Source organism: Aquila chrysaetos, chromosome 2, assembly GCF_900496995.4.
Source record: "Aquila chrysaetos chrysaetos chromosome 2, bAquChr1.4, whole genome shotgun sequence".
Classification (NCBI taxonomy): domain Eukaryota; kingdom Metazoa; phylum Chordata; class Aves; order Accipitriformes; family Accipitridae; genus Aquila; species Aquila chrysaetos.
The window spans coordinates 3,236,570-3,347,313 of NC_044005.1; the positions used below are offsets into that span (position 1 = coordinate 3,236,570).

The 110,744-nt window shown below is 43.2% G+C and overlaps 5 protein-coding genes across 11 annotated transcripts; 1 reads left to right on the top strand and 4 right to left on the bottom strand.

The window, feature by feature from the left end:
* Positions 1 to 1,064: 1,064 nt before the first annotated feature.
* Positions 1,065 to 7,073, bottom strand: VCPKMT (valosin containing protein lysine methyltransferase). Its single transcript, XM_030034576.1, has 7 exons — positions 7,049 to 7,073; positions 5,354 to 5,675; positions 4,955 to 5,065; positions 4,675 to 4,747; positions 3,598 to 3,717; positions 2,094 to 2,198; positions 1,065 to 1,528 (listed from the first exon to the last, which is right to left on the bottom strand). Exons 1-7 carry the CDS (start codon positions 7,071 to 7,073, stop codon positions 1,514 to 1,516), a joined length of 771 nt encoding a protein of 256 aa, XP_029890436.1. The 3' UTR covers positions 1,065 to 1,513.
* A 2,191-nt stretch (positions 7,074 to 9,264) lies between these two features.
* On the bottom strand, positions 9,265 to 65,333 carry SOS2 (SOS Ras/Rho guanine nucleotide exchange factor 2). 2 transcript variants are annotated; one of them, XM_030039832.1, is made up of 23 exons: positions 64,884 to 65,333; positions 51,543 to 51,668; positions 48,335 to 48,466; positions 46,355 to 46,519; positions 45,468 to 45,671; positions 43,824 to 43,967; positions 39,271 to 39,381; positions 37,029 to 37,127; positions 30,829 to 30,956; positions 29,780 to 30,435; positions 26,861 to 26,942; positions 26,039 to 26,161; positions 22,470 to 22,573; positions 21,023 to 21,242; positions 19,913 to 20,032; positions 19,022 to 19,184; positions 17,897 to 18,014; positions 17,199 to 17,371; positions 15,438 to 15,554; positions 13,648 to 13,909; positions 12,675 to 12,716; positions 11,409 to 11,518; positions 9,265 to 11,031 (listed from the first exon to the last, which is right to left on the bottom strand). In XM_030039832.1, exons 1-23 carry the CDS (start codon positions 64,968 to 64,970, stop codon positions 10,522 to 10,524), a joined length of 3,996 nt encoding a protein of 1,331 aa, XP_029895692.1. In that variant the 5' UTR covers positions 64,971 to 65,333; the 3' UTR covers positions 9,265 to 10,521. The 2 variants fall into 2 exon arrangements, with proteins under 2 accessions (XP_029895692.1, XP_040974460.1); XM_041118526.1 differs by lacking the exon at positions 64,884 to 65,333 and adding an exon at positions 64,026 to 64,664.
* A 1,272-nt stretch (positions 65,334 to 66,605) lies between these two features.
* Positions 66,606 to 85,215, bottom strand: L2HGDH (L-2-hydroxyglutarate dehydrogenase). Its single transcript, XM_030039154.2, has 10 exons — positions 85,073 to 85,215; positions 84,741 to 84,856; positions 82,612 to 82,763; positions 79,924 to 80,055; positions 77,570 to 77,732; positions 77,017 to 77,051; positions 74,847 to 75,014; positions 71,705 to 71,862; positions 70,332 to 70,463; positions 66,606 to 69,357 (listed from the first exon to the last, which is right to left on the bottom strand). Exons 1-10 carry the CDS (start codon positions 85,171 to 85,173, stop codon positions 69,162 to 69,164), a joined length of 1,353 nt encoding a protein of 450 aa, XP_029895014.1. The 5' UTR covers positions 85,174 to 85,215; the 3' UTR covers positions 66,606 to 69,161.
* Positions 84,861 to 90,379, top strand: DMAC2L (distal membrane arm assembly component 2 like). 5 transcript variants are annotated; one of them, XM_030039217.2, is made up of 6 exons: positions 85,096 to 85,237; positions 85,533 to 85,642; positions 86,767 to 86,975; positions 87,817 to 87,988; positions 89,032 to 89,158; positions 90,018 to 90,379. In XM_030039217.2, exons 2-5 carry the CDS (start codon positions 85,539 to 85,541, stop codon positions 89,144 to 89,146), a joined length of 600 nt encoding a protein of 199 aa, XP_029895077.1. In that variant the 5' UTR covers positions 85,096 to 85,237; positions 85,533 to 85,538; the 3' UTR covers positions 89,147 to 89,158; positions 90,018 to 90,379. The 5 variants fall into 5 exon arrangements, with proteins under 5 accessions (XP_040974296.1, XP_029895077.1, XP_029895059.1 ...); XM_041118362.1 differs by lacking the exons at positions 85,096 to 85,237; positions 90,018 to 90,379 and adding an exon at positions 84,861 to 84,879 and having other exon boundaries at positions 89,032 to 89,619; XM_030039199.2 differs by lacking the exon at positions 90,018 to 90,379 and having other exon boundaries at positions 85,096 to 85,285; positions 89,032 to 89,619.
* A 160-nt stretch (positions 90,380 to 90,539) lies between these two features.
* Positions 90,540 to 109,052, bottom strand: CDKL1 (cyclin dependent kinase like 1). Of its 2 annotated transcripts, none has more exons than XM_030039177.2 (9): positions 108,741 to 109,052; positions 102,438 to 102,559; positions 99,982 to 100,054; positions 97,632 to 97,722; positions 96,728 to 96,928; positions 94,001 to 94,056; positions 93,384 to 93,440; positions 92,583 to 92,738; positions 90,540 to 91,636 (listed from the first exon to the last, which is right to left on the bottom strand). In XM_030039177.2, exons 1-9 carry the CDS (start codon positions 108,906 to 108,908, stop codon positions 91,529 to 91,531), a joined length of 1,032 nt encoding a protein of 343 aa, XP_029895037.1. In that variant the 5' UTR covers positions 108,909 to 109,052; the 3' UTR covers positions 90,540 to 91,528. The 2 variants fall into 2 exon arrangements, with proteins under 2 accessions (XP_029895037.1, XP_029895028.1); XM_030039168.2 differs by having other exon boundaries at positions 93,974 to 94,056; positions 108,741 to 109,048.
* Between the last annotated feature and the right edge of the window lie 1,692 nt (positions 109,053 to 110,744).

Sequence of the window (110,744 nt, forward strand, 5' to 3'; positions counted from 1 at the left end):
GTATATAAAGGGAAGCGCTGAAATCACACGGCCCATCGATAAAATACAATTATTCCGTCAAGCACCAAACCCCTGGGAAACGCTGCTCCCCTCCTCCCAGGGGTCTGCAGTCAGCAGAGAGGCTGCGGCTGCAGGGAGATGCTATCGGCAAACGGCACGGCTCTCGCACCTTCAGACACCACTTCTGGAACAAGAGTTTCTACCAGGGAAGTGATGCTGGCGTAAACATGCCAGTAAATATCTTCCTGCAGGCCACCGGTTAATTAAGGAGCTCTTTTCATAACAAGTTAACAAATAACACGTGCGGTTAGGACAAATTACATTCTCGCTTTGCTGTGCATTCACTCATCATCACTGTTGTGCTTTGCAAGCCAGGACAGCGTTTTATGGAGTGTGAAGTTCGCAAGGAACGCTCTTGCTGGAGATAAAGGGAGCCCGAGCTCAGGGCAGGCCCAGAAAGCACCCGGGGGCCCACAAACAAGGCTCCCCCCAAACCAACAGCTGAGGTTTTGAGAAAACCCAGTGCATTTAGCCTAAATACTCAGGTTTCTGAAGCAGGGACCGCTCGTGCTGTGCGCAGCGTGAACAAGGAATTGTAACGGGCCGTTCCATATCACGTTGAGCAGCACCTCTGTCGCAGCAGACCTACTTTCACAGCGCGCAGCCAGGGCTGCGGGATGGCGCAGGCAGCCACGGCCGCTGCCGCTACAGAGCAGAAGTGAGATTTACTTTGAAATTACATCTCAAAGCCATCGCTGTGCAAAACAAGAGGCAGCTTGGTGAGGAATACCAACAGCAACAACGAGCCTGCTCACCAGAATCGTTTGAAGGTGTCGAACTTTAACGCTGCGGATCGTTGTACCAGAAAAGCGCAGGTGAAATCAAAAGGAAGAACAATTTCACAGAGGCGCAGGGACCACGTGCGTGTTCTATCTGTGCAGTACCTACCGCCACGACAGCCTCTGCTCCTGGAATGAGACTCCCAGGACCTCTGCAACGCAGGAATGACACAGAAACCACAGGCTGAAAGAAAAAGCAACAAACCCCACCATCTGACACCCATCTCAAGTGTAAAAAATTTTATTAACTGTCTATCTGGGGCTGTGTGATTGAGCCCGCTCCGAGAGTTTTCTCCTCACAGAGACCGTGGTGCGGTGTCCTCGGATCTGCTCCGCGAGCACTCGGCAAGCCGCCCGCTGCTCTAACAAGCAGAGGTAAGCAGAACATGCACCCAGTGCTGCTCTGGGTGAAGCTCTGGTTCCGTTTTCTGCCTTCCTCTGCCTCAGCTGGCAGACATCGACAGCTCACGTCTGTCCTCTTGGAAGGCGCAATCAGTGGATCTAGTCTAACTTCTTCTGGTGCCTCATGCCAAGTCCACCATCGAGAAGCCGTTTTCCGTAGATGAGTCACAAACCACACTGGAGACAGTCCCTTTGTGGTGTTATTCTATACCCTCTCCCTCTTCTCCAGAGCTCTACCAGTTGCCAAAGGACAGATACTGTGGTCAAAGATCTCACGATGGAAAATTCTGTGAAGAGATTTTAAAAAAAAGTACTGATTTTTAAGTGGCCCGTTTTTGGCACTGGACCCGCATGTTGTGTCAGTGCAATATGCAAAGTAATCTTCCTCATGCATAACTGTCTGCTCCATCAATTAACCAAAAAATGATCTAATCAAGCCTGACAGGTGCCAAGTACCACGTCTAGAGACTGGTTTTGGGGAGAGGGCTGTACAGCAGAGCACACAGTACTAAAAGCAGCAGTGGGCGTACTATTTTAATTGCTTTGGTGCCTCAAAACTCCAGTTTTGAGATCCCACTGCCCTACAGAGTGTGGAAGCAGAAGAGAAAAATCAGCGTGCAGCTCAAGGATGGTCCTGCTGCAGACAAAGGCTGGCACGTGGCAGCGTGCTGGGTTTCAGGACAAAGTAGCTCCTTTGTACACGCACGGTTCTGGTCCGCAGTTCCACAGGGTCCCTAACAGTATTTCACAGTCACTTTAGAGCTTCACCCCTGGAACGCTCACACTACGCCAAGTAAACAGCAGCTCTATGAATTCCTGGCAGCGTTCGCTGCGCCAGTTAAATTAACCTACCGTTTGTTTCCTGTGGATATTCATGATATGAATGTCTTCGCTGCGATACTCTTCATCGTGCTTATCCAGGGGAATTTCTTCCAGCTCAAAGTCCATCTGAAGCAGCTGGTTATCAGAGAACACACAAAACGATTCAAATGACACTGACCACCCTTTTGAACTAAGCATGTTGAGTTAAAAAGGTCCCACAATATACTGCATGAGGGCAAGAAGCCTTAGGAAGCTGGAACCACCACGCTCAGACCGTTCCACTAAAGGCCTCTACAAACGTGTAAGCCGTTTTTCTCCCCGTGCAGCTCGTTTACCCTCGTTTTAACTACTCCAGCGCCAATTCGAAGTTACAGACACCTTGAAACATTTAAGAAAAATCTAAAAACTTGTGATAAAAGCAATTTGCTTCCTCCACTCTCCGAAGTCCTAAGCCAAACCACAGCACCTGCCTCTGTCTGCCAACCTTCTCAACTGGAGGGGAAGGGGAAAAAAAAGGCTAAAAAGCCCCAGCATCAAGTCTGCAATGCACTCAGAAGATTAACTTGGCTGAACCCTGGCAAGCTAAGGAAGGAAATAAATTACAAGAGAGCAGAAATCATCCAGAAACACCTATTGGGTTTATCGTAGGAGTGGCACCTCATCAGAGCTGATGTCAATTATAGGAACCCTCCTCACAGGTCCCCACAAGAGTTCGAGGCATGGCTAATTATCAAAGAGGTGCTTTTATTAACATGTACAAATCACCCTGGAATTCTTGCCCTTCCCCTTTTCTGTAGTAGCAGTATTACTACATACAATCCAGTACTCCTGCACAAGGGCTACTTTTCAGCAGACTTCACAGGTGCAGAGTTGAAGCCTGCACTGACTGCCATCCCCACAACCTTAGGAGGATTCAGCTGTTACTTGTGCTCCTTTTCTTTACCTGCACAGAAGATACAGCTGGACTATTTCACTATATCTCCTATTAACGCTCCCTCAGGAGAGGGGGGAGGAAATTTTTGCAAAAGCAGCTATATCACTTAGCAGAGTCTACTCTGGAAAACTTTACCCGTATTTTCCCTTTGCTTTCAATGGAATATGCTAAATGATTGTTTTGATTTCGACAGGTATTGCCTCACATATGGTGGCCCTTTTGCAAATGTGGAAGGTATCACAAGCTAGAGAAGCTTTTAACAACCTATGCAAGCCTGGCTGCCTGGACCAAAAGCATCAATACAGTTAAGATTAGTAAGGCAAGAAAGGTTAGTTCAACCTTTTGAGGGAAGGAAAGCTCAGTACGTATCCAGAAAGTCGCTACTGCTAAGTTGGACAATAATTTCACAAGTCACCATCCAAATTTTCTGCCCCATGTAAAGACAAACGTGCTTCTCCTGCTACAAACTCTACTTTGTGCAGTCAACCTGAATCTGTATGTGTAGCAACTGCCGTTGATGTTCAGCTGATCCAATACAAAGACCTCCTGTATCCAAGCTATTATCCTTGTGTTCAAAATGCGCACGTTAAAAACACTTACCTCAAAGTATTTTCTCTCAATTTCAGGGTTCTTTCCCATAGTCCTCTGCTCGTAACAGCACAAGATGCACGTATCAGGGCCAGTAAGGTCCTTCAGTGTCTTCAGTAATGGTTCTAATGACTGCCCAAAAGAGGTTAAGTATTTCCCACTTAGATTTCAAGTTCATTTTACTGGCACAATACCCTCTAACTAAAGTCTTCACCCAAGAGAGAACTTTCCAGTTTTGCTTTTCAGGAGTTATTTTTAGTACTTTAACTGGGACAAAAAGAACATGGGGGCAAGCTGGAAAGCAGAGGAGAAAGGGAGACTACATAGGAGAAGAGTTTCACAGACTGACCAAGAAAACCGAGCTAGCATCAAAGCCAAAAACATCCCACACTGCTGAGCAGGCATTTCCTTGAGGCACACAACAATGACTGTTTCTTGACACGTTTCAAAAGTGAGAATTTTCTCAACCGTTCTTGGAACATAGCTAAGATCCAGACTACTACGTATCAAAACAGGACCAACACACAGGGAACCAATGCAAGAGGCTGGTAAGACCACTGAAAGGGCACTGGGATATAGGGCTCTTCAGGTCATTTCCCTTTTTTTGCAGCTTCTGTTAGCTCTCTGTGCACATCCTACAGAGCTCCCGCTGAGGAGGTGAGGCGGACTACAGCAACCACTTAGGCAGAGCATGACTTCTCCTTTTGCCTTGCCAAGGGAAGTGTGAGGAGAACCCAAACAATGCAAATGTGGCACTATTAAACTTCATTTACCAATGCATTAAACAGTTTGTAACTATCAGTTACAATGTTTTGCTTCACACTTCATTCCCAATGTAAAAGAAAAAGGGGCGGGGGGTTGGCACAAATATTAAGTTTGGGGTTTTTTTTAAGCATAAAAAAGGTATCTGGTTGAATCTCAGATAGCCTTTAATCTGTTAAAAATGCCTTTTCTAGCCTTGTTCTACGTATTCCTCTGAACCACGGGGGCCAAGACGCAAGCACAGTATTTATTTCAACACTTCTCACACTGAACCCACACCCTTCCCAAGGAAGCTTTCTACAGGGGTTTTGCAAAGTCCTCATTTACCTCCTCATAGTAAATGCAATCAGCCATTAGTATATAATCGGGGGGAGGCTGAAATTCTGTAACATCTTCGCCCCTAAAAAGAAGCAAAAAAAAAGGTGAAAACAAGCTTCGATAATAATACAGCACATACTGCTAAAGGACTGAGCGTGAAGTTAACTACTGTGTTCTTACGCTGAGCTTCCCTTTTACAGCGGTGTTTTCACGTGTATCTGGGGATTTAACACGGCAAGAGCAGAAGCCCCGTTAAAGCTGAACAGAAACGTTAAAGGATCATACAAACCATTTCAGTACCTTGGCTCGGACTGACCCTGTCACCAGATGTTTGTTGTTCTCTATATTAACCGTCAACAGCTCCTGCAGCTCCTCAAGGTCGGTGACCGTCACGTTCGCCCTGGAACACACACACGGGGTTACGGCCCGACCCACCGGCCCCGGCCCCTCGCCACAGCGACCACGCACCAAACGGGCATTTTGTGAGAATTTGCAGGATTTCACGTAAATAACGCCAAAAAAAAAAAAAAAGCGGGATAAGAGGTGGGGAAACCGGCAGCGGGGACCTGCCCCTGCCCCTTCCCGGCAGTCGCAGCGTTGTCCCCGCTTCGCCCTCGCCCGGGCAGGCGGGAACCGGAGCGGAGCGGCCCCGTCCGCCCTCCCGCAAGCCCCGGCCGGCGCCGCTCACCCCAAGGTGGCCGCCATGATTCCGACAGCACCGGTACCGGCGCCCAACTCCAGAACGTCGCGTCGGGCGAGGGGGCAGGCGCCGGTTTCCAGGAATTTGGCGAGAACCAACGCGGCGTCCCACACCACGCAGCCCACGCCGCCCGCCGCCCGCTGCTCCAGCCGCAGAGCCGGTCCGCCCCGCCGCTCCAGCTCCCGCACGAAGCCCGCCATGGCCGCGGCACTGAGGCGGCGGCGGCGCCGCCCCTCCCTCCCTCCTTCCCTCCTTCCCGCCCGGGGCCGCCCCGCCCGGGTGAGAGGAAATGGCGGTCGTGGGCAGCTCCCTCACCTCAGCCGTGCCCGTGAGGCGTTCCGGGCTGCCCGGCCGCGCTCTGTATCGATGCCGCCCTCCCTTCACCCGCCCGGGCGGCCGCGCCTCAGCCCCAGCCGCTCCCCTGAAGCGGCAGGAATCCCCGAGGTAGCTGTTCCGTGTAAACCGCTCCCTAACCCCTCCTGGCCAACTCTCCTGCGAGTTGGCCGTGAATTATATGAAAGCATATATTCCGGGCTATCCTTCCTTGACAGAAAAGCGTACTTTTAGTTGTTTTCAGTGCTAGCTGGCAGCAGAGGAGCGAACGCAGAGCTGCCGCGTTAACTGGCCGGGTTGTTGGAAGGGAGAACGGCAGCAGCCATCGCTCGTCTGGGGAGTGCGGCCTTGGGTGCATTTGCCACAAAATCAGACTTCCCTCAGAGATGAGAAACCTCCATTTGCAGGCTACATGCAGGAGCTTGTAAGTCTGACAGTAAGTCAGACCTTCCTGATTTAGCCCAGCAGACTAAAGACGACATGAAACATCAGCCAGAGGAAAGGCAGCCGTGAAGAAAATTTTCCACGCGTGAACCGCCTGAAAATTAACACACAGTGATTCAAAATCTACTTCACAAGTTCATCAGTGCAGCCTGTAAGCACTGCGGGCATGCAGTCCCACGACAGCCAGAGGATTGCTAGAAATCATGGGTGTTGTAGACCCTCATCCAACATTTAAACTTACAAAAAGGTTTTAAAAAAGCAGCTGAGCATGAGTTGACTGTGCATCAACATTTTTAAGTGCAAAGGCTTTTGATTTTTTCCTTGGACATGTGGAAGAAAGTTTTTATTACCTTATTCCTTAGCACTTCTTACCAATGCTCACTCCCTTCCCCAGGGAGGAGTTAACTGCATTTGCTAGGTATTCCAAATGGTATATTCAGACTTGTGGTGTGTTTCTGAAAACTGGGAAAAAAAGAAACAAAAGATGGTTTCTTTTATCCCTTCTTGGTTTTGATCTGCTGTAGCGACACCATAGCACCCAAAGAAGTTATTCCAGCTCCAGAGCAGGGGGAAACGCTGAAACTCAGCAACTCAAAATAGGATCACTGAAAACAACTAGAAAGATGTTTCTTTTGCTATTAACTGTGTTCACATTCCATCTGTTTATCTGCACTTTTCTGAGGGAACTGCCTTTTCCCACACAAGCCATCTTCAAACCCAGCAATTTCACGTTTTCCCCCTCTAGCATTTTTTTTGCTCTTTTTATCTATCCCTCTAATTATGAAGTAACTGAAATGTTAATTTATTGCTATCTTGGCATTCCCTCGAACCGCACTGGTGGGAATCTGCCTGCCTTCGACCACTTGCACAGCCAAACAGTTACTTTGGGAACGTGTGTTGCTGTACCCGCTGTACTTTGAGCCACTGGCATCGCTGCTGCCGCCCTGCCTTGGAATGCTTGTCTTTGTATTTTCCAGCTCCTGTTACGCTTGGAAGACAGTTTAATTGTGTGGTAAGTTACCCATAAGCAAGGCCCCTTTTCTGAATCATGCTGTGATTTATGTACTTTAGGTTAACTCTGGAACTGGCCCCATAAAGGTAAAAGTCACGTTTCATGCATGGGAAATGCGGCTAGGAACATTGTTTAGCTGCTGCCTTCTAACACAAGTTATCTCGTGTTTTCGTATCACTGCCCCGGTTGGGAGATCTAATGTAAGAGATTCCTGCTCTCCTCTGCCCTCATCCTCCTGGAGCTTTACTGTCCCAGCACCGCTGTTGATCACTTCTGGGTGCTGATGCTTTAAGCCTGGCCTGCAAAAAACCCACAGGATCTTTTTCCATATCCAGTGCAGAGCACGACCACGCACAGCTGAAGGGGCACCAGGGGAGAAGAAGTGAGAGGCTGAGGAAGGCAGCAGGACTTGCTTAACATGACCTGCCACTGGCAAAATAGCAACGTGGACTCGCAGGCTCATGTCTGTCCCTTTGGTCCCTGGCAGAGGACAGGTCCTGAGGGCCCACCAGGAACAATGGTCACCTTCGCTGCCCAGGACATCCCCAGATAGCAGCGAGAGGCTCCTGCAGGAATGCCTACCTCTGTCCAATCTAACAGAGAACGATGACCTAGGCTTGAGACTTTGTTAACCGCATCACTATTTTTCCTAATCAAACCATTCTGGGCCCCACTGAGTTATGTATTTCTTTTTCTCTGGCTTCAGCTGTGGAATTCAGAGCTGCTGCCCAAACTTACTCTTTCACAATCAGGTTTAAGAGTTAAAAGAAGGAAGTGTTTCACAGCCCCCCAGGTATTTTTGTAGGTTGTCAACTTCAAATGTAAGTTGGCACCTAAAAAAGCCTGTTCTGAGAATGGCACCCCTGCGCAGCATCATTTCCAGGTTAACCCTAATAAATGTATGCTCCTGCTTCCACAAGTTTAAACTCTCCTCAAAGTCCATCACAAAGGTCTTGATGGAAGGAAGTACTTTGATACATATGGAAACCATTACTAATCAGCAGATGCTCAGCTTAAAATGATCTGGTAAGGGCTTTGCTGAGTCAGTACCAAAATATAAAGCTATGATATATTTTAAAATGGTATATTGAAAATGCTTCTGGTCTAAGCACTTGTGCAGGAAGGTATAAAGCTGACATCTATATATTTTAAAATTTGGGAGAGGATTTTTTCCCCTTCAACAACACACAAAATGTAGAAGTCTGAAAAGAGATTACTCCTCTTTTAGCAATAGCTGGTGCTGAGGACTTCAAAAGAGTTAATACAAGGAACTAAATAAAAAAATTCACTTGTTCAGCTTATTCTGCAGATCACTGGAACAGTGAAAACCTGACAGCCTGCCTTTGCTATGCAGAGAGCATTAGGGCAGTAGTTCACTGAGCTGAATTTCACCACCAGATACCACTAGAAGAGTTCTTCACAAACTTACAGAAAAGAGTTACGAGCTGCATTTTTGGTGCAGAGGAAAAACTGCAATCAAGGCATCGTCCGTTTCCTGCCTGCAGTCCCCATTCATGCATCTCAAATTTGGGACTTCTTGAACATTATTTTTGCAAAATGAAGCACCTCTCCTTTATAAAGTGCGTTCTGCTCCTTGCACGAATGGCCCTCAGGGTGGCACCTCAGATGGATTCTACCCCTCTTCTTCCTCAGGAAAGGAGCATGAAGGGCACAGGCAGTAGAAGACTGTCCAAGAGACAGATGGCAAGCTACATCTTCCCAGGAGAAGAAAATTAGCACCCTCCCCAGGCATATCGCCTCTCCTTTTCCAGAGGGAATGCTTGAGATGGTGGGAGCAGTATAGGCAGGCTGATGAAAAGCCAGAGCGTGACTTGGAAGCCTAAGCTGCTGCAAATCCCACCACAGTGCTCCATTTCTCCATCTAGAAACCACTTCTCCATCTACAGGGCTGAGGCATCTGATGGGTTAGTAGGTGGAGGGAAAGGTTAAACTCCCAGGGAGCTGTCGTGTATCAGGCCCAACTGCAGACCAAGGGACAGCCACAGCTGAGAATAGCAGCATGGAAAATTGGGGCACTTTGTATTGCCAAAGACTTACTAAATGCAATTCCCAACCTTGTCCTTACAAGGAACACACAGTGCTCAAGCTCTTAAAAATTAAGACTGGGGTGATTTATTAATCTTGTTAAGAACTCTGATACAAAGCACAGTAAAAGGCCACAGACCAGTAAATAAAATGTGGCTTCTGACCACTTTATAAATGCTGCTACAGTACTACCAGTAAAACAGACTCACTCTCACACCAGTTCAAACAAGTAGTTCAACTGGCAAATAAAAGTTCCATTCACTTATCAGTTTAAAAAGTTTAATAAAGCTTTACGTGTTTGCTGGTTTAAATGCTACCAATTTCCAAAATGGATTCACGATTAAGTTAAGTGAGATCTAAAGAAAGTTATTAGGTTTGGAAGGCAAGACTGTTCCTAAGCCAGAGGAAACACTTCTGACCATATAAGATTGCAAGAGTAGCAGACTGTATTATAGGCCTCAAGTCACTTAAATTTATACAGGTTATTAGCATTATCTGTAAATATACAATATAAACAATTGTACATACACGGCATATAGCTTTGTTCTCCAGAACAGTAGACAACTCTTTAGCTTAAGACATCTTCGCCTACCAAAACAAAAAGGCACATCTGAACAAGATGCATGCTAAGTACTAGGGATCCTTTCCAATATCCGAGACAGGTAGTCCTTGTCCATCCTTTCTCAAAATAATCAAGACCAACTGAATATTTTGGTATTTAGATTTCAAGCTATTTTTCTTTTTTGTCTTCAGCAGCAAATCAATGGCAATTAAGACATGGCATTAAAATATTCAGGAACAGTAGCTGTCACTCACGAACCTCCAAGCTTACATGAAGTTAGAAGGCAAGTGGCCAGAGGTTTAAAATCGGTAACACTGCATATCCTTGTGTTGTGTAATCATCCCGTTGCTTTTTTTTTTTAGTTTAAAAAAAAAAAAAAAAAAAGGCCACTAGTGCTCAAATTTGAAAAAATTCCACAGACGCACCTTTTTTGGCTCAGTGCAATTAAATGATGTCAGTTTAAATTCATTTAGTGTAGTTTACAGTGCAAAAGATATATTTTGTATACTGGCATAACTGTCAGCACTGAGGATGTGAAACAAGGCAATGCTGCTGATCACCTGAGGGTAATGCTGTCAAACAGATGCAGGCTAGAGTGTGTGTAGTCTTATTTTTCCAATTTAAACTTTTTTTTCTTGATCAGCAGCACTTTAAGAGCATAATTTGTGAAAGTACTAAAATACACTGCCTTTTTTGAATAAATAAAAAAAAGGAACTTTACAAATACTATTCCAGTGTCAATGACTACTATGGCTAAGGTCATTGAGGAGTTTCTGCATTTTCTAGCAAAGACAGTCTGTGCAAAGGAGGGTGGGAGAGCTCCCTTTTGTAAGTCTTTGGTGGCAGTTTTGGTAACTGAGGGCTCGAATTGTGCCGGGGTGGGACCGGGGGCGCAGGCGGGTGGACCAGGTTGTTGTGACTGGCGCTGAGCACGCAGCAGCGGCGCAGTACCCTGGGAGAGGGTGTGCTGGGAGGAGTGCCGGGAGAGCTGGGGCCTGTGCTCGCCTCCCTGAACCAGTCGGGATCTCTGTGCAAGCGTCCCACCGGAGGCGGCTGGAGGTTTAGAGGGCAGTTGATAAAGTGTTCGGGTGGCCGGAGCGGTACCGGTGGTGGAGTATCAGGAAGAGGGTCCCGGGGGGGTGGAGGAGGAGGGCTGTGCAGCGGCTGGTCAAAGGGGTTAGTGTAAGCTGGAGCACGAGGCTGTATCTTTGGAGGTGGCGGCTGCCGAGGTGGAATTGCTGGAGGATCGTCGTCCGACTTTAAACTTCCCTACAACATTACAGAGAAGATGACATTTTAAGAAATGTAGATGTATAGATAAAGAGCCTATCTTCTGACAGATGCAGAATCCTCTTGATGTCTGCTATTGGTGCCGTCAGAAACATGATACTGGCATAGCCGTATCTTTGATCCGAATATGACCACTATGTTCCTAAAGTAGCTAGCAGAGTCTGGACATTGGGAACCTGAAACTTAAAAAGGGCAACTGCAGCACTGCATTTGAAAGTCTTTTAGACTAACAAAGTCCTGCTTGGCTAGATGGTTAGACTCAATAATCCTGAAGGTCTTTTCCAACCTAAATGATTCTATGATGCTCGATGTTCCCTGGTTTATTATCAAAGTTATTCGGTATAGGACAGAAATACCTTAGCATTAGAAGCATCCTGATCCATCTTTTTTCGTGGAGGAAGTGGAGGAGGGTTTTGAGGCTCATCACTTAGTTTAGGAAAGCTACCCCACGAGCTGAAGAAAGTCTCTGGAGAGAGAAAAGCAGGTATTTTACTGCTTGTGCAATATCTGAGGAACATATGCTAGAATATTAAGCCAAACTAAAAACAACTCAAATAAGCAGATCTTTGTGCTCAATGGCAACATGAAACATTAACTTCAGTTGTATGAAATTCTCATTCATTTCTTTAATCAGATATATGCCTCACAAAGTGGTCTCCAGTATCAAAGATAAGCAGCAACAGTTAGCAGGCAGTGCTAAAGGACAGAAAAATAAATAAAGTGAACTCCTAGCGAGCACTTAACTTTCTCTGCAATCCTCTCTATATTGCAGAATTTACCCCCTTTACCACAGTGCCTGCAGTCTGCCCGCATGCTTATGTTATGCTTTGGAGTGAAAGGTTTGTTCTCTCTGCCATATGGGTACACGTTCAAATTTGGAAATTTAGAGGCTTCGTTAGCAGGTCTGCAACACTTCTAAAGCAGGAGAATTATACACTGAACTGAACAGATTATATTAACTCTTACAGCTTTTTAGGACATTTCTAATACTTCCTTTTTACGGGGGTGGGGGAAATCCTCCAAGTTAAGAAACAAAACAACCCCCTGACCTGTATTTGTGAGTTTTGTCACACCTTTGCTTTTTCTCTCAGAAGTGCACAGAGCTCTGTATCAATACATTTGGCACCTGTGCTCTCCAGTTTGCAATTTTAATCACATTATGGAAAAATATATGTGCCTGTGTCATAAGAGAGTAAAAAGAGAAGCTGAAAACACAGATGAATACAGGGTATCCCTCACAGCTGTGGTACCAAAAGTACCCCTCCTTTCCCAGTGACAGAAGAGTTATTTTCACTAAGTGGTAATATGAAATTAACAAGTTGCTTCATTTGTAGCATTAGTCAAACAAAATGATCATCAAGGACGTTCGAAATAGAAGCAAAATCATGCTAGAGCCTGGGGAAAAAAACCCCAAAACTAAACTAAAGCAGACTGTTTTTAGACTTTACATTCTTTACTGGACATTTGACCTGAAACCTGTACAAAAAAAAAATCCTCTCAGAACCCTAATGAATGCAGCCCACATTTTCATGCCAGATTTCAGATTTTAACTCCCATTCAGCTTCCCTGAAACCAGGAAAAGCAGAGTTAAATGAAACATTTAATAGAGTTACGGTACTCACTCGACTGTGGCAAACTGACAGGAGCGAAGATGCTATTGTTACCTGTTAAATGAAAAATCGATTAAAGACTTTCCAGATAGAACAACTGCGCTACAGCACATAACGTATGCTTGTGAATGACCTCAAAGATCACCATAATCTCCAAGTTTATCTACTGCTAGCATGAATTAAGCTTCCCTGTGTACAATATTGCTGAACTAGTGATTTTAAGTTATGCTGGGAATTAAACTTCATTATTCTACTCTGTTCTGACACTACCATGTTGTTGTTCACTTCCCCTGCAGCCCAAACATCCTCAGCATTTGTCATATAAAAATTGTTTGTCACTTTTGCCCCCCCACCCCCCGCCAGGCTGAACCCGCCTGCCAAGTCTGCAGCCCCCTTAGAGCAGAGCCAAGATCCATCACGCGCTGCTTTCAAGACTAAGGAGCTGCTCACAGCTACAAGCAAAGCTTGGGAGTGTTATCAGTGCATCTGAAAGAATAGTGTCATTTTTGTAATCAAGACCGCGTTTCGGAGCAAGTACCCTGACCATCCCCGCTTCTGGCGCTTCGGTTCACATCTCAAAACACACAGACTGGATTCCCTTCAAAGGAAATTAAACCAGAATCACTAGAGTGTGTTTTGTCCTCCAGAAACACACACTGGTGTGGATGCCAGGTCCTCAGCACCATTTCTCTCTACGGATGTGCCATACTTGGTAAAGGAGGCATAGCCCCTGCACATTAGTGCCTCTCGGTGACATCTCCCGTAACAGATTGCCTCAGCTCCAGTAGGCAAGAAGACTGGCAATGTCACTTCTTATATAACTACTTACAGCAGGAATTTCCGAAGTACACCTAACACCGAGACAAGAACTTCATAGTCCACAATGAAATTCTGAACTTTTTTTTAAAAGGCTGGCATACACACCAATACATTTGGAAGCCTGAGGGACAGTAACAACAAGTATTAAAACATATTGCACATTTACCATAAGAACTGTTGAGATCGATGTCTAAAAACACACTGAACTCTGAAGAAGCAGACACTGGTGGTGTAGACGGGGTGTTCGGAGAAGTTGGTGCCGATACTGTTGATTCATGCTCTGCCTCAGTGATTCTACTGAAACTTATCTTACTCGGTTCCTTTTCAAGTGGCAATGGATGACTTCTCAAGGTGCCAGAGGTGGAGCCATGTCTGCCAGTATTGGGCCTTATCCCGGGAGATTTCAGGGGGTATGTTGTTTTTCTAGGCTGGAAAAAGTAAAGCTGGTTAGTACTGCTACCATTTCAGATAGCAAAACTGCCAAGTGTCTATGAGATATTTTAAAAAATACTTATCAAATACACCTTAAGAAGTGGTACAGCCTTTCTACAATTGACTTGAGGTACAGTCTGTTGTTATCTATACAGCCTAAAAAGTTATGGATGCAGCTTAACAAACCTTTTTTCCCAGCTTAATAATTTTCCTTTTTTTTTTTTTTTTTTTTTTTTTTTTCCCCCACAACTGTGAAGAATGAAGAGTCAAGTTTCAGATGCATGCCAATCAGGACAAAACACAGGGAAGAGCAAGTCACAACCTTGGGGGAGAGAGAGTTACTTCAAGTGCCCCACAGGCCTGCAGAAGAGCCTCGTAACAGCACCATAAGACATGCTTTGTGCTTATGCCACAGAAGGTCACCAGGCCCCTACACGTGTCCAAGATCAAGGACGCGCTCAGACGCACGTTGTCTACGTCCTCTGGGTTAGTCAGGACAAAATTCTTACACACACATCACTGGTGTGAATGAAACAAGCCTCATTAGGCTCAGGTGTAACACAGCACAGATCAAAGGCGATTCTTTGAAGATGAATTAAGTTCCCATCCTACGGTGGTATGCACAACTCCACCACATTACAGTACCCAGAACTGGACTTTCCTGAAATTCCAATAAGAATGTCTAGTTTGGAAATCATGAACTGTAAAGAATTCATGCCCAGTTGACTGAGACTGGCAGCACAGATATCTATTTTTAGCAAATATTTTTGAGACACTACTGTAAGCAGTGTTTTTGCAACAGTAATTTCTGTCATTTTCTTGCCATATTTGTAATATCATCTTACTCATTCCTCTAACAGGAGATTGCTAAAATGATTTACATCTCTTCCAAAAATTAGAGATATCTCCAGCTACTCCAGTACGATTACAACATATAAAAACCAAGTGTTCTAGAGAGCAATCTTTCTGCTTAAAAAAGGACCCTGGGCTCCAGTAGCTATTTTTAAAAAAAAAAAAAATAGAATTGGTACTCCTTTGAATTGAACTGTTATTTTTTTCAGCAGGAAGGTTGCACCTTGTCAATTCTTCAATTTTTGCAACAATGCAAAACAGTTAGACAAAAGAAAAACAGAAATTAACTTCTACTTAAAGAAAACACATTAATGATATAGAAAAATCCATATTTTGATTAATATTAATATTCTATAAGTTTTCTTGATACTGTGAAATGAGAAATGTTATTATGTATTCTACTGAATGACTATGGTAAGAAACCCAAATTTAAACGGTAATATTTTAGGCTTTGGGGAAAAAAAGTGTTCATTCTAAAATAAGCCAAAGGTAGTATGTTTTAGTAGCGACAAACATCTGAGATAAAAGTATTTTTAAATCAAGTTTTGCTGGAAAATCATCTCATGATACAGAATTCTGAAGGAAACATGTATGGCTTATTGAGTTAACTGTGTATTCTTTTTCATAGTAGCTAGTGGATTTTAGCTATTTAATTTGCAGGACAAGACTTACAAATCTAGGTGGTTGCTTGCAGTTTCGAGGTTCAATTTCTAATGACTTGTTGAACAGATAATCTGTAAACTCTTTTTCTGGTATCTTCCCCATAGGATTGAGATTTTCAAAGAATTTCTAAACAAAACAAGCATCAATAATATTTAAAAAATAAGCATGTACACAGAATTTTAATGAAATGCTTGTAATTCACTGATTAAAAATCTAGCTTTTCACTATCGTGAAGCTTATTTCCAGGAAAAACAGAGTAAAATGTTCCCCAAAATAAATACAAAACAATCCAATGCAAGAAACAACCAAGTTCATGGTAAGTTTTCTGACATGAAAGAATGACCTTGCATCAAATAACCAGGCATGGTAAATTAAGTCTTCTGTAAATTGTTTGCTAATATTTTTGACTAGTGAATCATGCACAGCACAGCAGCGTTAAAGGCCATGCAACAGCGTCCTGTACACTTGCCTTAACATCACAGATCTGGGAAGGAGCAGAATACAGATGATACGGTAGTGGGAGCAAAGGTTATGCTAGTGCCATTTCTTAGAGGTGCTTTGGATGTTATCGTTTAACTACAAGGAACAGGAAGGGATGGCGGACAAAAGCAGGAAGGTCAGAGGCAGGGACAGGGTATGGCGCTACGGCACAAGGACCGGAGGGAAGGCATGGCTAGGACAGGACTGGCACCGAGGGCACGGGACGGGACAAAGCTCCCTCGACGCCTGACAGTCCTGCGTTAGCTGCTCCTGCTGCAGCTGGAGCCTCTGGGTGGGGAGCTACAGCATTTTCCATTTGTTCTTTCTGCAGCACAAATACTGCCATCCCTCGAGCTTAATGTACTTCTTGGCTTATGAATACTGTAAGTCTCCTAAACCCTTCCCAGGCATGTCCACAGCAATTAAATGCACAATGCAAATAACATTTTAAACAGCAGTATTGCTGCCCATTTAATTCTTCACGTAACCAACTTCTTTGTTGCTTCCTGCCTGCTGCTGTTCACTAGCTGAGACCAAGAGCTGTCCACGCTGCTGTTTTTTGGAAAGGTTACAATTAGCCATGCACTTAGAAGTATGGCTGGGTACTTAATGCTATGCTTTTCAATCATTATTACCTCCATATAAAAACACCTACCTACCATTACCTGGCTTCTTGTTTCAGCACCTTCCTTTAAATTCCTTTAATTATCTGGGATTCACTAGTCTTTGTCTTGGGTAAGTAACCACTCGAGCATGCTCTCTTCTCATTTCTAAAGATAATGCTGGCTGACACTGGTGCATCCCCACATTTGCTTAGCTCCTGCCATGCTGAATGACTATTGGTATTTGTGCTGAACTACACATCCTCTGACTGTTAGCGGTGTCAGTAGACTTTGGTCAGAGGTGTCGTTACAGAATGACAGGACTAAACACACTAGGCACATACAGAGCATTTTAGGTTAAAGGCAACTGATTTTTCTCCAAAAAGTTCTGCTGTTTGGTCAGTATGTCTTATTCATTCTGTTTTGTTGCTAAAAAATCTGATGCCAGGCTGCAGAACAGTAAGGGGATGAATGAGACCCAGAACATGGAATCCAAACAAGTAAATCCCCGCTTCCGGCTAGTCCTTTGCAGTGGTACTTTCTTGTCTACCAACACTGTTCCCCACTTTCTGACGGTCAGGGTTCACATAAGATTAAGTCTAGTACCAGAAGATTATCTGTCAATTTTTCGTTGTGTACATTCTTTTCCTTCTCCTATCCCCAAAACAGATATTTGATGTTTGATTACCCGAATTTCTGGCTCTATCCGTAAACAGTAAGGCTGGTTTTGATACTGCTGAATTTCTCCTGTTATTTCAGCCACTTTTCTCCTCTTACTGAAGTTAATTAATTCTTTCCCTTGTCTTTTAAGGAAGTCAGGATTCCCTTCTTCTGTCTTCAAAATATTTGTTAGGTATATTCCTGATAAAGAGAGAAGTGTTTTTTAAAGTTCATTTTCATTCCAAGAGATTATTTCATTATTTCTAATGAATGACAAAGTATGAGCATACGTAGACCATTCCTTTTAATGCTCCAACAGTTTATTGGCTGGCAAAATGAATCAAGTCTGCATTTTACACAGGAACAATATACTATTGAAATAAGATGTTTTATCTCCTTAACATGAGATCCTGATTTTAGAAAAAAAACCCAACATCTTCAGGTCATCACCATAATCAGATCACCAATATGGAGGCAGTGTTAAACCAAGTAAGGTAATACACTATAATACCAGTAATCTGTATACTAAACTAGAAAAATAAATTTATATAAAAGACACTAAGTCTAAAAACATTACAAACCTAGGAAGTCAGTCACATATTATATTAAAAAAATTTTAAAGCTAAACACAGCCCCAAACACTTTAAGCAATATTAACAGATCTGCATCAAACTCAACTTAAGAATGACAGTACACACAATATTAGCCTGCCCTGGTGTTACTTACCAAAGAAAGGCACACAGGGTGGATTAATTGACTTGAGCTTAGCTAGGTATTTTTTAAAATGATCTTGACTTAATTCTACTGCTTCATCCAAAACTCTTTTTTTTCTTTCCTGTAGTGCCTAAGTTGCCAAAGAAAAAAAACAGGGATGCAAATCTTCTCAATAGCATGGTTAGCAAAAACAAGGCAATTCTCTAGATCTCTTAGCAAAACTTAGGAACTGAAATTCAGATTTGAAAGAACCTCTTTTGTAAATGGTTTGCTCTGGACTACAGCACTATCAGTCCAACAATTTAGTCATGTGAATCATGAGGCTAACGTAAACAGACTGATTTTGTCTACCAAGCCTACAAACATAACTCTGGTCTTAAAATTTAATAAAAATTAAACATGTAATTTTGAATTTAAGTTAAAGGCCTTGTACTGCCTTTCAAAGACATACAAAACTCAAAACATTTTATTCATGCTTTTTCTATTTTAGTCAAGGGAGGCTTTGCTGCCAAATCCTAGGCATTTCTTTTCCTTGGCAAATGAAAAATGGAGTCACTACTTGTGTAGTAGCCTCTCTTCCTACCATCCATCTAAACAGTTCCAGCAGGTTTTTGTTTCTGCCTCCAACAATCTGAATTTTGTGAGACGCTCTCATCCAGGAGAAGTTCTTGTGATCAACTGAAATCTGATCTTTAGCTATCCCCTCTCCATGCCCTTCTACCCCCGTTTCTTGCGTACATACGAAATGCTGCTGTTAAAATATTCCAGTCCAGGGTTCTGAGCCCTGGGATCCTCCTCTTTCATGCCCATAAAATGCTGGACTGAAGCAACAGGTTCATCTCAGACAGGGTAAGGAACAACAATTGAATGATCGTGGCATTTCCCCTTTTGGGGCTGAATACTCGTGAGAAAAAAAATCTGCTGAAAAGCTCCACTTCCTATTACAAACCCTTTGAGACACCCAGCCCATCTCGTATGTTGTCTCATAAATAACTTCGAACACTTCACACTTGTTTTCTTCCATGAAAGCAAGTGCGATATGGATACTATGGATTTCACTTCAGAAGCGTGTATGACATGTTTCTGGATTCTGATTATTTCCCATCCCCCCCCGCCAGAGCAATGCCCAAAACTTACTTCAAATGTGTGATCTAGTCTGTACACTGACACAGAGTTCATTGCACTGACGATCTCCAAAACACCATTGAAATTATTCAGATCTTGAAAAACCTGCAGGATTTCTATAATCCTACTCAGCACAGCCACTCGCTCTTCAAAGTTCTCAGTTTCCACAATGCACCTAATCAAGAGACATAATTTGAGAAACACTGATAAATAAAACCTGACATTTTGCTAGCTACTAAATCAAAATTTTCCAAGCAAAACTGTACAGTACATCCAGTATGCACATTTTGGCGCGCTCTCAAGAATCTCAAGCACAAATTTGTGTAATCACATCTTACATATGTTCAAGTTGGAAAGCCAAGAAAGGTTTTGGCATATCCTGTAAAATAATAAAGCAAACCCCAAGCAAGATCCAGGATAAGTAGGGTGACTCTCATGCTGTATCTACAGCAGCATTTTAAACTCGCTAGGTCAGGTATACACATACAAGCTGCTACACCCTTCTGACCGCAGCATTGGCCAAGTCCTCAGAAGTACTTTATCATCTCACGTGAGAAGGGAGAGAGACTAAGATAAGGGGACAGACACAACAGTGCTTTCATCAGGGATGCCGAAAAGCGGTGCCGAGTCCTGCACCGCCTTCGACACCTTTTGATGTACTGTAGAAACATTAAGTAGGACCCGTGCTGACCAAGTGGACATAACTGGAAAGAACCTGCCAGACTCAGGAAGAGGGAGTGTATGCGATTGGCATGGCACACACCCTTGAACCAAAACCAGGAATTACTGTAATACCCTACAGCCATCTCAAGATTCAAGGAAACAATTCAAACAGCAGAAAAACGTTTCTCTTGGGATTTCAGCAGGAGCTAATGCCACAAGACTATCACCACCTGTACTTACTTTTCAAACCAAAGAGTAAGATTTGTAGTATGACGAATCATTTTCAATAGATTTGGGGAGTTAATTTCCTTATCTTCTTTAGTCCACACACTACCAACGAGTTCAGAAGGCTGTACTGCCCTGATAATGACAAAGCAAGATGCAGAAGAATGCTCAATACAAATAATAATTTTATACTCTGTGTTTGCATTAAAAGATTATTTCTTCCCTTAATCATGACTCGATACTTCACAAATACAATCCAATCTTATCTACTGCAAAACAGTTACTTAAAATAACTTTTTGACAAGTATTTGACTATAGAAGGAAATACATTTTTATCTTAATTGAAATTGGCATTTTTGAATAAGCATTTTCAGGTAAGAAAATTACAAAGCAGTAAATTTAATTTCCTGAAAGCTTATTTTAAAAAGCATCTCAAAGTCAGTTACAATTTAAAAAAAAAAATAGGAAGTTGAAATACTTCGAGCAAGCTGCTGGAGAAGTGGCCTATTTCAATAGAAAAACCTGCTGTCACTGAAGCACAAAAGGATGCTTCACCTTCAAGTTTTGTAAGACCTTAGAGAATTTCTACCCAGCAAAACCTAGCTCTCACATCAAGGCTAGCTCTATTTATCACAGGTAACAACAGAGCTAGGAAACAGCCGAGTACCTATGGTACCAGACAAAAAAACCTCTTCAGAATTAGATTAGGGGACCTTGATGTAACAGTGCTATGGTTATATGCATATTACACCTGGGCCTTTGCTATGTAGCTATAAAGGAAAGGAGCAGAAACAATTGTGTTCTCCTTTTATGATGCAACAAGCATTTCTTACTAATGTAACACTAAGTTTGCTTTTAACAAGGAGACAGTACAAGTTAGTATTATCTACTTGTAATATTTTAGTGTCCTTCCCGTACTTATTTATGTTGTCAGAAGTCTGATATGGAGATGAAAAAACTTTTTTTTTTTTTTGCCTTGCATATTTTGATATGGAACAGATGGCAAGAAAACCTCTTTCCATAAACTCTGAAAGTCAAGGAGATGTACTTTTGACTGATTCTATAACTTAGGACTCTTTCTTGCTCAAATAATCTGAAAAAGATATGGATTAGTTCTATCCCTACCTATAAAGGTCAGACTCGAGAAGCGTTAGCTGTCGAGCAATTTCTATAGGATGCAGAGTCATGAGGTCCAGCGTTTCGCTGTGCCCAATACGCCAAATGTGCCACTCGATTGGGGGAGGTGGGCTCTCAAAGGTGATGTTGTGACTAATTCCATTTGCTTGAGCTTTCTTTCTCTTGATGATTTTAGCAATTGATTCCACCCACTTCTTCATGGATTTTCCTGCAAAACAGAAACCATGAAAAAACCTTTTAAAATATTACCTTAAATGACTTTTGATAATCTAATAAAACCAGCCCCCCCCCAAATTATACATGCACTCAAAATTCTGCATTTCTGCATGCAAATTAATTAGGTTTGTAGTTCCCTTTTTTTTTCTTATGGGTTCCTGCACCTGTATCAGTTGACAAATACAGACACATGTGAACGCATTTTTGGGTGCCCAGTTGTGTTTAACCACATCTACTGACAGCTTTTAAGTGGAAAAAAGTGACCCTGCATACATTATATTTTACTTTTTCCTCTCAGCTGCAACCATCTTCACTTTGACTGCTAGCTTCATCTACTTAGAGAACAACTAAAAAAGTAAACAACAAGCTTCAAGTGAGATCTTTGCAACATGCTGTACTAGTGCACTGCAGAACAAAAAGTTTAGAGAAATACATGTTTACACCATTAGTCCCACATTTACAGTACCCAAAATAGTGGACAAGACAGGAAGTACCTTCAGCAGTTCGAGACAAATAGCTTTTAAGGGACTAATCAATATCAAATTATTCCTCTCTGGTCAGCAATAGCTAGCATGGAGACCTCTGCAAAAGATAAACTACCACCCTCTAAGTTTGTCTCAGAATTATATTGCCCAATGTATGGTCTGGCAGTCTGAAAAGGCAAGTCTAGAATTGCCAGAATAATGATTAAAATTGACATGCCAACACTGTTGCCCTCCACTCAGGCTGCCAAAAAAAATCTACCAGTTCATAAAGGATTGCTCCAGAGGAAATGATACCAAATGGGTCAAGTATCCTCTCCTAAAAGGATAATGATTTTCAGCTGGAACTTTTAATAAATGGGAAAAGAACAAGACGGAAAAAAACCAGTCTCAGTAACCAACAGGGAAGAAATTCTCAATGAATACAACACAGGGAGAAGGAAGGTGACAGCCTGAATTCTAACAAGTCTATTGTAGAGTCACGCAAGGATGAACATTACTGTCCAGAAGTAAATACACTTAAGGTAAATATCATAATGTTTGAAGTAATTTTTGGTAGCTGTTTAGGCTCCAGGCTAAAGCTTGCTCATGTAAAGTAGAGTCTCATAAACAGCTCAATTAAAGTCATTAAAATTACTCATGTGTGTAAAGATATTCTCATGCCTAAAACCTGTCAGGGTTAGATCAGCAGGTTGTACCAAAATGTGGAAGAACAACAGGACCACCAATTACCATACCTCTTACACTGGAAATAAACGTCTCCAATCTCTCTAGTAACTCCAGATCTCTTTCAAAATCGTAAAAATGGTGCTCTACCCAGTGACGAAAAACATTTAATATTCTGAGGAAGGAGAGAAAAAATAAAATATTATGTTTCATTTTTAAGGACTTCCAAGGCTCGTCCTACGTAAACACTAAATGAAACACAATTCTACAAAAAACGAGTTACGGATTCATGTAGTTGACGACTATCAAAACACATATGGACAGATGGGCAGAACAAAGACTAAGCATGGCACCAATGACCACAGAAGTCCCCACGTATTTAAATCCTAATTTTCCAGTCTTGGCATATATAGAGTTTGGTGGGGTTTTTAAATCTTATATAAAGAATGCTAGTGTTGAGGTGGTTTCAGAAGAGGAAAAAACTTATCAAAATCAGATGAAACTGGTATTTCTAACGTAATTTTCTGATTTTTTTTTTTTTTTTAACTAAAAAGCTGATTAGGATCTCCCATTTGGTAAGAAACAAATTTATAATTATTTCTTTCCCATACAGAAATTTCAGCTTAGAAGTTGTTGCAAGTGTACTGCCCTACTTTTACAACTTTTTAATTACACAAACGGCCATACTAGATCCAGTACTTCTTTTAAGGATAACACTAAACTTTCTCTTGGTTTTTCCCTACACTTTCTTAAACAGACCACTAATAAACAAGCCTCTCAAAGTTAACTACAACTGCTCTTCTGCCTTCTACTCTTAGGGTGTAACAGAATAAAAAACTGTTTACCTGAAGAAGAGGCAAAACAAGTTGAGCTCGTACCTCAAAACTCTGATTTATTGGGGTGCACCGTATCATCTTACCTGAAGGGTGAGCAAAAATCTCCTACATCAACTAGTACAACAGTTTTTCCCTGTGCCAGTTCAACAGGTGGGACAGGATGATGGGGTTAATGGAGAGCCCACGGTCTCGGTCTCAGACTCAGAGGAGATAGTTACAGTAAAGATGTGGTTACTCCTGCCCCATCACCCCTTTGCAGAAGTGGCTCAGCTGTATGCAGGATGCTGCTGAACTCCCCCACTCTTTGCAGCTCAGGATATTAAGGTAAACTAGTGCTAACTGTGCATCAGACCACTGTTGGTGGTGTCTCAGCCCCGTAAAGTGGGGGCAAGAACATCTGAGAGGGACAGGGCAGACAACTGATTGTAATCTGCCAGTCTGTTGTGAGTCAGAGCGCTAGAGAAGTTGGCTGGTTTAGGTTAGTCAAATGAAGGGTGCTCTATGTGAATACATCGAGAATTAAATAGTTCTCCTCTTCCAGTGAATAAGTTAAAGAATAAGGTTTATCACATGAAAGAATGGCTACCCAAACAGATCATTTAGGCTAGAAATTAATGACAGCTTCTAACTGTCAAAAGGAGTGACGTTTTGAAACAAGTTCCCAATAACAGTAATATAGGAGCCTATCTAATCAATCTTTGACTTTGAGATATGATAACAATAATACTGAAAAAGCAAGAAAGATTGCCTGGTTGTGCTGACTGCATTTGCAGCTTAGCACCCCCTCTTTCTCATGACCTCGCATGCATTTCATCTAGTCAAAGACATTACCATTTCCCTGCCTGCGCACTGCGTGCCATGTCTACAGCATTTTCTGCAATATGGGGAGTAAGTGTTAGGGAGGGAAGGAAGGGAGGGAGGGAGAGACGAGCATCTTTACATTCTCCACCTTCTTCCCAAACCTCAGGTCTCTCCTGAAGTAGAGATCAGCGCTATTAACAATGCTGGAGTTTACAAAGTGCTGGGCATATCAACCTAACAGCTCAAATTCAGGCACTTATTTTCAACTGTAAGACAGTTAAGAGTTTCAAGCTACTAGAAACATGTAGTATCTTCTAAATTCAAAGATTAACTATAAGCCACAGAAGGGTGTGTGTTAAATAGCAGCACATCTCATCAAGCAGGCACCAGTAAGAGGACTCAACTCACCAACCACAGCATAAATTAGACAGCAAAGAGTAGTTGTTACGATAAGAGGTACCCTAATCTCTCAAACAAGGAAAGAAACCAGAAACCAAAACCAAAGACCCTGGAAACTTTGGAACGGGGCACAGGTGTCAAACAGCTCAAACATAGCATATGAAGGCAAAAGTGCTAAATTGATTTTGGAAATTAATAGCAAGAAACATGGTTAATTGCTGCCTCAAACTTTTCTACAGATTCCAGTTCATTGGTAGCCACTTGTCATGCTCAGCTATGGCAGTCAGCAGTGCTGCAGGAAGATGCATCTGTAAGGGGCACTGTGAGGAGGTCCCCAAGAGACTTCCATCCTAGCTAGTAGAGTAAGCTACAAAAAATAGTAACAAAAGCAATACAACAGTATTTAAACTTTTGAGCCAATTATGTCACAAAAGCCCATTCTGTGTGAGTTTCTCTGAAGGGGCTCTATAGGCACCTATGTGGACGGATGCCGAAACAGTTAGCAGAAAACAGCAAGCTGAAATCAGAAAAAGTATGTGCTGAGAAGTAGCATGTGAAGCTCTCCCAAGAACTGATAACTCTGGAGACTAGTGGTCCTGCTGAACCCACAGGAGCTGATAAACTGAGAACACCAAGGGTCTGATAAATCTGTACAAGGCCACAAGCACACACAAGTATGAAGGTTACGCTGAGGTTGTATAACTTGGGACTGCATCCAAGAAGGTGGCAGCAGCTATATATTGACAAACACTACAGTATTATATTTTTTTTTACATATATGCATACAGGTATCTGATGAAGATAGGACTCCTAAGTGACTGTCTGAACACCTAACTTGAAGGTACTGGCATGTCAGTATGACCCTTCACTTTGACTAAACTGCTGTTGCTCCAAACAGGTAACTATGAATGACTGTGTGAGGGTACTGTGCGTATAGTTATCTGCCATTAACAGTAACATCTCGATGCTACTCATAAAAACAGTTTAACGAATAAAAGTTGTTCTAGCAAATATTGGTTGTGATCTGTGTCTCCTCCTGACTTGATTCCCTATCAGGGAAACAATTAGCCTCATTGATGCCAGAAACACTTAACTGTTCCCCCAGTTAGCTTGGTCAGCAAGACCTTGAAGATTCACTGCAGCCCGTTGCAACGTGCAGTACAGACAAGAGTCTCCCTGTCTGTGTGCAAATACATCAACAGGGCTGGGAAAGGGAGTAAAATACCAGCAGGACTGAAAAAAATGGAAAGAGAGAAACTATCTTCATAGGGCCTCTTAACAAGGAATCCATTCAAAATGCAGTCAGAAACACTTTCAGTTATACATCTCTCACCCACACCCGCTTTACATAGCAGCAATACAGCGTTCTTGTGGGTGGTGATCACAGCTGTGAGTGGCAGAGAACCAAAGTACAGTTGCAACAACAACAGAAGTCAGTATGACTAATCAGAACATGGTTTGGGATATTAGTCTGGTTGCAGACAGTGATAAGTCTCTACTTGACACCACAGCAGTCTCCAAAAGAGATTACTGTCTCCAGGATCACCATATAATCAGTGAACTCAAACCTGGCTTTAACAGAACAAATTTAAAAGCAAATAAACCTGAGTTGTACTGGCTGGACATATTCCTTGCGAAATCGCTTAAGGTCTGCGCTGATAGGCTGCTCCCCTTTCTCGATTGCCAGCCTGTCTGCTTCAGTAGGCTCAGGCTCTGGGATTTCAAACCTATGAATAAAAGCACCAAGAAACCGATGGCAATTAAGATAAAACACAAACCCTTTATGTAGGACATGAAGAGCAATTGCATTTAAAAAAAAAAAAAAAAAAAAAATCAGTGTGGTGGAACTCAAGCAGTCATCTAATATCCAGTTTGCCTGGAATTCCCTCCTCCCCTAGCTATGTAGTGCTAACACACCCAGCTCTCGCCCTGATAATTCGCTAGTTCTCTGGTCATCACAAGATGTCTAGACTAGGATATAAGGTTTTTAACTACCCTAGCTTGATTAAGTGAAGATTAGAAGAAAGCTTAAGAGCAGCTTTATCACACTGTATTAAAATGTTGTTTACATTAAGAGTCTGTGCCTTTCAAACAAACCGCTTGGAACACTTCCGTTCTTATTTGCATCGAGAGTTTAGGCATACTCAAATACACTCTCATGATCAAGTTAAGCAGTTCAAAACATTAACACCCCACAGCTGATGCACACCAAGTGCTCTAGCTAATACTTAATTCAGGTAACTACTTTAAACTGGGAAAAGGAAGCTTGCACTAAAAACTTGCATTGCTGTATCCCGTTGTAAAAGTTACTGTTTTACAAACTTCACTAAAACATGTGCCACATGGCACTGAGAATCCAAGCAGAAAAGGAGCAGGTAAATACACAACGCCTTTCAGTATCTTCAGAAAGGATGACCAGTACTTACCTTTCAATCAGTAAACTCAACAGTTCCTGGGGCTTGCAAAAGGAGCGGTATGTGGTAAGGAAAGTACGTACAAAATTAGGATCTGTAAAGATAGAGTAAGAAAATAGTGGAGTGGGGTTTTTTTCATCCAATTGCAAAATATCAGAAATAAGACTCATACTCTCACAGAAGGTTTAAAGTGCAGAAAATACACTAAGGTTATAAGTCCAGCACTGTAATTTGAAAAGTACCAGAAACAATACTGCTTGTGAAACTTTCATTTAGTTCTTTGACACATTTCCCCTGTAGAAGTACTCAACTGCACATACTATGTTCTCTCAAAAACTGTGTCTCACTCTCAGCATGCGGAATGACTTACACTCCCTGTATATGCAGCTATTCCGTGGCTTCATAAAGACAAAGAAAACATGGTAGAACTAGGCTGTCTACTCTCTTCACATCAAAAATACCTATACCACCCCAACAAAATGCTTATCTTACCTGTTCTTAAAAAATCTCCAGCAGTGGGGACTGCACACCTGCCCCAGCCACACCACTGCAGCACACAACTACCCTCTGCAGAGCAGCCAACAGGGAAAACATGAGAAGCAGCAGAGGCCTTACAAAGCAAATACCTGCAGCCGTTCAAGATGTTGTATCTCCACAAGCCACCACACCTCCCTCCTGCTGTTTCTCACCGCTACGGTAGGTGTGCTACCATGAGACGTGCCTATCCGCAAGCTACCACGTGTTTTATTGGGCCCACTCTGCTATATTAGAAGTATTAAAGGAAAGATATTGTTCCCTTAATCTCTTTTAATTCCACTCTCTGGTACAGAGTTTCTTAGATCGTGAATAAGCAAGCTGATAAACAAATCACTTTACCGTGAGCCATGAAGGGTCATCATCTGGTCCTAATCCTGACATCCCTGCAGCAGACCCCCTCACAGAGGCAAGACGCTGTTACTGTGTGGTATGCAGCAGCTTCCAGAGCTGCCTGGGAGCAAATGAATGCTGAAATACAGGAAAACCTGGCCTAGAAAAGTGCATGTGCATATGTTCACTCAGAAGTGTGGATTTGGGGTTGTTAGGGGTTTCTTTTTTCTTGCCGTTCTGTAAACAGTCTTGAATCTGTCAGCATTAGGTACAGGTAGCTTAGACCAGCAGTCTTCAACAAGTGGGAATCGAATTTCTTCCAATAAACCCACAAAAGATTAAGACAAACACTGCTTTTAAGAAGGCTTAAATTCCCTGCAGAGCACTGCTCAACGTTTTTAAGGGATCCATATATAGGAATGTGCTTGCAAGCTAAGAGTAATAGTGCTCTCATTCTATGATAATGCTGCTGAGTTTGCACCCTAGTCCTGCACTGGCCTGTTCTGCTTCCACGTCACATCTACATTCACTCTTCAGTACTATTTACAACACTTTAAAAGTAAATCTTCCTCTTACCACTGAACAGGCAGGTAGTATCTCTGCTCTGCAGACAAGATCTGCAATTCTCTTAAAATGGGGGCTGCTACTCTGCTCTCTAACCTGTGTAGCTTCCTTTGTCATTTACAGAAATAAGTAATTTCAAAAATAATACATTCTCAATAAAACAGAAAGTACAAGCAATGTGCTACTAAGAGTGGCTCGCGATTTAAATTCAAGAGTTTATTAACTCTGCATCTGCTATCTCCCATGGTATCCTGGTATCAGCTGGGGACTTCTTTGACATGACAGAGGTCATTCTGTGAATGCAGAGCCATTGTGCTGGAGCAAGGCCTGCTTCAAACAAATATGAAACTAAGGCAAACGTATGATAAACTGACAGTTTAAAAAAAATCGTATCTTGACCTAAATACAAACAAAAAGCACCACCAAGATCTGCTGAGAGTCCCTCCACATGCTGTTAGTCATCGAAATGCCCTTATGGAGGCTGAGGGAGATGATTTTGTTAGTCTTGGCTCCAAATACTGTTTGGAAAAAGCACACAGAAACCCAAGAGGCAATGCTTTCATTGAAGATTCCCAAGGCCAAAGTGGCAAGTACTTGCGCTATAAAAACTGAAGTTACGCTGTCAAACTAATACTCAAATACACCAGTTCATTCAGGAAAAGGGCTAACTCTACAAGCCACCAAAACCCATCACATTTTAGAAATGGATGACTCAGGACTCACAGACAACACAACTATGGATTACTTGCACAGCAAATATTTGCATCAGTACTGAGCTTCAATGTGGGAAATGGTATTTTTTTTTTTACTTTTTAAAAAATATACAGCTCCACACTATCTAGCCTTGGTTTTACAAAAAAGACTCACTTAAATACTGGGCACTTTTGTAAAAAGCACAAAGGAGACCATTACTAAGTTTTACAGAAATTGCACACCACTTCCACCAGCACCCTTCTGTCAGCTTCACTGTGTTCCCTTTCAGTGCATGCTTTTCACCCCAAACCTAAAATCTAACATTTTCATCAACATTAGCACTTCATGTAACTACTACAAGGTTTCATTTCTGTGGCTTTAAGATAGTAAAGACTTTCACAGGAAAGTCTGAAGAATGCCAATTGTGATTTGTATCCTTTTCTACAAAGTGGCAGGTTGGAGCATAATAAACATAACCTCAACCTTCTCCTTCCTCCACAGTCACACAGCCCGTAACAGCACCACTGCTTGAGCCATGATGGTCTCAGGAAACACACTACTGGTTCCTATTAGACCACTGATACTTTTTTTTGGCAGGGGGGAGGGCTTGCATACCCAAAATTTTCTTACAGCTTTGCCAGCAAAGCCAGTTGATTTGACAACAGATACCAGGTTTTTTTTTCTGCAAATCTTGCTTTAACTATATGCAGAAAAAAACCCAAACAAACAAAAGATGAAAGGATTAATTTCATCACCAATACAAGCATGACCTTAAAAAAACATATAGAACACAAATGTACAGGATACCTGCATACATATGGTATGTTAACCTTTCAATTAATTTCACAACTGTTCCTCCTTTGATGATAGGAATGCCATTCCTGCTTTGCAAGTTGTCCTCAAAAACAATGTTATCTTCAGAGTCTTCCACTACAAAACGATACACACTTGGGCTAGGTAACCTCAGTGGCTGTTCATTTTCTTCTTGCAGTAACACTGAATCAAGCATCCTATCCAGAGTACTGCGATACTGGAGGGAAATGAGAGCAGCCATCCAATTACTCTTCTCTTCAGCAGTCTTGGCAGCAAACAGTATACTGTTGTCATCTTTAGACACCAGTTCAAAAGCATGTTTATATTCAGATGTGTCATCTTTATCAATAATCTGTATTTTCCTCATGATAATTTTTTCCTTCAGTCTATACTCTGCATTGCTGTAACCAGGAAGCCGTGATTGACCATGATTAGTTTTACAGCTGATCATTAATCCATCAAAGAGAAAGATGTGGCGTTCATGTTTGGCTCCTATTTTTGTCAAGCCTCCTTCCATTATGAATTCATTACAGCACTGCCCAATATCTTTGCCTTCCCAGCCATCAATATTTTTCTGGATTTCATTCATTTTCTTGATGGCCAAGTGCTTGCTTCTTATTTGTCGGTTATAGAAGCGACAGACTGGCTCCCTTGAATGAACAAAAGAAAAAGTCATGATGGGCACATTCCACATTTGCCGACCCAAGAGACAGGGGGGGGGAAAAAAAAAAAAATCAACTGAATTCATTGTTTGTATCATTATTTCTTTGCCCTAAATATGCCTTAACCAAGTTTACTGTTCCAAAAAAGCCACATGCATTGCTTTGGCTAGGGAAGGAGTAGGATACTGACATTATTCACAGAAGTGGACCGTGAAGGTTTTGGGCTGCTACACCATTTACAATGAAAACTGGCATAAAGTCATGCCTTGAAAAGGAAATATACAGATTATCTAACAAGAAAAAAAATTACAATTCCTTCCACATCATTTATCTCCTTTTCTGCCAACTTCGGGACACCAGAGTAGTTTTGTGGATTATTACCCAGGCCGACGTCTTGGGGAGTGTTTGCTGTAAATCCGCTCCATGCTGCACTGCAGATTCAGAAGAGCAGTAATGGCTTGTTTTAAGCACTCCCGATCCTCTTCATCTTCACTGCATTCCTGCAATTGCTGTGACACAATAAACATTTTTATTTTAGATTTATCTAATTTATAGAAGGGTAGGAAGAATGAAAAACATTCTTACACGGTGTTATCTACTGTACTCAGAGAGGTCAGTGACTTCAAGTCAATGAGAGCGTTATTACTAGAAGCACACTCAAAACTAGCTATGCATGTAACTAAAACACATTTGTCAGATATTCAGAAGTCAGTAGATACTCAACAGGAGAGAGCAGGAGAGAGTTTAGACAGAAAACCCTTTACCATTCTACTGAGAGTCAATGCCAACTGTCAGATACTGGTTTTCCTGTTATGTTTTCAACAATGTCCTGTTTCACAACTGATTTTATTAAATAGTTTGGAGGTTTGAAATAGCCGAGAATTAAATGCTGGTTTATGTAACTATGCGTAGAGTAGCATTCCTTCAATGAGTCAATCTCATCATTTCAGAGCAAACTTAAAAGATGGAATGACCAAGATTCCCTGTTTGCTCCTTACCATTCTAAACTCTGCCATCTTCAGCAAACTCATCTATTTCCAGAAGAAATGTCAATTTTGCACAGTGCAAACTAACATAGTAAAAAAAAAAAAAAAAAAAGTCTGAAATTCAAGATTTGCTGCTAATAGCAAAATGTAAAAGCAGCGAGAATCAGTGTATTTCCTTTTTATAAAGACCAGATCTGTCTCCATTACTAGGAAGAAACTTATTGAATTAGAGAATTCAACAGGCTTTCATATCATCTCCATACACTTGGTAGCAATATGCTTTGAGCAAAGCCTATTCACAGAGTTTCTCTTTTTGGTTCTTTAAGGTGATCACTCCTAAAATACTACTGATTATAAATAAAAGATATTTTTCTTTTTAACCCCTTTCATGTTCAAGATTGTATGAATTTTAAAGAAAATTCAAGCAAATAGATTGCTAGGTGAAGTCAAGACAATATGCCACGCAGTTTTGGATAAACTCTGTTTTACCTACATACTTTAAGAGAATTCTTACTTACAATCACTCAGCATGGCAGAAGCCTTCTTTTCCTTTCCCCACTATGCTCCCTCAGCAAGGATATGTAGCTTCCTCTAAAAGTAATTGAGAGAACAGGATTTGACCAGATTGGGCCACTCTCTTCACGTAATTTAAATTACTAAAATTTTTATTTTTCACATGCCCAAACAATCTCCATCTTGCATATTAGAGAAATGAAAGTTTCATGGCCAAAAATTTCTGGGAAGTTTATGAGCTGAGGAACAGTACAGGGAAGGGAAAAATAAGATGTCTACCTCTGTGGACACCCTTCTTTTCCTTGCTATCAGCCACAGAAAGGCAAAGAACATAAATATAGTGTGAAAAGATGACAAGTGCAAAATCCTAAAGGTGGGAAAAACTATCGAGTCTGATAAAATAGTCTTTCTCCTCACATGTCCTGAGCAGAATTTCTTGCATCACCTTTCCAAAGGGAGCTGTGTTTGGCAGTTAACAGACATCAAGTGGCATGTTTTGATTTTTTTGTATTAAGAAAGAAAAAAAAATACACACATTCGGAAGTAATCTAATCTATTTCTACACCTTAATGCATAGATTCCTGAAGATCAGGCAGAGCACCTGAAGCATATCTCATTCTCTGTAACTGCTGGACTAACATCTGCTTTTCCAAATACCAGTTCTTAACAAGCATCTTTCCGATTAAACAGCAGATGCAAAAGTGTAACACGCTTGCTAGACAAAGAAAATATGTAAATCTTTAGAAAAGGGAAAAGAGGGTCCTGTATTTAAAATACCAGTGATGATAAGCTGAGAAAATTAACTATTCAATATATTGTACAGAAAATTGTCAGAAAATAGTAATGAAGAACACTGTTCACTTAAGTTATACCACGGTGATCCTGTAGAATACTGACTGGGGCTTCTCTGTCAGTCAATCATTAGGTAACAGTGGGAAAGATTAAAAGGCTGAATTTCATATGTTTTGGGTTGCTTGATAACAACACAGCAAGTCACATGCAAGAATTAGGGATAATCTTGTGCCTGCAAGTCACATGAGAAGGAAGGATATACTCTCTATTCAATACAGGAAAGCCTTGGACTTGAACAGAGACTTGAACAGACCTCTGCTTACCTTCAGGATTTTAATGATACACCTAACTGGCATCTTGCTCAGGATTCGGATGAATTATATGACCCCTTGTGTTCTTTGCACTGCATTCAACGAATAACGTTTCCTAGACCTCTGACACATTTATGAAAGCATACCTGGAGCTTGAAAGTCTGATGAAACATTAAGCTCTCCTCTACACTGCCAGCATGTACAGCATTCATAATTGGAAATGCCAAGCACAGTGTTTTAAACCCAAATACTCTGATAATCAATTAAAGATATTACAGTCAGAATCCGAGTTACCTGTTTGCAAGACCTAACAACTTTTGATCACTACCACTATTTTTTCCTTCAAGATAGTTTTATTTCTTTAGTGTGAATTCCTTCAACCTTTGCTATCATCATTCATCCTGAAACAAACCACAGCAGGTTCATTTTCTGTCAATACTTGAACAAGCAATCAACATTAAAGGGTCATCAGGGCCTGCCCTCTGGCTCAAGGTGCTCAAAGACTATTTCCTGGTGACCTCTATATGGCTGTGAACAAAAAGCCGCCAAACCAAACAAATTCAACATGGGGACCTCCAAACGACATCCAGCCCTTATGCCTCTTCCTTAGGCAAAAAGGAGTCTCTGACGCAGATGCTGCATCAGAGGCTGCACAAACAAGTTTTTGCACCAAGAAGAAAAGTTCTACAGCTTGAAAGAATTTTCAAGCTTTTCACACTTTAATTTCATTCATTTTAGTTTTGCTATTTTGCAAAATAGCAAACATCGAGGCCTGCATTTCTGTAAATCATTCATTATTTTATTTACCTCCCAATTCAGTAGGGGTTTTTTGGTAACTTTCTTTAGGAGTAACAGTCTCAATCTTAGCTTCTCTCCCTACTGAAGCCATGAAAATATGAGTATTCTGTTGCTTTTCTGCTTCCATTTTTCTAGCTCTTTTTCAACCAAGGTTCCTAGAGACAGATACAATGGTAACAGAGAAGCCGTAGCAACAGTTTGTAATATACTAACATTGTTGAATAAATACTTTCTCTATCCCTAAAAACACTCTGCTTTTTAAAAATCACTGCAGTAAATTTAGGATGTTTTCAAATTGCAACATAGAATTCAAATTTTAAACCTGCAACTAAAGTGATCACAACAAAAGACTCTGTATTTACCATTATTCGCTACAGAGTGGTATTTAAGATTTCTGCTCTGCTCCATGCTCACAAAGTTAGAAAGATTCAAGACAGCCAAGTGTCAGCCTCTGCAGCTGAATTCTAATTCTCTTCAGAAATCTTGTACACTATGGATAAAGGTCAAATCTAATCATTTTCACTGCTAAAATTCTCTAGTTAAAAAAAGGCATGGCCTAATATTATCTTTTATGCAGCATCCAGCTGTATTATCCCAGTTAAAAACAAACAGAAGAAACAATATTTTTGCACTATCTGCCAGACTTTATTCTTCAAAGATATGAGGACATTTAAGAATGTGCATGTATAACCTGATCCCATCAATACCAACAGGAGTTATGAGCAGACTCGGAGCCCCCAAGAGACAAGACAGAAAACTCTCGCAGCATTACAGATTTAAAACAGGCTATGAAAACCAAATTCTCTTCTCTGTGCCATGGTTTAAAACATAAATAGTAGCCACCCTTTCCTGTCACTGAAGAAAAAAATACCAAGTTTGCATGCAAAGCATTTAATCTTAAGTTTTGAAAACACACAAAACTCTGCTCAATAAGGCATATATGTTAATGTTTCCCTATAAAGGAGACAAACACTACACAGCTTGTATAATCAGTTAAATGTTTAGATTCTCCCAAAGCTGCACCATATGATTTCATTCTTTGATTTCATACTGATGCACTCCATTTCCCAGCTTTAAGACACAATGGGTCATTAATTAGCCTGACCTTCAGCATGGTACAGGTCACTAATCCAATTACGTCTTTTAAACGTGAAAGAAGAACATTTTAAGAAGTTCCAGAGAATTATCGTATGCAACTGACCCTTACGGAAAGGGAAGTTACAGTATTTTGTAAGAGAGACGTTATCTGCAAAGCTATCAGTGCTCACTTCACAGCAAGGCTGGCAGAACCATGTCATGCTTCTGCTGTCATCCTTTAGTTCTTTGATCAGTTTATTTTCTTTTGGAAGATGTCCTTATAGAAACATAAGCTTTATGAAGGCAAATATTAAAACTATGGCAATGTAAAGTTTCTGTTCTCAATAGAGACAGTACAGTAATCTAGAGAAAAGTTCACTGACCCTTAGGGTTGTTTTGGTTGGGGTTTTTTTTCAGCTTTGTTAACTGTTTTCTAAACTGACTATCAATAGAAATGCTTAAAGATTTAAAATTTATTGAGACCACTTGGATTTAAACCTGTCTACAAAATAATGGTAATCCATACATTGGAGATGTGTGATTCATGGGTCAAAATATATCATGCTTCTATTTACTTATCTAAATCAGGATATGTAAAAAAAAAAATCACAGCAGACATAATGAAAACAAGACTAAACTTAAAAAAAAAAAATGTGCCAGATATTAACTACAGACCTGCTCTTAAAATGATTGCTACTTTTTGGCTTGAGATTCTTCTGAGAAAATTTTATATTGTATTATACATAAGTTCTATATTGCAAAGTTTCCTTTTCTTTCTTCATACAATTAAATCCTTTGAAATACAAAGGAAGACTATATAACACACTTGTACAACACTGCTAGTATCACTTTTTACACTGGGAATTTAAAAGTGTAATTTCTGTTGCTATTTCAAAATGTCAGCTATAGCCACAGGATATTTCACCTGTTTAATTTAAGTATATCCCAGTTAGTTAATAATTCACTTACCCTTATAAGCATTACAAACTTTCCCAACACAATGAGGCAAAGAGAAACTGTTTTTCATTATCCTCAACTACTTAAACAAAGCTCTGATCTAAGTATTTTTCAAGATAATTGCATTTTCTACAGCAACGTTATTTTTCTTATTCAAGAATGATTATTATAGATCTCAGATGTTAAATTTCTGCTGACTGCTGGCCTCTCTTCTTGTAACTCACAGCAAAAACATTTGCTTGTAAGCAAAAAGATACATGCTTAGTTACTTTTTGGCTTTTAGCTGTTATACCCGAGGGTAATATCTACTGATGTTAACCACCTTACTAGCACACATCACAATAAAATATGTGCCAAGTGATCTGTGGTCAAACCAATAGAGGCTGTTCTAAAATAAGTAATGCCTCAATCGGCAGAATTGCTCATAAATACAGACTAGATGCCAACCTAAACAACTTGTATGGTAGGACCTCCTGTATGTCCTACAGGAATAACTTTTTATCATCTGAATCAGAATTCCATAAAGCCTGACATTTCATCAATGTAATTTCTTAGAAGACAGAAAATAAGAAAATAGTAGTGCTTATTTCCGTTCCTCCTCAATATGCAGAAAGTGTGGTATGCTATGAAAAATGATATTTTTTTGCTGTACCTCTTCCATTTAGGGCTCAGGACAAATGATTGAACATTAAGAACAGATTATTCTCACTCTGCTGAAAGGAAGTGCCTCCTCAACCACCAAAATAAGATCAGCTGTGCTGCAACTGGAGTGTGACTTGAGACTGAGAATACTGATCTGCATTATGCCTAGCTTTTTCTGAACAGACAAAAAAATTCAGAAGGAAAGGAAAGAAGAAATTCGATTTGCATATCAAATTTTTAACCATATTAGAACTCAAGTTCAATAAAGGTTTATTTAATAAAATAGTTACTTCAAATGTTCATATCAGAGCAACAGATGCTTTTGCAGATTTTTTTTTTACATGATTTTACTTTTCAGACATATACTAACTGGTGTCAAATTAATGTTTTCATATCTTTCAGTTTTCAGAAGCAGTATGTAAAATCTAATCACCTATTTAAAAGCTCAGATTCTCCAACATTAAGAAATGTTTTTGGCAGGAAAAAAGAGTGTGGCTTCATTTACCTGTAGTAACTCAAAGTAGTGCAAACAATGATAGACTGGGATAAGCATGAGTCGTGGGAGGACGTATCGTACAGCTTCTTTAAACCCTTCAGCAGTAGACTGAAAAGGAAAAATAAACAGGATTACTTGCACTGAAATACTCAAAATGGTATTGGACAAGGGCCTGAAGTTAGTACTGCTTTGAGCAAGATGGTTGTGCTAGACACATCCAGGGTGTCCCTTCTGATCTACGTTACTCTACGCTTACATCTAGTAGTAAGGAAGACAATAAAGTTTGAAAAAAACATTTTTGTCCAATGAGACTCTGTAAGATTCAGAGACACTTAAACACTCTGACATCAAGCAAACGGAACCTGTAAACACCCTCTTCCAGGCACTGCAAGCACCCTTTTGCAAACAGCCTCGGGTGGATTTTGATGCATACTCACTAGCGAACCCATAGCTCTGAAAACACCCCTAACCCTCCCAAGAAATGCTAGCACAATCTGCCTCCTTAAATTGGTAACCAGTTGGATGGTCCACATTTTTGCCAGAAGTAGCAAATCAAATTTAAGAAGCTAGAGGACCAAGTTACATACAAGTCATTTTATAAGCATATTTTAATTCACGTAGAGGTGCTCATATCGCAATCCCTAGCACCTTTGTGTTTCAGCACTGTCTGCAGAACTCAATTAATAGCATTAGTTCAAGGTGACAACACCTAAAAAATAATGCACTGTCTACGGCTAAGCTGCACACCTTATTCCCCAGTCACAACAGCCACATCTCAGAACACAGAAAATGCTTGAATATATTTTGAAAAAGGCTCATACCCATTTCCAAAACAACACATTTTACCCTGGACCGCAGTTTGCTGTAGAATTTAAAGAAAACACTGGAATGTTAAAGATCAGTCAGGACTCCCATACAATCTAATAAACTTGTCACCAACTTCCCTCTAATGTCCTTTTCTCCAAATTATGTATGCTGTGCTTCAATTTACATCCAATACACCACAGAAACATGGAGGTCTCATCAAGTACTCAAGAAATTAATTAGTATCTCCTCTCCCTCAGAAACTGAGAATCACAAGTTTAAGACTTCGAAAATGAGTTCAAAATCTTTTCCCATTCCCAGCAGTTACCTAACACAATAATTCAGGTTGTAAGATGAGGAGAGGTTTTCCAAAGGACGGTGAAATCCCTGCCATCTTCCATATCAAGATAACTATTGAACAGAAACTGAATTACCTGATCTCCTTTTTGGAAGTGACCTCTCCCCCCTGTTTAAGACTTCTGGCTGCATCTCTCTGCAATTGCCAGACAGCTCATATACGTCCCACGGCCCAGAGCTCGGACCTCCGCCTTCGCTCCACAGCTTGGAGAAGCGTGAAGGAACATCCCTAGGAAAGCCCAAACCTTTCTATGGTGAGTAGAGTCAGAAAGGAGGCCAGATGCACTGTCAAATAACTCCATTACCAATTTAATCTGGAATAGGGCTTTGGGCTTTAAATTTGCTAGGGAGGTAGGTAAAGGGCCTTATTTTATTCACGAAGTAGTATTTAAGAGTGAGATGATCCAGCTTACCAAGCACTCACAGCTGAAGAGGAAACACTCACCCTGAAGGAACAGCTCAGAGGAATCTCAGCTTGCAGAGACATGGGCCCCAGTGAACCGTACAAACTAAGCGCTACTACAATGGGTTTAGCTGGGAGCACCACTGACCAAACACTTACTCAGCAGCTTCCCTAAGTGCATTTCTAAACACAAGCTCCGTCTTCTGAACAATAGTCTTTAATACATCTGCCACGTTGGCAGAAGGAAGTAATAAAAAAATAAAAATATTACAGACGATCTTGCTGGATAGTCCTATTAAAGAAATGATTCAAGAAAAACTGCCATTCCCAGCCTCAGTGCCGAACAAGGGGCCCTGGGATATGCATGGAAGAAAATGAAAATACTGTGCCTGGGTGCCTGTGTTTGGTGTTAAAAAGCAAAACAGAAATAGAAGTGGCAGGTATGAGAAGTCACCCTCTATTCTCAAGCAAGAGAGTCTGATGAGGACAAAAAAAACCCGCAAAAGACTCATGGATGGGTCAGAGCTACGTCCAGTTTTTACAGGAAGAGGCAGAGTCCAAATATCTTACACTGAGAAAAGGTCAGAATCTAGAGGATTTCTTCCTCAGTAGGAAGAATTACTGAAAAAATTCAAACCTTTGAAATACAAGAACTAAAGCAGTTCAGTATTTCTCATTTGCACTCACCTGAAAGTGGAGAGCAACAGCAGGTTTTGCCATTAAGTTATTAAAATGCTCATGAAATTGTGGAGAGAGAATATCCTGGGACAAGGTTTCATATGGATCAAAGGCTTGCTCCTAAATAAAAACAGAGAATTATATACATACATGAAGGAGGCAAGATATTTCTGTCCTAGCTGGTACAATTAATTCCTTTAATAAGCTGATACACAAGTAGAACTTTTCAAGAAAAAGATCGATTTTGCAAAACAAATATTCAGTAAACCACAACCCTTCTTCACTTCCAAATTTTAAAAGCACACAATATTTTCTCAGCATTCCTCAATCTCACCATACTTATCACTAACACAAAATCTGTTTTACTGAAGCAGTGGGAACCAAGAGAAGTTTCTGCCTTCAGCCCACCCACATTTCACACAGAATGGCAATTTGCCTCCTCTCTGTCAATAAAGAATGACACTTCAGAAAGAAGTGCAGGTAAAGATGAACTTTGGAGACTGTCACAAGGAGGCATTGTTGTACCACCACCATTTCAGGGTACATCACGTAAGAATGGTCAGTCATAAGCACTGGACTTCTGCTCACTTCTCTGGCCGTGTTGGAAGGCTGGGAAAATATCTCTGGGAGAAAGCAGCTAGTCTGGAAAGAGTCTGAGAGGGAAGTGCTCTAATGACACCAAGGGTTTCAGGTGCAAAAATTATGGCTCTGGACAAAGTATCTGGCTGTGATTCCGTAATATCAGCTACAGCAGGACGGGATGAAAACCTGACTGTACATGAATCTCTGCAGGAATAATTTATGACTGCTCATAGATCACCTGCTCCAAAGCCTGTCAGGCTGTTCCCCAGTCTCTGCAGATTCATTGGGCTGAATCACTCATGAATCACCGGGTTATCCGGTGCTGATGGCACGATGCCCAGAATAAGCTCATACCTCTTTCCACCTTAATGCAGAAGTGCTTGTCAGAATACAGGCTGCAGGATTTGGGAGTACCGAACACCACAAAGGCTCGTTTGAACATTCAGGTGAAGTCTCAAGTCTTCCATTTGCAGGGGGTCCAGGGGATTTCTTACCTTACTCGTGGGGCAGCTGCAATTAAACTCTTTGTGGGGAGGAGAGGCACAGAATGCATGCTCTTTTCACATGCAAATTGTAATCATCACTCTCAACTCTCCTCATCAAGTTCTAATCATCGTTGTCCATTCGCATTAGATTGTATCTAGGAGGGGGGGGGGCGAAAGGGGGGGAAGGTTTGGCACTTCAGCAGCAGCAGCTGAAGAGAAATGATTAGACACTCTCTAACTGAACAGGCTGGTTTCCTTAAGCAGAATCTGAATCCAGTTTACAGCCTGGTTGTTTTTTTTTTTTTGTTTTCTTTTTTTTTCGTTTACTCCACACCTGCCCCACTACCTGCAAGCATACCATACAGGGGTCTTATTTTACAGCATCCAAATTAAAGACAGGGGACAATAATACTGCATATACAGTTTCTCTCTGCCATATTAGCCAAGAAAAAAATGAACATAAACCTCTGCAGAAGCAGTAAGTCAGCCATGGGGTGTGGGTTCAGCTGCATCCAGAGGTAGTAAGCACGAATGGACAGATGGCTGCAGCTGCTCCACCGGCTCGGTCCACCGCTCCACAGGACACAAGCAGAGAGCAGAGCTGGAACTGCTACTCAAAATGTAATCTTGCATACAAATCTACTGGGGGAGCCAGACCAATACATATTTATTCTGCACTGTCTTTTTAAACTTTTCACTGCATTTCAGAAGTGTTTTCAGTCTCTTCCACTCAGACTTTAATCAGTATTTTGAGTTTCTGGTTTTGTTTTTTTGAACGCAAGATTGAAACTAACTGCATTAGGTATCTTCCCCAAGAGACTAATAAAAAAAGGGGGGAGAGGGGGCTTACACTTGCAATGTTGCAAAAGTCACTGAAACATGGAGACATTAACTTGATGCCCATGTAAGTTATCTTAATACAGCATACAGTTCTGGATTGGTGTTTATACGTTTCGGCCCCTTTTGCTGTAGCGCACTGGTTTCCACCTTTTTTGCTTTGTGGATACCTAAAACTTCTCCTATGGAACCGCAAATACCAGCATAACAAATTTACAACCTACTGATAATAACCTTGCTTTATTAGCTGCCTTCTGAAGACCACTTCAAAGTAGCACAGAGACCCTCTGCCCTTGGTTCTAAGGCTCTCCGGCCACTAGCTCAACATCACTAAAGAGATTATCTCAGGCAATCATTAAAACACATTGCAGTAGTTAGAATTGTAAAAGTTACCGCCAAGTAAAATTTTTTTACCAGCAGATTAACAAATATCCATCTCCCGCTCATATGCGTAAGGCATCAAGTTTTTGAATTTCCTCCACACCAGGAAAAAAATGTTCTGTTTTCCCTGTACTTCCTTATCTCAAAAGCAGTACAATATTTATGTTTAAACCTTCCAGAGAACTGATGCAGAAAAACAGACAGAGCAAGGAAGACCCCAGCTTGCAAGGGTTGTTTGTTTCCAATTATCCTTCCAAATAAGTTGAAGGACCTTTATAATGGAAACATTATAAAATGTTCACTAAGTGAACAAGCCTGGCAGTAAGATAGGCAGAGCAAAACTTCACTTTCATATCTCTCTTTTAATGATCCCTGTTGCAAATACTCACAGAAAGATGATCTCAACATGTGAGACGATCAAATGAACAGCCTAATTAATACAGAGCAAGACCTCCTTAACGGAATTATTAAATTCAAACTTACTACCTACATAAAAAGGTTTGAAGAATAATCTGTTCTTCATTTCTTATTTAAGTTTTTCAGTTAATGAAAATCAGGTGAGATTTTTACACATTGAAAAGGATTTGTTTCCTTTAAAACACAGGATGCCTAAGAGTAGCTTCTGCAATAAACTGACGCAGATACGTTTTCCAGGATAGTGCTGTACTATTTCAAATTTTAAGTCTTTTTTCAATTTTAATATAACAGCTGTTTACTTTATTTCATTGTTCAAATGCTTCTCCTTATCATTATATAAGCAATTATGCTTTAACAACTTAAGAGCTAACACCTTGTCAACTGGACTTTCCTACTGATACGTCACATGAGTGGTTTATTGAAGTAATGCCAGGAAAACTTTATCTTTATAGTATATTCGTAAGAGTGGCACATGGGCTGAAGGACCCGTATTCTTCACACCCACAAAAATGTAATCATTTTCCAAATGGTACTGCTGTGTTCATGCAGTCCTCAGATTTTAAAAACTGAACATATGTAAAAGTGAAATGGAAGTTTTATGGGCTGTCATTTTCTTTATAAACATCGTAATTTTAAGATAAAACCCATAAACTTCACATTCACCATGTGGTTCATCCAAGCTATTCTCTCTCAGGCCAGAACATCTCATTTGACTTCCTCTGCCATACAGTCAATATGGTTTACATTTTGGTTCAGAAAAACTGGGCTCAATACCCCTCTCAAGAAAAAGCAGACTCCATTTAGCGTGTCCAAAGACAGCAAAAACTCCACACCTACCTTGGTAATTTGTTCCAAGAGTTAGGTCCCCTGACAGTTAGAAAGGTGTGGTACATTTCTAAGCTGAACTGTCCTCTTGCCTTTCAGATACTGCTTTTTTTGCTGTGCACCCCTCTGCTGAATTCCAGAGTCATTTTCTACTCCATTTTCAGGTCATGAAGGTACCTATATACGTATCCTGTTTTGACTAAACTGAGCTCTATCTCACTGTAAAGCACTTTCTCAAAAACTTCAGGTTTGTGACTCTCTTCTATAGCCCTTCCAGTATTTCAATGCCCGTTAAAAAAAAAAAACCTGCCAAAATAATTGTTAATAATGTTCCAGTATGAGCCACAGCAAATCTGCGTGCAGTGTCTTCCCCTATTCCTACTCTTCAGTATCTATTTTATAGGCCAATGGGTATCAATAGCACTTTTGCTACAATACTGAACAGTAAGTTTCTGTTCAGTTGCACGGCTGTTTTGATACCGCATTCCTTCCCAGAGTCATTGCTTTGCAGAGACATTGCCCATTCCAGATGTACAACAATGCATTTGCCTGAATTAAGAACATATTTTGTTTGGGTTAGCTCACTGTCCAGAGTTATGCAAGTCACTCGTCTTGCAGATCTACATCCAGCTGCTATGATTTTTGGGTAGCCCTGGGTCTGACAACCAGTGCCTACAAAAATCAAAGCACCACTTTCCTTCAGTAAGCAATCCCAGGTAGTTACTTTTCAAATCCATATCCCTACAGGATCATAGCAATTAATTTCCGCTGTGAAATAAGATTTTAGTTTTGTGCTTACCTGCTTGATACAGTTTCTGTGACGGGTAGAAAAAACACTTTAGCTTAACCTACTAAAGAATGCATAGGGAAGATCTCTGTTCAGAGCTTATTGAAAGGACATTTTACAACTTCAAATTTAATCGGAGATATCAGAGTCATCACCAAAAGTTTACTAAGAAAATAAAACAATAAAAAAACCCCACCCCCCCAAAACCCATGAAAAAAATCCCCCCCCAAACCAACAAAACACCATACCTCTGCAAGATCCTCAAAGCAGCTGCCAGCCAGAGGATGAGGACTACTTTCATCAGTCATTTCAACAGTATCCTCAATCAACCCTAAAAGCTTCACTGTCAGCTCATGAATATCCGAAATGTTGCTAAATATCACGTCAATATCCTGTAAACATAAAACTTATCTTAGAATTGTTCAGAATAATTTATTTTGCTTATGTAAATATCAGAGCATTTCTTGTGATGTCTGAACCAAGAGGCAAGTGGAGAGGAGCCAACAAAAAGCTAGGAAGAAAGTTAAGTTACATGGTCTTCCCAGCCCTGCAGGCTTGCCTGGGCACATCCAGCCTTGCACAATTCTCACCCCAACAAAAGAAAGCACACCATCCTTCCCAGGCCAGAGCAGCAGCAGTCCCGGTACAGGCTGTTCAGTGCTTTGGACAGAAACGCCTGGCCTTTTCAGCCACAACTCACAGCTGTTATTTTCCCCTCTGCTGATTCTTGTCTCTCAGAACACAACAGGAAGGAGGCAATTTAAAGCAGCTCCAAGGTCAGATCGTCTAAACCGCAGGTAAAACTTAAGCAGCTACTTGGCTGCCTTAGCAGAATGCTACCTGGGTACAGAGGAGGAATCGGCAGCTTCCTTTTCCAAATTCTACTTTTAGATTTTTTCAAATCCATTAGGCAGCCCCTTCCAATGACCTGCATTCTTCTTCTGACCCCTCTGAAACACACTTCTCCGAAGCCTTTGCTGCCCCAACCTTGGGTCTTGACCTCCTGCCAGCGCCAAGACCATGGCAATCTCTTCGTGGGAACAAGCAATCTCAAAATTTCTCATACCAATTCCCATATAACAAAAGAATATTCCTCAGCTCCAGAATATCGCTCCCTTCTCCTCCCATCATCTTTGTCTGAATTCTGTCCCCACATCTGCACAACTCTCCAATATCCTATCAGCTACTGACGAACCTCCACACCCAGCTGTAATGGGACTGTCTCCCACTGCCTCTCTTTTTAACCTGCTGGTATCATGTAAAAATCCCAGTTCAGGTTCTGCTGGCCCAGTTCCCTTCTCCTTCCTCCCACAGGAAGGATGCACTGATCTCTCATTACTACTTCTTCTCTTACAAGATCTGTGCTTCCTTTTTAGACTCCAGCATCCTGAAAACAGAATTTGCCACACAAATTGCAATGAAATACTTCAATCATTTCTCAAATAGAGATTCCCTTCACAGTCAGTCACACGCTAGAGAATCCAGAGCCAAGGGCTGTTTTACTTGTTTCTGCAGATAGGGGTGCCCTGGGGTAGACTTCAAATGTCAATTCAAGCATTCATCTGCACTCACTGTACATGCTGTTAGATAACTGTTAATTTTTTGTGTTAAGTAAAAGTGTAACTATTACCTACATGAGCAAAGGACTCTGGCTATTGCTGGCACCCGTCAGGGAATCATGTCCGTTAAGCTTCACTCTGAGAGCAGCACTCTTCGTACTATTAATGGCAATTCCTCCATTTTATTTCATATACAGTCAACACTCATTATGCACTGACATACAATAAATCAAATTTAATTTTACCTCCAACACAGTTAATGTAAAATTGATATGTTATGGCTGCTAATGGAGCAACTAGCATTACACATCAATAAGCTATTAAAGGACTTACATTAGGTGTGAACAATTTTCTGTTTGATAGGAAAGCTTCCCGAAATACTTTTATTATCAGATTCAACTCCCGCAGATACTGCCTTTCTTCTGCAATTTCGTTTCTCACTAGGTCATAGTAGTTGAGTTCCCCAGAAGAAGAGGGTTCGTCTTCACAGAGAGAAACCAAACCAATGTCATCCTGATCAAACATATCCATCAAAACCTAGCAAAGAAATTTAAAAAATTACATGCAAGCCTGATTTTTACACTTGGCTCAAGCTCAGCTATTTCAGTGTGTTCAGAGAAATCCTTTGAGTTTTTAATACAATACTTTCTGTGATCACTTTCACAAGGGAGTAATATTTAAACTTTGGCAGCAGCAGGCTGGATCAGTTGCCAAAGCCATTTTCCCCTTTATAAGTTAGTACGACCTAGAAAACAAGTTACAATTCATGCAGAACCAACTTTGAAAACAAGGCATCTTGCATAAGCCTTTGACAAAACCCTCCTGATAAAGATAAAATTAAACAAAAATGTTTCTCATTTTTATGAGGATGAAAACTAAATGTCTTTTCTGTATTATAAAGAAGGAAAGCAACATCAGGAGGACAGTAACACAGCTGAGAAATAAAGGACAACATCATTTTCTGTCCTTGCATTGCTCTGTATGAGCTATTACTGTTATAAAACTTAACAGGCTTAACTTAAACTTAAGTCTTTACTGTGACAGGTCTGGCACGAATAAGGAGCGAAGCTTCTGCATTTGAATATGACCAATCTCTCCTCTCCCATCCTACTTTGGATATATCTTCAAAAAAAAAAAAACCAAAACCAAAACACACCTCTAGTATCTACCTATCTACCTCTGTATCTGTCCAAAAGACTATTTTAATCCCAGCTCCTTACCTTATCAGCACACATTGATACTTTTATGTCCTGCTGGGAGATCTCAAAGTGTCGTATATTGAAAACATAGTTTCCAGCCAGCTTTAAAATATCAGCTGAGATGTATTCTAAGACAGCCACAATATACAGAGAGACATGGTAATCTACCTTATAACCTAGGACCTCCTGCAAATTGAAAACAAGAGAAAAAAATGCTATTTATTCCAGGAATTCATTCGGAATGACAACTAACACATTGAGTTTTCTACTGAAATTGATCTTGTCTGTGTTGATAATTTACAGTAATGTTAATAGGCAGGGCAAAGGGCATCAAATGGAGATTTGATCAGCCGCCTCAAAGGAAATGCTTGCAAATACTTCCTTGTGCTATTTTGCCATATACTGACAGATGAAAAGCTATAGAACTTTCAATAATCCTTCCTCTAAAAATGACAGTCCTAAAAATAGGGTTCCTTCAATGAAGGGACTTCACTGGAACCACTCTTGTACCTAAATTTTAGTTTATATGTATGCTTATTGCAGAACTCTGGCCCTAATCTGGACTCTTCAGAAAAAAGTATGCTTTATTTTGAATTGTTCTTGATGAAAAAAGTTGTCTTCATGAAACTACAGACTGTACGTTCAACCTGTTATGTACTGTGATCCATTTTAGTCCATCCTTTACTAAGCTATCTGCATCTTGTATTACATAAAATAATAATTTAACAATCAAAGTCTGAACAGAGAAAAACCAGGATGAATTTTGCACGTTCTTCTTGTGACACGTGCTCCATGTTCTGCAGAGCGTGTACCACACGGCCTCTTATCTGTGACAGGACTGTCAGGAATAAGTACAGCTAAGTTCATGCATTTGAATAAGGTAGTCTTGTTCTTACCATATTTTGATGCATCTTCTAAAAATCAGATTCTGTGCCTATGGCCACACATTTATAAACCAGGCTTCATCAAAAAAAGCCAGTGTTGTCTAGGAAGATCTTATTTAATGCCGTTTTCTTTCTTAACATTTCTTCCCCTCTCATTAACTGTCACAAACTGAGACATTGTATATAAGAACACAGCGACTACACCTGAAAAAGTGCTTTAATTTCTGCTTATGCTTGAATAATGTTTTCTCAATGCAGCTGGAAACTCTGGTGCAACAATGCCACCACTGGAGAAAAGCATTTTTTAAGCTGTGAATGAAAACCAAAATAAATAGAAAAAAGAAATACCAAAAAAGAGCAGTGTTTGAATCAGCCTGAATCTATTGATTCAGCACAGATCTAAAAGTGATTAAACACTGATCTAAAAATCAGAGTACTGTTTTATCATTTAAAAAAAAAACCAAAACCAACTCTACAGGGGCACAGCATGAATACATGCTTACTGTGTGACACTATATCCTGACTGTAAGCAAGGAGCTCTATACCTACTATAAGTAACATGACATCTAAGAACTGAGATGGCCAGTCTCCTCCTCAAAACCCACCAACAATAAAGTCTGTATTTGGTCTTTTGTTACACCTTTGCAGATCTATTGATTTTAAAACCAAGGCATCAGTGACATTCAACAGTAACTGAAAGGACATTGATACACATCTTAGTTGACAGTATACAAGGAACAGGATCTGCTTGTTTTCCCTTCTCGTATTTTGGCTTCTGCAGCATTTTCAAGCAAATAAAGGTGTCAAAACAGTGCTGCTGAAGTAGGTACGGTATTTGAGTTTGTTTGCATTTTAATGTTAAAAACTAGTCATATTTCAAAGTAGAGTAATACATTAACACACTAATGTTTAGAACATGATGAATTTAGGGATCTACTTTTATTACACAATATATTCATCCTGTTCTGTGGTAACTCTTTACCCTTTCAGCCAATATGAGAAACTTCCCTAATTTCACACAAATTGAAATGCTTTAAAGGTTATGCTGGAGGGCATAATACAGCTGGGGGTGTGTGGTGGGCAGAAGTAGTAGTCATCAGGTTCTTGGTTTAAGTACCTTTAATAAAGGATGTATTTTGTCCACAGGTAACAGGAGAGGGTTTCTTCTTTTTCGTTTCTCTATAGCAGACTGCGCATCAGCAATCGCCCACTTGTCTATTGGATGAGGAAATGTCTTTTGAACGCGCTCCTGTCCAAACATAAAGAGTGCACTTAGATTAACCGCAGTAATCAAAGAGAAGTTTAAAAAAAACCAAAACAGCAAATTACTTCCCCTGTAGTATAGACAATTATCCTCCTCCTCAGTGTTTGCAACACATTTTCCTAACTGTTCTCTCCTTCTTACCCAACTCAGCTTCACTCTGTTCAATAATCCCAAACAACCTCCCTTCCCTAAGCATGAAGAACTCCTTCAAATCTCCTGAAACAACTCCTGCTTTATGATCTTTATATCACAAGAGCAGCAAGAAACCTCAGCTGAGACCAGGAGCCCAAAATATAAACAACATCAGGAAGCACTAAACAGCTTACAGTATAAATGAAAAAAAACCAAGTTGGTATTGTTCCTATTTCATAAAAGAGTGTAACTTGCCCTACATCAGATCAAGTTTATGGCAGAAATGAAAAACAAGTGCAGGATCTTCTAACTAGGAGGAGGGCTGTGATTCATGAAAAAGGCTGGCTATAACACTTTGGACTCCTCAAGCCCACACAGGAGCATCTTCCCCACTGCAGAACCATTCACAGCGGCTGCAGTTTACAGCCCTCACTACCATGGTAAGCTGTATGCAATTTCAGGTTACTTTTATATAGATTCACATTGCAACAGCTGCTGTAGAAACAGGCAAGATGACCCCCACAACAGAACAAACTGCTTTGGGCAGCAGTCCCCAGCTTAACACGTGCAAGACCCCAGTCCTGCTTTCCATGAAGTTCTCCGGGCTTCCCACTGCAGCCCTGGTGAGCTGAGGAATTAAATGCTGAAAGAACGAGTAGTGACTTTGGAAAAACAGGGTTTTTTAAGTTAGACAGCTCAGGGAGGAGCAGCAATCACCTCCTGCTGCACAGCCGACTACGTGGCCCTTACTCCACCTGGCATTGCCAAGCAGGCATGGTATGCGGTGCTGTGCCGTACCCCCCATCTGCTTTGGAACCGTGACCTGGGCCACGACGAGGCCTGCGTGGGTGGTAACTCTTACAGGAGAGATTTTATAGATGAGCTGAAGAACGAGCCGAGAAAAGTGGTGAAATCTATGTGTGTCTCTTATGAAAAGATTTTTGCACACATTCTGAAATATAACAGGAGGCCTGAGGTTTTCTTTTAAATATTTGCACGTGGCCATTTAACGCTCAACTTTCTGCGTCAGCTGTCTGTGCCAGGTAAACACACGGTGACCTTTCCTCTTGGACAGCAGCCGAAAGCTCTGGGCTGGTTCACCGAAATGAATTTTCCTTGAGATTCTACCAGAAGATCGCCTGCAAAATGGACGTAACGTGGCATTCAGCTGTCCTTCAACTTAACAGTGCACTTCACGAGTAACACACACCTTTTGTGGTTGGACTTTACTGATTACCAGTGTTTTCTTGGGAACAATTTGAAGGGCTTTTTCTATTTATAAAGCCTTTATAATTTGAGATTTTAGACCTTGATCTGCAAATACTTAAGTATAATATTATGCACAAATAGCTCCATTAACTCCAGGCTGTTATGTAAATATCCGTATGATAAACTTTAGAGATCACAGCTCTCATGTTTTCTCTCAACAGCTAAAACCAGCTGAGGAACAGAGCCAAAAGCCTTCATTTGTGGATCTCGGATGCCTGCTGGCAGCACAATCTCACCCACAACCCGTAACACAAAACTGAATTCTACTTTCCCTGCTCTGCAAGAATCTGAATGTATTAACCTATAGAACAATAATGTTTTGGGGAACCTGTTACCACTATTTAGACCTGGCTCTGCGTTTTTAAATTAAATAACTGTTGTATTGTCAAGTGCAACAATGTTTTATCATTTACAGCTTTAAAATGCCAGGTATATTTAAAATACAACACACAGGATATAGTGTTTGCTGTGATACTCATAACCACAGTTCAGAGAGTTGTCAGTTATCTCAGAAGGCTGCCTGTATTATGTGCAATTTTGCACACAGTAATTTGTGGAGCATACACATACCCAATGAAAACTATTAATTCATAAGTACACAGGGTAATTTTATGAACTCATGACTCAGAAGCAGAAAGCTATGGAGTTGGTGTGTAGAACAATCAGTGCTATCTCAAACTGTCCTGTGTGTTGAAGGGTTTGATCAGCTGGGAACTGGAGAAAGAACGTGCAATTTCTCAGCTCCACGTCTAAAGTTCAAATCCAGACTCAAGGTGGTAACAATCCTGAGACCTGTTAAGTGACTACCAAGTTTTGCTTTTATTTAGTCATACTATAATCTTTATGCATCAGTATTACAAAATACATTAATCATAAACCCAAATTAATAATTAATGAATTAACGTTGAATAAAGGGCAATTGCTGCATCTAATAAGAATCTAAAACCCCTCAGGTGATTATTTTCTAAATATATATATTTTTTTTTAATTTCCATGACACACATGGAATATTAGATGAGAACTTCATTCTGGTTTAGGCTGAAAATCCTAGACATATAGATTGATGTAAAATTAATACTCTGCAAAGCTATAATGGGTCACAGCTACATGAAAGCACTTTCTCCCTCTAGACTGTATACTGAAGCGCACTCCATTAAAGCCCTCATTTTGAAACCGATGACACAAAAGCAGACAGCTGCAATAATACAAGAGCCTCAGTGAGTTCAATAAAGTTCCAGGAACATACAACTCTATTCCCTCAGCTGCACAATCCAGGCCTAACAACAGTAATCTTTCATTCCACTATTTACTTTTTTTCCTGTATATTTATGTCAAAGAGCAAGAAAACTTGCAACGCCCTTACATTCTTAAGTCCAAGGTGTATTCGAGCAGCAAAAACCCTTCAAAGTATTCTGCATTTATAAAAATAATGCTGAAAGAAAAAATTCCCACCATTTCTATTCTGAAGCCCTGTATAGGAAAATGAGTTTCCAATTAAGCTTGCTCTGTGAAATCTGAATACGGTATAATCTTTTAGCATTAATATGCTCTGCTCTTCAGATTCACCTTGCTTTAACTTCAACCCGCACTGCTCAAAATATATTAGTTCATCTTAGCGATTCTGCAAGCAAGCACTTGGTTTTCCAGTATCTAGTCTTACCTCTACATCTTGGACAGTCCGTGGCTGAGCAATGCATAGTTTGTTTAGCAGCTGAAGTATCAACTCTTCAATGTAATAGAGGGAATCTTCTTTTGCTGAAAGGTTTGGGTGAACCTGTTGCTGAACCTGTCCAAAAGAATTAGAAGAATTAGGGTTTTTTGCCATTTAAAGCTGTACAGAAGGAAGAATTGGAAAAAAAGAGTACTTTTGTACTGTAGTGCTGCAAATTTGCACACTTCCAGTAATTTCCTGCAAGTTTTCCTATGTAGTTAAGATGACAATTCCTATTCCTGCAAAGTTGGCATCTCTATTCAATTAAAAACTAAGTGTTTAGCCTTTACGGTGGGGAAGAAATTTCAAGCCAAGGCAGATTTCTGCCAATGATGCAGTGAAAACAATCACTTTTGGTAATTCTGCAGTTATTCATCCACAGAATGAGTAACACACAGTTATGTTACTAACCCCGCTAATGAGCACTGGGTGACTGTGAACAGAGAAGCAGCATGGACCCACCAGAGGAAAAGACTTAATAAGCAAGGACACCAGGATAAGAGAACTAACCAGTCTGGCAGGGAACTGAATTAATGCGCTGTCAAAACCTGTGGCAATAAAAACCCATGGCCATGACACGGGAGAAGGGCAGGAACAACTCTTTGAGATGCCTCAGAGCCAGAAAACTAACTAGAACATAAAACACTGTCTGAGGCATGAGAAAGAGACATGTGAAATACCTGCAACAGAGTGGGAGAACCTAAGGAAAAGCATGAGTCAAAATTCAGGAGTGTCAAGACTAGGAGACTTGCTGTGAGAAAGGCTGACTTCCACCTCCCTTTAACGCAAGGCAGGATCATGCGTTTTATCTCACTTTACGCAGATTTATCACAGCTCTTTTTTCCAAGGCTAAGCTAGACCAGGCAACCTGAAACTGGCAACCTCAGCATGTGCCCACACAAGCAGAAGGGCCACAACTAACTCACCCAACATGGCTGTTTTCCTACTAAAAATCCCCCAAACCCGAACAACCACCCCACCTTAAGAAGAAAAAAAAAAAAAAAAAAAAGCACTCAAGAGTGAGTATATGTACTCAGTTTTCCCTGGCAGCCTCTCAATCAGGAAAGCACTAACTAGATCTTAAACTATAGCCAAAAGATTCGTAAGTAATACAATCCAGGGAAATTCCCTACTCTCCCCAAACAAATTATATGTTAATCACCTCAAAAAAGTAATCTTGCATACTCACACTGGCATTCTGTACAGGGTTTCAAACACAAGACAAACTGATCAGTAGTTTCTCAGAGGAAGACGGTAACATCTTTGGGGCAATTCTGATCCTCTGAAATACATGCACTCCTCCCTCCAAAGACAACAGGTGAGTCCACAAACACTGGGGGGCTCTAAGGGCTTCCTCCAAATTAAGTAACTAATAATTTCATAGCAATACCTTGGGGTCACTCAATGTGCAGCCCTGCAGGCTTTTGTAAATCGTGCAAAAACAAGACCAACAAGGAAGTAAGGTGTCTGGCCGGCTTCCTTCCCTGCCGGCCACAGAGGGAGGTGGGCAGAGCTGCCCAGGAGCTGGAGTCACCACAACGAACCACTCGCTGCTCCATCTCCTGCCGTGCCATGGCCTGAAAGAATTGGGGGAACAGGACTGCGCTTTGCCCCCACACCACCACATGAGAAGAGAGGAAGAGCCAGGATGACCAACACATATGGAAAAAAAGTGAAGATCCATGGAGCGGACCTCTAGAAGGGGCTGCTGCCGTACATCTTCAACATCCGAGAAGCAGAGATGATGACTTGGATGGAGAAGTCTACCAACACACTGCTCAAAGGGAGCGCAGACAGGGACCACACACACCCACGACGGGAATCCAAATGTCTCAGGGGAGAGGGAAGAGGGACACACACTGAAAATGTGAAAACATACACTGGTGCTGATTGTATTGGAGCTGATAATTAAGGGATTGCACAGTGGTGGTGAAGACAGACTGCCAATAATGGGGGCTCCTATGCGATAACCAGGGAGAGACACCCGCCCAGGCAACAACACACATTTCTAGTGCTTAATTCTGCACTGGCATCCTTCCTTGGAAAGTGCAAGTGAAGAAACACATTAATAAAGCTGTTGTACACTAAGAGAGATGGGAATACACATTCGGCTTCTAATCCAGCTGTCCAATTTTGTTACAGAGTTTCTGTATAGCCCTGTAAATATCATGTAGTTTCCTGCACCTCTCTATTTCATATACCTGTTGCACAGCTGACATGTATACAAGATCAAGTACTACTGAAAGAAACAAAAGAAAAAACCCCTCAAGAAAAACAAAACCACTCCTTGAAAACACTTACTTAAGACTGCAGGTTTTCAACAATAGTCAGTGCATTTCATGTTCTTCCTGAACAGGAGAGTTTAATTCACAAAACAATGGAAAACCAGGAAGTGTCAAGTTAAGGTCCTGCCACGTATCTCTCATACGAGCACTACTACAGCAAAAGCGTTAGCTAGCTAACTAGGAAATAAGATGAAATTGTATTTCACCCCCCAATGAACCCTTAATGATGCTCCACAGAAATGACAAGAACAGGAGCTGTAAGAAGATGAGCAAGGGAAGCTGTGCTCCCCTTAAGAGAAGATGGGGAAATCCCATTTACTGTATCAGATCGCAGCCATCCTCCTCTCACGAGGGTCGCTCATTTTAAAAACAGACATCTCTGCCGCAAAGAAAACGCCTTCACTTGTAACTAACTTCAGTTCACAGGTCTAAACAGTTCATGCCAGACTTTCCTCAGCCTTCTCAAGAGCATGTGGACGTCTAACAAGGCTGAGGACAAGTAGAGGAGTATGTAGCCCTCTTCAAACCCTGGCAGAGAATCTCAGCTTCATACAATGAACACAAACGTAAGTACTGGTGTCAGTTTTGCTTCGAAAGGAGCAAAACTGACAACAAAGCCCAACATTTCTTGGTTGAGACAACTTTTCCCAGAGGATTTAGAAATCAGCTTCCATTTGAAAGGATACCGCCTGCAGCATCGCAGAAGGGTCCCAGAGGTACCCATGCACTCCCTGGCTTTAAGAGAAGTTATTTTGACATAAGTGCCGTTATTGAGAAAAAACAATTTCATAGAAAGACACTGTTTTTCATAGCAAAACAAAAAGACAGTTATAAAAGCCGTCCACCAGCTGATCAAATCAGATGCCACTATATCAAGGAGAGAACACTTAAGTCTTCACAGTATTCACCTAAACCCTGACTGAAAGGGCTGGAAAAGCAAGGAGAGACTGATAAAACACTGAATGTACGGAAAGAAGTAGGAGGAATTCCTGAAGACATGTTTCTTACAGAAGGTACATTCACTGACTTCAGGTTCAGACTGAAACATCTGAGCACAATTTTACTAGCTGGCATGGAATAATACACCATAGCTAACACAGGGCTAAATTTTGATCTGGCTTGTAACTGCTTCCTTTAAGGGTCAAAATACCTAAACCCACAACATGTTGCACTAACCAGCAAGAGCTCTGCTGCAAGAACTCTGAGCAGAAGGTATCAGAGAAATCAGATTTTTTACCTATTTTATCTCCAAAACAACCCAAGTGAAGCGCGTGAAGTCATTAAAGACGGAGATTAAGATTACCAGGACTATTTTTTACTGCCATTCATATAGGATTATTCCTTCACGAGCTGTTCCAAGGAATAGAAATAACAGATATGAGTCCCATAAGCGTGGCATTTAAACATGGCCTTAAGGCCTATCTAGGGGACGTGCTTTTATTTTAGATGGGAGTTCCTAAACTTCTCTCTCCCTTGCCCTTCTTTACATCTCCCTATTCTTCCACCCCTCCAACACGTGCATATTTGATGAAAATCCAGCAGCGTCTTCACAGGGGCCTCTCCTTCCTAGGGCTGTAGCCTTCAGCAGGGCTTGCTGAGAGCTCGACTGCATCTGTACAAGCAGCGGCTCAAGAGGTGACTGAAAAACCCCTTAAAGGTAAACGGAGATCTTCCCCTTGGTTCCTCCCGCGAGGCAGGTCCTGCACCATGCCACAAAAGCTTTGAGAAAACAGGCAGCTGCAGAGATGAAGTCAAGCTCAAAATTCCTTCTCAGTGAGATGTTAATAGTCCTTACAGGCCCCTGGGAAGAAGTCTGTTAAGAAAAAATGGGGAGGAAATCTTTTCAAGAAGATAAACAGTATTAGGACTAGAAACAAACTGATCTTATTTTTCAGAGCTAATGTAATGGCAGGCTTAATTTTGAACTGCAGGAGACCTGGCATGAAGTCTGAATATCTATAATATCTGACTTGGGGAAATTTAGAAGTCCTGAGCATAAAAGCAATGGTCAAAGGGTTGTACCTGAAACAAAAAATAGCTGAGGAAAATATTAAGAGTCAAAACTGCAAGTCACTTCATTTTAGCCTGTACTAATGAGAAAAACCAGCAGTTTGGTTATACTGCCTAAATATATTTTTACATAATACATATATTTTGGTAGTAAAAACACATTCAGAAAGCTCCAGTTGTTCCACAGTAAGCCCATGAGCAAAACAAGAGATTGTTCATTAAAAAAAAAAACCAAACAAAAACACACACCAGAAAAACCCCAAACCCATGACACGCACATTGAGTCTTTAGACAGCATACACCATCACAAATGTATCAATTCATATTCCTGAAAGACTAGACATATTGTTACACGGCACTTCTCTACTTATATTCAAAACAACTACATTTTCAGAAAACAGAATTCCAGTATTACCTGTGATTTCAGAACAAGAAGTTTCTCATTTAAAAAATGCCACCACAAAATCTGTTCCCATGATAGTGTAACATTTTTAAGCTTACTATGCTAACAGGATAGCTTAATAAATTGCACGTTAAGTTTGTAAACTGTTTGCAACAGAAACTACTCATTCCCATTTTCCCACAGAGACTGATTTCAACTTCGAAATTATTTATATTTTACATGCCTCGTAAAAACACAGTTATACTAGATCAGTGGACAAGTAAAACTTTGCAAGGCTGTTTGTTTACTTGAGGAACAAAGCATATAAATTTGGGAGCAATAAAAATAATTAGAACATAAAAGTTAAATATTTACTATCACAGGCTGGTTACAGTCTTGCCAACACTTGTCAGTATTTCCATACACTGTGTTCAAGGTGATGAAAATGCGTCACTGACAAAGAAAGCAGCACTAGGATTGCCCCGTACCAAGATGCTGAAATCTGGGAAAAAGAAAAAAATGAACCTGACAATGTCTGGGTTTAAGTTGGGTTTTTGTTCCTTCTTATCTTTTCCCTTCTAAAGATAATGCCAGCTCCAAAGACATTTTTAATCCCTCATCTGGATGATACTCCAGAGGAAGAGGGGAACCAGATGGAGTAACTTAAAGGCCTGTGATGCTCTTATTCAGTGAAACATGACAGCATTGATATTCCCAATTTTCAAGCATAATTACAGCATAATTCTTTAGAAAGAACCACAAAGATTTAAATACTTGAAGAGATATCCCAAATAAAAATGCACTGTCAACTTTTTAAAAATAACTGCACTAATTTCTAACTTTATTTCCAGTACAGCAATTTCTAGATGGCCCGTCTTTCTTAAATCAAACTAATAAATGCTGATAGAGGAACAGTATGAAGTAGTCTCTTAAGCAAAACAGAACTTAATAATTTATCTACATACAACATTTTAGCTTTTTCACTGCAATTCTAAACATTTGATGCATGGTTAGCAAAATAAAGTATTTTTATAACACAGTAACTGAGCTACGAAAAGCATCTCAGGTGCAGATCATCCGTCAGCTGTCTGACCTCAAAAACACCAACTGCTGTTAAGTGACTGTGTACAGGTGTGATTAACAGTCATCATACACCACTACTTTAGTGTAAATATAATTTTTTTCCATCTTTAGCTATTTAACTACTATTCTGCACTAGTATATTCTAGTTGAGAGGAGGGTGAAATAAAGGAGATTTGCAATGGGTAGTGCAGACAGGGATCTGCCTTCTAAAATAACATCGAAGACAGTTCTAAGATCTACTGGGAAGTCTGCTTGCTGCAGACAAAAACCACATTGATAATGGCACAAATGCTACTAAGCTGATTGATAAATTGTAAATCTAATGCAGACCACTATCCCTCCCATCTTCTTCTGCAATAAGCTGTAGTACACCTCGATGACACTCGGTGGAAAGGACCAGTGGATTGTGGCAGGCACGGCAGCACTGATTTCATCAGGCTTCTGCTAATTACCGCACAGGTGGGTTTCCTCAAAGAGCTGCCCGCTGGTAGTTTCTCCTGCTGGCACTTCCCTACCATGCCTCACTTCTGCTGTATCTACTCTCATCTACATTGCATATTTTGTTTCTCACATCATCTCCACAGTCTCTGCTTTTCTACCCAGACACAGAAAATCTCCTTTCTTTAGTTGATTGTTTCCTTTTATACAGAGTCAAGGAGAAACTAAAACATGTGTATGTTTACACGTACACAAACACGTATATTTTAATCTTAAAAACGGATGGAAAATTAAGTATTTGAATTTTATCCATCCATATAAAATGCCTTGTTTAAATTGAGATAAACCCTGAATGAGCTAGGCACAGCCTCTGCCCTACAACACAAAAGGAAAACACCACAGTCGGTGTGGAGATTGCTGTGCACACATCTTACTTTAATGCTAACAGTTTCTAACTCTCCCCAAACTCTTCAACACATCACCTCCCAGAGCTGACAGCTGCTCTGGACTCTGAACCCAGCGCCCACAAGCTCCCTCTCCCCACTTTTTACATCACAGCCTTCCCAAGAACCACCGCTCACTCAGGTAGACTGAATTATTCAAACAGGCCAGTAACTTTTCAATTAGGTCTTTAGAAGATTTAAAAATAAAAATGAATTTGTGAGCAACACAGGCCAGCAGAGTGAGTTTTGAGATTATATTTTAAGTGAACAAATGCAGAGATGCAATAAGAATAAACAGCGAAAGGCAAAGAAGATACATACTACTTAAAAGGCCAAACCTTGAACTTGGAGACAGTGAGTACTGTCAGAGTCATTTCTTTGTGAACCAGATGGTAACTGAAATGACATTAAAAAATTAGGGAGAATAAAGAGGCCATAAATATGGGAAAGAAAGATGTCCTCAGCACTTTTTTTTACATGACTAATCCGCCAAACTCAAGGAATGGCAGCACACCACTCATCTGAAAAGCCTGGCAGAAGGGGAATTGGTGAGGTAATTATAAAAGCAAATAACAGACTCAACAGCTTCTCTGGAGGAGATTAGATAATGCACTGTGCAAAGAGGAAAAGAGAGGTGCAAAACCAGGGAGCGCAGGAGAGGTGGTGGAGAGGAGACAAAGAAACACAGCAAGAGGTGAGGTGGTTCGAGTGGGAGAACATGCGTGAAATGGGATGAGAAAAGGCGAGAAGACGTACTGCCCAGCTCTCCCATCGCCCGGCTTGGGCAGCACACGAAGGGGCAAGATGACCACACGTGAAGGGGATAAAGGCACAAGGGCCAAGTGAATCACTGCAGTGAACAGTGCAGTTTGTTTTTAATTCCTGTGATTAGTTAGCCTGGCAAGTCTTTAAGCCAACGCAAATGCTAATTTCCATGTTCCGTTTCAACAACACAGGTAGGAAGTGTTTCTTCTGCTACTGCTGGCAAATTAAATTACACTGTTCTTACTACTTTTAAACACCTCGGATCTAAAAACTACCTTCATTTCACGTCAGTGGCTGCAAAAACACTCCTCTTACCATTTGCCAACTGCAGATTCCAGTGACAGTACTTAAGCTAAACAGTGTAAAAAAAGGCATGGAAAAAAAATAGGATTTAAGTAAAAGGACCAGTCCCCTTTGGTTGCAGATTTTATTTATGATAGTAAATATTTATGCAAGAACAAAAAAAGCCAGTCTACTTACTTGTAAGGGACTAAAACCAACCTATAATGATACCCAACTGCTACCAGGAATAGAAAAAGGTCTGGAGGAATTAGCTTATTGCTTACAGAAGGCTTGGTAGTGTCCACTACACAGGGGCTTGCTGTTCCTTTCCAGACCTCCAGCCATTCCTCGACTCTGAGCACAGTGTTTTGAGGCAACAACGGGATCTGTGCTTCAAACTTGTAGGTGTCTAGGTATTTCACAGGTAATTAAGTATCCCCAGCACTTCCCTTATTCGCCATTCTCCCAAGCTGAGGCATTCATGTTTGTAGCAACTGCAAATCTGCAAAGGTCCAGGCTTCAGGGCTCAAATAAGCGTCTTTATTAGAAGTCAAATGACCTAACAGATTTCAAACCTAAATAGAACTATTCTTTTAAAACATCGTAGCAAGCAACTTCACAGTTGAAATTATAAAGCATTAAATAATAATGCATGCTAATGAAATTAGGATGCATTAAATAATAATCCATTATAATGACACTATAATGCATTAAATAATTCTAACCCAAGGGGGCCTGATCCTGCAACGGAAACCATGCAGGCAAACTGCCCTTGACAGAGCAGTGAAGAAAATGGGGCAGCCCTTGCACATACCCTATTACTGACCAGAACCCTAACCATGCAACCTTACACAAGAGCTGTGTCATTATATATTAACTCCCACGTTTTAAAATATAGAGAAGCACTGAATTAATGTAAACTTCAAAAATGTCCTCAAAATGGCCTTTTATGTTTCTGTATGCAACATTTGCTAAGAATAAACCCTTTAGTCATGCTCTAGAAATTTGATGAGTAGTCCAGAGCAATAGTGGAATTGTTTTAGAAAATGCAAATAGTGTACAGTGCCATGATTACACCAACATGTGTAGTGCCTGCAGAAATGTATTAACTGTTTGACAGTCTCTATTTGTAGATAATGGAGAAAAATCAAAACAATAATACCTACGAGATGCTTGTGAATGTAATTTAGAAAAATCAAAGAACAAAGCAACTGAATACACAGCTCTTATATACAGAAATATATTTTTAATTTGCCAGAGGGTTTTTAAGAGCACGCACAAATGATAATGCACACTAAGAACACACATGAATATTTTAGGGCAAATGAATCCATTTATATAGGCCCAACAACACATTCTGCATTATTTTCAAAAATACACACTAGTTCTATGGAGTCACCTGTTTCATTTTGAAAACTCGTTCCAAATAATTGGGATAGAGGTTCGTTCCAGGTAGCAATGGAAAATGATTGGCGTCAATGATGTTTTCAATTAAAATTCTGAAAAAACTTTTATACAATGCATATCCAGTACATTAAAACTGGGACCTTCAGCCTGTTGGTGGCAGTTAGACTCAGCTGCTACCACCGAGATGCGTGCATGATTTTCTTAGGCTGCCCTCTAATCCCAGTCTAAGATTAATAGATACGACATCAAAGCATTGATAACAACCTGTAGAATCAATTCAGTTCTGGAAAGTTTCATCTGGAAGAAAGTTGACAGTCAGCAAGAACAAGCTTTGGCACGGGATCCATGCTAGGAAACCCGGTTACAAAATTCAGATGCCAGCTTTAGAAACAGGTTTCATAATTTGACATCTTTCCCCACAAAGACCATCGGGCCAGGAACAGCTAAAAAACAACCAAACCAAAACAAACCCAAACAATAAACACCTGGAGAAATGGAACAGAGGGAGAGAGCAAACTCCCCAACACCACCCTCCCCTCCAGCACCCATCCACCACAGGAGAAAATCCCCCTCCACGGAGGGTCCCGGTTTTATCAGAGAAGGATCTGGCCAGCGGGGGGGGGGGAGAAGCAGAAAAGCCCCTCACTCGCAGCCTCCAAAATAGCACTGCCCCGTTGAGCACCAGCTTTAGTGACGCTGCCAGTATCAACATCCCAAGGATTCAAACCCAACCAACCCCGCCAGCGGGGCGTTTGAAATGCATGTGATTTCTGCTGGAACAGCTGCCTGCATGCTTCGAGAATTATTCAAAGAGACATTGTGATCCTTTAATAACTAAAGTCAGCTCCTAGATTAAAAGCCTTTATAAAGCTTAGACTGTAGATCTGTTAGAAGTGATTTACTTGCTACAAACAGCAGTTCAAGTAACTATAACCTAAGCAACCAGATAAAAATACTGTTTTCTTCCAATTCATTCACTTTGACCAGACTTTTACAACAAGTTTCATTATACTCACTTCCTACTTAGGTTTCCAGCACAGCAACAGAAGAAAGTGAAATGTTTTAGAGTAAGTACATGGTTGTAAATCTACCAGCTGGAAAAGAGGCAATACATGAAACTGCTTTAAATTTTTCAACTTACTAGATTCCAAGGTCCTAAGTATCTGGTGATATAAATACATAAAAAAACTATTTTAAAAATCTGGTTTAATGATGTCTTGCCATTTAGCTTTGTTTTTTTCTTAAAACAACTCAAACTGGTAAGTACAATTTAGTACTCTCTACTAATCTTAAAGATGTATGATCGCTTAAATGCATACAGAATACTGTTCAAAAGAGAGATTCTGATCTTTTTTTCACGCATTGAAGAACTGATGTATTTTACCATTTTTCCCCCACTCATGATTTGTTAAGTGTCAACTGCATAGAATTAAAGTAAATGCAAGGGTTTAAAAGCTAGGGTTGATAAAAAGAAGTGACCTTAAACTTGCTGAATGCATAATGAAAGAGACTAGAGCTCTTCAAAACATGTTGTGGACTTAAAATTCAAGAAGGAAATACTATCTGTTGTTAGTGAACTGTACTGGCTCATTATCCAGCTCCGCATCTTTCTGTATTTTAGAATTAAGATTTCTCACACCTTAACATACGCAAGGAAAACCAAAAACTTTCCTCTTTTTCTGCCACCAGTTTCTCTTCTTCAAGAAATGTTCATTAAAAGAAAAAGCTTTCAAGAATGCGAAACCGAATACTATCTCTGCACTTGCAGCATAGCCTACTGTGATGAAAACCCAGCTTAGAAGTTCAAAAAACTCTTCCAGGCATTTAATGAAAAAGTTTCTGAAGCTCAGACTTTCTTTAAAATTTTCATCACAAAAGCAACTTGCCTGAAAAGATCATATCTAAAATTGCTGACAAGCAGACATTTAAATCTCTTCAGAACGAAACTGCAAACTCTTTGAAAACTGTGGTAACATTTTATAAATGCTGAAATGAACACAAAATCTGATGGTTTGGTGCACACTTTGGATTCAGTGCCACACGTTTCAGCTCTCCTATAAATAACAGAAATGCTCTCATCTCATTATCGAAGTGAAAATGTGAGATGTAAACAAAACAACCCACAAATTTTCTAAAATGTTCTGGTTTAAAAATCTCCAGTGTTCATATTAGGGCATTTGATCTTTTAAAGAATATATTAAGCTTGACAGCATCTCCCTAATAGCCTGACTGCAATAACTGGAACAATGATACAATTTTGTTTTGACTCACTGATACTGCGTGTTCTTAAAAGAAATGCACATTACAGTAGGATTGCTTCATGCTGAAGGGTGGGTACTGCAGACAAGGAACTTTCCCAGGAAGAAAAAAAACTGTCTATAAGCAAGTACAAATTTTTACAAGCCGTCACTGGTATCATGACTTTATTTCCTCTGGTTTAGAAAGTCTAAGTTCCTGCTCTGTTTCTTTTCACCAAACCCAAATGTACAGAGACAGTAAGAACTGGTAAGAGCAGCATTAGTCCACCAACTTTTGCACTACATTTTTAGAATGATGAAAACTTAAAGTTTTAAAGAAATCCTTTTCATCAAATTGATATAGCTATACCTCATGTTTGGGTGGATGCTGGTTGGTGTCAAGGTGCTGGTTTATGTCAACCTCCAGTGATCAGGAAAAGAGCATGGCATTCTCTAAGCTTCCTGAGACACACTGGAAAGCAACTACTAGGAGGAGGAGGAGATTCAAGAGTAAAGAGTAGAAATCCAGGACTTTTCAGACAGGCGATTAGTGGTTTTTATGCTAGCCACAAGACTACTTAGCTGCCTTCAGCAGCTTTTAATACAAGTGACGCAGGGACGCAAACCAAATGCAAATCTTTGATTCTCTCTTTTTTTTTAATTAAAGAAAAAAAAAAAAAGAGAATCATTACTCCACTCCATCACTAAATCCGTTCTTGGAAAAGACAGACAAAACACCACTCAGACGAGTGCCTGCATTACTTGTATCACAGTACAGCCCAGCACCAGAGATCCAGATCAGCAGGCCATTATGTTAAGAACTATATAATGGTCCTCAACCTTCGAAAGGGTAGAAAGCAAATGACACACAGCAGAACACCACCACTCCCTCCATGCCCCACCAGCCTCAATTTAACCCACTCCCTCCACTATTGGGGGTGTCCTACCCAAGGGTGATGGGCTGGGGACTGCCTTGCTATGCAAAACGCATCATAAAAAGATTAATTCCTCTCCCATGACAGGCTAAGCGGTTTCCCACACAGTTTATCTCGTTTACGCAGTGGGCAGTTGTTTCTTAAGAAAACAGAGGCTGACTTTACCCTGCGCCACAGCTGTTTACTCTCTCGCAGAAATCTCATCGACAACCTGGTGTTAGAATAACCAGCGTGTCAGAAGCACCGCAACTGGGTGGTCAGCAAGGGAGTCTGGCTCGGGAAAGGGCCTGGAGGAGCTGTCTGGAGAAATGCCGCGGGGAAGGGATGGAAGGCTGCCCTTCCACAGCACATCCCCGAAGCGTATCAGTAGTATTCCTCAGCGGCTTCAAACCGAGCGGCCCAATTAAGAAGGCAGGGACGGGACTTTTGACGGGTGAAGGAGGAGAAGCAAGCCTCTGACAGGAGGAGGAGAGTCTGCTAGGCACTCGTCGTCACCTGGCAGCGTCTTCACACAAAGCAGCACCGAAAGCAAGACAGGAGCACGGGCACCGTCTGGACGTGGGCCCGGGCAGCCTGCCGCGGGTGACCCTGCCTGGGCAGGGGGTCGGCAAGAGGACCCCCGGAGACCCCTTCCAACCTCTGCCCCGCCGCGACCGGGCTGCCGGCACGGGCGAGCACCGGGGTGTGAAGGGACAGGACGGAGGAGGTCCCGCAGGAGCCAGGCAGGGCAGGGGCCACCGTGCAAGCAAACGGCCAGAGGCCCCTGCTCTGCCCGGGAAGGCTGTCGGGGGTACGGGCATCCGCACCGGACGGGCGAGCCGGCCCCAAGCGGAGCGCGGCCTCAGCCGGGACGGGCACCTGCGCCAACCGGCGGTGCAGCCCCAGCACGGGCACCAGGAGCGGGGCGGGCGGGGAAGGGGCGCTCCCCGGGGCCGGGGGCCGCAGGGCGGCGTGAGGCGCAGGTGCCACCCGCCCCCCCCCCCCCCCGCCCGCTCGCTCCGGCCCAACCGCCGCCGGACTGACCTTGCGCAGGGCGGGCACGAAGAGCCCCCGCCATTTCGGGCCGTTCTCCTCGCCGAAGAACTCGTACGGCTGCGGCGGCGGCTGCATGGCGTCCGCCGGCGGCTCCTCCGCATCGGGGCCGCCCGCCTCGCCGCTCCCCGCCGGCTACGGCGCCTGGGGCATGGAAGGCGGGGGGGGGGGGGGACGACGGACGGCGACACGACGGGAAGGAGGGGACGCTGAGGGGAAGGAGAAGCCGCCGGCGCTCGTCAGGGCCGTGCCGGGCCGCGCTGGGCTCTCGGCCGCCGCTGCGCTGGCTCCTCACCCCCCCCGCCCGGGCGGCCATCACATCCGGCGCGGGAGGGGGCCGGGCTCCGGGCCGCTCGCCGTGAAGCTGACGGGGCGGCGGGTGAAGCGCCCTCGGCCCCGCTCGCTGCGGCCCGCTACCGCCGCCGCCCTCCGCGCGCATGCGCGGCCGCCACCATGCCGCCCTCCCCCGCCCACTACCGCGGCGCCCCCTGCCGGCCGCGCCGGGGAAGAGCCCACACCGCTTCCCGCCCCGCGGGGGAGAGCCGCCTCTCTCCACAGCCGGCACGGCTGAGGTGAATTAATTAATCCGGACTCTGTGGCGGCGCGCCGCGACCCTGAACTCTTCGGTAGCCGCTTGTTGCAGCGAGGCTGGACACCACCCTCCCTCTCCCGCACGCCAGGCCGCGAAGGCTCACAGCAAGTCGCCCTGTTCCTTCTTGGCCTCTGCTTGTGCAGCTCCTCTGGCCCCCTCACTCCTCCCCTCTTCCCTCAGGGGAACAAGCAGAACCACCGGCCTGGGTGGGAGAAGGCACCAGCACCAGCTGCGGTGCGGTTCAGTAACCCGCCAACAGCAGACTCCCTACCTAGAGGCTGTTTGGTTTTTTTTCTCCCTACCTCGAGGCAGTTTTCCTCCCTACCCCAGAGAACGCGCGGGCTGTCACTGTTCCCTCCACCCCCTGAACAACCGCTCCGGCCAAACTTTCCCTCATTTCCCTTCCGATGGCATTGTATTCAAATCGCACGCCTTATATACCCCCCCCCCCCATCAAGACTTGTCTACAAAGGGAGTGGATAAATTAAATCAGAAAAAAAAAGTGCCTTTCTGCCAGCAAGAGTGTGATCCTTTGTTATGACAGATTTCCTGGAGGAGACGGGCGCTTGCAGAGGCAGTGACAGCTGCTTTTTGCTCTGTGGTCTTAACCTTCCTGCTGCATCAAAGCAGCCTGGGAGGTTTCCAACAAAATATTTACTTCTGTGGGAAGACACTTGTTCATCAAACCCAAACTGTGAGCAAAAAGAAGAAGGTAATCCCGAGTGCAACTTCAGGGTAACCGTGGTGAAATCCATGAACCTGCAGTTCGGACAGCCAGGATGCCCTGTCGGGAAGCAGACGTTCCAGGTTGGGTGAGCCCCTCATCGAGCACTTTATCCCCACCTCCGCAGCCCCAAAACGCCCGTGTTCTTCAGGATGTGACAATCCTATCTTCTTCAGGCAGCCTGGCCTGCTCCAAGGTGTGGCAGTGGTGACCGGACACAATGAAGTGCCCTAAAGGAGCTTGTCTCCCCAAGAGCAGCCATCCCATAAGCCATGATATGGGGCACCGTATCATTTCTTTGCAATGTTTTAAAAAAGATATAATATGCCGTACTCTTCCCAGAGTTTAGGACTGACCTTACGGGACACTTTTGGGGAATTAACTGTGTTTGTCCAAAGCTGTCCTAATGCATTTATTCAAAATTTGAAGAATTACCATTCCACATGCCAGTACAGGTCCAGATCAGGCTTAAGACTAGTTCTGTCCACTGCATACATACAGGTGTGAAAAAAAAGCTTGAAGTGTGATAAGCACAGATAAGATACAGGTACTTCAGGAAGACAAGTTTGGTCATGTGTGATCCCCCCACCCCCAATAAAGTAATTCCTATTATATAGAGCTATATCCTGCCTAATTCAGATGAGAATTAGCAAATAACAGTGAAACTTTTCTGTAAGTCAGGAGAAATACACAGACCTCACAGCAATTAAAAAAAAAACACCACACTATTTTAATCATAACAGAGAAAGGCACAGTTATCAAGCCATCCAAGTGAATTAGACCCTTTGGAAAATATATTCGTACATTTTCACACTTTGTGGGCAACAAGATTTATGTCTGAAACCCCATTATCATAATTCTCTGAAGTTATTCCTTTAAAAAATGTTTACAACTTTATCTCTAAAAATATAAATATTTCACAGATTCCTACATAAGGACTCATAATTTAAAATCTTCATTTAAACTCTACCCCAAAGTAATCAACTCCTGAGAGTAAAAAGCACAGCAGGCTGCACAGTTGAATGTGCTGACTTAAGATTCACCATAGTATATGACTGCTTTACATTTTAATGTTCTTTATTCTGTTAATACATGTCAGGGCCACACCTTGAGTGGGAGGAAGTTGCTTTTGCAATCTTTTTGTAGTATTTACTGTTGATAGGCAACAGTTCTGGTGGGGAATGAAGATACGATTGTTCCATTGTGAAGATACAACTTTTACAGAGCTGTATGGCATTTTAGCATTTGGAATATCTGAACAACTGTCTAGTGTTATTGTGGCTAAGAAAAATGACCAAAGTTTTTCTTTGAAGGGCTTATTGTTTGAATTTCCAGGTTGTCCTTATACAGGAGTCACCTTTCTGGTAAAGTAGATGTCACCAGGAAAAACAAACAAACAAACAAACAACCCCCCCGAGAGGATAAGCCCTTTCTTTCTCAAAAGTGGCTCAGCTCTGTACAGTAAAAACATCAGCTAGCACACCTGACCTCCTATGTTAACACACTCCCTCATGCATGTCAGGGGAGTAAAGAAAGTAACCTTAAAAAAAAAAAAAGTATGGCAAATTGCCTGGTAGCAAACTACCCACAATTATCTGTATTACCCAACATCCTGTGAACATCTGCTTTAAAAGTATTCTCAAGTACTTTGTCCCTGGGGCCACATAATTCTTTTTTGTAGCAATTATGCAGAACACACCAAGATACTCACTTAGCTTAGTACCAAACTTGTTTAACATCTCTCTCTAGTTTAAAGCATGTTCTCCACACAGACTCTCTTCCAGGTGCACCTCTGATAGAACTTCAAATATCAGTAAGAGTTCAGAAGAGTAACCAGCACTTTCCAAGCTCCCCTCTTGCCAGCCATGTGGGAAATGGGAAGCCTTCCTGACTCATTGGTGTTTGGGCTCCAAGGGAAGCAGTATGCAACATGACTCAATTAAGACAGGTTTCTGTAGCTTCCCTCCCTTCACATTTGCTTTTACAAAGACCATTTCCACTGGATTGCTCAACATGCTGTACAAAGATAAGCTCCATTTGCATTACCAGTATTCAAAGGAAAAAAACACCAAAACCCAAAACCACTGGAGTAGTTTCTGATCAGTGCTGACTTCCCAGATTTAAGTTAAATGAAAAATGATTGTTTATGTATACATTTTTACTTCAGCTCTATAAAAAAATAGAGACAGCAATCAGATAGACAGCGTATCTGAATTGCATATCTAAATTGACTTGGATTTGGTAATCCCTTGTTAGCCTTAATTTTCTCTGAAATACTCTACATTCATGTAAAAGACTCTGAATATTGTTTTCAGTCTCTGATAAAGCCCTTAATTCCGTATCGGCAGAACCCTTAAGCAGGGCTTACCCTTCCATCTCCATTACTTCAATGTAAGCTAGGGGACTGTAGACTCCCATTTAAAGGGAGTCAGAGAGAAAGCACACAGAGAACCACCCCATGCTTGTGTTTTTCTCAGAGGACCGACCACCTCTCCAGAGTGCGAGGAGGAGGCAACATTTAGACCAAAGGCATGGGAAGTCCGTGTGGGCAACCCCACCACAGAGGCTCTTCCTGCTCCACCTAAAGGCCCACGATGGTCCTGGGAGACCCTCACGTTGTGCCTGGCACCAGCCCCTCCACAGGCTGTTCCTGCTCAGGTGGACAAACCTTTACTGCAAACAAGGCTGTTTGCTTCTTTCTTGCAGATGGCTGTACTGCACCAGGTCTTACCAGGCACTGAAACTCCTTTATTCGTGAAGCTGAGAAGTTGTGGGCTGGCAAAGGCAAACGTTTCAAATGCTGGTTTTCCACTGCACAGCTATACCAACGCTGGTCTTGCAAGCAACATGTTGCCTGTTTTATCTTTGTCATTAAAGGCTGCAGAGTTCACTCAACACAGACAAGCTGCTACAGATACAAGAGGAGTAAAACCACACTACGCCTGTCCATCATTCACAATTCAAATCTTTGCTTCACTTCATCTGCAATCATTTTTGCGATGGCAAGGGAGGAGGTAGCAGCAGGAGAAGGGGCATTTCTGACGTGAAGAATTCTGCTTCCAATATCTCCACTGCCTCCATCAAATACAAAGTCATCTACCAAATTTCCATCACTGTCCAATGCTTGAGCTCTCACTCCAGATGGACCCCTGCAAAATAAAGGAGGAGATCACCATTAGAAAGCAAACGTTTTCTGAAGACAGAAAATCAGTTCTGTTCTGACCTTGTGAAGGTGCCCAGGGAAACAGTAAGGAAGGCAGACTGTGGAGTCAAAGCCCAGTCAGGCTTTTGGGGCAGCACAGGGAAGTTTAACACTTGTGAGTCAGTGGGAGATGTCTCGCACTCGTTACGGTAAAACAAGGGCAGGTAGCCAAGCAGAGGATCTTCTGTATCTTTCCTGGTTGTGTTACTCTCCTCCACACACACACAAACATGCCCTCTCTTTTCAAAAGGGCAACCCTTTGTTCTGAAATAGCAAGCCTTGTCAAACATGAATTTCATGCCAATGGTCTACTGCCTGAGCTGGATAACTCCCTTTTACCATACTCAAGCTTTTCTTAGTCTGGATTTTCTCCCTGCAAATGTTTGGACAGTTAAACCCACCTCCACGTATCTAAATGCCTCACCTTTCCTCACAAGTCTCTTCAGTTCCTTAGCACTTCTGAACTCCTTTGAATTAGTTTCTCTCTCTGCACAGTAAGAAGCTGAATACAATTTTATTGAGATGATTGAACTAAGTCAATATTCACTCAGTAGCAACTCTCAACCTGGCTTCCCCTCTGAATTTTGTTAGTGTTTTGCTTTCTTTGTGAACTCAGATTATGTTCAGGCTACTGAATGTGTCACTAGGATAAAGGGACTTTTTCTTTTTTGTGAATATGTCGCAACTGTGAATTTCAGCCTAAGGGGAGCGTAGAAAGTCACACAAATATTCATCAAACTTGCCTATACACAAGCAAACACAATATAAAAGACCTTCCTGTAGAAAGTACCTAAATGCTTCTATGCTTTGGTCGCATATTTTGGTGGAGGAAGGGAATAAGCTAATGTTACATTTGCTGCTGTTAAAAATGAGAGATTTAACAAGCCACTGGGTGTTACTAACAAGAAAAGTTTGCTTTACCTCAGTACATCATTGATGGTGACCTCAGGGATGAACTTCTGAAGTTGCTTCACCTGTGCGCTAAGGAAACAGGCTCTGTACATTTCACTCAGTCCATAAGACAAGTTTCTCAGCACAAGCTTCCATAACCCACTGCAGGAGACAAAATAACTGCAGTAAGAACAAATCTTGCATGATAAATGCTGCCATGTCAAACTAACACTAAGAAGGTAGCAAATGCAACTGCATGGCAAAAGTTCCCATTCCCAACATCAGTAATACGATCAATGCTTTCTACTTGAGAAATATGTTTGTCCTTCCCTGCTTCAACACACCTTGTTTACAGAGCTGTAGCATTGTATTTACATTCTCTCTTTGAGAATTAACTCTGAACTCCAGTCCTTCCTATGTCCAGGATTTTTCTCTGGTCAAGTCAAATGGCAAGAGACTGAAAACCCACATGAATGAGGGAAGACAGACATGCCGCTTGAGACTTTTCCACAATCATTGTATAAAGATTGTCACACTCCTAAACCCCTCAGCTTTCAGTCAATGAATCTTGCTATGTCTTCACAAATCTTGTTTGCTTGCTTTGCTTTCCTCAAGTCTTCCAGTATAAAAATCTACAGACAATGATGAAAATGCTTTCAACTCTTTAATAAACTGCATTAAGTTGAGCTGTTTGCCAGAAAGCTACTTTCCAGTTCCCTGACCTGTTTTTCAGCCTCTCCTGGGATCCTCCCCAATATTTTCACATCCTTTTTCAAGTCTAATTTCTAAAATTGAGCACTTGCTAATGGTCTGTCCAGCCCCTCATAGAGAAGCAAGATTTCCCTCAACTTCTACAGATACTCTGTTCATTTATGTTTGCAATTTTAGCAATGACTCCTAATTCCTCTAACATGCTTTCTAAGACAGCTTCCTGGCCTGCATTCGTGGCCCTTAACATATTTCCTAGCACTTGGATATTTTTTAAATGTATATTGATGGTCTGACAGAGTTTAACATGGCAATTCAGACTACTCTCTGTTCTCTCTCGCAAGCATCCTCTGCAGGTATTTTAATCACACTGTCTAGGCTGATTAAAATATCACACTGCATTGGACCAAAACCAGTCCTGGAAGAGTTCCACTAGTAGCAACATGGCTCACGAGTACCTTCTGATGAGCAGCCACATTCTTAGACCAGCTGAGACATGTCTTGGTAGTTTATAAAAATTCAAATATTGGATCACATGAAGTCAAATGTCTTGGAGAAGTCCACCCTTATCAGCACAACTGTCTTTAAACAGACCAAAAACTTGGCAAAAGCAGGCTTTTTGACAAGAACTAGCTTCCATGGAGTCACAAGCTGACAAATAACTGCATTCAGCAGATAAAAAGACAAGATATTACCTGTACGTTACAGCATCTAAAAAGTCTCCAGTGCTGAAGTCAAACAATTTGTAGCCCTCTCGCTTAAAGGCTAGTACTGCATTAGGACCAAGCCAAACACTGCCATCCATTCTTGGCGTGAAATGAAATCCCAGAAAAGGGAACCGAGGATTGGGAACCTAAAGCGGAATACAAGAGTTATTACAGCTGTTACAAACCAGATCAGAGAAACAGCCATGCAGCCACTCAAGTCAACAAACTCATCCAGGAAAAATGGAAAACATTTGTGAGGAAGAAAGTACAGACATTTACAGCTTATTGTGTGAGAGAGCAAATAAACCAAACTGAAACACAATAAAGGAGTTGTCTTCCCAATAAATGGAAATAACTATTTTTAAATGAACAAGTGGAAAAGGAAGTAGATTTGCCATTTTATTTCCAATCACTACAAGATTTGAGTCATATAACCATACACTTGGCTCCTGTACTGGTTTTTCTGCTTGTTAATTGTGCAGTTATAGCACATAATGAATTTAAAACACTGAAGAACACAGCAGGGCCAAGTAAGACTGCATCTTAGGCAAAAGCAAAACAAACAACAGGGCAAAAAATACACGATTTCTCAGGATATAAATCAACCACAACAAAACCAATGACACACTAATGCTATTCACCAGTAGTAATTATACCGCAATAAAATAGGTTATAAATATTAGGAAAACCTCACCATTCCTGTATTGCTCAAAACAACATGCAGTTAGCAAGCCTGATTAATGCTAATAATAAGTATCTGCAGTTTCTTTTTTATTTGTGAATGGAATACAGTGTAATTGTGTGCAAAGGCTGAAACAGAAATAAGCTGTCTATATGCAGACACAAGTATTAAATAAGCACACCTCTTCATGAGCTGGCACTTCAGGATCTTTAGCTATTTAGAAAAGGTGACTACAGAGGTGACTGTGTTATAGTCTGAAAATAAGCAAGTGTTGGGTATTTCTCAAAAACCAGTATTGTTCTAACTAAAAATTGCTTCAAGATATGTTCCTTTTTTGTATTCAGTGCACTGTTTTTCTTGTTAAAAATACGCTTTTAATACTTTCAAAGCTTAGTGCAACCACTCCACAAACTACATTACATTTCTGGTAACACAGAATCATAGAATCGTTTAGGTTGGAAAAGACCTTTAAGATCACTGAGTCCAAGCATTAACCTAACACTGCCAAGTCCACCACTAAACTGTGTCCCTAAGTGCCACGTCTACACATCTTTTAAATACTTCCAGGGACAGTGACTCAACCGCTTCCCTGGGCAGCCTGTTCCAGTGCTTGACAACCCTTTCAGTGAAGAAAATTTTCCTAATATCCATTTTAAACCTCCCCTGGCGTAACTTGAGGCTGTTTCCTCTTGTCCTATCACTAGTTACTTGGGAGAAGAGATGGACACCCACCTCACTACAACCTCCTTTCAGGTAGTTCTAGAGAGCGATAAGGTCTCCCCTCAGCCTCCTTTTCTCCAGGCTAAACAACCCCAGTTCCTTCAGCCATTCCCCATAAGACTTGTGCTCTAGACCCTTCACCAGCTTTGTTGCTCTTCTTTGGACACACTCCAGCACCTCAATGTCTTTCCTGTAGTGAGGTGCCCAAAACTGAACACAGGACTCGAGGTGCAGCCTCACCAGTGCCGAGTACAGGGGGACGATCACTGCCCTAGTCCTGCTGGCCACACTATTTCTGATACAGGCCAGGATGCCGTTGGCCTTCTTGGCCACCTGGGCACACTGCTGGCTCATATTCAGCCGGCTGTCGACCAGCACCCCCAGGTCCTTTTCCGCCGGACAGCTTTCCAGCCACTCTTCCCCAAGCCTGTAGCGCTGCATGGGGTTGTTGTGACCCAAGTGCAGGACCCGGCACTGAGCCTTGTTGAACCCCGTACAATTGGCCTCGGCCCATCGATCCAGCCTGTCCAGATCCCTCTGTAGACCCTTCCTGACCTCAAGCAGATCAACACTTCCACCCAACTTGGTCTCATCTGCAAACTTACTGAGGGTGCACTCAATCCCCTTGTCCAGATCACTGGTAAAGATATTAAACAGAACTGGCCCTAATACTGAGCCCTGGGGAACACAACTTGTGACCGGCCGCCAACTGGATTTAACTCCATTCACCACCACTCTTTGGGCCCGGCCACCCAGCCAGTTTTCTACCCAGTGAAGAGTACGCCTGTCCAAGCCATATCACTAAGAGTCGTGCAATTTTCTAATCTTATTACCATATTTGGCCATAAAAAAAATTTCAAAGGGTCCAAGCTATCCTCACACAGCCATGAAACAAGGCTGGAAGGTACCCTCACACCCCAACCAGTTCCTCCCTCACATCCCAAGACAGGATCCTGAGTCATTCTCAGGTGAGAAGAGGTCAGACAAACATCCAATGCCCAGGGTTCCACAATTTCCCTAAGGCAACCTGCTCCAGCGTTTAGCAGGCAAATCTAAGTTCATATTCAGAAAGGCAACGTACTGCATGAATTAAAAAAATAAATGCTGCCCTAGGAATTCTCTGTTCTTGCTTGCTATCTTCACTTTCTGTCTGGGATTGATCCTCTTCATCACACTGTTTGTCTGTATTAGATGGTAGAAAGTTTGTCCTTTTCCTCCTGTGTCTATTTTTTGTCATAGAAAGTAAAGCTAATTCAAAGATGAGGTTGAGAGGCAAATATCTAAAACTGAGCTTTGGATATTAGCACACAAGATTAAACCCTACATCTAAGTAATTAATTATTTACTGTCGTCCCTCATTGAATTCTGAATCCTGCCTACAGATTTATTTTATAACATAAAAAAAGAAGCCAGGCTTTTGTGGGCATGTGGCCATCATGCTAAATGTTTCATTCTTTCCCTATTAAAAAAAAAACAAAAACAAAAACAAAACAATAACAAAACCACAAACAAACAAGACTGGCAATAACTTCCCACATGGTACTTCTACCTGTTCCTCAAGAATTAACAAAAACAAGCTGTCCTGTCAGAAAGCAACTGAATCTACATCCACATGTTGTGCATCACTATCTGCAGTGTAACAGAAATAACCATGTAATATTGCCCTTATTTCTGTAGTTTTAGCTGTTCTTAGGGTGCACTGTGAAAGACAAACAAGAAAGTACATACCGGATAAATATTTCCTTTAACCATATAGCACTTTTCTGGTTTTAGCACCAAATAATCTCCACGGAAGGGTACAATACGAGGTTCAGGGCTGCAGCCACTGATCTCAGACAGGCGGTCTGAGTAAAGTCCTGCACAGGTCACAATGTGCCGACAGTAGATTTCCTCACCCTGTGGAAAAAAAAAAACAAACCAAACCAAAAAACACCCAAAAATTCACCCTATCTACTAAAAAAACACCCATCACCTACAAGCCTTGGAAAAAAATGAGTCAAGACCAGAAAGAAAACCAACCATATTTTCAAAAGGAGGCAGAAACATTTGTTTCATCTAATTCTTTATCTTCTTAATGGAAGATAAAAAAGCCCTAAACTTGAAAGTTGTCCATGCTTTGTTGGCAGGAGAATTTCTCCTGCAGGATGTGGGAAGTCGCTGAATAAATTAGTGCATACCTGTAAGCAGGTAACCTTTCTGCTGTATGGTGGAGTGAAGAAATTAATGTGCACGCTTAGCTAGTGAAGAGAGGAGTTCAAGTAGTAGGATAATATGCTAGTTGTTGAACCGGAAAGAGATGCTTCAGTTGTTAAAAAAAACCCAAACAAATCAAAACAAAACACCACCCACCAATGCGTTTTGCCCTTCAAGTATTCAGGGTGAATTCTGTATCTTGTATCTTTTTTGTGTTTTCCTCGTCTAAAAAATAGGTATGAAGAATAAAAACCCTGTTTGTGCCTGACAGTTTGGAGGGAGTCACAGAGCTGAGAACAATCTGAGCTGTTGGCTGTTTTGAGGCTTTGAAATCTGGCTCCAATACCCATCCATTCCCTGGAGGAGAACCATCCTAAAACAGCAATTCATTGGGCAGGTAGGACTGGAAGAATCTTTATAGAAAAGAGGCAGGAAAGGGAATAAAAAGAAAGAATAAAAAAAGAAACATGTCATTGACTCTCAGACTACTTTCAGGTTCCGTTCCCAGAACACAGAGCCTCGTGCATTACACATGCATGCTTATTGTACAGGGCAGAGGCCCAACACATCCGCGTCAAAGACTCTGCTCCTCCAGCAAACCAAATGTCTCCCTCTGGCCCTCCCTCATCTCTGCATCCTACAAAGCCCTGATGCCAGGCTGGCCTGCAGCTCCCTGGCCAGGTCTGCATTGCCAGGGGGTACGGGATAGGTGGGGTAGCTAAGCAATCACAATACATTTGGGTAAATAAGGCTGTTAACAGATTTCTCCCCATGCACCAGGAGTGGTCACACTACTGAAAAGTAGTTTATCCAGAAAGCTACGCAAGTTCATAGCACACAGTTATAGATTGCTGTTAAATATCTAAACACCTTACCATCTACATAAATAAATAAAATTACAAACTATATCTAGCTAGCTAGCTAGCTCACAGTATTTGTTTTTAAATACTGTGGGTTTTTTCTTCAACTAAAAATGTCTCCATTAAAAAAATACTAGTATTTGGTGAAGGAATCTAACAGATTTTGGAAGCTACTTTTTAGTGAAAGAGCAGAAATACAAGAAAAAAAGCAGTAGCAGCAGTAACTTTAAAAACTATTGGAGGGGTTGTGACGTTGTTTTTTGTTTGTTTGTCTTCCCCCCTCCAAAGAAGACTCCAGATATTCTCTCCTGAAGGTGAAAAGTTTATAACTACATTTCCTGTGCAGCATTAACATGTAAGTGATACCCATAGATGCACCTGTTTTAATAAATCAGCTTGTGGCCACCTGATGATAAAATGATTCTAAATGCCTCCTTATCATTTTTATAGATGCCAATGCCAAAGACCAAAAGCAAACATGAAAATAGGTGTTTCTCACCAAATGAATAAGTCATAAAAGGAGTCCTTGCAAACAGCAAGCATAAGAATGTGCAAATAAAGAAGGTGACATATACAGTTAAACATAAGTTAGGCAGAAGAAAGAGAAAGTTAACTTTCATTACTATTCCTGGTACACAGTAAAATCTGAACATGTTCATTGTTAAGAATTGATTGCAGTTGTTTTATAAAAGCAGTCCTAGATTACAGCGATCATGTTACTGAACAGCAGCAGCTTTTTAACTTTTTTTAGAGAGCTGATTAATCCACCAGGACTCAACAAAAATTCTTAAGAAAAGGAGAAACAGCTTCCTATGAAGCAATTAAATCTTCAGTTTAGTTCTTACCTTTGAGTTCCTAACAATGACTGGGTATTTTAGTCCTGTAATAGAATTAGACAAGAGAAGGAATTACGAGAATACATAACAGAACAAGCAGCTTTTCACGATGAAGGATTCTTCCACTGGACTATTTTCAAGCTCTGGAGCAACTGATGTTGGTGGACATAATTGTATTTATGAATTAATAGGGTTTTTTTTATTCTTCCATATGTGTACCAGCACAGATCCAACCTGCCTTCCAGGATAAAGAAAAAGCACTATCACAAGAATACACATGCAATATTCAGCTAAATCTGATTTTATAGGAGAGAACAACCTTCTTCCTCAATTTTACTATCATTTTTGTCCATCAGCTTTAAATGTTTCAGCTGAAGGGTGACCTGCCTGCAAAAAAAAAAAAAAGTGAGCTTGGTCAATACTCTCACTAACATAATTTTGCCCTCTGTCTCATCCCTATGAGACAGAAAGGTTCAGAAATGTCATTTCAGTTAAAGCAAATGTGTTTTGAACAAAATCTTTGGCAAGACTGTAGTAAATGCAGGTTAAAAAACTGCCTTACCATCTGCACTTTCTGAAGAACTTTCTTTAGCCATCTCCATGTTTGTAACTTCAAAATCAGTCAAGATCGTCCCACCTGCTTCCTGGAAGTCTTCAGCATAGGACTGGGCCACTTGTTTATAATTCACAATGCCGGTATATGGAGAATCAAGGGCCATCAGACCCTGAAACGGTATTAGGATACAGAAGAACAGTGAAGGCTATATGGGAACTTTGGTCTTCAATACAGAGAATATTTCATCTGGAATACTGTGCATTGCCATTGAGAAGGGAGTACCGCTGCCTCCCCACCCCTGGCTGCTTGTTCCTAGTCTCTGCATGTGCCGGCTCCAGCGTTCATGTTTGCTGACAACTAATATGGTGAAAACTACTTAGAGTGGATTGAGTGATCGTGTAACTACAGCATAAACAAGTCTTCTCAACAGAGCGCTTAATGATAAAGCAGGTTACCTAACCTCAGGTTCAGCTAATATATACTTATTTTTCACCGTGCACTATGCAATTCCGCCTTCAAATGGTCACTTGGGAGTTCTACTTGATGCATGGCTGTTGCCAATGCCTCCTGCAAGGCTAAAAGGTATCACCTCAACACTTACTGCATGCACATCAGAGAGAAAAGCCTCTTCTGAGTTAGACAAGAGCCTATACTTGTCCTACTAGAAAGCAAGGTTCAAGTCCAGTGTGTAGCTAGAATTTCTAATGTTTCTCAGAGACATTTTACTATCTTTATACCAAAAAGGCTCAGTTTCTCACATAATACTTATGCTAGATGGCATCACAATATTTTCCTAGTTCCGGCTACAAAATAAGGATAGTAGGACTACTTTATCTCAGAGAGATGTTGCAAGTGTAACTACACCAAAAGACTGTCAGCTACTCAGATACTACAATAGCAGGGGCCATTTACATGCCCAGGACAACCAGAATGGTTGGTAAAACTGTATCTTACACAAAACCTTCCTCTCCACTTGATATACAGTGCAATGTTTTAAAACACCATTCAAGTTCCCTCTGCTTACAAGGAAAGGACTCAGCTCAGGAAACAAAAGCAAATTAAGCAAGACCCATCTGCATCTACTCATTTGCAGAAGTAAACGCTCAGCTGGATCTTGAATATGTGAAGAATGTTTCAAGGAGTGGATACAAAATGTTTATGAGAAAAAAAGATTTAAAAAGATTCCTCTCCAGAAAATTTTTGTCTGTACCTACAACCACTCATAAGCAATGAGTCATGCAGCTACACCAATAGCAAGCTGCCAGATGAAACAGTATGGGGAATTTATATCCAGATTTTAATTTCAAAGACATACTAAACAACAACAAATCTGTATTCCATAAACTACTCACATTTCTCCTGCTTTGAAAATAAACAAGCTGAGAAGTGCTACATAACAATCACATGTGTAGGAAGCAACTGGATTGAAATTGGCTTGATCCAAATCTACACTTACAGATGGGAAGGAATTTTCATTGCTGCACTATCAAGCCTTACTGTAAGTTAAATAATTCTAGTGGGAAGGAGCAGAATCATCTCAGCATAAACTCAGATACAGCAGCTCTAACGTGGGCAAAGGAAAATCTGCCTATCAACCACAAAAACATAAAAGCAAGCACCTGCAAGGAGAAGGGGAAAAAAAATAAAGATTAGAAAAAGTAAAAATAAAAACCACTCGTTGTCATTGGTGAGAGAACTGGGTTTTTTTTGTTTGTTTCTGAGCATATACATCAGGGAGGACATATCTGTGTAAAGCTGGGAAAAGGATGAAGTTTGAACAACTTGTAGGCTCTGTCCATTTGCCTATAAATTCAGGCCTGCACGGGGACTAAGGGACTATAAAGTCTCCTACTTTGACTCAAATAATTCTGATTCCTTTTGCAGGCTGCAAGCAAAATGGATTACCTGCTCTCTAATTTGTGAATGCTGGCCCTTATGAAACAGCCAGCACATCATTTGCAGCAGCAGCTCTTTATGACTTCAACACACGGAGAACTGATCAACTATGAACTGACAAGCAAGAGAATGAGAACAGGTGAGTGGGAGAAACCTGAAGTGAAAGTTAAGTGTCACCAAGAAAGATTCTGCAGAATCACCTTATGTTATGTTAGATCTGGTCTCATGTGTATGTAATGACAAATGCATATGAAGGACTGCGCTGAGCTAAAAAGTTCTAGAAATAAATGGATACATGTATTTTTGTTGACAATTATATTTCTTCTGAGTTTTCAGGCTCTTTTGAACTTGTCACCCATGCAAATTACCTCAAGGCCGGAAACATATTTATGTTAAATTAAAAAATAATGTCACCTGAGAAACTGAGGTCTTACATGCCAAATAAAAATAAGCAAATCCCTTACCCTGCAGAAGGGTTCTTTCGCTTGTATTTCTTTTGCTCCAATCAGTTTCAGACCTCGGACGTTGTTCTGCAGCCCTCTTTCATACAGAGCTTTGAGTCTTGGAATTTCATCTTGTTCAATGGCTACAATTAGCTTCAGAAAAAGATAACAAGGCATACCAGTGAGCAAAATATACAAAGCCAGTTCAGGTTTGGCATCAAGCCCAAGCTAACAAGCAAGCACTAGTGAATGAGTGAACAGTGAATTATATTTCAAGGAGGGAAGAAAATGTGGTTTGTGCCATTAGTTGCACAAGATTCTATAAATACCTACTACTACTGAGGAAGCACTAATATATTAAGGAGAGTGAAAAACAAATGTTAAACTGTAGTTCAAGTTACTATCAACAGATAATATTTGCTAAAAGTACCACGAGACTACAAATCTGAATGTGAAAGAAGAGAATATGATTTTAAAGAGCCACTGGGATGCTTCCAAAAATAAAACTGAACTTAACCCAAGATGTACAAATCTCAAACAGTCCTGATACGAGAGGAAGGACATGTTCTGACATGGTGTCTAAACTGAATTGTACCAGCTTCACTTCATTTAACCATGTAGTTAGCTCAGAACTATCACAAGAGATTTATCCAGACTATGCATTATCTGTGCCAAGTCTGCCCAGACCACACTACTTGCAGGTCCAGCTCAGGTCTAGCAACACAGGCATCTTTGCCCCGAGAAGGCACTAAGTTCTCCAGGCCGGGGGCTGCTTTATGTAAAACTAGCTGTAAAGCCTCACCATCATCTTCCCTGGAATAAACACTGCTGGGGAAGGTGATGTGGAAGTACACAAATTCAGTGTCAGCAAAGGACCAATAATGCTGCTGGGTCAGTGCTAGCCCTGCCCAAGCTCACACCGGCTCCTACAGAACCATTCTGTTGTGTTGGTGCTTTGAGTCCAGAGCAGGCGTGTAAACTTCAGGCAAATCCACAGTGCCATCTTGTGACCAGCGCTGCAGCGGAGGGAGCACAGCACGAACACAGCACGGAACACAACCAGGGCAGGACAACCACCACCTGCACTGGTGCAGGACTCATCAACACTGCCACATCCAGGGATCTCAGCTCTGCACCCCAGAGCTGGGAGAGATCTGCACCCAGCTCCCAGTGGGTGCTGAGCAAGGGAGCCTTGAAGTGGCGCTTGTCATATCAGACAGGGTCTGCGTTGCACTTTTAAGAGAAGGGCTCGTGCTGTCCAAGATGTTTATGAGCAAGCTGGAAAGGGGCAACCAGGGCGGTGAGAAAGTCGGGTGATGGTTTAAAGTGACTCAAGGTGGTTTAGACAAGAGCTGACTGTAAGGAACTGCAGAGGGATCTTCCGAGTTGAACGAGCTACTAACAAAATGGCAGATGAAATTCAACGCAGATGAATGTGAAATGATGATCATAGAAAAAGCAGTCTTAGCCTCATGTATAAAATAATGGAATCCAAATTCAAAGTTATCACTCGGGACCAAGATCTTGGGGTTAGGATAGACAATCCTATGGAAACATCAGCTCAGTGCCTAGGGACAGCTGAAAAGCTCTAAATTGAATGTTAGGAACAACTAGGAAAAGGATACAGGACAATACAGAGAACTCTACTATTTCACTGCAAAAATCCAGAGCTTCACCACACCTTGAATGCTGTCCGCAGTTGTGGTCCTCATCTTGTATCAAAGGTGCATTAAACTAGAAATGGTTCAGAGAATGAAGGCAGGGTGGAGAGAGTCATGAAAAAGCTTCCCTAAGAGGAATGACTGAGCAGACTAAGACTCACCAGCTGGAAGGGACAACTTTGGGGGAGGAGGGGATATAAAATTATGTGCAACTTGGAGAGTGTGAGCACGGATCAACTGTTCACCACCTCTTCCAACACAAGGGCTAGGGGCCATCAGATGAAGCTTGTAGAAGCCAGTTTCAAAATGATGTAACTCTTCATGTAGCAGGTTGTTGATCTCTGGAACTGCTCATCAAAGTATGCTGTGATGCAAATGCTTTTAATTGAAAAACACTTGGAAGAGAAATCCATTGAGAGTCACTACAGACAAAACAGAGCAGGCTCAGAAAATAACCTGAGCTGAAAATATTTGGAAGCTGGGGGAGTTAATAATTTGCTTGTCCTGTTCACATTCCTGCCTGGGTCTCTGTTTCCAGACATTTGCAGAAACAGGATATAGGGTTGGGTAGACCCCAAGCTGAATCAGTACAGCCACTCTTCTGTCCCCAGCATTTCAGGTTGTGTTAGGTGGATGTCAAATGGCATAAATACACGTAGCTGTGTCACATATGGAGCTGTTTTCAAGTCACCATGCCTTTTCAGAGCCTGACATGCCAAGAAGTATGGCATGCACATACTGAGAGTCTTTTGTGTTCCCTGGAGCTACAGAGGTGTACCTCCGTGGGGCTTGGCTTCCACCATTACCTGGGATATTTCAGCTCAGTCCACAGAGAAGGAGAGTTACTATTTAGGCCCAGAAAAGAAATTGATTTGAGTTGCTGGAAAGAAGAAAACAAAAAGGCACATTCATCCTGAAGCTAGTAAGTGTCGCAGAAACTCATCTCTTGGGAGAAAGTCCACAACCAGGCCTATGCTATACGTTGTAACATACATTATACAGTCTCAGTTTCCAAAGGTAAAGTAAGAATACACAGCGGTTCCTATACCTTCCCACACTGTTTATATGGTATTCCCTTCTGGTCACAGTACTCGTAGCAGAGGGCTGCACCCTGCACACACAGCTTAGCTTTCAGAGATCCAGGTGTGTAGTAAATTCCGCTGTGAATCACACCACTGTTATGTCCACTCTGGTGATGAGCTAAATAGAAAGCAAAATACATTATTAAAATACATGTTCCCATGATTGGTTCATACCTTAATTACTTCAGCTGTCAGAAGAGCGAGCAATTTGAGGTCATGCCCTAAATCAGTGTTACAACAAGAGATGCTCAAATAAGGTAACTGCACAGCAAACACAATTCCTCCCTTGGTCTCAAAAGGCTAGAAAAATACTGACACAGCATGACCTAGTTAATAATAAACCATCACAGCTTGCAATGTGTTGAATCAACGGCCGGGGCGGGGGGGATCACAAGTTTTTCCTCCAAGAGCTACAACTGCAGGCCAATTGATTCAAATTTTCTACGTGTTAAAATTAATTTTAAGAAATCTGTTTTTTAAAATGAAAGGCATCCTTAACGGCCTTATCTAACAGAATGTCTGTGCAATCCTCCATTTCGTTGGACGCACTGGCAGGCCTGGTAGGCTTTTCAAGTAATTGTGAACTAGATTAGGTTACTATTTCCTCTTTGTAACTAAGTAAAACAGAGGTGAAAAATATCACAAACATTTTTATTGAAGTAATTTGGGCAGGTTCTCCCTCAAAATATTGACTCCCAAAGGTCATTCCTGCTTTGTACTCACACAACTGTTAAGGACTTCATGCATGTCTTGCCTTGGGGATAAAAAGCCACTTCATATCATACATGTAACTTCTCAAAAGCAATGTATAGCCTGGCTGACGGAGCTATTTAAAGCGAGAGCTTGGGCTCATACGTCTTATTTTGAGTTAGGCATTGACATGATCGCTTGGGGTTGCTCCTACCTGAGTGACCGTGTATCTGCATAAGCACTTGCTGTGAAAAGACTGCTTATGATGAACCTGTGCTTGTACTTGAGTGAGCCAGAAAAGCTTTCAAACAATGAAGCCACAGGGCTCATACTTTCTTATTTCAAAGCCAGGACAGATGCCCAGGTGCAGACTGCCTCAAGATTTCGTGTGTAAGCAGGCAACACTGGGAGCTGTGTCATTTTACTCTGGCTAACACTGGGTCTGTAACTAGTGATACCCTCCCAGTTATCCCTGTGTTAGTTCTTTACCTTTGACCCTCCATGCAAAGGACAGAACCTTGCACAGCATATACGGAGATATCACAGAATGAATCACACAACAGTTTGGGTTGGAAGGGACCTTAAAGATCATCTAGTTCCAACCCCCCTGCCATGGGCAGGGACACCTTCCACTAGAGCAGGTTGCTCAGAGCCCCATCCAGCCTGGCCTATATCCAGAAAGACAAGGCAAATGACAGTGGTTTACAGTTCTGGCAATTAACAGACAGGTGTCGACTTTGCCCAAACCAGCAGCTCCCAGGTATTTTTAAGCAGCAATACTTCCCAACCCTCTCTCTCTACCCACCAACCATCACTGTTTGCTGTTCACTCTTCTCGTGCCCCACCAAAAAGCCATCCTGGCACCATTCCTCAGTTCATCCTCTCTGCCTCCGGCTCTGTGCAGCACTAAACCAGACCTGCCCTTGCCCCTCTGCAACCTGCACTGCTCCGTACTTGAGTCGTTCATCCTCCTCGCCCTTTTCCCCCAAATCCCTGCTGCTGGAGCCCCAGGCCAGTAAGACCTGCCACTTTCAAACCATGAAGTGGCAACGTTCGCTCTTTCTTAGCTTAAAAGTCCTAACTTGAAGTCCCAGCAGCAAAGCACAGACTGATGACAACTCGAAGGACGGACGCATCTTCTGGCGAAGGGAGGAAGAAACCCCCCGTCAGGACAAAGCCAGCGGCGCCTGGGAACGAAGATGCTCTTCCCGGGGTGGAATCCATCAGCGACAAGGGCAGATGCTCTTCCACTGCTGCTCACCCACCCAAAAGCAGAGCTGCCCTTTAGACGTACGCTCACGAAATAGTGAGGTTTTGGCCAGCGTGTGCTTCAGTGATGATTTCTGACAGGCTGACACCAGGTAACCCCGAACACACGGGTGAGGAAGGCACACCGGCACCATACCTAGCTCCTTCTCCTTCTCCAGCACGGCGAAGGTGAGCGAGGGGTGCCGCCGGACGAGCTCCCGGGCGGAGGCCAGCCCCACGATTCCCGCTCCCACCACCGCCACGTCGAAAGTGCTGCACGGAGACAGAGACGGGCCGTAAGCTCACCCCGACAGCGCTCCCCGCCTCCCGCCCACGACCCCGAGGGGAAGGCGACGGCCCGGCCCGGCCCGTCCCCTCATGGCCGCCCTCCCGCCGTGAGGGAAGCGCTGAGGGAGCGCGGGCAGGGACACGCCGAGGAGGAGGAGGAGGAGGAGGAGGAGGAGGCGGCGGGGTTCAAGCAGGGCTCACCTGCGCTGGCGGCGCTGGGCCCGCCACACCGCCGCGGCCCCTCCGCCACCGCCGCCCGCCCGCCGCCGCAGCAGCAGCAGCGCCGCCGCCGCCGCCGCCATCTTGGGGGCGGCGATACACAGCGGGCCGGGCTCCTCCTTCCGCGCCCGCTCCGCGGCGGCGGCGGTGAGGGGCGGCCGGGGGAGGGCTGGCTCGGGGCGGCTTTCGCGGACGGTTGGCCGGTTTGGACGGCGTTTGGGGACAGCCCGGCGGGAGGGGATCCCGGGAGGGCGGCGGCGGCGGCGGTGGTGGGGGCCTCCCCTCAGGGCGCTCATCCCCGCGGCTTCGCGCCCGCTGGGCTGACAGAGCTGGTTGGGCCTGGAGGGGAAAGCCGGGTGCGGGCCGCCCGTCCTGCTGCTTCGGGAGCTGGGGCTGACGCTCCGTGTAACATCTGCGTTTCCCCTCTCTCCTTTTCTTCAAGAACACGATGCTCTTGGGAAAACTTGCGCAGCCGGTGTGCAGCCTAAGGAGGCTGCCGTTGCGGGGCGGCTGCAGGCTCTTCTGGGGATGGCTGAACGCGGTGTTCAACAAGTAAGAGTGATTCGGTGTGCAGAAGGCTATTAACGGGCCCCACGTACCCATTCGCGGTTTGTGAAGCAGAGGGCATTAAGTCCCAGCAGTGGAGAGAACATTTTCTACTGTCGGTGCTCGTCTTTTCCCCCAGATTGCATGTTGATGCTTGGCAGGGGTCGTTCCTGACCTGTGTCCAGTCACAAAGCCGTGGCCTTCCCGAGGAAGGTGCGTGCTTTGCTCTCCTCCCCGGGGTGGCCGAGGCAAGCTGGCAGCGTGGATTCTCTCCCTAAATGCTGGTCTTCCTTTGACCCCCAAATGCATTTAAACCAATAGCACAACCATGCCCCCTTCACTTACTCAGAAAAGCATCTAACCAACCCATCGTTTACAATATGATTCGGCCAGACAAGGGTTTCACATTTACTTTTAGAAGGGTAAAGCCTTTCTCTGTGAAACTCTTTCTCTGCCCCATAGCTTTTGCCAGTAGCTAATAGTTTTGCCTTACACTTTCTAGCTCTGGAAAGGGTTGCATGGTGTAGCTGATTGCTGTAATGAGACGGGAGGCTCAGACAGGAGTGTCTTCCAGGTCTCTGCTTCTGTCTTCAGCATTCCTCACCAGACTAAGAAAGATATCATTTCCCTGAATGGATCCAAGGATTTTAACTAATTGCTGGATTGTGTCTTTTTGAAAAATTGTGATTGTTGAGGAAAAAAGGCTTCATCAATGACATCCACGTGACAGGCAATGAGAGGTTTTTATATAAGCAAAATATGTTTGGGAGACAAATTTGCAATTGTTGTAAAGCCTTACTCTGGGTAGAGAAAGGCATTTTTTATCTCCCCTTACAGACATGGAAGGAAACAATCAGAAGGGTCAAGTCAAGTTGCATTTGTATTCTTTCTTCTTTTACCAAAAGCATCTGCCATTTAAAACAAGTTAAAAAACCCCTTATGCCAGACTGATTAAGAACTAGCACTGTCGAAATAATTACACGTAAACCACTTCCAGTAAATTATATTCTTACTTTTCTGACATCTTATCCTGCACATAACCAAATGTTTGTTGTGCAGTATTATTATCGTCAAGACAAGAAATCTGCCACTTTATAGAAACCATGCGAATGCTCTTTCTGTCTTGGCAGAGTGGACTACGAACGTATACAAGCCGTTGGCCCTGACAGGGCAGCTTCAGAATGGCTGTTGCGATGTGGTGCTCTGGTGCGCTATCAAGGCTATCAGAAATGGCAGCAGGACTACAATGGTCTCCCAACGGGGCCCTTGGGGAAATACAAGATAGAAGCAATTAATGCCACTGACTCTTGCATCATGTACAGAGGATTTGACTATTTGGGTAATGTAGACACAGCTGTGCAAAGATTATGCTGAATGGTCTTTGTTCTTCCCGTTGCTTCAAAATATGAATAACAGTGTCATTTTCTCGTTCCTTAGTAAGATACATAGAAATCTTTGGAATTATTTTTTTCCTTAAAATGGCTCTACAAATATTCAGCAGTTCCTAAGATTTTGCTGGAGGTGTGGTGTGAAGCAGAAAGAGATTGGGAACTTCATCAGCCCTTACCTGAAGTGACAGTAGCACTAAAGAAGTGTGACAAAGTTTTGCTATTTTGTTGAGTTCATAGTTAAGTAGTTGGTAGCAAAAAGCACTACTTTAAATATTCTTTTTCTTCTAAACCAAGAGATGTTTTTGGTGTCTGTACTTGTTCTCCAGGCATCTATGATGTCTTCAAAGACAAAAAAAAAAAAAGCACAGGCTCTGAGTTTCTTACAAAATAAAGAGATCAAAACGGTGTTTCAGGTCTCCTTTAAATAACAAAAACCAAAGTGGGGAACAGACCATTTCATTTTTTCGTTGGCAGGGTACCTTGAATTTCCTGCATTAGTACATTCTTAAGTCAGAGTCATTGTTTATCACCCAAACTTGTAGATTTTTTTTTGTTACTTGCCCATGTCAAAGCTCTTAGAATCTTACCAAAAGGATCCAAGCCCTGGGGTTTTTCATATATTTGAAGTACCGCAAAGGGACTTTGGAGATGCGTTGTGTGTTACAGCCCCACTGTATTAAGGAGCATGTTGCTGTGTGGTTTTGGAGGCAGTTACTAAAGCAAGAACTTCACAACCAGTACAGGTTGTTCCTGGTATTCTGAAGCAAATACTCATTTTTGTCTTTCTAGATGGTCTTGAACATGTTACAGAAATCAAGCTGCAGAAGTGTATTTACATACAGGATGAGTGTCTGCAGAGGCTCAGCGAGACGAAGAATCTACAGAAGAGTCTCCTCCAACTGAAGATAATTTCCTGTGGGAACGTCACGGATAAAGGCATCATCGCACTTCACAAGCTGACGTATGTGAGCTGCTGAGCTCTCCTTGCTCCCTAGCTGTTACCTCCCCCCACAGTTTTGGGATTGTGTTGACTGGAAGGGCTGAAGTCTGAATGTTTCTGCGCTGTTTCAGACGGTGGGGGGGCTGTGGGATGGCTGGGTTTGGGGTCCGACCTGAATGACGGTCTGGGAGGGATGGCACTGCCACTGCAGGAAAAGTTTCTTCAAGCATGGTTGAAGACAGTGTTGTCGGTAGCTCTGAAAAGACACATGGATTAACATACACATATTAATCAGCCTTTTGAGGCTGGTGTCAGGGAGTTGTGTAGCACTGAGGCCTGCAGCTGAGAACGCCAGAATCTCCCGCTGCAGTATGTGAATCCATAGCTGCGCTTCTGCTTTCAGAGCTGAGCACAGCATCTCCCATTTCCACCTGAAGTAACGTATGCAGTGTTGATTGCTGCGCAGATCAGAGCAGGACACGCGCTCTCTGCTGACACACAGCATATCACTCAGTTATCTCGTCCTCACTGTGGCCTGAAAGGTCTTCGGGCAGAGCTGTCTTCCAGTGCTCAGGCATAGGAAGCAGTGCAGATTAGATACTGTGCACCTCTGTAGCTCTGAAGCACATCTGTAGGTGCTTTATTGAACCGTGGCCTTAAAGTAACTCAGAACTGCTTAGTATTACATGGAGTTAATAGACATCTACAAACGGGTGGTATGGTGACTTGGATTTCATCCTACAGAAAGTTATGATTAAGGACTTCCTATATTACTCTATTATTTGCATTAAAATAACTTCTACTAAATGCTATTGAAATTATTAAATACTATTTAATATAAAGGAAGCTTCATGATGTGGGGGGTCCAGGATCTCTTTTTCAGCTGTGTAGAAGGACTGAACTTATGGTGAGCTAAAAACTTTAAGCACCCACTTCAGAAAGAAAACTTCCTTTAGAACCAGTAATCTTTTAAAATACTCAACTATGGTAGAATAATCCTTTGTCTAATTTCTGTGTCAACAGTTAAATAGTAGTTGCTGACTTTTCTTTTTAAATATTTATAGGAACCTTGAATATTTGTATCTGAGTGACCTTCCCGGAATAAGAGAGAAAGAAACCACTGTTCACATCCTTCAGCAGGCACTTCCAAACCTAGAGCTGGAGCTGGATTTAGAATAAACACAATTGCACGTAATTGAGATGTATTTGATTTCATAGTATTTATCATATGTTGCATAAATTAAGTTGTAGATGCTACTGTATTTCCAGGTATGGAAATACGCCCAGATCTCCCAATCCAGCCCTAAAAGCTGTATGCAATCTTTTATGCAATTAAGTTTTATTAAGCTTAAACTATATGGTGAAATCAACAACAGAGAAGGTAGGCTTCGGTGCATAGTCATTTTTTTCCTGTTTCTACAGGAAGCTGTAAATACATCAATTAGAAGTTTTCAAATATTTTATTGCACGGAAACTCTGGTGCAAAATGACAGTGGGAAGAACATCAGTGTTGTGAAACAGCAGCGCTGTATGCTTTTGTTGCGTGTTGTTGATGCTGTGGGAATGAGAGCTGTTTACTCTCTGACAGTCTTGCCCAGTCAGTGGGTCCCGATTTAATAAAAGAGCTTACGGGCCTTTTTTTCTGTTCTTCACCCTTTGACTCACGTCGCCTTTGTTTGTTTAAGTGGAGCGATCTGCCGACAGGCAGTCTAACCTTCTCATAAACACTGAGCTGAGGAACTGAACATTGCTGTACTGGTGGAGAAGCAAGGTCTCTTAGATACGCCCTTGCACACATTTTTCCTGTACGCTGACACAGACCAAATTAGTTCTGTGTACCTCTTTAGTTACATCCATATCACTCCTGCTAAATAAGAGAATGATTCACCCTCAGGAAGAATATAGCATTTTTAGTCAAATTCCTTGCTCTGGTGGTAGGGGAGAGAAAGGCGGTAGGCAGCGACTCTGAGAAAGCAGATTTCAGAGTAACATCTTGGACACGACTACCTCTGCATAACCAAGAGTCTCTTTTCTTATCCCTGACTGTCAGCTTGTCCTCTGAAGGAAACGATGCCAAGCACCGGAAAGGGTAACATAGCTGCGTCACGGCGCTGATTCTTCCTGGTATCTCCTGCCACAGAGCGGGCAGGAACGGTGTCCAGAAATGAAGCTCCCTCCAGCCTGCACTGCCCGGGGCCGTGTCCAGGAGCTGACTGCCAGGCCCTCTACTGCTTACAGATGGCACGTGGGTGCTGCGGTACCTTGCACGTACACAGGATTAGGTGGCTGAATAGCCACACAGAAAATACTGGAATGCTGAAGCTTTCTGACTGTAACCAAAACTACCTATGGACATAATGCACAAGATTAAAATATATTAAATTATAATATGAAATAAAAGGTAGACAGGCATACTCTGTGAGGATATGGCATCTGTCCCATTGAAATTGCTTTTGCTGTTGTTGAACACAGAACAGTACTGGGAAAAGAAAATGTTTTTGCTCTAGGTTTCAAGTAGAAAGAGGATGTTCCTTGCCCAGTAGTAAAACTTTATACAATAAAACACATCCAGTAAATTGGAAAAACAAGCTACACTTCTTTTATTCAAAATCAACACAATGTTACATCCTGAGATGACTCAAAACCCAAGAATAATTCTAATACATATGCTTAGGTAGAATTCCTGCCTGTGTCTGGCCAATGTTATAAATTATATTCATGAGTTAATTACTTTTGATAAAAACAATTTCTGTAATGCTACAGGCAAGCGACTTCACTATTGACAGAAACGGCAAACAAAACCAACCTCATAATGCGAGGAAGAAACAGGCAGGAGAAACTCTGAAAAGACTCAAGAAACAACAGGTTTTATTATCAAAATGTTTTCCTCCTGGTAACAGTGCCTGTTAAACCTTCCATTAAGTCTAAGTCATTACCAGTACTTTGAATACTTTGGAATCTATAAATGCAGTCCGTAAGACAGATGTATCTTTAAAGCAGTGCTATTTCAGCAAGTTTATAACTAACTGGAGCAGTTAGGTAGCCTCTCACCGAGCTTGGCTCCACAAGCACATACATCTGTCTTCTACTCGCATCGGCAATACGTTTACAGTTCCTGGCGGGATCAGTGGCCTAGCCCCAGTCTAAAGCAGTATTGCTGTTTTGACACAGTGGGACTCTGATTTGTTTGGCAAGGTTGCAGTTCTTCTGCCAAGTCTGAAATACAGGTGATAGACAGGCAGGAGTTTTTAAATTCACGCTGTAAACAAGGGGTTGCAGTAATCCTGAACCAGTATACAATCACCAACCAGTATGCAATCACAAATTAAAGCAAAACAAATATATTTTCCTTTGTACACAGAACACTGACTAAGGTGAGCTTGGAGTTCCCCCCGTACATCACTTTCCTTCCATTACTGACCCAGAGTACGTTACTTTTCAGACCACTTTCGTATATGTCATAACACGTATTAATTTAGTTTCCCCACGACGTATCCTCCTTTTATAAATTCTGAATGACTTGAACTTTGAACAATAAATAGCTTTTAATCTGCCATCCGGTTAGATGTTAGGGAAATGGTAGTTTGATTTCCTTGTTTTGCAGCAGTACTTCTTGCTGTCCAAAGCTGGCAGAACGTTACTACTGGTTAACTGAGGCAGGTACTGTAACTAAAGGAAAAGTTACATAGTCTGTATTTGTTTGAAATGAGAACAAAGCATGCATTTCATTTTTTAAAAAGGAATATAAGCTATAAAACTATTCATACTGTAACCCTGTACTTTTCAAACTAAGAGTCATGGATCTGGGGTTCTACAACTGGACTGCAACCACAACAGCTCATTAAAGGTATTTCTTCCAGTCATCCAGGGCAAGAAAAATATTACTGTTACATCCTTTTTGTCATAGAAATGGAAGAGGCGAATCAGTTTGATCCGGGAATTGATATGCTGTAGCAGTTCTCCATCCTACACCTCCAACTGCCCTGCATGTTACCAATTCAGTGTTACAGCTGTCATGGGGAATGTGGCTCACAGGAAGAACGAACTGCTGAATGACTCTCATCGTGAGGCTGGATTTGGAGACTTGGGCTGGAGTCTGGAAAGACTGAAATGGCAGGGAGACATTTGCTTGGCAACTCCCATTGCAGAAACACCCAGTGCATTGTGTAACGTCTGGAACTGAGTAAGGGATCACATCCCATCAGCAGTTACAAACGGAACTGGGCATTTTTGCCATCTCCACAATTTGGGATTCAAAAGCACCAAAAAGATCCCAGAGAACTCCAAATTAAACCAGCACGCAAGCCTGCCCAGCTTGTTCAGCTATCCTGCTATTCTGTGTCAGGAATGTACATTCCTGGATAAACCCAATCTTCCACATCGCTGTGCTGCTTATCCCCAGTGACTCCATGGAGCTGCAATGCAGAATTCAGTTTGTACTGAGTTACTCTTTAGCCAGGAGGTTCGTTTTCTTCTCGGGCTAAAATTAAGATCGGTCCAACGCAGGAGTTCTCTCTCACCGTTAACTGCCAGCATGAGCCCACCTCCTGGGAGCCAAAGAGAACCTGCCCCCTCCTTAGGCACAGAACATTAAATACTACTATGAAAATGTTACCCCTGGCACGTGCTTCCGAGTCAGCCTGGCTGGTTTCCGAGCTGTTTTTTCATGTTCTTTCCCCAGCTCCGCTGCCTCCCTAATGCTGTCAAAATAGGGGTGCTGCAGCAGCTGCTCACATGTCTGCCTCTCTGCAGGGTCCATACGAAGGCAACCCTTAGAAAGGATGAAGTAAAGGATCACACAAAACACTCGTTCAACAGGTCTGCACAATTCCAGCTACTCATCACAGCCAACGAGTATTCGCACGGATACATGTGTTAATCTTTTTTTTTTTTTTAATGGATTCTAGGAGTGGCTTTTTTTCGGAGCTTGCAGAACAGCTAATACTGAACAATTGCCACAAGGCAATAATAGAAATTGCAGCTAGAGGGACAGTTACAATTGTATGGTGTAGCAAACCATCAAGCCTCAAAAACCAGTTAAGCCCGTAACTTTCATTTGAACTAGAACAACTTTCTTAAACAGGGGAATCCACTATGGCACTAGCTGTGTTGTTCCAGTGTTTAGCATAGCTACTACCCACAGCTGCACCTTCTTTTTAATGTCTCCATCCTCCCAGTTTCCATTCACTGCATCTTAATAAGGGAATAATATGTTTTCCACCTCCATGGTAAAGATGAGTGGATTAGGAAGGAGTGGATTAAAAGTCCTCTCCAAATCCCCTCCAGCTCTTATTTTTCCATGAACCTCTGATAATTCAGTAGCCAACTCTCAAACCATTTACCAGCTGATAAGCAAAACAGACTGCTTTTGCTCAGTCTCAGTGCAGAGCTCTTCTACTAGCTGTAGTTTTCTTACCTTCATGAGAGCTAAAGCAGAGTATGAAGTATTAGGGAATTTCATTTCTAACGGCTCCTGGAGGGAAAACAACAGTGGGTGTACTCATATTAGCAAACTTTTCAGTCATTAGGGTACAGAGAACCAGCTTTCCATAGCAACATGACCTGTCCCTCACAAAATGCATCTGTCACTTCATGTGCTTGGAGGGGAGCTGCCAGGCATTACTGAGGATGGGTAGGTTGGCTGCTGTGCCACCAGAAGTGGGAAGAAGGAGCAGAGATTAAGCATTTGTTTGACTGCTTTTACACAGGGTATTGGTTAAAACGTCATGAAAGGGGTTCAGCCACCTCCAAATAATATTCTAGTGTATGTTAGCAAAGTAGAGGGCAAAGCTTTTGGATCGGGAAAAAATGCTGCGCAGCAAAGGACTGGTCAAGCTGAGCAAATGAGGCTTTTCCAGCTCTACTTCCAAAGCAGGCAGCATGTGTACTCTGGGTAAAAAGAAGCAGGACCATTTCTCTGTCCAAACACCATGTCTCCTTAGTACGGCAGAGAGATTGCTAGTTAGTGCTGGCCTCAAGGGAAGTGCGTCTGGAGGGAGCTCTTACCATGGTCTCTGGGTCTGGAATTCTTACCCCACTGAAGAACTGGTTGGTGTTGAACACTTGCTGGTGCCTGGGAATAAGATCCCCTTTGACCAAGAATAAAAAAAAAAAACAAAGTCGGATTAATTTGCTGTTTTTACAGTGCCTGCATTGAACAAGCTTATATCCTCTAACAAGGCTGACACCATCCGAGAGAACATCTAAAGAGACGGAGTACCATCAAGTGAGCTGACGTTCAAACGTTCTTTTGTGAAAACTAACATCCATCTAGGACATCAGTGATCCCACAGCCGTGTGACTGTGCTGAATGAAAGGCAGGGCCGCACAGCTCCAGCGGCCCGCAGTCACAACTGCCCAGGGCCTCATGCTGTAAACAGCTCAAAGAAATGCAGCTGGTGGGAGCAGTTTTTGGAGCAGGAGTACCCAGCCACTGTGCATCGTCCAGGCTCTGAGTTTCTGTGCTGTGCTGCAGAGTGGCTTTTATGAACTGTGGCCACTATAGCTGGGCGCCTTGAAAAGTACGTATTTCTATGTATCTTCCCATGCCAAATGCCTAGATGCTATCACTGCATTATTTGGGTAACCACAAATTTGGATCTGCGCTAGCAAAAAGACCCCTCGGTAGAGCACCAGGGAATGAGGTGGGCAAGGCACTAAGTTGCACAACCACATCTGCTCTGTGCCAGCACCTGTACCTCCACTGTGCGCTGGCCGAACTCAGGATCCGTGTGTCGCTGAGCGGGGAAACGTGTCTCAGCGTCATAGCTAGAGGGTGCTGTGCAAACACCTACCAGGATCTGAAACTCCAGCCATGCCACAGCACCGAGCTTCAGCCAGGGATCCTTCCCAAAGTGTTAAGCAAGATCAGATTCAGCAGCTGACTTCCCTGCTCACACCAGACACGATGGACCAGCCCTGGGCTCTGATGAGTAACTGGCAGGAGCCACTGTTTGTTTTGGAGGTGGCCGCATGGCAGCGTGGGCACGCTTTGTTGGTGTGCCCTGTGCGAGGGAGGGGGAGCAGGGCTCTGCTGGCCTGCTCTCCACGCTGATGCTGTGTTTCAGCATTTTCAAAGGAAAAGGGTTCCCAAGAGACAGCCTGTCTGCATAAACAGTCGTGTCTTCTCTGACTGCTGGAAGGGGACAGGCTAACCACAAGTGTTCCAGCTTCATTAAAATTTAGCTCATATTGGGTGAAATTCTTTTTATACACTCCTGAGGATGTTGTACAGAAAACTGCTGAAATGCAGCACTAACAGTAACATGCTGTAGCTTTTTCCCAATGCAGGTTCACGGCCCTTTTTTGAAGCTTAGCGCAGCTCAGAGCAAGCAAAATGTTAAAATCAAATCCGTAACAAAAGAGCCAGTACAATAGCCAAACCACCATAATTACACAGTTTTGACCAAGGAGCTTTTTTCTGTAAACACTGCCTCAGTCCATCACCTGGATGAAGAGGGAATTTCTTCTGGCTGAAACCCTATCATTAAAAATAAATTATAACTCACCTAACACTGGCATGTATGTATTCTGGAGGATGAGGCAATTGACATTGAACTATTTTTCTAGCTAAGGAGCTTATCTGTTTAAAGCCAGTAGTCACCTTTATAGTTTTATAAACTGCTCGGTAAAAATTACAATTCTTAGTTCATTCCAACATATTTCAGTTAAAAGTGGGCATTTGTTCCTTTCCACTCAAGAAATCACATTACACCCCAACATCAAATAGAATCAATGAGACTGGATTCATTTAAACGTTACACGAATAATGGCTCTTTTATTTAACCTCTGTTCCAAATCCGGAATGGCTCCCAAAATTCTTTGGTGAATAAAGACAAATGGGTGGAATAGTCAAACTTCCGTGTTCACACTCTCTTTCCCAAGCACACAGCCATCAATCAACAGGCACTGGCAATGTTTACCAGACCTCCAAAGCTGTGATGAACTAAATCCAATTATTTGGATTCTATTTGTTATCTAGAGGCAGGGACCACTTTGCTTGGTACCAAACCCTGAAAAATACCTGTATCTTTCAGACCTTTATGCAAAACACTCCTGGCCCTTTCTGGCACAGGCACCTAATTTTTCTACCTGTGTGGTGGCAGGTGAAGATGTGGAAAGGACAGTAGCAGAGGCAGGTGTTTCTGTGCCTCCTGTGGGGCTGGCCCTGTGCTCCCCACACCTTGATAGTCACCGAGCCACCCCAAAGGACCAGGAGGGGCATCCGTGGTCACCTAACACACCCCACATCTTTCTTAAACTGCCCAGCACCAGACCAGAGGTGACCACTGCTAAAAAGAGTGGAAGGATGGTTTCAGGCAGTTTGTAGGCAATGATCCTGCTTACGCAGCCCTGTCCCTTGTGAGCCTTTTAGCCACAGCCTGACACTGCTGGCTCATGCAAGCTGAAACCAATTCTGCCCCACGGATCTTCTTCTGAAGAACAGTCACCACCCACATGGATGCCAACTTTGTTTCCCCAGATCCTGCCAGGACCTGCAGCAGCATCTGTTTCTCCAACTACACAATCTCCTGACAAGATGTGTATGTGCAAGTCATGCCAGGAAAACCCAGCTCCCTTTTAAGGACAGTAACACCTCAAATAAGCCAGCACCTACTAAAGGGACAGATCCACTGGGTAAATTCACCTCCTGGAGAATCCTGATTCCCACCACAGAGGAATGTCCTCCTGGGCAAGCTCTGGTCTTGCCAAAGGCACCAGGAAGACTGGGGTTCTGACCACTGCCGAGGGGACACTTACCCAGGGTTCTCCGGATGAGGTACAGCTGGTCGACATCAGACTTGCCAGGCCACAGGGGGACCCCAGATAGCAGCTCTGCAAAGACACAGCCTATCGCCCACACGTCCACGGGAGGGCCGTACTGGGTGTCTCCCACAAGTAACTCTGGAGAGCGGTACCACCTGGTAGCCACATAGTCTGTGTAATAATCACTCGGACCAGCTAGGTTGGGGTCAGGAAGGAGAGAAACAAACAGGAATGTGGGATCAGAACGATGCAGATGAGCCACCATCAGTTGTTACACATGCTGGGGCACCTCCTGGGCAGGCAATAGCTACAGGAACAGGATGAGTCACTGGCCACTAGCAGAACCCAACTTTGGAAACACTTAAGGTTTGGCAAAAATCAGGACCATATTTTTCTCCAAATGAAAATATGCAGAGCTCCACAGCAGGGCCCTGCACCAGCCAGTGGTCAGTTCTCAAAGCCCACGTGATTTGTCTGAACAAGAACTAAAAAAAAAACAGATTAGGGGGTTTCTTTACAACGGAAAATGTGAACCCATTGTTTGCAGAGACAGCGCCTTCTGCCAGAGGGGCTCCTCCTGCCAGGGAACTCCAGCTGTGTCTCGAGCATTGCATAAGCAATGGCTGGGCAGCTCCAAGATGCCCAAGGCAGCAGGGAGCTCAGACACAGTTTGTTTACAGAGGCACTTGGCATCGGGGTGTCTGGGCTAGCTCCCTTTAAGCTGGTTTGGGGATCTCTACCCAGCCTTTAGCAGAGCTTCTCTGTGAAAACATGCCAGCCTTTATATATGATGATTTACACATGCATCAGACGACAACTGAGTTTTTACTGCTGTTTGAAAGCCTGATCCTACACTTCTTGTGTTAACAATCCATATAAGTAGCAAGTCGGCACTCACTCAGTATGCGAGCAAATCCAAAGTCACAAAGTTTGATGACAGAGTGCTTTGTTATCAGGATGTTTTCTGGCTTTACATCGCGGTGGATGCACTGGAAACAGAAAAAAACAAGGTTAGAAGCAAGTACTTAACCCGGCCCTCAGATAAAGACCCTCTTAATTCAGCCACATACCCCTTGCACGTTGTGCCAGGCAATTATTCCTGCTGAGAGAGAAGGTGAAAGGATTTCTTAACAGCAGCTAAAGCCACGTCCTGCTGTGCAGGACAACTACCCTGCCTATACCCCACCTTTGGGACGAGACACTGTGCAGGCTCCCAGCTTCAGCTGCGTAGCTCTGTATCGCGTCAGCTCCCCAGAACCAGCCGGGAATCTGTTAGCAGGAGGAGCGAGGTTTGCATAGCAAGAATTGTTGTTAACCTGGCTCTCTGCAAATGCAACTCACTTGATAACAGCTGTGCGTAACACACTCCTAATAAGGGACTCGGTTTTATGAATATGTGGGGAGATCCTAATGAGACGTGCGTAGGTCCTCTAGGATCACTTCTTGGATGACGTCCATGAAGTGTATTGACTGATAATCTGGTAGACAAGCAAATTATTTTCCTGGCAAAGCTCACAGATGAGATGAAGGCTATGGTTTAGATGTGGGACTTTATCTATCCTTGTAGATGTCAGAGCACGCCTGGTATTCCCTCTACTCAGCACAGGTGAGACGCTTCCACAGTTCTGTGTCCAGCTTTGGGATCCTCAGTAGAAGGAAGATGTGGGCATACTGGAGTGACTCCAGTGAAGGGCCATTAAAATGACTAAGGGATTGGGGTATCTGACATCCAAGAAGAGGATGAGAGAGCTGGGACCATCATTCAACCTGGAGAAGTCTCAGGGGGGATCTTATCAATGTGCATAAATACCTGATGGGAAGAAGTAAAGACGACCGAGCCAGGCCCCCCTCAGTGGTGTCCAGTGAAAGTATGACAGGCAATGGGCACAAATTGAACACGCAGGAAATTCCATTTAAATGCAAGCAATTATTTTTTCACCAAACACCCAGACAGGTTGTCGAGAGAGTCTGTGGAGCCTCCATCCTTGGAGATATTCAAACCCTGACTGGGAAAGTTTCTGAGCAGCCTGCTCTGGCTGACCCAGCTTAGGTAGGAGGGCTGGACAAGATGATCTCCAGAGGTTCCTTCCAACATCAGCAATTCTGTGATTCTTGAGAAGTCACCTTGCCTGCTGAAGGTTCACAACAATTGAATTTGGGCTTGGGAAAGAGTTTCTGCTGATCAAACTAGCAGAGACCTTAATTTCTTCTGCCTATGTGTGAGAGGTATGCTCTACTGAAATCACCAGGATCTAGCTCATGTTGTCCCTCCCTTACCATCACCTCAGCACAAACACCTCAGACTTTTCCTAGCTAAGCTGGTGGTAAATTATAGTATCTCCCTGAGGACTGAAATGCTGCTTGTTAAGCCAGTGTCATGGAGTTCCAAAAAGGGCAGCTGCATAAAACCTCATTACCTGTGATCTACAGCAGGTCAGACTGCAGCATCTCATTGTTCCCTTGGCTTTAAAATTCCATTAAATCTTTCAGACTGAGTGGGGGAACAGAAAAAAAGAAGAAAAACAACAAATCTTGGAAGCAGGACAGACCTATGGCCAAGTTCCTGTGGCTCAACTGGACATAATTCTCCCAGCAAAGACAAAACACCCATTCCAGAGCGATCTCTTGCCCGACTCCTAAATCTCAAATATTGGCAGATAAACAAAACCAATTACAGCTAAGTTTGCCTAAAGAACTTCTCCAAAAGGCTCCTTTCCTTCCCTGCTTCTTAAAGCGTCCCCACTGCTTTTGTGTCATGCACACAACTCACATCTCCCTCCAGAAAGCAGAGGAAGGGTTGTAAAAGTGGTTTACTGTATCTAATTTTTGAAACCTTTTAACTGGTATTATGATTCAATGCCTATGTCTATCAACAGAAGGACTTCCTGTGAAATCAGTAGCAGTTTGCTCAGGTCTCAGCTGATTAGATATTAAGCCAGTCTTCTAAACGTCAGTTCTAATGCACAGCACAGGGAACATACAAAGATATATTCCTGTTGAGCCTGGAAGCTTGTCTAAGGTCATGAGTGTAAATCATTCCTTGACAGCAAACCCAAGGGACCTGTGTGATAGTAAATGCAGCTGTTGTGGGTATACACTAATATTTCAGATATGTTTCCTGTTGAAAACAGGAAATTTCATCTGACTTCGTCCCATGAAAGCTCTGTAATCAGGCAAATGGCAACAGAATCTCCTTCTCCTCCAATGCCATGTTACAGGCAATCGTTACTGCTGTTTAGGGGACTTACATTGTGTTTATGGCAGAAGTTCACAGCTTGGAGAGTCTGCCAGGTTATGCTCTTCACTAGATGCTCCGGCACCCTGTTTTAAAAAAGCACATTTTTATTTTGGCCATTAAAAATAACTTCACTATTACAGGAAAAAGGAAGAGGAGGTCTTTGAGTGCTAACATTGTACAGGGATCTCTGAGCAAAACCTCGTCAGGGACCAAGTCAGAAAACTCAGAAAAAACCCACTAGCTGCATTTTCTTGCTATAAATAAGTTACAAGAAACACATAATAACCCTCAGTTTGTTGATCTTCCACTGCAGGGAACCAGTCATGCTGGGCTGTTGATGGTGGAGGCTGTTTGTACCTCTTCCCGTGTTTCAGAGCTGAGGCTGAGCTCTGCCTGCACCCCTCTGCAGAAAGCAATGCTCTCCTGTCAGGTTATCCTCCAAGCATCGCAGGAGCATCAAAGGGAACATCAACACCACTTCCAAATCCAGTCAATGCAATAAGACCCCAGGATTTATGGCAGCTAAGAGCATGCCAGAGTGTCTGGTACCACTCAGTCACAGCCAGCATGAAGCCTGCCAAGTAATGACCACACATCAGTGCGTGCAAGTCCGTGTCAAATCCTGTCTTGTGGCTGTGCTTAGCATCCACGCTTCCTGGCAATCCTCCTGAAATGCCAGCAGGCATTTCAGCCTCTGCAACTGCTCAGAGAGTTGGAGGTGGTGGAGTACCCATGGTATAGATGCATGCTCTGACTTGCAATGCTGTCAAGTCATTGATTGTCCAGAGTGGAGAGGTGACCAAAATGGAACGGGGAAGGATGTTCCTACAAGAGTATAAAGCTCTACTTTGGTTTGCATCTCCTCTCCTTCCCTCCAACAGCTGGCAAACACTTCAGAGAAAGAAAACCTCTGTTAAAAATCCAGCCTCCTCTCCTCAATTTCAGTTACTGTACTTAAACTTAAACTTCCTTGGCTGTAACAGTCTTCAATAACCCCAGGAAAGGCAGAGGTGACAGTCTTGGCACTTTCAAGCTCAAATCCAATTTTATTTCATGTGTTTCATGCTGAAAAGCTTCTGATACATCATAAAGAAAAAAAAAACCAACCCCAAAACTAAACCAAAACAGTATGCAGCAAGCCTGGCTTTTTCTTTAAGGCACCTTCTGCTGTCAGCGCTGAAGGTCTTGTGCCGACACTGCTGTTGCAATGCTAGAGTTTCCTTGCAGAAACATCCTAGAGGGATAAGAGTACTGCACTGACAGCCTGACAAGGGGATGAAGTTGGTCAAATGACCTGGAAACACGGTGCAAAGAGGCGTGTGCCCACCCATCTTAATCCTGACCACAAACTTGACCATCTGCGTAGCAAAGATCAAAAGCAAAGCATGCAACCAGGCGTTACACGTTCATTCACACTGGAGTTGTTCTGATGAACAGAAAGCAAATGTGAAGTATTTTCTTCAAAGAGGGTTATCCGTCCTCTCTTCAGATTCCAGGTGAACAGGTTCAAACTGGGGTGAAAGCTGCTCACCAGCTCATGAAGTGATCTGCTATTAGCATGCTCCATTCTCCTTCTTAGAGCTCCACATCAGGGAGAAAGATAATAACAGACTCTTGTTTACTCAACCCCCAATTAGTCTCCTGCAGGCAATTCATTTAGCTCCAGGTCTGTAAAATGATTTATGAACTTCTGCTCAGCATTTCCACAGTACCAAGTCACTGTGAATAATTAGGGACAATGTATTTAGGGGGAGTGTCATTTATAATGTGTCAAAAGAACAAACCCTGTCCTGGAGAATGTTCCTTCTGCCTGTGTAGCTCACACTTTGTGCAAGTGCCGGTTTAAAGAGGGTACCTGACCTGAGGCTGCGCAGAATGCTGCAGGCACAGCTCCTGGTGACTCCGGCCAGCCAACACATGCTCCTTAGCACAGCAGCATGCCAGAGCGCTAGAAGTCACTGGTCTGTCATATGGGTCATCCGTGACATCACTACAGACTGTATATGTTTTGGGAGCTCAATGACATTGCCCGAGTGCCCGCAGCCTGGGACTGCACAGCCTCCCACAGTGATGTGTAACACGCCTGGGGAGCAGCAGAAGGAGGGCTGCGTGCCCCCATCCCACCTGCCCGCCTCCCCCAGCAGCCCTAACCTCTTCACAGCGAGACAAAAGATGCTCCCAAGCCACTCAGGTTTGCTGCTGCCGAGCCAAAGATCACCCCAACACTCGGGCTCAGTGCTCCAGTCTCCTTGGTGAGCAGCGCTGTGCAGGAGCGCACGCAGGCTCATATGCAATTCTTTTGGATGTCATTGCTAAACCACAGTAACAGAGCAAGTCCTGGGCACCGGGCTGAAAAACCTCTCCTGTAATTAATGGAATTCTTCTGAAAACTGTGCAGAGCAGCAATGACATAGACAGTCCCTGACTCCTTTGCTCAAAGCTCCCAGTGAGAGACAGCCCACTCACCCCCGGGGGTGCTTGTCCAGCTCATGGAGAACTGTGTGGTCGCAGTATTCGAAGACCAGATGCAGCCTCCGCTTCCTCCTGAACACTTCCAGCAGGTTCACCAGGTTGGGGTGTTTCAGTTGCTGTAACACACAGATGGACTGGTTAGTTACTGCACGGGGGAGTGGGGTAAAGGTGCGGGAGACAGTGCTTTTGCCCACAAGGTCTCAATTCTTTAAGCTGAAACCTTTTATACAAGCACAGCACAACGTGAAGAAGGAGCTCAGCCACAGCTCAGCCTGTGGTGTCGTTATTTTAGGAACTGACCGTGGGCAACAAGTCAGCTTGGCTTCAGCGAGTGCCTCTTAGAAAAGATGCTCATAGATAAAGAATTCATCACGGTGCCCACAGCTATTCCAGCAGTGCCTTTCATTGTATGTATCCAGCCTTTGACCGCACCACAATGAAAAGCAGCTCTCCCTGGAGAATTGCTTGGGAAATCACACACGGCAAGAGCCTGTAGCAGGCAAACACACATTTAGGAGAAACCAAGAGCTCCTCTGATAAGCCTAAGTAAAGCACGTGGTCTCAGCTTCACCAGCTTATTGTCAGAATCTGAATGGATTAATTAGGAGAATTTTTATTGCTGCTTCTTCCTCTTCCTCTCAATCTACTTCATGTGCTCATACCAGGGCTTCCTCTCCTAGGGAGCTCAGACAGCTTCTTACCACACAGAAAGCCTGAGCACAGCAGGTTTATTCAAACACACCTTGCAAGAGGTGAGGCTGGACATTACTGGAGCTTCTCATTTCCTATTCTTTTGCCCATATTTTGGGGGAGGGCTGGAAGAGGGCTTGAACTCGGGGGCAAAACACAGTGTTCAGAAAAGGAAACAAAGAAAAGCCAGACCCAACTCCGGAATGTTATTTCTTTTCAGATGACTCATGGCACCGTCCCCTCTGCTTGCAGGGACCTGTATCCATGAGGGCTTTGCCTGACCAAGGCTTTAAAACAAACACATTTCTAAGCAAGGAGGCTGGAAAGGGCATTGCCTAGGAGTTACGCTAGCCCCATCTTCTAATGTGCCTCTAAGCCGTCTGGAAAAGCCTGCAAAGCAGAAGGAAGCAGAGAGTCAAGACTAGAGAAAACTGTAAGGGGCCTCAACTGAGGAATGCAGCTGTTTGGGGAAGCACCCAGTTAACCCCAAGGTGAAGCGTCACTGAAATCCACAACTTGAATCCTGGGGTTAACCAGTGAGCGTGAGTAGAAGAGCAGGTCAGTACAAGGCCTCCACCATACCTCATTGCCAGCCTGTCACGAGTAGGAGAGGCATGACAGGGGCTATTTCTGTGCTCCGATGGGCACACTGTGGGACCCTTTGCAAAATATAATTTTATTCAAGCAGGTCACTGTAAAAGCTCCTTGTAAAGAGAGACTTTCCAGGGAACTCCCTGCCTCTGGGGGGCATTATACAGAACCCAAACTATACTGAGCCCATATGCCAACATACAGGGTCCCTGATAATATGCAGAAGGTGCCTATTCCAGTCCTGCAAACTGGCAGCAAGGAGCTGATCTTTCTAAACAGCATCTCTTACCACATACATGTCTTGTTCCTTCAATCCTGCCCACACTGTGTAAACCATCTGCCAGCATCAAAGACTTTTGCACCCATCTGGATCAAACCTAGGTTACAACCAAGATCTTCTGACTACTTCCTCAGTCCTCCATGGTGAGTATTTGTACGCCAAGTGCCTTCGCTGTCTAGCACAAGGTACCCGACAGTGTCAGCAGAGGCTGTCAGCATAACCTTCTCTGCCCTGGCCACATCTCCTGACCTTGCATAACGGATGGACTTTCTTTGCACACCCTCAGTTCCCATGGCAGGGCTGCTAGTGAAAGCATTGAACCACAAGGCAGGAGGCTTGTAACACCTCTCAAGTTTAGTATTTATCTAGCAGTATCTCCATTCTTGTCATTTCCTTATCCACTTTGCAAAAGGTGATCAGACACGGAGAATGGCCTGCAAGACTGCTGAAAATCCCAGCAATGATAGCGATTCTCCCAGGAATTGTGCACATAACGTGCCACCTATCCTGTTAAGCATATCCACATCCCGCAAAGTACCTCTCTGCCATGTGTACATTAGACAAAGCCCAGTCTACCAGTTCAGACTCCATCATGAAAGTCAGACAGCTGCCGTGGCTCTGATACGGCCCCTTCCCTCACCAGCCAGGCAGCTCCTGATAGACTGTGTAAAGTGGATCCCTCCTTTTCCATGCTCTCGGTGTGTGTTGGCATATTATGTTCCCAGAGATCAGCGATAACAGAGATATCTGAGAGCAAGCTGGGCCTCCAGCAACTCTGCTGGGTAACAGGTGCCCGATTCCTCTGTTGCTCTCAGCAGATCTGCCTGCCAGCATGGACAAACTGCTGGGCACGGCCAAGCCTGCCAGCAGGAAGGAGGCAGACGAGACACCCTCTGCAATGCTTAGATTCTACTTTTAGAGACAGGTGAGGGTGAAATAATTGCCAACTGATTGTAAAGCAAGAAGAAAGTTAAATCAACAAGAATAGATTGAGATTTCTAGAAAACCTCTAGCAGTTACAGGTTGCTTGTATGAGTCAGCCTTCAGGAGTGACCTTCACAGAGCAGGCTGTGCCCAGGGGACAGTCTGTCCTGGTCATCCTCACGCGTGCGTGGAGCTGGGGTTTCTGGAGACAGCGAGCTTGGGTTTGGAAGCACGAGCTCTAGCTGAGCTGGGGACGCTGCGAGGGGACACAGCTGTGTGAACAAGCCCCCGCACACACAAGAGTGGGTTAACCTGCCCACTTGTGAGAAGCGTGAAGAGGGTCCCCCGGGAGCAGTCTTGTCAAGGCGTCTCCCCATGCCTTGCTCACAGCCAGCCTCCACGGTTGGGGCTCTCCAGGCAGTCGGGTTCACTGCGCCAATGTCTCTTGTGCAGGCAGACGTGCACACAAAGCCACCGTAAATCTGCCAGCGACTCTAAAAACATCCCCGGCCGGCGTTGCAGCGTTTCAGAGTGCAGTTTCTAAGGCTACCAGTGCTGCCGGTGGCTGGTTGCTGGCAGCACTGGGATGGGCTTCCCCTCCCTGCCCCGTGCTTGGGTGACAACGCTGTGTGTCACCTTCTGCATACAGGCCACATGTCCTGCATGGGCTCGTTCCCAAAGTTATAAATGCTCCTGTGCTAAGACGATAGGGATTATTTCCTGTTTCGTATATGAACACAGCTTTGCATTGTCTTTTTCTTTCATCTTCTTTGCAATGTCAGAGCTAAAAACTGCGTCAGCCTCCATGCGAAGGTTGGGGAGACAACACCCTTCTGGAAACAGCAGGCACTGATGGCTTTACACACAGTTTCGCTCTGTTTTCACATATTTCCAGCCTTTCCTATGGAATCGGGATCACGCAGGGTGTTTCAAGACTCTGCATACTGCCCCGCTCTCCCACCCCACCTCCCATGGCTCCTGGCCATAAAAAGCCCTTTGTCTACAAGGTATTTGCTGTGCAGAATAATAATTTATCAGGCCCTACATCTTTTACTGATGAAACATAATCTCACTACATCTTTGACAAACACTTAGTTGTTGCCTAAGCCAGGAAATACCTCAACAAACAAACAAACAAACTGTTACTATTTACAGAGAAAAAGTTGAAAAGATAGTCAAGCAGGTCTGTACTTGTTAAAATCAACAGTGCCCTGACACAGATCCTGCCATGGCTAGCTACAGTGGTGTCGGCTTTGGACCCTTAAGGATGATGCATTTACCGTCTGCATTACAAGTGACTTCTGCAATGATTATCTTCATCTTCAGGTCTTTAATATTATTTAAATCTTAATGCATCTCCAGCACTGTTTACTAAAATGATACACCTACATGTCACCTGTTTGCTTCAGATAGGAGAAACACTTAGGTTGCTTCTCCCCAAAATCTAACTGAAAAATAAATACGCTTTTTTCCTAGGTGATGGCTCTTCTAGGATGATATCCAGGCTTATTTTGCCTCTTTTTGCAGCGGGTAGAGAATCAGGCCTTCATATTCCTTTGACAATAACATTTACACCACTTATTTACATATAAATGCTCAATAAAAGACAAGCCGATAGCACAGAGAGATTTGGGGAAAAGAAAAATCAGAAATACTGTAAGCTGCTGAAATCTTGCACTTAATTGCAAATCTGAAAGTTACTTGGTTCCCAGCAAGCAAATTAAGCTAACTCGATGGAAGGGAACATTGACTGCAATGAGTATCAACTGCTGCTATGCAAATACCAACAGGCAGTGAAGTCTGGGAACGTCATGCAGAAATCAGAGACCAAGGAACTATGAATTTTGGGAAAGAAGTTTTAAATAAAATGGAACATCTTTCTCTGTGCATTTCTGTAGGGTTTTGTTAACTCCAAAAGCCTAAATCATTGCCTGTCTACAAGAATGCATTGTGTCTAATCTGAATGGCATGTTTCTTGTAAAAAGGAGTCCTATTGGAAGTCATTATTTTACAATTTATAATAAAACAACATGCTGTTAATATGGTTCTTTAATCAGTTCAATGTTTTAAAGCTATGGCTCTTCTGTAAGGAAAAGAGAAAGCTGAAGATGGGGAGATGATGGAGGTGTATGAAGTCACAAGTACCCTGGAGAAAGTGAAAAGGGAACAACTCTCTCCACTTCTCAGAACACACAACTGAGGGTACTGTATGCCATCACCCAGCAGCAAGTTTATAACAAATAAAAGGAAATGTTTTTTCACCAACACATTCCTAAAGTCGTGGCACTCACTGCCTCAGGAAACCACGGAGACCAAATGAATACACTGGTTCAAAAAGAGATAGGACAAACTCCCAACAGTCTATGAACGTTTGCTAAGCATGGAGCAATGGGCACAACCTCTGGCTCTAGAAAATGCTCAGAAGATGAGTGTTTGAAAGGAAACCTTACACCATCCTCTCCCTCTTTCTCCTAGGTTTCTCCTCATTTCTGCATACTTGATGGACCTGGCCTATGACTCACTGCAAATGTTCCCGTGCTTTTATTTCATCAGGAAAATAAACACAGAGGCTGAATGAATGAGTGACTCATTTCTATGTGAGGATGAGCTCTCACACAGAAATCAAGAAAGGATCAGCAGAGACAAGGTGCTGCCACGGTTCACAGGTGCCAGTTCTGCAGTCGCTTCCACGTGTGAATACCTCCAAGCCTACACAGCCCCCGGCATTCAATACACGGCTGGATCCCACCTGCACCTCAGGGTCCGATGCTGCGGATCCCCCACAACCAGGGGCTCAGAAAGGGCATTTTAAGGAGGAGCTGGGGCAGATTTATCAAGCGGGGAGCCAGGAAAGCTGCAACCTGCAGCCATCCCTCACCTCATGCTATCTAGGATCGCTTTTTGCTTGCAAGCTTTACACCAGCTCCAACAGTCCTTGTCTCTGGGGGGGGAATCTCCTGGAGGCAGAGGGGTCTGCTGCCGGCCGGCCTGTTACAGGTGGTGCTGACCGTGCACCAAGGGCAGAGCAGTGCCTGTACCAGCCAGGACACTGCTGACTCCACGGGGGGACAGAGACTGGATCAATCCCTCTCTGAAGGGCACAGTGATGACTTTGTTGATGCTCCTCCACCACCCACGGCAGAAAAAATCGGCAGCCTGCCGTTTGCAGGGTCTGAATCCCCACCTGCACCAACCCTCTTTGATGCGTGACAGCCTGGGCTGTGGAGGGTCACCTCCGTCCCGAGGCATGTCCGTCCCCGGCCAAACGGGTCAGACTTTCACTGGCACCAGCTTTCTCCCAGAGAAACTGACTGACTTGGCCACCTTACCTACCACTCCCTCACGCCCTGTCTCCTCATGACGCCCCATCCCCTCATGGCTGCCCTCACGCCCCGTCTCCTCACGACGCCCCATCCCCTCATGGCTGCCCTCACGCCCCGTCTCCTCACGACGCCCCATCCCCTCATGGCTGCCCTCACACCCCGTCTCCTCACAATGCCCCATCCCCTCGCTTCTTCCCTCACGCCCCGTCTCCTCACGACGCCCCATCCCCTCACGGCTGCCCTCATGCCCCGTCTCCTCACAATGCCCCATCCCCTCATGGCTGCCCTCACACCCCGTCTCCTCACAGTGCCCCATCCCCTCGCTTCTTCCCTCACGCCCCCTCCCCTGGCAGCTCCCTCAGGGCTCCCCAGATCCCCTCAGGGCTCGCAATGGCGGGGCACAGCCCGCAGGCACCACAGCCGCCGAGCCGGCAGCGGTGCCGTTGGCGCCGAAGCCCACCCTCCCCGGGGCGCCCGCCCACCGCCCACCTTCAGCATACGAATCTCCCGCAGGGCGATCTTCCTGATCACTGGGTCCTCCTCGGACTCCAAGAACTTCTTAATGGCCACGATCTGACCGGTGTCCTTGTTGCGGCACTTGAAGACGACGCCGTAGGAGCCTTCCCCGACCTTGCTCAGCTTCTCGTACCGCTCCATGGCGCGGGGTGAGGGGGGGGGCGGGCCGCCCCGGCGCAGCTCCCTCGCCTCAGAGAACGGCAGCACCGGCCCCGGTCCCGTTCCCCGTCCCCCGCCCGCCCTCCCGCCGCCTCACCCGCAGCTCCGGCGGGGCCGGGGCGGGCCCTCGGGGTGTAGCGGCGAGGGGGGGGGGGGGGGGGGGGGCGGCGTTGTCTCCCCGGCGAGGCGTCTGTCACCGGGACGCTGAGGAGGAACCGGTGCCCGGTGAGGGAGGGGGTCCCCGCGGCCTCTGAAGGGGCCACACGCACCCCTCGGGGCGCTGAGCCACCCCACGCCTGCCTGTCCCACAGCACCGTTTTGTCTTTACCCCCCTCCAGCGCTCCGCTGTTCCACTGGGGTCTCTGGTTTTCGCTCAATTTCCCCGCAGGGTTGGGAGGAAGAGACCGAAGTCGGCAGGCTCCACCGCGGGGAACCGTCTCCAGCCAGCAGCGGGGGAGAGGAGGGGAGGCCGTTCCCCATGGAGGACTGGGCCCTGCACAGGGAAAGGGATGGACTATTTGGGAAGCCCGGGCACTGGCATCGCTTCGAGCGCTGGCACGTGGACGTCGCTGCTCCGGCGGCGGTGCGGGGCCTGGAAGACGTCGCATTTCCCTGGAACGTCTTACCCCCCTTCAAGCACCTCAAGCGTCTGCCGCCTGGTGAGCTTCCACCAGGAGCTAGACCCTTTCGGTGAGCGTTTCCATCTCTTACCTTTGCATTATCTTTCCTCGTGCACCTGTTTAGAGCTCTGGCTCCTTAGCCATGTCCTCGTAGCCTGACAAAGATGGGCTTTTATGGTGGCAGTTGCTTCCAGTAGTAGATTTGGAGATCTGTGCAGACACCCTACTCCACCTCACGCCTCCTCCCTCCCCAATCCTTTCCTGGGGTGCTTCCTGAATTCTACTCGGGACAAAAGAGCTATTATTTATTTTTATTCCTAAGCCACATCCATCAGAGATGAGTAGTCTCCTCATGTTCTAGCTGCCACACATGCTGTCTCTTTTTGGTTCTTTCTCTGCATGCTTTAGAAAGGAGATGGTGAAGAGTATTCTTATGACAAATGTGTTCTTTGGTAGAACTATCCTGCCATTGAGATTTTGCCAGCTCTATCAAGACTTGCAATGAAAGTACCCGACAAACACCAACTCAACTCTCAACAGGATTTCTGAGGAAGGCGTCTGATGCAGCTGTCCCCGAGCCCTGCAGAGCTGCCTCAGGGAGGTCTGAGGACTATGCCACTGAGGAAGCTCCTCAAATGATAAGTCAAAGAGCAGGTCACTCCACAATCCAAACTGCTTTCCCAGATAACACATACAGGCTGATGCTGAAATTCACCCACAGTGGGAACAATCTTCTGCAGAGGAGGAGTATTTATCTGTATTTATTTATTTACCAGTAACTGGCAGTTCTTTGTTGTCCAAAGGCACATTCACAAACCCCCTTTTCTCTCTACCTCAGCCCATCCCTGAATATCTGGGGTACAGACGGACCAACAACCGAACCACTTGCAGTACACAGGTGGCCAGCGTGCGAGGGAAAGGCTTGTATAAAAACTGCTCTAGATCCTGCTCAGACCGAGCTGTGTCCAGGATGGAGTGTCATTGCTCATGTCCGCGTTTTCTTATTCTAAGCAACCCTCCTTTAGAGCCCACCAGGCACCCTGCCATGCCATCTGCCCGATGAACCAGGCACAAGGAAGCCAGCCTCTGGTTTTCAAGGCAGACAACTCACGAGTGGTTCCGTGGTGACTCCAGGCGACTGGCAGCAGGGCTGCACTGGAGCGGAGTGCTGGGTAGCACAAAGCTGGAAACAGTTTGC

What these genes read in the sequence shown, in the direction of transcription:
- L2HGDH (XM_030039154.2), bottom strand. Translation starts at nt 85,173, where the DNA reads ATGGCGGCGGCGGCGGCGGCGCTGCTGCTGCTGCGGCGGCGGGCGGGC. An exon ending in CGAAAGAACCCTTCTGCAGG is followed by an intron (nt 77,733 to 79,923) that starts GTAAGGGATTTG and finishes ATACCGTTTCAG; the next exon opens with GGTCTGATGGCCCTTGATTC. An exon ending in TCATTGTTAGGAACTCAAAG is followed by an intron (nt 75,015 to 77,016) that starts GTAAGAACTAAA and finishes TTTTTTCCACAG; the next exon opens with GGTGAGGAAATCTACTGTCG.
- SOS2 (XM_030039832.1), bottom strand. Translation starts at nt 64,970, where the DNA reads ATGCAGCCGCCGCCGCAGCCGTACGAGTTCTTCGGCGAGGAGAACGGC. An exon ending in GAAAATTGTTCACACCTAAT is followed by an intron (nt 43,968 to 45,467) that starts GTAAGTCCTTTA and finishes TTATGTTTACAG; the next exon opens with GATATTGACGTGATATTTAG. An exon ending in TGTCAGTTTGCCACAGTCGA is followed by an intron (nt 11,519 to 12,674) that starts GTGAGTACCGTA and finishes TTCTCTCTCCAG; the next exon opens with AGACTTTCTTCAGCTCGTGG.
- VCPKMT (XM_030034576.1), bottom strand. Translation starts at nt 7,073, where the DNA reads ATGCCAGTGGCTCAAAGTACAGCGG. An exon ending in AGTGGCTCAAAGTACAGCGG is followed by an intron (nt 5,676 to 7,048) that starts GTACAGCAACAC and finishes GGCTGAGGTGAG; the next exon opens with GGAGCTGCCCACGACCGCCA. An exon ending in ATCATGGCGGCCACCTTGGG is followed by an intron (nt 5,066 to 5,353) that starts GTGAGCGGCGCC and finishes TGTGTGTTCCAG; the next exon opens with GGCGAACGTGACGGTCACCG.
- DMAC2L (XM_041118362.1), top strand. Translation starts at nt 85,539, where the DNA reads ATGCTCTTGGGAAAACTTGCGCAGCCGGTGTGCAGCCTAAGGAGGCTG. An exon ending in CTGAACGCGGTGTTCAACAA is followed by an intron (nt 85,643 to 86,766) that starts GTAAGAGTGATT and finishes CTGTCTTGGCAG; the next exon opens with AGTGGACTACGAACGTATAC. An exon ending in CAGAGGATTTGACTATTTGG is followed by an intron (nt 86,976 to 87,816) that starts GTAATGTAGACA and finishes TTGTCTTTCTAG; the next exon opens with ATGGTCTTGAACATGTTACA.
- CDKL1 (XM_030039168.2), bottom strand. Translation starts at nt 108,908, where the DNA reads ATGGAGCGGTACGAGAAGCTGAGCAAGGTCGGGGAAGGCTCCTACGGC. An exon ending in ACTTCTGCCATAAACACAAT is followed by an intron (nt 97,723 to 99,981) that starts GTAAGTCCCCTA and finishes TTCTGTTTCCAG; the next exon opens with TGCATCCACCGCGATGTAAA. An exon ending in CTCGGAAGCACGTGCCAGGG is followed by an intron (nt 91,637 to 92,582) that starts GTAACATTTTCA and finishes CTTTTCCTTTAG; the next exon opens with TTACAGTACCTGCCTCAGTT.